Below are 144,179 nucleotides of genomic sequence, written 5' to 3'. Positions count from 1 at the left end.
TCCACATATACCGCTAAAACACAACCACTATACCAGGCAGAGAAGCAAACACCTCCACTTCACACAGCGTCAGAATTTTCTGAGATCCTGGTATGATCACACTGATGTAGCGACCTTCCATTTCATTACACTGGAATGTGTATGTTAGTGTACCATCCAATGATTCAATAATGCCACACCTGATGGAGTTGTAGAAACATCAAAGAGAAATGTGTCAGTTTGACCTAATATTTGTTTAAACATTTATCTGCTGTCAGAAATCATGTCTCACCTCGGGGTTTGATTTCCATTTTGATCCAGTGAGTCCCCGATCCGAATCTCTGCCCCAAGAATCCTTTCAATTAAATTATCTTGTCTGTTAATGATCGTGACAACACTGACCTTATAGACAGCTAATAAGTCAGCTCTCCACCAGGGATTTTCCTCTTCTGTAGTATGGGTACAGCCTACATCAGCCAAGTTTCCATTTTTGTACCCATCAACAGCTTTGGATGATGTAAAAGGTGTATAGGGCCAAGTCGATGACTGTGCTGTTTGTTTGTCTAAGGCCATGTTTGGAAGCGGTTTGACTAAATTGTTGAAAGGAAACAGGAATGAATCAGTATCAGGCAGATGTGTTTCAGTAGATCAGATCCAGTCGCTTAAAGCTCTACCTGCTGGGGCAGCATACACCTCCACTTCACACAGGGTGAGAGTCTTCTTCTGTCCAGGAAGAAACACGTTCACAAAGCGACCACCATGCTGCCTCCATCACACCGGTATGTGTAGGTTTTACCAGCATTGATATGTGAGATGGAAGCACACCTGACAGCAGAGAGTGTGGGGGCAGCATTATGTTAGTATTATGGGCCTCATGTTAAAATAACATGACTCAAGGACTAGAAAATCTTCTTCTCTCTTCATTCTTGATGGCCAAAATGAACACACTGGGTTCTTATAAGTTCTTATGTTTGAGTTTTGTTGCAAAACTGAAACTAAGAAGTTATCACCAAAATAAGTATTTGATGCTGAATGAAAACATAACTTTATGCTTGGTAGAGAAACCCTTGTTAGGAAGTAGGGATGTATAAAACCCCTGTGATTTGTGTATATTCACCTAATCATATGAAGATTAAAGGTCACAAATGTTCTGAAGATGTTTTTGGATTAAAGGAACCCAAATGATCATGACTGTGGACCCCTCTTTCATCATATAAGTCACCTGTGCCTTCTGACCGAGGATAGGAATATCCTGCTGTAATTTGCCAGTTTATTAAGCAATATTTTATGGTACATGGTCTGTCTATTGACCCCTCAGTGTGTTGAAGAGTTGTCCTCCACCTCTACTACTACAACAACAACAACAACAACAACTACTACTACTACTACTACTACTACTACTACTACTACTACAACAAACTTTATTAAAACCCCTGGGTGGTCTTGGGGTCGTTTTGTGGCTTTTTCAAATTTTGATTACATGCCATTTGCACAGTGTTGAATGGACTATAGCCAAATTCTCCAAAAAAAAATACAGAGGTCAGTAATTTGCACCAGAGGTACACGTCAACTGTGAGAGACAGAATGTGAAAAAAAAAATCCATGAATCCACATGGTAGGATTTGTAAAGAATTTATTTGTAAATCAGGGTGGCAAATAAGTGTATTTGGTCAATAACAAAAATACAACTCAATACTTTGTAACATAACCTTTGTTGGCAATAACAGAGGTCAAACGTTTACTATAGGTCTTTACCAGGTTTGCACACACAGTAGCTGGTATTTTGGCCCATTCCTCCATGCAGATCTTCTCGAGAGCAGTGATGTTTTGGGGCTGTCGCCGAGCAACACGGACTTTCAACTCCCGCCACAGATTTTCTATGGGGTTGAGGTCTGGAGACTGGCTAGGCCACTCCAGGACTTTCAAATGCTTCTTACGGAGCCACTCCTTTGTTGCCCGGGCGGTGTGTTTTGGATCATTGTCATGTTGGGAGACCCAGCCTCGTTTCATCTTCAAAGTTCTCACTGATGGAAGGAGGTTTTGGCTCAAAATCTCATGATACATGGCCCCATTCATTCTGTCCTTAACACGGATCAGTCGTCCTGTCCCCTTGGCAGAAAAACAGCCCCATAGCATGATGTTTCCACCCCCATGCTTCACAGTAGGTATGGTGTTCTTGGGATGCAACTCAGTATTCTTCGTCCTCCAAACACGACGAGTTGAGTTTATACCAAAAAGTTCTACTTTGGTTTCATCTGACCACATGACATTCTCCCAATCCTCTGCTGTATCATCCATGTGCTCTCTGGCAAACTTCAGACGGGCCTGGACATGCACTGGCTTCAGCAGCGGAACACGTCTGGCACTGCGGGATTTGATTCCCTGCCGTTGTAGTGTGTTACTGATGGTGACCTTTGTTACTGTGGTCCCAGCTCTCTGCAGGTCATTCACCAGGTCCCCCCGTGTGGTTCTGGGATCTTTGCTCACCGTTCTCATGATCATTTTGACCCCACGGGATGAGATCTTGCGTGGAGCCCCAGATCGAGGGAGATTATCAGTGGTCTTGTATGTCTTCCATTTTCTGATGATTGCTCCCACAGTTGATTTTTTCACACCAAGCTGCTTGCCTATTGTAGATTCACTCTTCCCAGTCTGGTGCAGGTCTACAATACTTTTCCTGGTGTCCTTCGAAAGCTCTTTGGTCTTGGCCATGGCGGAGTTTGGAGTCTGACTGTTTGAGGCTGTGGACAGGTGTCTTTTATACAGATGATGAGTTCAAACAGGTGCCATTCATACAGGTAACGAGTGGGGGACAGAAAAGCTTCTTACAGAAGACGTTACAGGTCTGTGAGAGCCAGAGATTTTCCTTGTTTGAGGTGACCAAATACTTATTTTCCACCCTAATTTACGAATAAATTCTTTACAAATCCTACCATGTGAATTCATGGATTTTTTTTTTCACATTCTGTCTCTCACAGTTGAAGTGTACCTCTGGTGCAAATTACTGACCTCTGTCATCATTTTAAGTGGGGGAACTTGCACAATCGGTGGCTGACTAAATACTTTTTTGCCCCACTGTAGGTTAAATTAAGGACGCTGTATCTTAAATCTTTTGCCTGAAATATGTACATTTATTCAAGCATTAATGTTTGCATAAGATTTTCTATTCAAATTGCTTTGTATTTGTATAAGGATTGAAACCCCTTAGGAAAACACACAAAGCCTTGCACGCACTTTTAAAACTTTGCTTTCATTGGACATCATAAAATAGACTTTTGTGACCTTTTTCAGCCTAAACAAGCTCAATCCATCACCCTTCCACCACCGTTCCTCCCAGTTTTACACTGTGCATTACAGCCAGATATCTCCACTTTGTTCTGGTCTTTCCAAATGACATTGTTTCCAAAGCCCCAATGACAATGGTTATTTGCATACTCTCTTAAGCCACTGAATGAGGATGAACCATCAGATGAGGATGAGCCACTGGAATATCCAACAATCTCCCACCATAGATGAGTTCACTGTGTAGTAGTACAATAACTAAACCATATATTAACCATTGTAAATTAGGGGGTAAAAAGAAGTAAAAGGGGTAAAAAGAAAAAAGAAAAAAAAAGAAGTCAATTCATTTGCACAGGACACAGTGATACACCGTAAGTCTTAATTTGTAATATTTAACAAACTCTGAGTAAAGAAAACAAATATGACAATTATTTCTAAACATGTGCATGGATATTACACACAAATAGGTTAAATTAAGGACGCTGTAGCTTAAATCTTTTGCCTGAAATATGTACATTTATTCAAGCATTAATGTTTGCATAAGATTTTCTATTCAAATTGCTTTGTATTTGTATAAGGATTGAAACCCCTTAGGAAAACACACAAAGCCTTGCACGCACTTTTAAAACTTTGCTTTCATTGGACATCATAAAATAGACTTTTGTGACTTTTTTCAGCCTAAACAAGCTCAATCCATCACCCTTCCACCACCGTTCCTCCCAGTTTTACACTGTGCATTACAGCCAGATATCTCCACTTTGTTCTGGTCTTTCCAAATGACATTGTTTCCAAAGCCCCAATGACAATGGTTATTTGCATACTCTCTTAAGCCACTGAATGAGGATGAACCATCAGATGATGATGAGCCACTGGAATATCCAACAAGTCATTGGGGCTTTAGAAACTGAAGCTGTGCTCCCGTGTTCTTTTTAGAGCGAAGATGCTTACTACATGCTGCAGCCTAAAGGCAGAGTTGCTGAGGCCGGCGTGATCACCGGCCTTCCACTTACAGGATGGTGGGTGTTGGAGGACAACTGCTGATCCCTGTTAAAGTGGTCAACATGTAAAGTGTAAATGACTTGTGGCGTGGTCGGCTCTGACCTTGGATTGTGTGTTTGATCCCTTTTGTAAGTGGGACACTGGACTGTCTTATCCCTTTGTTTGTTTGTTTTATCATTGTACTAATAAATAATCTCTTAGAATTGTATTGGTTATCATCTTTGCCCACGGCTGAGTCGGTTGTTCTGACACAGAATTTAAAATGAACATGTGTACTCATGTTTCTGAGCTCATTACTCACAAACAGATGATTTGATAGATTAGATAGTGGCGTTGATCCATGCACCAATGGGGAACATTACTTTTGCTTTGAATACTTTATGTACAGTCTGGTCATTTTGCATAAAGCACTTTAATGAGTATAGAATAGAATAGAATAGAATAGAATAGAATAGAATTCAACTTTATTGTCATTGCACAGGTACAGGGCAACGAAATGCAGTTTGCATCCATCCAGAAGTGCTTTAGTGATATAGGTATATTACAATATATATTAGCAATAGTATAGATATGTAAGTATATTACAGAAATGGGTCTATTATGGTATGTTAATGTACACGGTATGAAGTATGTTGTGAATATTCTATAACTATAAGTATGTACAGGCTGTAGTGAGTACAAGCTATGTACAGGATATGAACAGGATACAAATATGAAAAACTATACAGAATATGAAATAAATAACTTTACAGAATCTGAGATATACAGCTATACAGAAATAGGAACTATGCAAGTTGTAAACAGTTGTAGGATTAAAGATTATTGAATGTACAGAATGATTATTTACACAGAGCTATACAGTAGTGCAGTTAAGATAAGTGAGGGTGTAGATAGTTTCTACAGAGGCTATATAAAGTGCTAGTGGTTGTGAGTGGTGGTTCAGTCCATGTTATTATTGTGTGTTTGAGGGTACAGTTGTCCATTGTGGGTGTGTGTATGTTCAGTCCATGAGTTTAACGTGGGTCAGATGTCAGGAGGCAGAGTTCAGGAGTCTGACAGCTGTGGGGAAGAAGCTGTTCCGGTACCTGGTGGTCTTAGTCCGGAGGCTCCTGTGGCGCCTCCCAGAGGGCAGGAGGGTGAAGAGTCCATGTGATGGGTGACTGGGGTCTTTGATGATTTTCCCAGCCCTTTTCAGACACCGCTTCCTGTAGATGTCTTTTATGGCAGGAAGTGGTGCTCCGGCGATGCGCTGGGCAGTTTTCACGACCCTCTGCAACGCCTTCCGGTCCGAGGCAGAGCAGTTCCCGTACCAGACTGTTATACAGTTGGTCAGGATGCTCTCGATGGTGCAACGATAGAAGTTCACCAGGATGTCTGAGGACAGGTGGTTCTTCCTCAGAGTCCTCAAGAAGAAGAGGCGCTGGTTAGCCTTCTTGACCAGCTTGGAGCAGTTGGTCGTCCAGGTGAGATCCTCGGAGATGTGGACTCCCAGGAACTTGAAGCTGCTCACACGCTCCACAGGCGTCCCCTTAATGTGGATGGGTGTATGTGGGTCAGCATTCCTCCTGTAGTCCACGATGAGCTCCTTGGTCTTCTCGGTGTTAAGCAGCAGGTTGTTTGTGTCGCACCACTCAGCCAGACGATCCACCTCCTCCCTGTAGGCGGCCTCATCGTTGTCACTGATGAGGCCAATCACCGTGGTGTCATCTGCAAACTTAATGATGGTGTTGGAACCATCAGCAGGTCTGCAGTCATGGGTGAAGAGGGAGTAGAGGAAAGGGCTCATCACACAGCCTTGTGGTACACCGGTGTTCATTGTGATGGTAGATGAGCAGCGGTTATCCAGCCGGACATGTTGGGGGCGGTTGGTCAGGAAGTCCAGTAACCATTTGCAGATGAGGGAACTGATGCCCAGGTCTGTCAGTTCCCTGATGAGTTGTGAGGGGTGGATTGTATTGAACCCTGAACTGAAGTCTATAAACAGCATTCTGGCGTAGGTGTTGTTGTTGTCCAGGTGTGAGAGGACAGAGTGCAGTGCGATGGAGACTGCATCCTCTGTGCTCCGAGGCATGTTCATAGTGTTTTGTTGCTACTTTTACAGGAATGCTTCTAAAAACATGTCTAATAATAAATATTTTGATGGTAATTACAGAAGTTGCACACAGTTAAACATCACTGCATTTGTCTCTTTTCAGAGTAGAATGTAATAGCATGAATTCATATTTGTTTTCACCATTTTTGCTTCACTTTCTCTTTCTTTTGCTGTAAAAGCTTGACAATCAGCTCTACAGAGAGATTGCCACAAATGCAGTGTGTGTGTGTGTGTGTTTTGTTCAGCTCTGCTAGTCTCCCCGTTGTTCTGCCTGACAGGTAATGCAATATATTGTTGTGCTCACCCATGTGATTGTTACCGTTCATTGTGCCAGATTGTGTATGATAGCCTGTGGGGAAAATGTTTTTTTTTCTGCCCTGTTATGTTCATTCAGCAGTATGCATTCACAGTTAAACCAACAGCTTCCCTTTAAGAGTGGAGAAAACGCTTTGCAAAACACAAATGAATGACTTGTTTATTGCTGTGCTATTGTGTCCTCTCTTCAACGTCACAGCAGGAGATCACTTGATGTTTGATCTCCTGCTGTGGCACTGAAAACATTCAAATTATCTTCAGATAATTTAACTAAATTCTGCCCTGATTTTACACTAATGGCCAACATTTGTAATTGTTTTTGGTTGCTTTGTTTTTTAAATCTCCTTCTGGAAAATAGTGTTTTATTTCATCCTCATGCTGGGTCATTAGATGTATAGTTTTCAGCTGGTAGAAGCAACAAAGACTGTTGAATATGTCTGTGAAGGTTCTCAGTCATCCAGGTCCTCGTAGCCTAAGGAGCGTGGAAAGAAAAGCGTCTGGACTTCTTTAAGTTGCTTGAAGACGTTTCACCTCTCATCCGAGAAGCTTCTTCAGTTCTAAGGTCAAATGGTAGAGACTGTTGAACAAATGCCACCAATATCCCATTAATTGAAGTTTTTAACCACATCGCTCCAGTACTACAGTCCATCCCACAGACTTTATAGAAAAGATGGGCATGTGACATCATCTACCAGTTTGTTCGTTGAATCCAATCTGTTATTGTTCATGTCAAAAGACTGAACGGCGGGAGGCTGCTAGAGAAAGTTCCACATTTTTAATTAGCGACTCATTACAGCTGCTTAGTATTTGCAGTCAGATCAGAAATTAAATTCACATAATGTTCAAAGGATTTAGTTCAGGGTCTGGTCTGATTCCAGCTTCCACAAGCTTTGAGACAGGTGAGTTTCTTTCAGCGGGATGACAGTGGGAGAGGCAGGCGCACTGTGAAGGGATCACTGTGATGGATGACAGGTGAGGTAAGTAGGCAGGTGAGAATTATCCAATAAGTAAGAGGCCTGAGCGATACTTCCACACTGAGTCACTGTCTCGATTGATTGAAAAGGAAGAAACTGGTGTTCTTTAGGTTTGTAATGACATTTCACCAACCAAAGAAATTGTGTCGTCCTCGGCTCAAAAATGGTCCCTATAGGTGAATGGCAAACAAGTATATGGGAATCCCGAGGACACCACAAGGGTCACCTCTTAGTGAGGGTTGTCTCTTGAAGGTGGTCACAGGGATTGTTGGCCCTCTGCTGATCATGTGAGTCGACCTCTGTAAGACACCGCTCCACGCCACTATCACTGAGGTTGAAACACAAAAATGAGAGCTGTTGTAGGCGCCACCATGTGGTGTCCTCAGGGTTGGACATGCCTGAGGAAGGAGCTTTGCTGCATCTGCGGGGAAATGGAGAGGGAGAGATGGGCTTCCCTTACACTTATACTTATACTCATAGATTTAAATTAAAAACCTTCATGTGAAATTCTTTGTATATATCTGTGTGTGTGTGTGTGTGTGTGTGTGTGTGCGTGTGCGTGTGTGTGTGTGTGTATTAAATTATTAAATAAATAATGACTCTGTGAAATATGTCGTGTGTTCATCTCAGGTTTTATTTATCTCGTTTTAATGACCAGATTTCAATTTTAATTATTTTCATTAAACCTTAATGAAAGGGGTTGTACATGAAATCATGTGCATGTTATTGAGGTAGATTGCTGTGCCTTAAAAGTGCCACTAGGGGGCAGCAAGCTGTTCTATTTTTTTCAGTTATTTTATTGTGTTGTTTGTACAGAATAATTTCCATTTTTGCTATAATTTTTTGTTCATTCTCCAGGACTGTCTGTTCTCTCAGTCCCCACCTCCTGCCGGCGTAGGAGGGGAATCTGTTCCTTTCTCGATAATTGCCCCACTGGCTTCTATATTTGGATCTATGTCCTCTCCTCTCACTTGCTGTCGCTCTCTTGCTGCTTTGTCACTGTTATTGATTCACATTCTCACTCTGCTGCAAAGCAAAACCATCCAGAATTGGTGCAAGGAAGTAGCAAGGAAGCATCAACGGTGAGTGACGGAGGCGAGGCAGGGGTCTCCTCAGATCTCCGCGCCGCATCAGTAACAGAGGTATCGGCTTATTTGCCTGAGCGTGTGGGGGCGGGAAAATCTCTTTGGCTGAATCGAAGTTGTTTTTCCTTCACTCCTTGCAGAGCAGGAATGCATTATTGTTTACAAGCGAGATTATTGTTTCTGTGTGTGAGTCCGTCTGTCATTGTGGCACAGAGTGCCCCTGCAGACAGCTGCTGTGAGCTCTTCGGCAGGTGTTTGCATGGCTGGGCTCTTTGTGGGAAGATTTTGTCAACACAACTGTGTTAAAACTGAGCCAAGACACAGACACAAACTTTACAGGTTTATAGTTAGGATCTAATCTAGTTAGTGCTCTAATATCACCCTATTAGAGCACTTCGCTCTCGCTCTGCAGGCCTACTTGTTGTTCCTAGAGTATTTAAAAGTAGAACGGGAGGGAGAGCCTTCAGTTTTCAGGCCCCTCTTCTGTGGAACCAGCTTCCAGTTTGGATTCGGGAGACAGACACTATCTCTACTTTCAAGATTAGGCTTAAAACTTTCCTTTTTGCTAAAGCATATAGTTAGGGCTGGACCAGGTGACCCTGAATCCTCCCTTAGTTATGCTGCAATAGACGTAGGCTGCCGGGGAACTCCCATGATGCATTGAGTTTTTCCTTTCCAGTCACCTTTCTCACTCACTGTGTATTAATAGACCTCTCTGCATTGAATCATATCTGTTATTAACCTCTGTCTCTCTTCCACAGCATGTCTTATCCTGTCTTCCTTCTCTCACCCCAACCGGTCGCAGCAGATGGCCCCGCCCCTCCCTGAGCCTGGTTCTGCCGGAGGTTTCTTCCTGTTAAAAGGGAGTTTTTCCTTCCCACTGTCGCCAAAGTGCTTGCTCATAGGGGGTCATTTGATTGTTGGGTTTTTCTCTGTATCTATGAAGCGCCTTGAGGCAACTTTTGTTGTGATTCGGCGCTATATAAATAAAATTGAATTGAATTGAATTGAAATGAATCTGATGTGTTAGAAACTGAATGAAAGAAGTCACAAGAAAGGGTCCGAGGGCTTATGACCCCATTCTGCTATATGCCCCTGTCACACAGGCTTTTGGCATCTTTAGTCCATTTGTAGCCCTCCATATGGAGTGTTCTCTGTTATGTAAAATATTTGGAACAAAAGGTAGGCTTTTTCTTCCCTTAAAAAATGTATTTCCTCCCCCTCATTTGCACATTTCTGGCTTTTAGTTCTAATCACATCCCTGATGCAGCTGTTTCCCTTCCACATGAAAAGTAAGCAAGATGTTTTCCAGGTTAGTACCTGAGAGTCTGGCCTTGTTTGCTTAAATTTATTCATAACTCTGCTTTTCTCATGTAAAAGCTTCTTATGAATTATAAATAAGCCACCTGTCTGCTCCAAAAATCCAATCGAAAGTACATCTGTGTTGAATCTCTTCCCTGTGTCAGTGCTCTATGTTTAGATTACACTGTATGTCAGTTTTTCTGTGTTCAGCTAAACTCAATGTGCAGGAAAATGTGTGCTTACAGTATGAATTTCATTTCCTCTGGCTTTGAAGTCCACCTCTGTGGCGATTCCTGCTGCGTGAGCTCCTCTAAGACCACATGTAGATGTGTGGATGCAAAAATGCCAAGTGTTTCTTGTCTTCACAGTAAATCTGCTGCACTGTCGAAATGAATGCTGGCGTTAGGAGCTTCTTTAGTCTGCTGCTAATCACACACTTCAGCAGAGGTGAGTGAGCGGTTTATTGTCTAGACAGTTGCCCATCAGGTGATCTGAAAGCCCTGCTGATAATCATGAGCTCTGAATAGTTTTTATTTCTGTGTGTGTGCTTTTGAGAGGCTCATATGCTTAACAACACTTTGCAGGTGCCACATGAGTGAAAAGCCTTTGAGCAAAAAGTGCATTAATTCTCCTTGTGACACAAAAATCCACAAGGCTTGGTGAGTAAGATTTGCCCAGCAGATTACTTTCTGACAAAGAGCTAGAGTGGGACCGACTGCGAGTAGTTCCTACAACAAAAAAAGATACAGAACTCCATAAAAATTAAGTAAAATTTAAACGACATTCTAAGGAATCAAATACAAAATGCTTCTTATCACATTACAATTACTTTTCTACTCCTAATCAAGAATTAATATTTATGTTGAGATCTATATATGATTTATATATATGTACATGTATAAATTGCAAAAATCCATCAAATGTTTTGGTGTTTTCAGGTTTAACCTTTAAATTGTGACGTCCAGCTAAATAGATTCAATTTCAAATTAAAGGAGGCTGAATTTCTGGAGAGTACCTGTCGGGGAAAATCCAACCCTCTGCACCCTGTCGTCTTCAGTTACCCTTGAGGTGCAGTGATCGAGTTACTCCGTGCTAGAACACCAGGAATTTTAATTAGTCTTGATTAGACAGAAGCATACATCAAGACTGCTGCATTGAAAAACAACAACAATAACAAAAACAATCTATTTTTCTTCCCTCATCACTGTTTTCCTTTGTTCTGTTTCCTCCTCCTCGCCATCTTTCTTGCAACTCCTCGGTAAAATGCTGCAGCAGTGTGGTTTGAGAGATCGTAGTGGTTCTAAAATGACGGTCCACAGGGATGAAATTCCTCTAAATACCCAGTGCCTTCAACAGCATTAGGAGGCTGACAGTTTCTTTTTTTATATATATAGAGGAAATGGTGAATGAATACTCATAGCCTTCTCAGGATTCACTGTAATAATGTTCTGTCACCAGGTGTGTTTTCCCCTGAATATCAAAGTTCACACAAGATAAATTGGTGAAAGATTTTAATAGATGTGTCGACTGCTTCCTGAAGCTCTGACAGTCAGTGCTACAATGGCTGGTCTCTATAGGTGGCCGTGAGCTTTGATGAAAGCATTCATGTTCCACTCAGGATGATTTTATTAGCTTTCATGATCACATGGCATCGTTTTCAGGACCCACAAAATGACTTCAACACACCCAGGTTACCTTTCCGTTATCAGGACTCACTTAGCCTAACATCTGGAATAAGGATGAGCGGTCACACAAAGCTGGTTATCAACTCTAAGCTAACTCATGGTTTATCAGTCTGGCTATCAGCATCTGACCCATTCAGTTTAATTTTATTTGTATAGTGCAAAATCATGGGAGGTTACCACTGTTTGCTCACAGCAAGAAGGTCCTGGGTTCCACTCTGTGTGGAGTTTGTTTGCAGTTTGTTCTCTCTGGGTGCTGTGGTTTCCTCCCACAGTCCCAGAGACATGCAGTAAGTTGGGTAGGTTAATTGGTGATTGGTTGTCTTTCAGATTACCAGCCCTACTGTGGACTCTTAGTCCTGTTGACATCATTGTTTTGGCATCATTGTGAGACACTGTTCCTTGTTTCACTCCACAGAAATCATCTTTTCCGTGACTAGTTTCTCTCTATTTTCTCATCTCTCCTGCGGGTTTATCCAGCCCAGAAAATCACTGATGACTCCATCAACACCCCCCACCCTCCTGTGCTGTTCAGCGTCAGTCCCCAATCCTACATCAGCTTCCTGCTGCTGGGCCTGACCGTCGTCGTGTTCGGCGGCGTCTATCTCTGGATCCTCAGATACGTCTGCATCGGCTGCTGCCAGCCCATCGCAGTCGGCGTTGAGTCAGAATCCCTGGCAGGGATGGTGTGAAGTCATCAGCCCCTGTCTGATTGAGTTGGGCTGATACCAAGTCACACGGGACATTTACAGGTAAAAGACACGGCCTATCAGACTTGTCATACATTTTGCAAAGGGAAGTAGATGTCATTTGTGCTCCCATATACTTATTTTTTCAGTTCCAGAGCACTTAGTGACAGTGTCGATGCTGGAAAATAAGTAAGTAGGAGAAAAGTAGCTCTTTTGCTCTTACCTCTACACCCTGCTTACCTGATATCTGGCAAACATCTGTTGTACAGTATGCCTGAAAAATCGCTAAAAAGCTATTGAGCAGTGAATGTGAGACACAACTGTAAAGCTGGGTGGCAGAAATTTAAGACAACGTTCAGCTAATAAGATGATAAAATGTTTTGTGTGTTTTCTTTAGGGTTTTCTTTGTACACTGTTAAAAAAAACATCTCAAAAAAACGGTAATAGTCCAGCAGCTGGGGCGCCTAAATACTACCGTAAAATAACAGAAAATAACTTCCTCATAAAAATACGGTTATTTCCAGTAATGACAATACAGTTTGTTGCGCTAATTTTACATGGGATTCTGCCTTTTCCAAGTGCGTTTAGACATCAAATTAGGAACATTTTAACGTGATCAAACAATGAAATTACCTATAAACAAGGTCAATGAATGTGGCAATATGAATCATAATACGTAAATGTACAGAAATATACAGTTAAATAATAATGGATTGCATGCCCTGGGACAGACTGCCATATCGCGCCATCAGCCCATCACCAGTAGGCGAAGAGTCTTGACCACGGACACAATACCGAGAGTATCCGAGCCGGGGCTCGAACCGGCAACCTTCTGGTCACAAGGCGAACTGCCAACTCCTGAGCCACGATCGCCCTAAATAGCAATGATAATAATACTGTGATGTAACACAAGCTTATAGGAATCATGTTATATACTTTTCCATAGCATCACATTTGAATTCAACAGTTCAATCTTTCAAATAACGGACAGATATTTGTGAGATCATGATACATTTGTGAATGTGTTTTAACAATCTAAATATGCATATGTACAGACAGATACATTTAATAATCATGACAATTATGTTGTATTACATTACAGTGATTTAACGTTAATTTACATTTGAAATGTGAAATCACAGTCTATTTACGTAACGTTAATGATCTTCTAGAAGAACAGAACAAAACTGTAAAATGCAGTAAAATACTTTTATATTAGGATTTTTTCCTACAGTGCTGCCATACCTGCGACCTTGTGGTTGTTAGTTCACATTCATTGGCCGATGCTTAGCGTCATGTTATTATGTGTCCCAACATCCAATGGCATGTCACATTGTTTTCATGGCCACACCCTCACCCAGGTGCAGAGGCCTCTTTCTGTTCAGGAATGTTGTGAATACTTTGACATTTATATTAATTGCAATTCCTACCTCTACATTTATTTTTTTTAAAAATATAATTAGCACAGCGTGGCCGTGCAATGTTTTATATGTTTGTTTTTTTTCGTTTTTATTCCTATTAATTATATTTTCACTTGTTACCTCTGAATTATTGAATCAGACCTAGATGACATGAAATTTTCAGCACAATTATAATTCAAATACTCTCATTTTATATATTTTTCCATAGTATTACATTTGAATTTAACAGATCATTCTCTCACATAACAGACAAATATTCGTGAAATTATGATACATTTCTGAATGTATATTAACAATCTCAATATGTATATGTACAAAAAAATATATTTAAAAAACAAGTAAATTGTGTTTTGCTATATTTACAGTGATGTTATGTTATTTTACCTTTGACATGTAAAATCACAGTCTACTTATGTAAATGTAATGATATTCTAGAAAGACAGTACAAAACTGTAAAATACACACTAAGATACTTTGACATTACTATTTTTTGGAACAGTGTAGTTTGGCTGTTTTATTTTGAAACCATTTTTAATTGTTTTCTTTTGTTACTTCCTGCCTTTCTCCTTCACAAGTGGGTTTTGTGTGTAAACAATTAGCCATTTAGTATTTTGTGGATTTATAATAATGATTTATAATGCTGTCCCCATTTTCTGCTGTCAAGTTAGTTTGTGTTTTGTTTTTGGTTCAGTATTATGTAAAAAAAAAAAGAAAAATCCTTAAAAACATACTACAGTGTTTTGTTTTAAAACAAAGACATTTTCTATTATTTTTTCTCCATATATTTTACCCACATGGTTATTTTGACCATTTACACTCTTTATGGGGAAAATGTTTTTTTGTGAAAGTACAACCTGTTGATTTCTCTGTTCTTGGCATTTCTGCTCAGCTGAATGACACAAATAAATCTCCTTTTCTTCTTCAAACTTGCCTTGTGTGATTGGGTCCTGTGTAGGGTGACCAGATCACAGTCTAAAAGTAAATATAACGAGAATAAAGGGAAGCTGAAGTTTGTTCTTATTGTCTATATTATCTGTTAATTCCTCTGAGGAGGAGGAGGAGTATTTAATCAGTTCTGTTTATTAACAGTGTAGCATGCAATCGGATCAAGGTCACAATAAATGTGAAAATCAGAAAAAACTTTATATTACTCATGTTTTTTTAATGGATGGATATTCTAACTTCACAACAATATGCTACACCTTGGTGGACATCAATACCTTGGCTGGCTAAACATTTGATTTTGACCTTCATTTTTAGTGCCCAAATTTGAAGAAACCGTATCAAGTAATCTGTCATATGAAAAGCCATGGAGAGGGCAGTACGTAACATTTTCTTCTTTTGTTTTAAATGACATCATACAATCATCATATTGTAATAAAAACATCATTAAACACCAAAGTCGTTGTAAAAGTCGTTGTCCGTTGGGGGACTGCTTTTGTTCACTGTTGTTTCAGCTGCTGTTCTGCCTGGTAACAGCCTTTGGGCTTCAGTAACCTTCATTTTTCTTTAATAAAAAGTCTTCGCTTCATATATTATAGATTTTAGAGAAGTGCATGTCCTGCAGTGCAGAGCCAATCAAAATGTAGGACGTTGTCTCGATATGTGGTATTGGAGACGACGGATAAAAAGATGGAGCTCTGTTCACCCAGCCCTATGTGTTTGATCTACGTAAGTTTGTTACGACCAGACACACTTTTGACGTTACTCACATCATTTGATCAATGTGAATATTTATTATAGCATGTTTAATAATTCATGTGTTCATTATTAACTCATGGTCTCAAACTTAGAGGACACAGATTAAGCGTACTGAATGTAACCGAACAGTGTGTAAAACACAAGACATGGATTCAGTATCTATCAGGATCAAAGACCCCAAACCAGAGCTGCTAGCTTAGTGCTAACACACTCATTGTAACAGCCCCTGGCCTAATTAACTCCCACTGGTACAACTTGATACAAATTAGTGAGCTCAAGTGACTAATATGTGGCTGAAAATGAAATAATTTAAAAAGCTGAGCTGCTTACTCATGCATGGGTCCAATGATCCACATGAGTAATGGACCATAAGGTCTGACATCCACAGAACCGCAAGTTGCTGCATGGGTGTTACGGTTAGCGACTTCACTTCCTGAGAGAGCTCAGCAAGAACAACCCTGGTTAAACTCGGTTTAAGGTCATGCCAAAGCATCAGTTCAAGTCCACACTTTGACTGGGTCACTCCAAAACCTTCATTTTGTTTTTTTGTTTCTGTCTTTGAGTCATTCAGAGGTGGACTCGCTGGTGTGTTTCAGATCATTTCTTTGAGCTTCAGACTTAAGACTGATAATCCTGATGGGATAGCAAAATTAACAATTCCATCAAGTGCAGCAAGTCGTCCTGAAGCAGCAGAGCAGCCTGCGACCACTACACTATCACCACCACGTCTGACTGATGGTGTGATAGTCTTTTTTTGAAATTATGTGATTTTTACACCAAATGCAACAGGACTTAATCCTTCTAAAAAAAAAAAATCAGCTCTATATCTCGTCAGTCCACAGAATATTTTCCCAAAACTTTTGGGGATCACCAAGATGTTACTTGGTAAATGTGAGATGAGCCTTTGTGTTCTTCTTGATCAGAAGTGGTTTTCGTCCAGTCTCTTTCTTATTGTTGAATCATGAACTCTGGCCTTAACTTAGGCAAGTGAGGCCTGCAGGTCTCTACATGCTGTTCTGGGGTCTTTTACCTTAGAAATCCCTTTTTAAATCTTTCCAGACTGATGGATGTCAATGACTTTGTTTTTCAGCTGTTTCTTCAGATCATGGCGTGATCTAAAGTGTTGATTTGTGAGAGCTTTTTAACCTATTTCACGCAGCTTCACCAGTAATCAGGCCTGTGTGTGGTTTGTGAAACTGAGCTCAGCTTTCCAAAAAAAGGTGATCAGTGCTCATTTATGAATTAACAGGTAGGAATTACTTGTTCACAGATGGCCAGTTAGGTTCACATGTAATGAAATTAAAGGCTTTTGATTCTAATTCTAGAGTAAATGTAGATCTTCCTTGTTGAACATAAGCTTAATTTCAATTTATTTTAAGTAAGTCCTCTAAACTCTTTCCACCGCTCCACCTGAATCTCAGCCTCGTCTGAGTCCACTCTTCAATAAACAGCAAAACAACATTTCCCATGAACGACGAATCACCTTGCAGCCCACCTGAATAATGGACCCACGTCTGTGCAAGATGGAAGCTATTGAGTTTGCATCTTAATGGATCCAATTAAATTTGATCAGTCTCATAATTCATCAGCTTCGTATCTAGTAAAAGCTGTGGTAATGAATAAGTTATCTGAGAGAATTCCAACCAGGCATTTTACATTTTACCCTAGAATTAAGCACGCACGCACAAATCCACGGCGTCTTACACACATGAACGTGTTCAATGAAGAACATAATCTGAAAGCTGTGGAGTGAATGAAGGACAGTTTTGAGGGTTTGTGTTGACAGCTTTTAGTTTTCAACATTTATAGCTCAGACTGTTCTCCTCAATGCAAGCTAGACGTGACTGACAGGCTGCACACTAATGAAATATGAGCGACACAGCAGGAAAATTGACTGAACCGCGCTTCGCAGCAAAGATGGACAATGACCCCGAACATATTGCAACTCAAAGCAAAGAAGTGGAATATTGGAGCAAATGGAGCTGCATTTCGCTCATGATGAAGCTACGGCACAATGATCCATAAACAAAACAAACAGCTGAAGAGGGAAACCGCCGAGGCTCGGCAAAGCATCACAAAACACGAAAGCCTTTCTCTGGTGACATCTCAGTCGCTGCCTGCAAAGAATTCTCAACAGAGTATTAAAAATAAACAGCTAATTTATGATTATGCTAATTCATTCCCTGCCATCTGAAAAAGGAGCACTGTGGCTGTAATTACTCAAAGGTTAATGATATGTGTTTGTTCAACCCCTCCAATTATAGCTGAGTGTCTAAACTTCAGAATGCTTCATTTCATGTGGAAACCGTGGCAGGAAATTAAAATCATGTGGTGCTTTTATAAGGACTTACAGATGCATAAATGATAAAAAAAAAAAAAGTGGTCTTTTTAGCAGGTTGCTAGGTGGTTGTTGAAAAATACGATGACATCATAATGCATGACGTGAATAATAACCTTCAGGGACGTAAGGTGTACCTGTGTAACAATTCAACTCAATTTTATTTATAAAGAGCCAAATCACAACAACAGTTGCCTCAAGGCGCTTTATATTGTACAGTAGATACAGAGAAAAACCCAACAATCATATGACCACCTGAGCAAGCACTTTGGCAACAGTGGGAAGGAAAAACTCCCTTTTAACAGGAAGAAACCTCCAGCAGAACCAGGCTCAGGGAGGGGCGGGGCCATCTGCTGCGACTGGTTGGGGTGAGAGAAGGAAGACAGGATAAAAGACATGCTGTGGAAGAGAGACAGAGGTTAATAACAGATATGATTCAATGCAGAGAGGTCTGTTAAAACATAGTGAGTGAGAAAGGTGACTGGAAAGGAAAAACTCAGTGCATCATGGGAATCCCCCGGCAGCCTACGTCTACTGCAGCATAACTAAGGAAGGATTCAGGGTCACCTGGTCCAGCCCTAACTATATGCTTTAGCAAAAAGGAAAGTTTTAAGCCTAATCTTGAAAGTAGAGATAGTGTCTGTCTCCTGAATCCAAACTGGAAGCTGGTTCCACAGAAGAGGGGCCTGAAAACTGAAGGCTCTGCCTCCCGTAATACTTTTAAATACTCTAGGAACAACAAGTAGGCCTGCAGAGCGAGAGCGAAGTGCTCTAATAGGGTGATATGGTACTACAAGGTCATTAAGATAAGATGGGGCCTGATTATTTAAGACCTTGTATGTGAGGAGCAGGATTTTGAATTCAATTCTGGATTTAACAGGGAACCAATACAGGAGAAATCTGCTCTCTCTTTCTAGTCCCTGTCAGTCCCTGTGTGTGCCAGGTTCGGTTCCTGTCTGTGTAGGAGTTTGCAGGCAAACAGACAGACAGAGATTTGATATTTTAAACTAAAATTCTCACACCTTACTAACTCGTGGCCACAACTTCATTATCTAATACTCACACACTATTAACTCGTAGACGTGCAATCACATTAGAAGCCCTCACCGGAGGGCTTCTAAATCTGAAAAAAAGGTGCAACATAAACAAAGTGTGATTGATTTGATACCCACCCTACCCACAGTGAATCGAGACAAGGGAACAGATGGAAGGCTTATGCCCTACTAGAAAATGCAAAATTGATTATCATTTATTATAGCAGCCCATTGTAGGGAAAAATGATTGCGGGTGGAGGAAAAAAATCCAGAGGGGGAAAAAAAATGATGATTACGGAGAAACCACAAGAAGGAGATGTAGCCCTTGGAGCCAAAGTGGAGTGCGTACATTATAATTAGGGATGGATTAACAAACGGGCGTGCTGAGCACAGACCCGGGGAGTCCTAGAGACCCCTGAGTTGCAGCCGTGTTTGTAGTTTCTGGTATAAAAACTGCTCTTTAGGAGGTCAGAGAGCTCCATCATGGCAAAAGAATGATGCTGAGCAGAATATGAACCTCACAGGAAGCAACTGTCTGCTGTGTGGATGCCACTGCATGTTTATTTTAGTGTTTTTTCCTTATAAGCAGTTTACTACTATGAAACAGAACCCAGGTCATCACCTCTGTAACCTGAAACCAGTTTCTTGCCTTTATTGAACTAAGTCAAATGATCAGCTTTGTCAGAATTCCTCGGTTCCTTGCAGTGAAAAATTATGGGCAGGCTTCTGTACTATTTAAAAGCGGCATTTTCAATTTTATCCACTTTGGAGAGCATTATCTTGACCAAAAACACCGTCTCAATGTGGACAGAAGGCCAAAACGGAGAGAAAAAGATGCGTTTTCAAACAAAAATGTATTAGCGTGGACATGGCCGAAGATGCACTTAGAAACCGTGGGAAGGAAGAACTCCATTTTAACAGGAAGAGATATTGAGCATTCTTTGTAATTGTCTTCTTAGTCTCACCTGTTAACCATACTTGTTCCCAACCTGTGCAGGTCTGGTCTAATCAGCTAACCTACCTCAAACAACACCTGCATTGCTGTATTCAGGGTTTGGAGTAAAGTGACCACTAACCACGTGATGTTAACTTGTCCGCCACTTTGGACGTGTGACAATTATGGTGGCATTGCAGGAAGTAGTGAATAAGGACCGAGCCACACAGACCTAGACACTAGCACCCTTTGAATCAGGTTGGCAGCGGCGCGAAGGCATAAATTTTACTTTGAAGGTGAAGTTTCTCCATTTTCCGAGGTTGCGTCACAGTTTTATTACCGCTCAGGTAGCAGTTAGCGAGTTTTTGCAAACAAACATGGCAAACTACGGGCAACCAAAGAAATCGGTAAGAGGTTTTCGGTGCAGCACTTTCTTTGCATACGATTTCATCCAGTCAGAGCCTTATATGGCACTTTTCTACTCGAACACTCAAAGAGCTTTGTACATTCAAACAAGCAGTTTGCTCAAAGCTTAATCGCTTTCTGTATAACAGTCACAATCCAATGAACACATCAGAGAACCACTTGGGGTTCAATATCTTGCCCAAGGATACTTTGGCATGCAGGGATTGAACCTCGAACGGTTCGATTAATAGATGAACTGCTCTACCTCTGAGTTCGACCCACCCCAAATATAGTAATGTGCACATGTCAGTGGGAAACCTCAAAGGGACCACTGCCTGTTAGTGAATAAATATCTATTTGGATTGGGATTTTTTTCCCTCGTGGTTCTTTTCAGGACCCAAGAATTTAACAGCCAGCATAAAGCTCAACTCTGATTGGATGCGTCAGTCGCTACAGAGGTCCTGGGACATGGCGGCTCCACTCCTGCCCGAACCTTCTTCCTCACAAAGCACCAGAGACCACCACACAACAATCATCATCATCTTCTTTTCTTCTTCTTTGAGTTGCTCCGTTCAAGCGTCATCACAGCAGCTCGTCTTCATTTCATGCATGACCTTAAAACAACTGAAATAACCATCATCGCTTCTAAAGTAATGATCTGCACTTTTTGCATTTTGCAACTTTTTATGTTCTTGTAAGAGTTTGTATTCATTTAAGAAAAAATCTGCATTTTATAATAAAAATTTACAAAAATCATGCATTTAAAATGCTTTCAGTGCTGCGAGGTACCTCGTCTTGTCTGTCTGGTCTCATCATCTACTTTGGAGGAAGCTATTTGCTCGTGCACACGCCTCAGTTACTGAAGCGTAAAGGTCAAGTCACCTAAGAGCTGTTATGCATCACACCCCGCCTGAAGCCGAGGCACGCCATCGATCCCAGGCATGGTAATCACACTGAAAACCATGCCACCTGACACGCCGTAGCCCATTTACACATCGCACATGAAGCGCGAGCACCTCGGGGTGCTCTGCTGTCCGTCTTTGTCTCTGACAGGGCGGTCCCCTCCCTGCTGCCCCGTAATGGATTTACTCCCATCTCTCCGAGCACGTTGGCCTTGGGGCAAAGCATTGGCTCGGCCCCTGATTGACAGCTGCTGATAGCGGGTTGAGAGCTTGTTGCCAGGGGCTACAGGGGGACACCCTGCATCCACACATGCAGTTGCCATGGAAATAGGGAGTTCAGGCCTTCTGCCTGCAGATGGCAACGCTGCACTCCGAGTCAGGAGGGAGATGAGACCGGGGTACGAGGGCGGCACGGCGAATCGGCGGCTGTCTCTCAAAGAGAGAGCGTGGGTTTGATTTTGCGGTTTGCACAGTTCACCCCGGCTTCACCTCAGAACCCCCCCCAGGTGCTGCTTTCAATTACACGCACATCAGGTGGAGAATCTGCACATTTGCACTCTTCCTAGGCATGGGTGAAAATGTCTGCTGCCGGTCTCTGCGCTGCTGCACATCAATCCTTCATTTTTTCCCCTCTTCTGTACATTATCTGATCTTTTTTTATCGCTCAACACTGCAACTGCTGCAAGAGCATAAAAAACAAACCATCTATTAAAAATCACAAAAAGCCGATCCTGTGCTGTTTCTCAGCTGTTAGGCCACACGAGACAGGCTGTTTTTCCCCGGCTCCCTTCTGCTGTCTGACACAGGCCATGTGAACCTGTGAACTGAACCATATTTGGAAGGGGTGTGTGCACGCAGCTCTAACCACTTCCATTTACAGTGGCTTCATATCTGATTTCCTCCTCAGCATGCACATTTTTCCCACCCAGATGAGCAAAGTCAGGCTGACAGCTACTCGTACGTGGAACACAGTTTCAGCTTCTGTTTCACATTCAATTCCTCTGGCTGTCTCTGTGTGGACAGGAGTCATCAACAGCTTGGAGGGTTTCTTTCTCTTTCTCTCATACACACACATCTGTAATGGGCAGGAGAGGAGAAGGGAAGCAAGTTGAGGTGAAACCCACCACTGTTCCCATGTAGTCACCCTCTGCTGCTGCTGCTGCTGCTGGGGTCAGTTTGCAGTATTTCCCACCTGAGTGACAAATACTGCAAAGCACTACTGGTTCTGTGAAGCTCAGAAGAAACAGAGCCCCTCTGCATGTCTCACATCTCCCGTCCTTATGCACTCTCCTCAGCCCGGGATTATTGCATTGTGACAGGCTGCTTACATGCAAGCAGCTGTAATGAGCGTGAACCACTTGAAGCTTAGAGGAAACAGCAGCATTGCATCTGATTGCATCCTCCGAGCTGCTCCGTGAGAAACGCAGTCAGCTGCCTCCGGATATTTGATTTATTCAGCTCTCAGATCCGGTGCGTTACCCACCGGGCGGTGCGCTGTGCAGCAAGCGCGGTTCCCACTGATCTTTCAGTACACCGTGTTCCATATAGTGTGGAGTCAAACAAGGACACGGCGTCTGAGGAATCACTTAATACCACCTTAAATTTGGATTAAATTTGCATAATAGTGTTTTAACAGAGAAACGCCGGGACAGTTTGTTGTTGCTGTGCAGCAGAAAAGCCTCCAAAGTGCAGAAACACGTCACGCTTCGTGTTTTTCTCGCACACATTCCGCTACAATTTAAAGCGTGATACCTTAAAGGCTTCACACACTCCTTTGGTTCCTGGCCAATAGGTTTCGGAGGCGTTCAGGAACTGTGGGGAATATAGCCACTCTTCAGCGAGCCTTCATTGATGAGCAAGACCAAAAAAAGTCACTAAACTCCTTTTTTATGGAGGCTTGCATTCGCCGAACAAAACAAACAAACAAAGAAACTAGAGTTGTTATCGCAGAATCTCAAGTTCCATTTATTTTTCGACTTATTAGTTACAAATCATTTTCTTTCAGTTTTAACTTAATCAGTCGACATTTCAAGTCGTTTCCTCTTTCTTTTAGTTATTTTTTTAATTCACAGTTATATTCTCAATAATAACTCTAAATTTTAATTTATTTTAAAGGGTTTTTTTCCCCTCAGTAGGTTCAGCTTGTAAATCAATATTTTTTGAACTACCTGAATCAACATTTTGAGATAATAACCTGATTTTCTAAATTAATTATGGATATTAATAGACTTAGTCACAGTAGGCTTGGTTTGGCTTTGAGTAATTTTAATGTCAATGTACAGAATGACCACAGACTGTATATAAAAGATGGAACTAGCCACTGTAATATCAGTTACTGGTTTCTGGACAATATCAGTTTATTTATTTATTTATTCATTTTTTATCTTGGACTCAGGAGTAACCAGAGGTTTGGACAAAAGCTAGTGGTGCTAAGCTATCAACTCATTTTAGCAAGCCCGGTTACCAAGTTAAATCCACTAACTGTCCACCTCAATGACTGATTCTTCAGATGTGTTTTATGTATATGTATCACATGGACATTTAGCTTGTAGCTGATGAAGGTGGTTGATGGTCTGTATTGCACAGTATTAGACACATATTCAGATTAGATCCATGATGCGTCATGGAGGGACGCATCATGGATCTAGTAACTCCAGTTAGCTGAGGTCTACTTTACAGAATGAGTGTCCTTGGGCAAGATACTAACCCCATGTTTGCCTACTGGTGGTGGTCAGAGGGCCCGGTGGCGCCTGTGTCCGGCAGCCTCGCCTCTGGCAGCATGGCAGTAATCGTACTTAGTATTTCAAATGACATTAAAGTAACATAAAACAGGTCCCGTTGCAGCAATGTTAAAAAAATAATTTTGTGAATTTGTTACATTTATGAAGTGATTGAGGTTACATTTCATAAAGTCTCACTGTGACATTATTTTTTCTATAACGTTTTTAAAAAAAGTGCTTGTGTGGTTAATTTGTGAACACAGAGCAATGCTGTCACAACGCTGAGTGTTGCAAACATATCAGTTTATGACCAAATACAACATTTGCATTATGTAATGTGCTTCTAGGCTTCTAGTGTTTTCTAGAGCTGCCTATTTTTGGGACACCTTTCCCCTAAATAAATGAGGTATTTAAGACAAAAAAACTCCTTTATTTATAACCACCCATCTGTTATCAAGGGGGAAACTATCCAGGGAAATATGTCTGTGAAGGTTCTCAGTCATCCAGGTCATCGTAGTCAAAGGAGCTTGCAAAGAAAAGTGTCTGGCTCAGGGGATTAGAGGATCATCAGGGGGTCCTTTTGTCCCTCCCACTAGGTTTATATCTGGGACTCTCCACCATTTGACCTCAGAACTGAAGAAGCTTCTCAGATGAGAGGTGAAACGTCTTCAAGTAACTTAAAGAAGTCCAGACGCTTTTCTTTGCAAGCTCCTTTGACTATCCAGGGAAACTGTTTAGTGCACTATCATTCTTCATGTAAACATGCGTTTTAACTTGAACACTTTAAATGAGATCTGTGCGAAGAACCTGGACGTCACGAGCCACCGCTCGAGAACGAGGTGGGATTGTAGGTATGCGGATTCCCAGCCAAAGGAGGGGATGCGTGAACGCAGCACAGTTGTGAGATCAGCTGATTTTTTACGCTGCCATTTTGTCCAGCACAGGAGCGAGCATTCAGTCAGTCAGTGAGTGCGCAAAGAGAAACCACTGGCGAGACTTTCCATACGGCGGCACCGGACCGAACTGTCGGTAAGAAAAATAAAAAAAATAAAAAAGAACTACGGGAGCCAGTAATGTGGTGACGGCAGACGGAGGGAAGCACCAAACTGAGCCCGAGGACCGTGAAGGGAAACAGGCGAGCTAAGGGAGCTGTCAGGGAGGTTTTTTTTGTTTCTTTTTTTTTTAAACTCAGCGGCTCCGCCGGCTCGGCTCCCCGGTCACAGACCACAGGAACCCGCTTTCTCTCTACCCGCCCGCCTGGCTGGTTGGCTTTAGCTAACCCTGCTAGCATCTCGGCTAACCCCCACCGCCGCTCCTCGCGTCTCCTCTCACCGTGGGAAACTGCAACTGTCCCGGCTGTCAGTGTCACACCGTCCTCCTGTAAACTTCAAACAATGCGCTGCTCCTGTCTGAGAGACTTTTTACGCCCAAGGGACGATTTAACGCACGCTTCGCCAAGCGACCAGTGATAGCTGAGCTGCGGTCCAAGCTAACAAGTTGACGTGGAAGAGGAACTCTATTTTTTTTTTAAAACTGTTTTCCAAGCTGTGATTTCACCAGGATTACTTTCCCCCTCTGCCCTGCCCGAGTTGGACTCGACTTTTTGGTGACTCCGGGTTACAAAGCAGCCAGTTAGCTATGTTTATTTGTGGCCAGAAAGTAATTTCAAGTGTTTGCGGATTCCACAGTGGGACTCTCTCTTGGTTCGAGTACTGCAACGGAAACATTAGCTAACACAGACTGGCTCGTGTTGTGTTTACTGCATAAATAGATAGACGGAACAAACAGTTGCCAAACATTTTTTTGTTTCATTTTTAAATTCAGATTGTAGTTAAACAGATTGTTCTTGTACCTGTCGTGAGCAGACATTGCTGCACAGGTTGTGTGGAAGACAGTGTGTGTCTGAGGGTGTGTGATTCCTGCTCTCTGTTACCTCCACTTGACAGTGAAGTCACGTTGAGTTGATCCATTGATCGGATCGTTATTGTACTATTTTCGCTGATTGAAGGGGGGGGGAAAGAAAAAAGTCGGTGCGATGTCGGGCCAATCTATCACGGATCGGATCACAGCAGCTCAGCACAGCATGACCGGGTCAGCTATCAGCAAGGCTGTGTGCAAAGCCACCACGCATGAAGTGAGCGGACCGAAGAAGAAGCACCTTGACTGTGAGTAGACCCCCCCTCCACACATCATTCCCCTCCCCTTGTATCTGTCCTCTTTTTCACTGTAACCTGGCTGTGGTTGGACAGTCCAGTCCAATCAGCTAGATTAGACAGCAAATGGTTTTCTGTCACATATGTGTATGGCTGTAATGGCTGGTGCTCCTGTTAAAGATCCATAACGTTTCAAGTCAAAATCCCAGGCTTGGCAGTGGTTGAAACCCTCATTTTTTTTCTACTCTTGGCTCTCTATGACATCACTGAGAGATACTATCCCTAATATGGGCTTCTCTGGAATGAGCACCTCCTGCCCCACCCTCCACCAATGAAATCGGAAGCCCTACAAGCTGCATTTGCTTCAATGGGCACTTGATGCTGGCTTCATAGACCCCCATGTTAAAATATCCAACTTTACAGTAAAAATAAATAGTGTTGTGATTTACATATTTGCCAGGGACCATGGAGAGTTTTCACACTCTTAAAGGCCACTAGTTACATCACACAGTGAGATTAATAGACAACCAAGTGCACTTATGCTTGCCATATAGCTCTTCTATACAGCAAAGCTTTCAAGGTTACAAAAATGGAGAGGTGCACAACTGGCTAAAACGATGCCAAAACGTGGCTTGTGCCAGCAGATGTGATGCCACTTATGCCATACGCCGCTGGTCGCAAGGGCGAGCATAGTGGACCCCTTAAGTCGTACCCCTCAAAGGTGTATGCTCAGCCTCACTGCCACAAAATAAAATCACTGAAGTGGGTTGTTTGAACCCATTTGTGCTGTTGGTGCCTTTATAATTATGATGGCAGTAACCAAAATGCCAACATTGAGGCTTGAAACTTGCAAGTTGAACACCACTGGGTGACTTCAAAGTGGCTACATTGGTCTTTTTTACTGACTGTGGATCAAACCTTCTGTTTGTGAGAAGCAGCCAATCAGAGGAAAGTTGGCGTTTAAAGGGAGAGGAAGTAGAACAGCTTATTTCAGCATTTATTTTGAATGGTCGGTCATGCAAAGCTGTGCTATATTCATGTGATTTGCAAAGCACAGAACTGTGTGCATATGTTTCCTGGTGACTGCAGCAAAGAAGCGACTGAGGTGTAACTTTCATTGGGTTCATGTCCTCAGGAATGGAGAGGAGGCATCACAGCCAGCAGGTGAAGCAGTCTCTAGATGTCCCTGCTGTTTTTTGAAATGTGTCATTCCTGATTTGTTCAGTCAGTCTCTCAGGCATTCAAACTACAGTTGGGAGAACATCTGAACATCAAGCCAGCTCACTGTTTTAGATGATGTGTCACTCTGGAAGGTGTTGAAAAGTTTACTCTCGACTTTTTGGCCATCCTTTTTTATAAAATTCACCCACGCCGGTGACTTCTGAGACAATATGCTGCTTAGTTTGAAGTCGACTCTGACTGGAACCTTAAATAGATTAGACCTGGCACTCTCTGTTAGGTTAGGCAAGTACAAAGCTGTGAAGAAAAAAAAAAAATTCACAGCTTCTCTCGTCTTCCTGTCGCCAAAAATAATAGATCAGTCCTGAAAGATTGGACAAGTAGGCTCTCGTCTACAGTTCTGTGTAAAATGAGTTCTTAAAACTCAGAGATGCTAAGTTTTACTATCAAAGATGGGGATACACTCATACATCAGATAACTGTTAAATGATATCAGCTCATCATCAAGCACAGTTTACTGATGTCAGTGGCTGATAGCTTTCTTTGTCGCATAAATTGTGGGCATAACTCTAGGAATGGGTGGAAAATCGATTCAGCACAGTGTCTCAATATTGAATTGATAGAGAGACACCAAATATCAATATTTTATTCAATAAATCCAAATAAATAAACTAAAATACTCTGGGAATACTACTCTACTAACAAGACGACCCATCTCACTTCCCTCCTGAAATAGGTTCAGCTAAGGCATCAAACACATTTTGCTTGGCAGAATATATGAATACCAACTTGACCCCATTCAATCGTAGACTGATATCGGTCTGTTTCTCTACTAGTTAAATGTTCTGTGTGGAACATTGCTGGAAGAATTTCAAACACACCATGTACTTTCGTGAAGAATAGCTTTTGTTTCCAGAGAGGGTAACAAATAAGAAAACAAATAAAAATAAGGTCCATGTTGATGTTGGTCAAGATTTTCACAGTTGGTGTGTCCCGAACCCAAAATGCCAAACAAACCATAGAATTGTCACATTTCAGGACCTTAGACCTGGATGTTTGAGTTTTATTGCTTGAAAATGGGTGAAATCTATCAAATAGGAATTTAAAAAAAAAAAAAAAAAAAAAGTTAACTGTTTCCCTATGATAGCAAGAATTCCTTAGCTATCTTAACTATAATCACTTCCCGTCTGTTCTGGAGAACCACCAAATGCCTTTTTAATGAAAAGCTTTGATAGTTTGTTTATTTGTTTAATCATGTTAGAATATTTCAGCCTTCTTGAGCTCCCTAAACAGCATTTAAGAGCTTAAAACCATAGATCTGTCAGGGTCGGGCCAAGGTCAGTTTGAAATGAGGTGGTGTTTGAGTTAGGCACTACACCCAACATTGGTTATAGATAGACACTTAAAACAAGAAGTTAGGGTTAGGTCAAGCTGTTGGGTTAGCTTTAAATGCCATTGTTGGTTAGGGTTGGACACCACACCCAATGTGTTGAAGGTCAGGTTAAACTGTTGGGTCACATGTAATTGAGTTTCGTAAGCTAGGTTTGGATACAAAACCCAAGGTGGTTGGACTTAGGTTCAGAGTCGGCAGCTGACCATTTAAACTGGAGAGTAATTGGCTTAAGCCTCTTTGCTGTTCTAACCAAAAACAACTATATACACCTAATATACTAAGAGAGAAACGTAGCCACCCAAAATGATAAAAGCCCCAACCAGTCAGGGCAGATGATTGCCCGTCCTTAAGCCTACTTCTGGTGTAAGGTTCTTCCTATTAAAAGGGAGTTTTACCTTCCCGTGGTCACCAAAATGTTGGGGTTTACTCTGTTTTATTTGAGTGTCTTTGTGATTTGGTGTTATGTAAATACAACTTTTATCTGTTAGATTGTAGAGAAAAAGCAGTAGAAAAACACATTTTCTCTGTAGGTGCAAAGGTGGATCAATGAACCCATTACACCCTGACATAGCTTGGTGCGAGTGCACAATCCTCAGTACATTTCCATTTGTTTTGCAGTTTCTCACCTCAGACATTTATAATTATGATAATCTGATGTGCACCTCCCTAGAAATGTAACTACTGGTCTGCTCTATGCAGCTCACCACTATTGTGAGTGGGCTGTTCAGCACAGTCGATTCCTCATGTGCATTTCTGCTTTTTTTTTGTAGTTTTTAAATGTATCAGGGAGAGAATAACAATCAATACAAAGGTAATAATCATAGCATCAGTATGATGCGCAAATGTCGTTAAATTCTCGGAGGGAGATTGCTGAAACTGTTTGGAGGGAAGTGGGGGAATGTACAAGGAAGTGGAAAAACTAGAGGGACGTAATGTAGGGAATGTCGTACGTTAGACAAAGATTGCTCACAGGAATCCAATTCAGGGCTTGGACATCATAGGGTTAAATTGAGATGCCATTTGGCTTTTCTGCTTGTCAAAGTTTAAACAGTAACCGTCTAAATGGTTAGTGTTAACATTTTTGTCAGCTGACTAATCATGCCAGCACCTGTTCTTATTTGTGAAGCTCTAATCAGCCAATACATTACTTCAATCAAAGGCTTCTGGTGTTTTGGGGTCTGGCGCCGATACGCAGCTCTTGTAGCCAGTTCCTTTAGTACGGACTTCAAGAAGAGTCGTAGACAGAGATAACACAGCAAGTGATAGAAGTCCCGAGGTCCCAGAAGGATGCATTGTGGTTATCTTGTTTTCAAGGAGAGCATAAATCACTCAAATGCCTCACAGATCATGGGAGAAACATGACATTTCTTGATATGGCAGCTTTGATGGCCTTTATTTGTTGGGAAATCCCCTCAGACACTTTCAGGTGCAGCAGCGCAGAGCACATTGTACTCCCATCGCCTTTTAGATTAGTAATTGATTCCTGATTGTCACCTTATGTCCTATCTTGGTCATAAAGAGTGAATGACCATATTTCATTGTCAGTGGCATCCCTCAAATTAAACCTGAGTCATGTCGAAGGTGGCTGTGATGCAAATGTGCCATCATAAAAGAGCAAAAAAATGAATAAATGGAATAAAAATAAAACTGAGTCACACGTGTGCATATGTGCAGCGCCGTCTTAGACATTGCTGAGACTAAATGTGCTGAAGATCTGTTTCTGGGAACTGCCTTTGTCGGCTGTGGGATGCACATATTTGATTGATGTTTCAGCTCAGCTGCCTCGCATCCGTCAACTCCGCCTCCTCCTCGCTCACAAGACTCAGCTGCTGACGTTAGAGGAAAAAGACATGCATTGTCTCTGTTCCTTTGTGAACCTGGCCGGACTTTAATAGCCAATATGCCACGTCAAGCTTAATCATTATAGATATTGATTTCTTTGTGAGAGCAACAACCTCGGTGCCGTTGGGGGAAGGGGCAATCAGTGAGCAGTGCATTGCATGGTATTTGTCCTTCTGATGATTTTAACACGAAGATAACATGCAGTGTTGTCAGGCTGTTAACTTCATTGTGTTGCTGGTATGAAGGAAGGGCAGCCAGCAGGCAGGAATAAAAGGCAGGCTATCTGTTTGTCATTCAGTCTGGCAGGTAGTCAATTTGTGAGTCGGTTAGCAAGAATGTGAGGCTGGCAGGGAGTGTATTCGATCACTACTCAGTCAACTAGTCAGCCAGCTTATTCAACTATCCAGTAAAGCAGTAAATACTGGATTGTCTGCCTGTAGGTGAGCCCCATTCATGCTGTTATGCTTTCCCTTGTTATACTGTTACAGCAAGGGAGGCTCAGATCAAACATAGATTTAAATACAGAGGTCAGCTTATATGAAGGTAATCACTGTGAGCCAACAACCTGTGTTAAATGCTTGATTTCAGACCCTCTGTATGGTGACCAAGAAGGCAGGCCTGTTTATAGAAAAGAATGACTGTGTTTGCCTGAGTAGTTAATGAGGGTGGTCTCTGCCTATGCATCTACCCTTGGAAAAACCTGGAAACTATTCTAATGGTTGTCAAACCGCGTCTTGGTGGTCTATGTTGTTCGTATGTGCTGAGGTGTCAAAGGTCATCATTAATGGTGTTGGGGGGAAAGGGAAGATGGCTTTTTTAAAAGGCAAACTAAAACAGCCTTATTATAACACAAATAAGGATTATTCTGAACTATCAGTCATGCAAAGCTACTCTAGTAGAGTCCAAGAGGTGAGCTGGTGTGCCTGGAGCCTCTCTCATCTGTCATAGGCTCAGAGGTTGGGGCATACATTGGAAAGTCTGGAGGCAGACGGAAGATTTATGGATAGATTGATGGATGTTTATAACTTACTAAGTCTTTATAATACAGTAATATAGACGCACTATTTTTGGTTCCCGCTGTACTGGGAAATGTCAGCAGCAGCGATAGATAACACGTCGGCTGTGTTGAGCAGTGCTTCGCTGTCAGCTGAAGGCCTGGTGGCAGGAGACTGAAGTAACGTGTCTAAAACAGACAGAAACAGAAACACTGTTCGAAACTTTACATTATTTTTAGTTCTGAACAGATTCTCCCCACACTGCCAACAAAATGTGTCGGTAATGGGACTCTTGGGTACGCTGAATTGAAATATCGCCAAACAAACCTCCTAAACAGTGTAATTTGCGAGGAGAACACCCGACAAGTCTTACATTGCATGATTATGTATTGGTTTAGGAGTGTAACTATTATCCGGACATTTGGATTCACGCTGAAATCAAACAAGCTTGAAATGAAATTTGTGTCATAATTTCAACTGGAAGTTTTAATCTGCTTTTGTTATCCGTGGTGGTTACACAAATAACCCAGGCTCTGTGATGCTTAGCCAGGCCTCACTGATGCAGTCTGTGTTTATTACTGGGGCTTTAGTTTATGGTTGCACTCCAGTGCCATAGCCGTTTGGGTACTAAAGTTTCATGCAGGTCTTTAAAGCTAATGAGAATCTGTAGTGAAGTTTACTTGTCTAAAGACTGCTGGCTCATTCTGTGGAGAAAAAATAAATAAATAAGATGCCTGTTTTTAATCTCTCGTATCTACCTTAATACATGACCTATCTGCATGATATCTTAGAAATGAAAGATACATTTCAGCTTTGTTTAAGCTTACTGCAACCATCAGATCAGCCACCCCTAGATGATGGAACTGGAATCAAATCTCGTTTTGATAGGCTGCCTACTCAACATGGTGATATTATTCTTGAATGGTTACCCCAAAAAAGCATCTTCTCAGTTTTCTTTTGTCCTTTTTTTTTTTTTTTTTTTTTCTTAAGTAAACAGATGCGTCACTCTCACCTGTACTCAGGAGGTTTTAAGGGCTCAAATATGATGGAAAAGCTAAAGACCAAGATTTAACCCAACCTTATCTAATTTGAGGAAGTGGTAAATGGACTGCTTCCTATATCAAAATATCTGTGGTATCGGAGGTCAGATTTTCTAAAAATAAAACAATAGCTTGAAAAGGATGTCACCAATGATTTGATAGTTAAATCTAGTGAAAGTCTCGGATAAGTTCAAATATCCGTGCTCTTGACCTCAAGGTCAGTGTCAAAGGTCATGTTTCCTGAATATCTTGTAAATGCAATAACTGAAGAAGTTGCCTAAGATTTTTAAATTGATGTCATAGGAGACTATACTATGAGGCTGAGGGGTAGCATTGGTAGAAACCAATATTTATTTATTTTTTTAAATATTGAATGACCTTGCTACATTTACAAAGTCTGAAGATCTTGGCCCTTGGAGAGTTATTAAATAACTGACATTTTCTGCAGCAGGGTGCTAATCTAATGTCAGTTTGTATTAACGATGCATTCAGGAGGCAGAGGTAAAATGCAGGTTATGTCAGAATCTAGAGACAGTTGCTACCAGTCTGAACTGGTCCAGCAGCTAACATTTCCATAAATTAGGGAATTGTTTGCCTACAGAGCCGCTTATCTGTGGTCAGAGGACAACCTGGACACCAAAGCACAGGTTAGACTGTGCTGCTGCTGAGTTTTAGTTTTAGTTTTTTTTTTCTTTCTTTCAGCATCTCTATTTCTGACACAGTCAGAGCCCCTTACTTCTGCATGCACACAAACACACCACCATCATTTTCTATTGCTCTCCTCTTGGCACAAATTCACCGCAAGCAGCTGTGACTGTCTGACAGCAAGCTGTGAATGATCTCACAGGCATATTTGCATCTAGACCCAATAACCGAATAACCCTGGCAGATACCTTTCGGAGCTGCCAGCGGCGGGCGCGTAAGGGGTTCATGAGGGCTGCCGCGAAGCCGTGACATTCACGCGCCACCGGCGAAAATAAGTGCCGTTTTAAAGCCATTTAGTGTCATGATTGGGACTGTCCACCTCAATTAACCCCGGCGTGTGAGTCAGCGGCAAAAATGACGAGCTCTTCCCCATCAGGGCTGAAAAGGCTCTTCTATTTGTGGAGATTATTGTCATAAAAATCAGTGAGGGAGGGTCGGAGCGTGTTGGGAAAGTGTCTGTTTCCCCTGGCACACCTGCTTGCAGTTTGCATGTTGTCAAGTTGAGAGATGCTGTTTGTTGAATCCGGCCTCTCTAAGCAGACTTCCACACTCGGGAGGTTGCTTTTTTCCCCCCACCTCTTTTTCTCATCATTGAGATTGTTTTGCAATCTTATAGCTGTCAGGAAGAAGTTGTGACATTTAAACTGAAGTCTAGTTTCCCGTTCACTACTGCTCTGTTGTCATGGCAGCAAACCAGCCAACTGGCATGTGTTAAATGGACTTTAGTTGACTGGGGAAGTTGGATGGCGAAATTGACCGTCAACTCAATAGCTCTGCGGTTTTTACAACCTTTGTTTATGCAGTTGGGTGTTTGTCCCCGGTTAAGGTGATGGAACATCCAGCAACTGTAAATAAATTAAAAAAATAGAGTGGGGGAACTACTTTGTGTGTTTGCGATTTATTTACTTTAATGGATGTTGGTGGTGGGGGGTCTCCAGAACTCTCACACCCTGACATCAGTCACTCATGTGAAGGTGTGCATGAAATGGCAGTCCTGCCTGCTCTAGCTCTGATCTCATGCCCAGACAGTGAACCACCTCTGGATCATCTACCTGTTTTCTATGTTGTTGCTCTATTGTTGTTTTTGAAGGTTGACATGAAAAGGTGATTGAGCCATGGTAGGGTGATTCAGAGACCTCGAGGTCTACAGAACTCTTATTAGCAGATGTTGGTGGAAATAAAAGTAAGGAGATAAAAATATTATGTCTGATTATCTTCAGGTTCAGTGCAAACGTGATGAAGACCTGTCCTAGACAAGAAGAGGTGTCAAGAAGCCCTTATGATGCACCTTAAAATTGCCATGCTTTTTTTTTGGATAAACTACTTTCCAGCAACATCTAATACCCTGTCTTTCTATAGTTTGTAATGATATTTTAGTACAGAAGCTCAGAGATTCACAGATTAAACAATAATTTGAAAACATGAGACCTTATGGAAGGGGGGAAAGCACTTGGCAAAGTCTTTTCTTCTATTTTTGACTTTGTCTCCTTCTACATCTGCACTGACGTGGCGGTATTGTCTGCGTGGTGACACCTATCATTCAGGAGAATACTGGAGCTGCTTCCAGTGCCTTAATGGCAAGCATAAATAGAAGTGGCTGTGTGACATACTGGGGCTTTCAAGACAAAGCCTTTGAGTGGTGCATTAAAATCATTTTGCTTCAGATTTTCATCTGACCACTTTAAGCTTGTGTTAATAATTAAATTAAACAATGAATTTTGCTGGACAAACCTCCCCCCAACACACACACTCCTCTGGGCCTAAGAGTCATTTTTGGGTATAACCTGTGGGGTTTCTCCAAACAGTGCCAGTAATAAATGTTTGCTGAGTCTCTGACGGTCAGCGCTGCTGCTGGAGTTGCGTCATTACACTGAAACATTTTGTTCCAGGATACATAAGACTTTTATTTATTTATTTACTTAGATTTTTTATAGCTCTTTTTGACTGTTTTCTTGGGTCGTTTTATTGGAGATAAGAGTTTAGTTCTGTCTCTAACAGTGCGGCAGTGCTAATCTAAAGCTGCTCTGTGGCCACACACGGATGCAGAGATTGACAACGTAGCGCCTTATTGGGTGTCTGCCCACATGGATGTGTTGACTCATGTTTGGAGGCTTGTGCAGTCTGTGCCATTGTAGGCAGCTGACCTGAGCATTGACTGGAAGTTTCTCCCTTTTATCCTATGATAGCAGTTCCAAAGGTTGCCCCGGCTTGCCAGAGTGGAAGGTACATGGTCGCCAAAAAATGACCATTTGGCCTGTATGCTCGTGCCGTCTTCCCCTCCTGCCCTGCCTGCTTTTGTCCCATCCTACATGCCTTTTTAGATTCTTGGTCAGCGTATCCTGTTATTGTGTCCATTTTTATGCCTTTCTGCTCAGTAGCAGTTAAGTTTATGGTAGCTTAATACAACATGCCACATGATTTTGTTATTTATTTATTTTTTAGCCGGCTAGCTGAGCTGCCGGTCCACATGTCCTTTTACATCATGTTGTGTCGAGCCATTTTTAGCCAAACCTTAAAACTGGGTTACGCTTACACGACAAATTGATGTGGCGCTAGAGCAGTCCTCTACACCAGTGCTTTGACTCGCTTTGTCTGGGCAACAGCGTTGTTTCTCCAGGTTTGTTTAGGAGGCAAACAAAGATCTTGTGGGCGCTGAGTTATTAAGCTCTGGTTTATGTGGTTTGTGTTTCCACCTCCAGTGAGTTGGTGCTCATTCAAACTTTATGACTCCACATCAGACAGCAGCTCGCAGGTCACCTTGAGTGCTCTCTCATGTGTGCTGGAATATGTTTACAGGTGTGATTTTAAGATGTAATGCACTTATTTTAAATTAAAACCCTCTAAAAATGTGCATCTAATGTATAAAAATGTCTAAAATTCCACAAACTAATAATACAGTACTTTTAATAAACCCCTTAACTTAATTTTTAGACTTTAAGTTAGCTTGAAGTCTTAATTGATTTCCAATGCACCGTGGTTTACAGAGGCTGAGAATCTTACCATTGTAAACCTATGGGTCTAACTGTATACACATATAATTTCCTAATATAAATTGATGTATTTTAGCATAAACAGGCCTTTTAACTTGGAAATAACAAAACAATTAAATAAAATAATTATGGAAAGTTGTACAGAACAGAGCTGAGGGAGCTCTGCTGCAAATAATACAGCTTCAAGAAACGGGAAATAATCAAATCATCAGGTACCTGCAGAGCATGAGGCTTTTATCATTAGCCAATTCATAAGGTGTCTTCAAAACAGCGCAGCATTGCTGCCTTCTGGTCAAAACCCAAAGGATCTTACCAAACCTTCCTCTTGCCAAACAGGAAGTGGAGCATAAATTGCTCCGACTGTAACAGAGTTGGGTTGTGAACTCTGTATCATCAGTACCTGAATTATTTCAGGCCTTATCAGAGTCTCTGTTAGGACTAATTTCAGGGAGGGAGGGGTGTGTTTAATGAGGGTTTTTAGACACCAGCTAAAGCTGTTAAGATGGCCCATGTATGTAATTAGTTACTGTTTACCATTGTTTTTACACTTTTAGCCTGAAAGAGGTGGCAGAACTAAAGAGGTTTCACCTTCAAGATAAATTTAATGGATTTAACTCTACGGCCATGCAAAGTTCATTCAGAACTTTTCGAGCTAACGTGTTCACAGATAGAATGACACACGCCAACGGTGGAGGTAACAATAGTATTAGAGTAGTATTAGTATGGAAAATATTTTGAGATTTCAGTAAGTTGCTTGATTCATAGAGTTTCAAAACTGTGGTAAAGCTGGGATCTTGTTTAAAAACTCGTAGCAGTTGAGGTCTTCACTGCAGTTTTGGACTTTGTAGAGAATCCAGTGGGCTGAGTGGGACCCTCCGTCAGAGGATACGCATAAGAGAGGGTTTGATGTCATGTCGGCTTCAAAGAACCAAAATGGTAGTCTACTGTTTTTTGATAGCCTGGTCAGCTATGGACCCATGCATGAAGGAGAGACTTTAAATGCAACACTCCCTCTTTTCTATATTGCTGCATCCCAGGGTGCACAGGAGCTGCTGGTGACTCAGCAGGTGTTGAAATAATATGAAAGGCAATGAGTGCTAATCAGTGAGTTGTAAAGGAACAGCCAGTCTTAAGTGTCTTATTGTGGAGAGGCAGTGCTATGTGGGCTTGCTCTAGAAGAAAAAACGACAGACTGCGGTGCACGCAGAGGTTGCGAGCACGTCTGGCTTGAAGCTTTGAAACTGTTTCTAAATACGTCGGCTAAATACACTTTATTTTTCCTCATGCGGGAGGGAGAAAAAATCAGTTTGAGTTTAGCGATCAGTATATTTGCTGTTTAATTTTAATTCCTCGCGTGGCGTGCCCTTCTTTGTCGCCCTGTCACTCCGTCCCCGTCTGGTCTTTACTCTTCTGTATTCTCATTACACAGAGTACACACACGGAGCAACTCGTTTCCATCCACTGAACCCCATCAAAGAAAGTATTCAGAGAATTGAAAAAAAGAAAGACTGGGGACATTAAAGGACACAGAAAGGCCAGTTTATTTCCTGCTATTTGCTTTTCATTGATTCCAGCCCTGATTAGACCCGCTGCTGGGTGTAGCTGGTGGTGGGTAAGTAGGGAGGGGGGCCTGCTTCTTAAGTGATTGTGAGGTGCGTCTAATGCTATCTAAACAGAGTGGGAAAACCCCTCCCTGGCTGCAGAGCGGAGATAGGCTCAGTTTAGACTAGCAGCCAGGAAAACCGGCTTACTGCTGTCTGGATACGTCCATTTCGAGCCAAGCACAGGGGAGTGCACGTGATGTGAAGCGGGAGAGCAGGGGAGTCTGTCGCAAACATGCAGCACAGTCAGTGAACTCGCACAATCAGGTAGTGATACTGAAGCACAGTCAACAGGAGCTTGCATTACCGATTATGCTCACAGGAGAAGCCTTTTTAAAAAAAAAAATATTATAAAGAGTAATATTTAAATTAAGATTAAGTTATATGGCAAATATTTAATCAAAGCCTTAATTGGCTTTAAATTAGCAGGATGTATTTCACAACCTCATGTTATTGCAGGAAAATCCCCTTGTAGTTCATTTTCTTTTGCATTTTTCTCCCTCATCTCATTTTCTTGCTGTGAAACTAACCAGATTAAACTCATCGTCAGCTTTTTGACTATTCAGTTGCAAAAAAAAGGAAACAAGTTACCTGAGCACATGGACAAGTAGATGTCCTGTACCCAAAAGGATTAAACAATACATTTATATTAACAATGGACAAAATAACTCTGTATGATATTGAGTAGTGACAAACTGTTCTGTGGGACATTTTCATAGTTTCGTGCCCTAAAACATCATTGTTTTTATTGGATTCTTTATTTATTAAGCCAATACAAGGTGGAAAATGGACCCAACTCACCGAGCCCAAATATTTTTCAGGAAACTGTGAACTCCAAATTGGCTAAAAGTGGAGGAGATAAATGACTTTTACACTGGACATATGAAAACATCGATATTTAGCTGTGTTTTTTCTTAAAGATGTTGGGTGGTTCCAAACATCTCTAAAAATTCAACCAAGTCACAAAATGTTTCTCCAGCTGAGAAGCTCCAGCTCTACATCCACATGAACAGTATGACTCGTCTGGGAGTTTAATAATGTCAGTGTTGTTTTACCTCAGACACACAGCTAGAATCTGCTCCGGGTCAATCGGCTCTCTGAAATTATTTCTCCACTTCCTCAGTTGTGGTCTCAACTCTACCAACAAGAGCTCAAACTGCTGTACTGACACCCTGAAATATGTACTAAAGTGGCCGTGATACAGCTTAAACTCCTCGATCGAGCCATGACAGTCTCCCTGCTGCCTTCTCGTGAGAATTAAATGCACCTAGAGCCTCAGCTTCTACCTTTTCTTTATTTAGAAACATCAGGACCAGCTTATCGTGGCTTGATGTCAACTTCACGGTTTGTTTTGTGTTTTTTAAACAACACGTTTTTTTGAGGATGAATTTTCTGCGAAACTGAACGCTTTCGCTGTGTGTATATAGGTTGCACAGCAAGTTCAGATTTTTCGCAATTCGTTCAGTGTGCAACAGCCTTAAGTATGACAAGTATTTCTATTAGATCAACTAAATGGCAGAATAAAAAGGTATTACCCACACATTGCTCATTATGTGGAACCCGTCACCTCTCCTCTGGAAATTCTCACAATGCAAAGAAAAGACCCGATCGTTTGGTTTAGCGATTTTTGGTGTGGTTTTTTTTTTTTTTTTTAGGGAGCATTAAATGCGTGAGTTGGAGTTGAGCGTCCTGCTCAAGGGAAACCTTTGCCTGCACAAATCCAAAGCACTGTAGCATTCATGTTGAACGCTGACAGGTTTAGTGTGTTAGGTAATGGTAGCACATGGTTTGAAACGGGCTTTGTCTGCCTGTGCGTGTTGTTTGGGAACATTCAGTGCTTCTGTTCCCGTCCCGTTCTGATGTCAGGTTATTTTTAGCCTTGTTCTCTCAGGAGCCTTTGGCTGGGTTCAACTGCTTAGTTTTCCTTCCCTGCTCTACCTGTGTGCATGTACATCTATCCGCATGCCCGCCGTCGTTCGCTCTGTCGGCATCGCTCCTTTATTCCTGACACAAACCGGCAGACACCCCCTCCTCCCCAGACGGTTGTGCGCAGACGTTCTCTCAGAGACGTGCATGCACAGAGACTTCAAACCTATTTACTTGACAAGATTTCCCGAATCCCCCCCCCATGAAAACAGTGCAGCTGGAGAAAAGCAGGGAGTTTGTCTCAGTTGCTTTTTCAGTCTATCTTTCCCTGTGTGCCTGTGTGACAGGGGCACAAAGGAGAGGGGGCAACTGCTCTTATTTAAGACCTCAAGGGGAGAATTAAAGCTCCAGAACCACAGCTAGTCTATTAATAGACCGACTTCTGGTTGCACTCTGTCTTAGTTTCTACCCTTCACTTAATTTGCTACTCCTCTTCTGCCTTGCTACCTCTGCCCTATCTTGTCCATTTTACCTTGTCCTGTATTGATGTGAATCTCTTTGATTTTTCGTATTCAGAAACTATCGCCATTAAAACTTAGAATCATGTTTTAATGTCAATGTGTCAAACGTATGGTCTGCAGGCCAGAGGGGTCCAAACTGATCCATCTGCACCAGAGTGCATCACGAACGGTGTAAGAACATTTACTAGATCATTTAATGAGAGCGGATGTCCAAATTGTGGGTTTTAATCCTAGTCAGTCCTCCTTTCCGGCAAAGATATCGTCAGTGAGTCTGAGTCTTTCTTTGATTCACTGCCGATCGTAGGAAAACTGATATCCACTGTTAAAACTGCACTTAATATTCCTGGGAAGTCTCAGGCTGGGGACCCTTAGCCATCCAGAATTTACTTCCTTACACTGAAAGCAAAGGAAAAGAATTTGGAGGTGATTATTTATTGGGTATTTTTTGAAATCGTTTTATGGGCTCAACACACTTTAGATCAAACTGTGCTCCCACGTGGCCCATTAACTGAAATGAGTTTGACATCCGTGGTGTGAGATTTAACACACAGCTCTTAAAAATCTGGCCAGAAATCTCAGACGGTAGTGAAAAATTCTTCAGTTCAAGACACTGGGTTGTTCACTTCACAGCCACACAGCAAATATTTACTGTTGAGAAGCTGGAGAAAGAAACCATTTGGCATGTAGCTTCAAATATGTATGGGAATAGGAAAAATAATGACTGGAATTGGTTAAATCTTCACAAATCCCAGCCTGATCCTGATTTTTCTGTATTCAGTAAAAAGTGCTGTCAGGTAATTTTTTTTTCCAGAAGGAACATTTTGAAACTTTCTGACTCTTTGTTCACTAGTTCTGTGTTTGGCTGGGGTCAGTGTTACTACTGGTAGCATGAGGCAATACTTGGACTCGAAGGAGATTGCACAGGTAGTCCAACTCTTCCAGGATGGAACATCAATATGTGCTATTGCAGGTGGGTTTGCAGTGTCTACCAGCACAGTCTCAAGTGCATAGAGGAGATTCCAGGAGACTCTAGGAGAGCAGATACTGGTCCTTAAACCATCAGCAGGACCAGTATCTGCTCCTATGTGCAGGGAGGAACAGGTTGAGCACCAGCAGGAGACTGGTGTGAATGTCTCTGACCAAACAATCAGAAATATATTTCACGTGGGTGGATAGAGAGCCCGATGTCTTCTACTGGGCCCCATGCTCACCACCCAGCACCGATTTGCCATAGAACAAGTAAAATTTTGGATAAATGGACTAACCTTAATATCAATTTTTCACTTTAATTTTCAAAGTGTTTTTAAATTCAGCTGTATGTAGTTTGATCCTTTTCATTTCCCTCGAACAATGTGGCAGTTCGCTCCTAACACATCTAACACAGTGCTCAGTCCATATGAGCAGAGATATCCAGCACTGAGGTCTGATGTGTTGTCTAAATGTTTGTTTTTTCTTAGGTGTAAAATTCCAAACTGTTTTCTTGTTCGGTCAAACAGTTGCACACTCATCGCAATACTTGTTGTACCAGTAGATAGAGGTGCAGAATTAGGACGTCACGTGTCCCTTGTGTCTTCATGAGTTGCTTAGCTCACTAAAAGAAAAGTTGTTTAAACAGCAATAAGACATACAGCACCTGATAAGCTTTAGTCTTGCTGCCTCTGTTTCTGATTTGCATGAGACATTACACAGAGGAGAGGGGCGGGGGCGGCTCTCACATGCTGCAGCACACCACGGACTCTGCTCTTAATGATAACAGAGGAAAGCTAAACATTTAAAAGAATTCACAAGTTGATACCGACAGCAGTCGATCCCGCAAGTGCATCAAGTCCCTTGTACTGCATGTTTAAAGAGGATTCATTGATGTAGTCAGGTTGTTTTTAGCTCCTGTTCTCTTTAATCTTGGTGACATTAAAAGTATCATATGTTTGAACATCAGGCAGAATTTCTCTTCTGTCCAAATTTTAAAGTAAATTTTAAGACGTCATATCATTTTAACATAGTGTAAACCGAACTGAAGTCTCCTGACATTTTCTGCATCTCTAATGCAGCTGTGCGAGAATAAAAAGGGACGTGATGCTCGTAAACAGAAGCCGATAACTACCATGAACAGTAATTTTTGTGCTGCTGTACGCGCACACTGAGTCACATCACTGTTTTATTCTCTTACGGCGAAAACATAAATGCAGATCAATGGTGTCACATCTGCTGCTTGATTGGCTACATTGCCCGTAAAGTGATCAGTCATAGAAAGAATTGAAAGCGACAGAGAGCCTCTGGAGATAAAGGAGAAGCGTTGTTTCCTCCGTCGACAGTACAAGACAACATTGTCATTTTCACACTGAACCACTCTTCAGAGCGTTTACAAAAAGCCTTCTTCGAGGTTTTAAAAAATGCTGTCTTAGTATGACTATAAATCTGGAAAGGAAAGTGATGTGTTTTCAAATTTAGCAGGCTTACAATTCTTCACACCTCTTTTTTCCTTTTCCTCCTCCTATCAGGGGGGATTTGAGAGGGAAGAGAGGTGGAGGGAGGGGTGGATGGGGAATCTTCTTTTGAGGCAACACCTCTCGACAGTCCCTAACACAAAGACAGACAGAGGGGAGAAGGAGATTACAAGTACATGCCAGACAAGGTGCGGATTCTGCTGCGTGTTAATCTGTAACAGATTGGGGGCTGCACTCCTCCCGGTGCCTTCAGTGTCGGGCTTTTCATATGCATGGTTTCTGCTAATGTGCATGTCCTTCTCTTACTCGGTATCGGCGCAGGTCCGGCAAGGTCATTCGGCTCTTTGGCAGTGCTCCTGTTTTTAGTTAGCCGTGGTATTAAACCTCAGTAATCTCAGTTCCCTGTGGATTGACTAGAACTGAGGGGTTGGGAGGATTGTTCTTGAACCTCATGGCTAATTCTCAGGCCTTCAGGTTCAGCTTATATACTGGTCCTTGAGAAAATAGTGAATTTGTACTGATGGCAGAAGAGGTGATGCTCTGTCATGTAGTTGACAGAGTTGGGCAGGTTTTTCCATAGTCCAGATGTCCGATTATCCCACAAGATCATCAAAAGCAAGGAAAAATGTTTTTTACTTTCATTGGGAAGCTACTGGCGACCGCTCATACAATCCTTGATCCTTGAGGTTGTCATCATAAAGGAATTCAAAATGTTGTTAAGTCTAATGACAGGACAGAAAGGTAAAGGTCCATCCATTTCATTACCATTTATACAGTTCAGCAGGGGTGCTGTATCCTAACCTATGTTTCTGCACAAAGCTGGCCATTGGATTTGAACCCAGGAACTTCATGCCCTGAGGCAGTGGTACCAAACTCTACACCACTATTCTACCGAAAAAAGCAAGCTGTTTTATCATTTCTGAGTTTTAATTTGGCTATTCACAGAGAGACCATCTCCAGCCTGATTAGAGCTAGTGTCTCTAACAGCGGATCGTTGAAGTGGACTATTAAACTCATCTCCAATTCATTATTTTTATTTTTGGACTCCTCAGAAAGCCGAGCCTTAATGACGAAAAAGCATTTTTAAAAGCACTCGTAGGCAGAGAAGTGGATTAAAGTTTGTGATAAAAGAAGCTGGGTGGATGTGCATAACTAGACCCGGGAGTAGGAAAACGCACGGAAAGCTGCATATGGAGCAGTGTGAAGCTGTAGCTTTGGACTTAATTGGACATACAGTGACCTTTTTATTATTTTAAATTATGCCCATGTTTGTTGTGACTATCCACCACTATAACTGTGGGTGTATCTATTTATACTATGGAAAAATAAGCGTTCACTTTAGAGTGATATTCTGCCTACAGAATACTTTGGCATTGAGAAACTAAGTAAAGCAAATAACAGTTGCTGTAGCAACTTCCGGGACTGAAGACTGGTAGCACGGCATTGTTTTTTCTGGTTACACAGGCAGTCATGTGTCCCATCTAAGTAATTTAATATAGCTATGTGTGAACTTACTCGCCTTTTCTTCATAACAATCGGAGCCAAATGCTTAAAATCTCCTCTGTGGATTTGTCCAGATAGATCCTCCTCTGGAATTCCAGCTATGTGAACCTGACCTGCCCTCTGAGGTCTCTGAAGGGTCTTGAATGTGGAGAGACCGAGTGTGTCAGGCATACAGAGCAAGGCGCTGATGTCCCATCGTGTCCGACAGATGCGTACAAAATGTCAGAACAGGGTCGAGAAGCTGGATGTAGAATGTGTTTGACGCATTTGCTTTAAAAAGGCCAGGAAATGGCAAAATACCAGATATCATCCCGGGGTTCTCATGCTGTGCTAGTGATGGTAATATACCAGCACCACTCTCAGGATTTAGTTATTTTTGCAGAAACATAAATGTATAACTTGTTGTACAAATAAAACTTTACAGATCAGGTACACTAAATTAAAACTGGAGCACCAACCTTCTTAGAACCAGAGCTGTTGAACGGAAGGAATCGCGTTTTGTTTTAAATGAACGTTATCAACATATGCTAATCCTGCTATCGAGTTATAGCAGCACAGAAGTTTGAAAGTTTGAGATGCATTTTTAAAAGGTAGGAAAAAGTCGGATGTTACCAGAATGCGTTTCAACTGCTCACTAAGCACTTGCGGGAATTATTTGAAGCCTACGTGAAGCTTGTGACTGAATTCTGAACCCCCGCTGACACGACTCTGACACACTCAAGGACTTTGCGTCCAACTAGGGAAAAGTCGATGATTACCTGATGATTACAACAAATATTTTCACATTCTTCAACCAATTGCGAGTAGTTGCAGCAACAAACTGATTGCTCAGCGGTGTGATTGCTTTTGATTGGAAAACACAGGTCACCTGGTGAGATGCAACTTGTCTCCAAACAATCAGAGATGAACTGTCACAGATTGGTACTGCAAAAACACCTGCCGTCAAATTTATAAACGCAGACAGCAGCGATCGGTCTGCATCTTTGGCTTAGTAAACTTGACGCAGCTCACTGTATTTTGTATTGTGGTTATATTACTATATAAGGCAACGTTGCTGAGTACTTGTCATTTTGCAGCTAAATGTCCAACATCAGTTTCTGATGTATTTTTTAAAATACCTGGATGAATATAGTTTTACATACAGAACTTACACTGTTCACAAGTGCTGACTGTGTCCTCACCACTTGTGTCTATACCATAGTCAAGTTTGTTCCATACTCTTGTGAGCATGTCTGGCAACCATGTAAAACTGTGAACTTACTTGTGAACTACTGTGGAATTAAAGCACTTTCTGATATTCATTGTATTTAGAATTGGGGGGGAAAGAACCTCGTAAAACAACAATACTGGTTGTAAAGTAAATGGTTAAAATTAACATTAAAAAATGCTCTTATGACTTGTTAATAGTTGGGAAAAACTTAAAGTCAAGCTGTTGATGGAGCTTCAAACTGGGCCCTCGAGGTCTGAATCTCTAAGTTGCGTGATTGAGTTGTGGTATTTCATGGCAGAATTGCGGATTTGCATCCTAAATGGAGAAAATATTGCTAAACCTGCTCCTCCTGTCCTTTCTTTTGCTTTATTTTTATCTCACAAAAAAGTATTAGCACAACATAAAAATCTGAGAGAGTGTGCTTTCCTTTTGGAACAAGATCCACCATACAGTCAATAGCAATGGTCGTTTTTATCAATAGTAATAATGACTTTTTTGTGGTTTGAACTGCAGAAGAGGCTGAAGTTGATGCTTGTCGATTATTGGGATTCTTTAGCCATTTTCTGCCACCATTGTGTCACCTTATAGAGCGGCAGCTGGTCCCGGAGCGGCTGCAATGGATTAAATAAAGAAGATGAAGAGCAGAGGGAGTGAAAGAGGAGGCTTAAAGTGACACCCAGAGAGGCAGGCACCGGCGGTTAATTAGTGAACCTGTTGTAATAGTTTGTGTGCAGATCAGACAATATGAAGGAGGAGATGAAATGTGAGTTTGTGTGTGTGTGCCTCTCCCCCATGTGCAGCAGCTGGATGGTGTGGGGACTTAAAGGTGGATGAAGTGATGAGAGGAGAGCGAATAGAGAAGGTAGCCAGGTGGGCCAGATGTAGACTTTATCTCCTCCCCCTCCCTTGCCCTTCTTCTACCTCCTGCTTGATTTAACACTCACATAGGCAGAAGAGGCTGTTCACTGGAAAAAGAAAAAACGTCTAAGACAAGTGCCTCACAGAATATAGATAACTTTCTGTTGGTTTATCGCTCACAAGCACGCGCCACCCCCTATCAGATGTCGAGCCTGGCTCCTCCAGGTCCTCGCGCCGGTCCCTCGGTACCAGGAAGTCTCCGGTCGGGTGTGGTTTAATCAAAGGCCTCAGAGGTCAACAGGCAACTGGCAACAATGGATCTCAGTGAGATCAGGGAGGAACACAGAAGGTCACTGTTGGTGATGAGATCACATCTACTCAGCACTCATTCCTCCCACATGTGTAAATGTGCGAGTTTGTTAGTCGCACTAATTAGTATAAAGCTACAAAAGTCCTCTGGGGATGGCAGGGTATCGGACAACAACTTAAAATAAGTCTGTCTGTTTTTTCTTATAATCCTGTATTATCAGAATAAAGAGTGTTTTAGTCAGATTTAAAAAAAAAATCTATTTATTTCTATTTATTACTTTGTGTCTGAGGTGCAGCTACCATCAGGTTATCACAGATGTCTTCCTTCTTTTTCTGTGTGTCAGCTTCAAAATTAGACTGGGCATTCATTCCTCACACAAATTGTTTGGAGCTGAGAGTCGCTTCCTCTTCCTGTCAGTTAATTAGGGCTGCAACAGATGACTGCTTTCTTCATTAATGCAATAAAATGGTAACTTTTACAGCACTGAAAAGCATGTTTACAGGCTGGTACAAAAAATGCCTTATGATTAAGTTCCCCTTTTTATATCAACTCTAAGCAGGGTAAATAATTTATTATTGCAGTTAGGGGCGTGGCTGTGTTGATTGACACGTGTCCTTACAGGCCTCACCACTGCTCAAGTGGACCTTTTCACTGTGTTTGGGCTGTTTTGTGTCTTTTTGGGGATTTTTTTTTTTTTTTTTTTTTTTCTTCATAGAATTATTTGAGAAATATTATAGCTTGCTTGAAAGGTTCAGAAGGAGCCTTTGGGGGCTTACTAGTATGATTCATATCCATGTACTTAAGGCATATAACTGTTTTGGCCTTTTGATGGGCAGAGCTTTATTTTAAGCCTTAGTGAAAAAAAATCCTAGTTCTTGTGATGTTTTGCTTAACCTGCTTAAGGACTGATGAACTCATGCTGGAATTTAATCACTTATATAAGGGGATCTCCTAATGAGCCTTCACCCAAACCGTGACCAAGGTCAAGGACACCTTTGCCATTTTATGAGAAATATCAGAATCAGAGGGGCAGCACGGTGGCACAGTGGTTAGCACTGTTGCCTCACAGCAAGAAGGTCCTGAGTTCAATTCCACCATCAGGCCGGGGTCTTTCTGTGTGGAGTTTGCATGTTCTCCCCGTGTTTGCGTGGGTTCTCTCCGGGTACTCCGGCTTCCTCCCACCGTCCAAAGACATGCAGCTTGTGGGGATAGGTTAATTGGATAATCCAAATTGCCACTAGGTGCGAATGTACGAGTGAATGTGAGTGTGAATGGTTGTCTGTCCCTATGTGTTAGCCCTGCGACAGACTGGCGACCTGTCCAGGGTGTACCCCGCCTTTCGCCCTATGGCAGCTGGGATAGGCTCCAGCGCCCCCTGCGACCCTGAAAAGGATAAGCGGAAGCGAATGGATGGATGGATGGATGGATGGATCAGAATCAGAATACTTTATTAATCCCGAAGGAAATTAGGGAATAAATAAATAACCTGTGGATTGGGACAGACCTTGAGCTACTGCATCACTGATGTTTCTGGTCTGACTCTTGAGGAGCTAAACTCGCCTGCTGGGATGTGAGTGGTAGGCAAACAGAGGTCAAGTATGGGTCAAACTCTGCCTCTATACTAAAATATAAGACTAAATGATTTAAGTAAAAGATTAAAGCTTTATTTTTATGTTTTTGATGCAAACAATTTAAAAAACAAATTTGAAAGATTGAAGAGACCACTCTGATGTTACCCAATGGTAACGACCTAAGACCTGGGGTATTGAACTCCAGGCCTCAAGTGTCGGTGTCCTGCAGGTTTTAGATCTCACCCTGGGTCAACACACCTGAATCAGAATATTAGTTCATTACCAGGCCTCTGGAGAACTTCAAGACATGTTGACGAGGTAGGTTAGCCTTTTAAATCAGCTGTGATGGATCAAGGACACCTACAGGACACTGTCCTTGAGGCCTGGAGTTGCCTACCCCTGCCTAAAACCAAAGCCTCTTTGCTTGCCTTTCAGATTTGGGGAGTGTAATCATAGATGCATCACAGTGACGAGAGACCTCAAAGTTTGTGATGAAATGAACTTTTCTTAACTTTGAAGTTCATTTCATCACAGACTTTGAGGTCACTTTGAAGTGAATGATTGAAGCAACTACCAATCCAAATTCAATTTTCAATTTAATTGTATTTATATAGCACCAAATCACAACACCTCAAGGTGCTCGACAGCTAAAGATCCGACAATAATCCAGGGAAGACAATCGCACAACCCCCTTTGAGCAAGAACGAGTTAAAAGTGGGAACCAGAAAAAATCCCTTTTAACATTAAGAAACCTTCAGCAGAACCAGACAGCCATATGCTGTGACCAGTTTGGGGTGAGGGGAGGAAGATGGTACAAAAGGCACACAATGATAGCGATCAATGCCCATGATAAGGTTGATTAAAGTATGGACTCATAATAGTTATATTAGGCAACTGGACGGTGAAATTTTCTGCTAGTAACTAACGGATGGTTTCTGAGTGATGCACGATGAGTGAAAGTGGCTTAAGTCTGTTTCTTGTCTCTAGTGTCAGATAAAAGCAGATCTTTAGCCTCTCGTTCAAAAACAAACAAAAAAAAAAAAACCCAATACAGAACTTACGTCATGGGAACCAAAAGGCCTTTTTTTTTTTTTTTTTTTTTTTTTTAAGCAAGTAGGTGACTTTAGGGTGGCTACGTCAATCTTTCATGCCGTTTGTGGTGAGTCTAAATGAGTAAGGGACGCTGAAGTACTCAGCATAATGAATAACCAATACTTGGCTAACCTAACACAGAACCGGCCACTTCAGTCTCTACAGACCCAGCTTTTAAAGTACACTTGTAATGAGACTTCTGACATTGTATAATGCGCTCTCGTACACAGACTGCTTCAGTCCTCTGTTGTCCTCATCTTGTAATGTGTGGGCGCCAATTAGCCAGGCTACGTTTGTTATGAAACTGTTGTGCAGGTAATTGCTTGTAGGACGCTGACATGTTGGTCTTAGCCTTGCCGTTGAGGGATGATAGACTCAAACTTATGTATTTTTCCATTTGCGGTCAGAATAATTGCCCCGGGGTGTGCTTGCGGGGGAGAAGAAAAAATTGCATCCCCAACTGCGTTTCTGCTGCAGAGATAAAGCGAGGCGAGCAGCTTGTTGAGCGGTGTGTGGATTCTTCTAAATTGTCTGGATGAAGAGACACTCATGTCTCACGTCTCATAATCTCATTTCATTTATCGATCTCTTCTTCTCGTCCCCCTATTCTTCAACACTTTTCATCAGTTTCCTCTTTATACCTCTCTGTAGGACTCTTGATCTCTCGTCACATCTGCTCGTGTCTCCTTCTCTTTACCTCGTCTTCCCCTCTTTTTTTATCTTCATTTCTCAGCCATATGTTTGTCTCAATTGCCTCGCCGTCCCTTTTCTCTCTGTCTCTCGCCGGTCTGGGATCAGTGGCATCTAATGCTTTCCGCTCTGGCTGATTAAGTCAGCACATGTACCCTCTTTTAAATTATCACTCGCACACGTACACACTCATGCACGAGCGTCCCCACAGACCTAATCAGTCCTTCTCTTAGTTCTCTCTGTTTCTCTCACACCACTCCAGACCTAATGAAAAAACATGAGCTCTGCTAAAAAAGAAGGCGAGATGGACAGATGGGGGGGGGAAGAGAAACAAGGTAGCAGCAGCAATAATAAAGAAAGACAGAGCAGCAAGGAGACTAATTCGTTAACAAAGACACCAGTCGCTTTCGGTGCCCGCTTCCAGTTCAGAGATATTGTTTCCAGTCATAATGTCATGCAGCGGTGCAGTGGGAGGTGGGGTGGGGGGCTGCAGAGAGACAGAAAGGCAAGGTGAGTCTGGCTGTGAGAGCGTTTTCAGTCCAGCTGCACTCTGTTAGCCACTAAATGTTGTTCTGTTTGGCTAAATGCAGCTGTGCTGTGTTACATTATTCTACTCTCATTTGTATTGACCGCATAGCAGACTGCTTGGTGTGTGTGTGTGTGTGTGTGTGTGTGTGTGTTAGGGGGTAAGTGGGAGAGGTAGCATGTTGAGTGAATGATTGATACGGGACTGGGAGTCTGCTGTGGAATGTTACTGTAAGTGTGTGTGTGAGTACTTGAGGGAGATGATGGGTTAAGTGAGTGAAGGTATGATTCTTTATTGAATGAAGGCACGCGTTCGTGCATGTGCGCATGCACACCTGATTATGGTGATGAAGTTCCCCGTCGGGAGTCTCTCCCGCTACAGTCCTCGAGTAGTTTAATGAGAAGCTGTTTCCGTAGTTACCAGGTGTGCGAGCCGGCAGCTCATAACGTCCTGCGGTGAAGAATAAAAGATGGCGAGAGAGAGGCGAAGGAATGAAAGTGGTTGAGGACGCCAGAGAAATGAAACAGAAAACACCCTGATATCTGGTGTGAATGATCAATTTAACCGTGTGTGTCTGTATTGATGTTTGTGCTCGAGAGGCTCGCTGAGGGCGTTGCACGCGGCGAGCGGAGACACTGAATCTGTGTAATAAGCTAGAAGACCTTCAAATCGATCTCCATTTAAAGTGGTAGGAACAGCAAGGTGGGGCCAAGCTGTTAGGTTCTGGTCAGATCATATTAGGCATCTCTTGGGATGAAGTAAAAGCTAAAGAGAATTTTATGCAATGGGGGAAACATCCCTAGCTCAATAAGCACCTTTTATTTATTCTTTGTTTAAAAATAAATAAATCTAGGGCGTCTGTCAGTTTCCTGTTTTCTCTAAAGTGGTAAAAAAATGTGCATATTTTAAGTGTTTGAAGCAGCTAAACAAGAAAAAGTTGGTGCTCTTCTCTTCCTGGAGTAACTCTTTGTGTGTGTGTGTGTGTGTGTAAAAATTATAAACTAGTTTATGTTTAACACATTAGTGGTTGCGTAGGCTGTTGCCTCTTTTAATCAGAATACTTTATTAATCCCTAAGGAAAATTATGTGGGTTACAGTTGCTCCAAGACAGTAACAGTAATAGACTGAACTAATTAAATAATATGTTACAGAATTTACAAATTTAAGAAACGGCACTCTGAGCACCTGTACTGAGGTATCATTGGAATGCTGGTAAAGACAAACATAATCATACACTCATGTCTTCAACCCGTCCGTGCACGCTCAGCATGCCAGGTCACAAAAATTAAGAGGTGCACAACAAGAAATCACTTCCAGATGGCAACAATGTAAATTAAAACTGCATAAATTAACATAAACTACATTTGATGTGGTAGCTTTCCCTGGCAGAGCTTGCTCTGGGACTCGTTTGATTTTATTTTTTGAAGGGCTTTTTAAATCTGTGTGGATGTTTCTCCTGTTTGTATAAAAGCATCTAGTTTCCTCATGCCACACATGCTTCCCAGGTCAGACACCTGTTACATAGAAAGCTTTTCTTCTGTTTTTGTAGTTTTAATAGACGTATTATTATTATCATCTTCCAAAAATCAAGTACAAATTTATGTAACAATCGTTGAAACTTGAGTTATTAATTTAACAGCTATTTAAATATTCACAAATCACAACCATCCGTAATCATCCCTGTACAGTTTGGATTTTGCTAATTTAGTCATACCTGCCAACACACCTGTTTTTTCCTGGGTCCTTTAAGGCAGTCTTATAGTCTCCTGCCTCTTAGCTGTTCAACATAGAATTTGTTTTTTCCTCACTGGGCCAGTAGGTCAGACTTTCACTGGCCCAAAAAACCCTTTTGAATTACTTTATATAATAAACTAACTTAATCTCTAAAACATACCATCATTTTCTTAGGAGGGTTTTCAGAAAGAAAGGAGGAGTGAATGCTGTGCCCCTCACCCGCCGCATGTCTTGCTGCTAGAAAGAGACATCATGCCTGCCAGCAGCTTGCAGCAAAGGTTATGAGAAATGCCAAATTGAGAGACCTAAGAAGTTTACCTGTACACACAGCTTTGATTTTAGCTGCTTCTTCATTTCCTTGTGCTGTCTGTGTCTGTGTGGTGGATGAAAACAGCTAAAAAGATCACTTTTCTTGACACTTAAACTTTCTGAACATGCTGTTTTATTTTAATGTGAAAATACTGTAGTATATTACTACCCGTACTACTACCCTGTGGTGTAAGAAAAATACATTAATTCCTGATGGTTCATTTCACCCAGTACCCGTGAAAGGTGAACAGATCTGTGGAAATACTGTTTACATATTTTTTTTTCTTAAAAAAAAACAGCAGCTGGTTGGTCAACTTGCCCAACATATGTTTGTTATGTTGAACCCTGATGATGCCAGTATTGCACAGACTTAACCTGCAAAGATAATCCCACACCTCCATGAATAATGTTCACATTACTGGAGTATTTGCTGAAAGTTAACATTTAATTAACATTAAACTCTAACAAAAAATTGCCTCATTATAAAAATCTAATGCCAGACTTTGGTGGAAAGTTAAAGCAGTGATGTAACACTATATACTGTAAAAGACCTGTTTTGAGATTATTTCTGAGATCTGCCAGTTTGGTTTTTTTTTATTATATTTTGACAGTCATACAGTCGAAGGTTCAGTTTTCCTCCAGGTTGGGTGAATGAATGACACGTGAGCTTCTGCTAAGATGTCGAGAGCAGAGAAGAGGGTAAAGGTGCAGCAGAGTAAGAGTCAAAAGAAGACGACAAATAGTTCTGTGGGTAGCACCTGTCCTTCAGGCTTCTTTCACTTAAGAATTCAGATGAAATTCGTGCTCTGTTTGTTGGTCCTTGCTGTGTGTCTGCATTTTTTTTTTTCTCTGTGTGAAAAGTAATTTGGCATTGTGTCGGTCAGGGTTATCTTTAAAAGCTTCTCATCACTGCTCTTTGTTCTGTTGTCTTGTGTAAGCTTCTCTTCTTCTCTCATTTTCTTGTTGGTTTTTTTTTTTTTTTTTGTGTCCTGGCCAGATCTGATCCACTGCACCAATGAGATGAACGTGAACATTCCCCAGCTGGCGGACACGCTGTTTGAGCGCACAGCCAACTCCAGCTGGGTGGTGGTCTTCAAAGCTCTTATCACCACCCACCACCTCATGATGTACGGCAACGAGGTAGGAGACATCACACACACACACACACATACTGACACAAACAAAAGCCCTCCAGGGCAGTCAGAGCAAGCTACATCAATAAGTGATATTATTACTCAACCCTGTCTCAACCCACACACTCATAAATCCGAACATACACAGATTTTAAAAAGTCTTTTATTCATGTCTGTGCATTGTGATCAACATCAGCGGAGTGGGAGGGTGGCCGACCCGTATGGGACGTAAACAGCATGCACAGTAACTGAGGATGTATATATTGGACACGAGGCGTGAGTGATTGAAGTAGCTGTGGAGCGCTGAGAAATTAATTAGCTCAGCCAGAGGCTAGATGGGGGACGAGGATGGAAGCAAAAGAATAATCAAATAATTTAACTTCATAAAAAAACATGCTTGGAAGCAGGAAGAATAACCCAGCTGGGTCTCTCCATGGGTTTGCCGGCATTCAAAGACAAATCTGAAATGAAAGCCCAAGCAAACCTTTCTTTGTTCATGAGAACTTTTTTTTTTCATTAATTATGAGGTCTGATAAGGACCCGTGTACACAAAATGTCAGTTTATATGCAGCAGTACAGATTTTAATAAAGAGATCTGTGTTTATTTTATTAAGGTTTTTACTTAGTGAACCGCTTACTGTACAATACTGAGCTTTTAATTTGGTATTATTTTATTTAGAGCTTATTTACTGAGCTTCTCCTGTTTTTTCTGCTTAAATATCAAGTTTATTTATTTACCTATTTTTGCTTTTTTGGGCCATGTTCTCCTCTCTCATTGTATTTATTTTACTAAGCAGTCTAAGTCATCATTATTGATTGACTTTAACCCTAACCCCAATGGTAGGTTCAATTCCAAATTGAAAGTCGGAATTTTCAGCTGAACCCCGTCAGACTTCAGACTTGGAAAGTTGGAGCAGCTGATGGCGGCAGTTAACATAAACATGATTAAAACTGTAGAACTTGTAATCTCGACTGCTAGTGTTGTGTGTTTGTTACTTACTGAAAAAGCCCCACAGAGAGTGCTGACCAGGCTCTGTCCTTGAATGTGCTGCAGTGATGTTTTTAAGGAGTTAAAAAAAAAAAAGCATTATGCTTTACTGCTAGTGATGCACGAATGGCTCTGCCTTGCTAAGGAGCTAGGGAAATAAACTGGCTATCCAACAGTATAGGATTTTTGCCAAGAAGGCTTGCTACGGTGACAAAATCCTCACTACTTGTGTTAAGTTTGTAATTTTTCCAACTCATCACTCTCAGTCCAGCTGCTGGAGATGTTGATCTATCTGTATGAGACCAGTTGTCAACCATCTGGCAACCGCTGATCACTGCGGGCAGGGCGGGGGGGGTGTCACAATCAGACTGATTGTGACTGATTGCTGCTGTCTTTGGAGTGAAATTACTTGCAAAGTGGTTTACTTTCCTGCACCAAAACCCTCCCTGAGGTTGCTTTGGTTGCTAGCACATTGCCTTGGTCACCATGGTAGCTTTGCATACCAGACGCCAACTGGGCTGCTTACACCACTAAACTACCCGACAAGCGGTAGCAAAACCCTGCAAGTTGATACGTGTCATGCAAACTACAGCAGACATGGGTAATCTGCTAGCAACAGTGCAGCTTTTTACTTCACCAGCTGGACAGGGAATGCACCCCCCCCCCCCCTCTTAATAACCTGTAGTTGCTAAGGGGTCAGTCTCCAGGGCTGTGTGATTGAGGCCTTAACTTTATTTATATTTTTTTCCCCCTGGTCATCCAGTAATGGTTTTGAGAAGCACTGCCATAACATGTACTACAATCCTTTGTCCAGGTAAAAGTGTTGTTTTTTTTCCCCCTCTTTGTGAAAAAAAGAGGTCACTTATTTACTTATGTAGTAAATATATTCATCTTATAGATGGTAATAGAACTATGCAACCACTTTCAAATTCATGCAGTGTACAAAAGTCACAGCTGGCTACCTAACCAGATCTTGTTTATCTCTAGCAACATTATGCGAGCGGAAATGTTGGTTCGCTTGACAAACTTCTTCACCACCTGACATAATCCAAGATACTTGCTTCTGTGAAATGTTCTGTTATTGAGTTAAGCAATCATTAAATCCTGTAATGGCACAAAGAAAATGTGTAAAACAGAGGCAGGTAAAAGCATGCAAGTCACCTTTGTTGTTGATGCATGCAGTGCATATGCTGGTTGTTGCATAAGATGCATTACACAGATTGCACACAGTGCTGCATAATAGTTCATGACACTGTGTGTTTGTGTCTCATCACTGTTTTTGCTGCAAGTAGCTTGCACATTTGCAGTAAATAGCAGTGGAGCGCTGCATGAGGTTCATTTGGCGGTTGTGGTTATCATTAATAACAGTGGTTCTCTGGAAGTCACACCCAGTGCAGTTTCTCCTTCTTTGTGGTGAACTCTGCTGTGGTTTTTACCTTTCCGTTTCACACCAACCTTTAAAAATGTCCGTCTTTGACCTAAGATTGTCTCTATGCCCAGAGGTGATGATGTTGTTGGCTTGTAGAAGGACTGCACACAAAAGCGACTCTGCCTCTGCTATGGTTAAATACTCAGAATCCTTCCCTCTGCATTGGTGGAAAGCTATTTAGACACCAGTGCTGCACCAAAAGCTGGCCCTAACTCCTGCCTGATGCTCCTGCTAGTTTCATAATGCTGAATGCAACTTTTCTGAATTGAGTAGTAGATGGTGGAAAAAAAGAAACTTTCTATCATTTAGCTGTCTATCACTTAATTATTTTGGTGTAGGGGTGAGGGGTCTTTTCCATTAGAACAGCTTTAAAACCTATGAACATACAGTTAAATGTAAGAAAATCTATATCCTCCCTTATACAGTGGGTGAGACTGGAGTGTTTGCTGGACCAATTCTGGCCTCAGACCTTATGTTGCACGCTCCTGGTTTAGGAAATGTAAACGTTTTGCTTCCAAGCTATTAGCTTAGCTCTCAGTCTGTTGCTGTTATGCAATGTTTTTGCGTAGCGATAATTTGGGAGCTTTGGTAGATTAACTTTGGACGGAGGCGGAATAGTTGGTTCCCCCTTTTTCCTGTTTTTTTGTGAAAGCTAGCTAGCACGCCGCTTACTCATATTTATTGTGCAAACGCCAAAGTGACATAAATCTCCACTAACTCTCGCTAAGAATACGAAAATGAGGAAATTCTCTAAAATGTCGAATGATTCCTCTAAAAGAGCAAGCCGCTCTGTGGATTGTTGTCATTCTTCATCCATCAGATATAAGTAGATAACAGTCAGCTATGAAATGGTGGGTAGTTAAGCTTGTTTGCAAATACACTGTGTACTGTAGGATCAAAAAAAAATACCATGCACTTGTATACAAACACTCCCAAACGCCGACACTCCCTGCACCGCATTCCTTTCAATATCAGTCAGTATGGGGAAGCATCGCTTCCTTGTTTTGCCAAGATCAGTTTTGTCCACATTACATAACATTTCCTGTTGGAGGTGCATTGTTTGATTGCGCCAATCTAAAGTTCCTCTGAAAAATGAGGAAGACTTGGGAGTGAGGCAATTGCATTTTTGGTGTTTTGCTAGAAACCTCTTCCTGACTGGCAGTATTTTAGGTTCAGAGCATTAGTCACAATACTCCAGAATTAGCTGTTGCGTTGAAAGCACCAGTGCAGCAGAGACAAACTGACACACTAAAAAAAAAAAAAAAAAAAAAGAATAAGTCAAGACCTTAGTTAAGAGAGACATCAGCAGGTACCTCCATCCTGTTTGATTGCTCAAGCTGTGGAAATTCCTGCAACATTTCTGATAAATCAAATCATGCTAAGTAGGTCACTGCAGAGCAGCAGGAAGCGGTTTAGAGGTATTCCCGAACTGTAGGCTGATTTATCTCGGAGCTGTCGCTGTCAGAAGGAACCCGTTTGATGTTGACGTCTCACCTACAGTGATAGCAGCAGCACACTAGTTTCTAATTTCTGTGTTACTAACGAAGAGCTTGCAGTCAGTGTGTCTTCCTGTGTTTATTTCTGCTGTGGCATATTTAAAAAAATCTAATCAATCTTTCTTTATATTACTGTCTTTCCACCTTTTCATTGTCCCCAATCCATCATGGAGCCATAATACTGAAGTAATAGGCATCATCTTTTTGTGTTTGCATGTAAAGACTAGTTAATGCATTGGGTTTTTTTTTTTTAGATTAGCTTTGCCTGTACGACCTTGTTGAGAGGTTATTAAATGTGTAAAATAAGAGTGATGCACCGAATCGCTAATAGTAGGGAGATGCACTCCTCCTGCTTTAGCCCCGTGGAGCGAGGCTTCCGGCTGTAGTAGAGACAAGACTGTGTACTCATCAGCCTGCATTCATCAGACCTGTCAGGACACTGGTGCTGACTAGGGCTCAGCAGCCAGGTGTCCCTGCTCCCTCACGGTCGTCCCATCCATTACAGTCAGAGCTGAGAGAAATCCGGCCGTAAAATTAGAAACCAAAGACCCGCAGAATTGGGGTCAATAGACTGTACATTCCCCTTCAGATCAACACTGCTGAGCACTTGCAGCTTGTCTGGCACACTAAAGATGGCCACGTTCGGCTTCTGACGAACGATCTCGTAGTAAAGATCGTGACGAGTGGTGTGAGTCTTGATGTAAAAGGAAATGACATCATGTAGGTTTCACCCTGAAAAGTAATTTCCTTGGTTTTAAAGAACTGCTAATCCCAAAATAATTGCATCTGTCTGGGTTTTCGGGGGCATTATTTAGTCTCCCAGGTACTCTGAGCTGTGCTTATTAATGGATGATCTGATATCCTCGTGTCGGTGTTGTTCCCACATCATCATAATAAATGTTGTTCCAGGTTCAACGTTGCAAGTGACCAATCACATTGTTGTGACGTCCCCCTTTTGTGCCTTTGAAAATACCGCCTTAAAAAAAATCTACTTCACTTGCGAGAAGAGAAACCGCTTCTGTCCGCCCATCCAGGAACTTAAATTCTTTGCATTTCAGGATAATTGTCTTTAATAAACGGTAAGCATTATACATATTGTCCTTACAGAGGCGGTTTCTCCTCGCAAGTGAAGTAGATTTTTTGAAGGCGTTTGTTTTTTTCCGAGGTCGCGGATGATGTCAGGAGAAGGTGATTGGTCACTTGCAATGTTGAACCTGCAGTAACATGTACTACAATCCTTCACATAAGGTCTTCACTGAGATTAAAACATTTTTTTCTTGTAGGGGAGATCTTTTTGTGAAAAACTAGCTTTGGCACTACTTCCTTACTTGTGGGACTACATTTGTTTTTCATACACAATGATCAGTCGTTGCTCATGTACAACTCACCATTCAGCTCAAAGCACACTACATTCACGGTGCGATACCGGCGGTTGCAAAAAGATTGTCTGTAGGATGTGACCTCTGACTTAGACCATTAACTCATCAGGAAAGTGCTTATGGCGGTCACGTCCGATATGCTCATTCAAGTCCATGTTGAATAAAACGACTTGTGGCTGACAAGTCATTAACAATGAGCGTGTGGTTTCAGTCTGATCCACACCTCACTCCTCGCATCCGCTTTCACAACAGCACAGTCATCAGTGGATTTTGCAAATCAATTGGTGATGTCGCATTTTTATGCTTTCTAAGGTTTTATGAGTCAGTTACAATTTAGCGTAATTTCACTGCTAGGTGTGACATAACTGGCAGCACGATGACAGGTAAAGGGAAGAAAAAGTATGTTTCAGCAAAATAATTGGGCAGCTCAGGCCAATGAATGTGCTGTTGCCAAGCAGAATTTCAAGTGTAACTGAAGCAAACAGTTACTAATAGCTTGTGTTTTTCTTGCTATTAATAGTCTATTTTCACGCTTCATATGCTCACCGCCTACTCTACCTGAGCCTGGTTCTGTTGGAGGTTTCTTCCTGTTAGAAGGGAGTTTTCCCTTCCTACTCCAAAGTGCTTGCTCATAGAGGGTCATAGGGTTTCTGTTTTCTTTGTATTATTGTAGGGTCTTTACCTCACAACATAAGGCGCCTTAAAGTGACTGTTGTTGTGATTTGGAGTTATACTGGATAAATTAAATTGAAGTTAAATTAAGACCGGCAGCAGGATGCTGAAGTGATGCTGGTTGTGCAGGACTCAATAGAATGAGGGGTGGGAATTTAAAAAAATAAAAAATGCCAATGAAAATGTTCAACAGTAACAAAGATAGTAATTCATGGTAGACCAGAACTTTCCCTCCTTGCACAGTGTGGGCGCAACATTGGGCCAACTGACTGACCGGAACTGACCAATCATGTTGTCTGAGTATTTAGTTAGCATTAGCTAAGAAGTTAGCTAAAGCTATTGAAAACGATCAGAAGCAAACCAACATGAGTAACCTAAATTTGACTAACAGCAAACCTAACTTGATTATTAATTTTTGAAATATAACAAATATTAAGACTTAAAGTGCAATTGGTCAGTTGCAATATTGATCCTGGGCCAACGTTATTGTGATGATGCCAGAACAACACGGGAAATGTGCCCACTGTTGGCAGCAACTACCTAAAACTACCTGCATACTAACCTGAAGATGTTACAGTTCAATGAATTGGCCAGATTAAACATCAGAAATCATGCAAATAAATGAATGAATAAAACACGATATATTGGACATGTTTCATGAGTACAGAAGCAGGAACACTGGAATGAAGCAAAAATAAATAAAGGTGGTGGTAGTGAAAGACAGTGTTTCTGAACTTGTCATTAAGCATCCTTTAGCTGCCATCTCATGTTATCTCAGGGGGCAGTTTTATGTGAGGGATTATGAATGTGTTTGCATGAATGAGGCTTGTAGTGGTGTTGAGTGCTCAACTACATTAGAAAATCTCTATATGAGAACTTTAACCTTGTTTGTATTTTATAAACCATTTAAAACGTTTCGTTTCTGCTTTAACTCGGCGGTACATCGATACTACAAGTGTTTGCCTTGCCTTCCTCTGCATCTGTGCTCAACTAACTGTAAATCAGCAGACCGTAATATCTGAGCATATTTAAATTTGGTCTGCTGTTGCATTCGTTGTAGGGTGCAGCCATTTTAAATGCTGCCCATTTTACTGTGGTAATATATTCAGCCCTTGCTTTCAAATCGAATGTGGGAATTTACCATTCGGAGCAAATAGCAGGTGAATTAACTTTTAATTTCTCATCTTTGCCTCAGCTGCCATATTTGTGAAGGGGGCTTTTGGATCGTGATTAGAGTAAAAGTGCATTTTCTCTGTGTGCGTGTGGGTGTGTGGTGGGTATTGATATTCATTCAATTCAATTCACCTCCAGTTTTTTCCGCCTTGCTCAGAAGCTGTGCTGACTCGCTCCCTGGTGACACTGAATCTTGCAAGCGATCAAGAGTCAGTCAATATCTTTGATCACGATTTCACTTCTGTGCCTCTACAAAGCCAATTTGCGAGTATGTCTTGCAGAAACACAGCTGTGGTATTTGGAGTTTCTCCCTCCCACCTCATTGTTTCTACTTCTGGGTGTTCGTGACAGGCACTCACACAGCGCCAGATAAAGTCTGAACTTTCCTAATTAATAAATGCATAGATTAGATTCAGCATTAACCACAGACAGAGATTTGATGTGTGCCTAGGCCTGTCTGACTTTGGTCTCAGTTGTTGTGCCTCTGCTTTCCAAGCCTTTGTACGATGGGCCAATATGTACTAAAAACAACCAGCAGGAAACCCCAAACAATGGCTGAGACAGCCAATTTCCATCGCTTCTCTCCCAATCGGTCCTCCTCTCTCTTCCCTCCAGGGAGGCTGTTAGTCTCTCCTGGGAGCGTTTAATGCTTAGACCACCTAATCAAGGATAAAACTCAATGGAGAGAAAGGAAGGACATAGGAGAAAATAAAGAAGAGAGAATTATGTTCATGTAATTACGAGAATAGTTAGAAAGATGAACGAGAATAAGCAAGTGCTTAAGAGAGATGGCGAGTCGAGGGTCATATAGAAGTCAGTGTTTTTAAAATTGATTTTTTTTTTTTTTAAAAGGCTAAAAGCATCTTGTTCAAATGGGTATCTGACACATAACCCTAACCCTAGCCACCTGAATTTCTCATCTTTCCCAGCATTTCTAGCCAATGATTGTCCAAAAACATTTTCCCCCACATTTATTGATGTAAAGTTATCGCTGATAATGCTTACTTTATTTTAAGATTTTTAATGAAGACAGTCATTTTAATAGCATGCCAATTCTAAAACAAGATACTTCTCGGGTATACACGAAATGACCAAAAACAACTCAAATGCACCCATTATCCAACGTGACATAGCATGTAAGCTAGCTACTGTGTCAGCTCTTTGATCCTTTGTGTTTTAGTGATTATGCAAATGGATAAATACTCAGTATGTGAAACCTCCACTAGAAACAGTCGATTGATCAGAAACCACACACCGTTATCACAACAAACTAAATAAATAATTGTCATCAGCATCAGTGAGTCTGTGATCAGACCGGGAGCCTGCTATGGTCCGCTTGGTCCGAGTGGCCACGTAAGGAATGACTACTTAGCCACTGGGTCTCCAGCTGCCTGCAGTGGAATATAGATAGATAGATAGATAGATAGATAGATAGATAGATAGATAGATAGATAGATAGAGATAGTTGTACAATGTAATGCAAAACTGTGTGGTCACAAAAATAGGCAGGCATGCGGATAAAAAAGGTTTCTCGTGTGAGGATTTGGGACATTATAGTACTGTCAATATTAGAGATGGCACGATACCACTTTATTATGTCTGATATCGATATCATAAATTTGGATATCTGCCGATACCCATATGTATCCGATATATAGTGTTTTTTTTTAATCAATAAAACTGTTTTGTTTGTTTTTTTGTTTTTTTTTTATATCTTGCTGCATTTTTATAAGTTCATACTCAAGTACTCGTACTCAAAAAAAAAAAAAAAAAAAAAAAAAAATAGGGAACCACCCTCCGCCTTGTGATGCTTAATCGACGTAATTGACTTTAATTTAATGCACGTGTATAAAAAAAAATACACAGAAATAAATTATTTTTCCACAATAATTAAATAGATTCAACATCTTTCTTCTACAGAATTGCAGACTGCACAGATGGTATCTTCCCAAAGGAAAAAGTACTATAGCTTACTAGGGTATATTAGACTTAATAGTTACTATATTCAGTAATGGACTTCAGATGAAAACTTTGGGTGTAAGATTCAGATAATTATTTATTAAAAGCTAGACATTTTAAATGGGAATAAGAAAGAAAAGTATGTATTTTATCATATCAGTTTTTTCTCAAATTTCTTGGTAATAACAAACTTATGGAAAAGGAAGACTTTGCCAGGTTAGGCAGAAAGGCATCCTACTACCAACTTGTTCCCATCTGAGGGTGTCAGGTACTGATGCTTGATAGATGCATGTGTGAAGTCTGCTTTAGTTTTGGCCTTAGACTGTGCACAGCAATATTGAACAACTACAGGTAGTGAGATGGTCCTCTTTAAAAGACTCATGATGCTTTAGGGGGGCTGGGTGGTAGAACAAGCATACAGCGGTTTGTTTCCTCAGGGGGTGTTTGGTACTCGGCATACTTTTGATTTTGCTGATTCATGTAATATTCACTTGTCTTTTACTGTCTTTTGGTTACTGGTTTAGACTCTAAAAGTACTTTGTCAGGTTTGGGAATAGATTGCAGCTCGGGTTAAAAAGGCCAAAGGCCATATATGACAGATTGGAAGAGAGACCCATCTCAGTATTGCCTAACCTGGTGCGTCACAGCATGGGACCCCAAAGGGCCCCGGGACTTTCCTCTGAGAACTCAGCGGCTTTGATAAAACGCCAGGTATTTGATTTGTTGGAATGAGAGCAGGCTTTTCCATTTTGTTTGCCCTAAGGTGAGATGGGAGTGTCTGTACCTTGGTTGTTGAGAGGTTTTAATTAAAACCACAAGAAACGTCAAAGGAACACCCAAGTTCTTATTAACTACCTGAGAAAAATGACTGTGTACACAGTCGTTGGTGTATCCTCTTGGCACGAGGCGTACACGAGCTTGTGACCTCCCTGAGGCTGGGTGTGTGTGACCTCCTGATCTCGAACTATGGATCTTTTTGCTTTTAAAGCAAAGGGGATAACCACTGTTTATTGCACTTTGGGGAATTATTGGTATTTGCTAACAGTGCAGGTAAAAAAAAAAAACCAACAGGTAGCTTTACTGGGTGAGTTTTTGCAGCATTTTCTTTCTCCATATTTTGTTTTTCTCTTAAACACAGTACAATATCAAAACCCCAGCAACCCAAACCTGTCACACTAAATATTTTCCACAAGTAACAGCCTTTCTGAAAGCCCACATAGTTATTCTTTGCAACTTCAAGAGATGTCACAGCACAAAGATTTGCAAGACCACAAGGTGCTGTATAACACACCGCTGTGAAAACCTTTTTCCCCCCCCCGTGTTTTCAAGGACAACACACTCAGAAAATACTACCATCATCATTTCTTCTTCAGGGCAGGATACTTGTAAGTGTCAGCTAGGAAAATTACAGTCTGATTGATTACACCTCAGTGCATCAGGAATCAGGATGGAGGGCCGTGGCTCTGTGCTTTAAAACAGGGTGCTGGAGTAGGATGGAGGGCATTGACGGTGCAGGAGGAAAGGCAGTAGGGAGGTGAGGGAGGGAGAGAGGACGCCAAGTGGGAGAGTCATTAAGGACATGAGAGGAGACAGGGACGGTCTGGCGAGGACACCGGTGAAAGTGCTGATGGTTGCAGGACACGCCGCTTTCCCTTTCCTGTGTGTGTGTGTGTGTGTGTGTGTGTGTGTGTGTGTGTGAGAGTGATGGGAAGAGATCTGGGGGGAGTGAGAAAACACTGTGTGCAAAGTTACACTACAAGTCGCCGCCGGTGTCCTAGATAGTGAACGGCCCATTTGTTTTAGTGACGTCACTAGAGCACTACAGTGCCTCAGCACCCTTTGGGATGGCGAGGACGCAGACTGTGGCAGAGATTTAAGCAAAAGGGTGAGGCGTTGTGAGTTCTTATGAAAGCCGGGCGTTTGACCGAGCGAGACGGTGCGGACTGGGAGGAAAATAAACGACAGAAAGAGAGGTGTGGAAATCTGCTGACTCAAGCACTGTGTCGAAGATCATGGGGAGGGAGGATGTTATTTGTGTTGCGTTTTGAGAGCTCGCCGTGACTCTTGATAGGGGTCACTAGTGATAATCTGAAAAGCTTGAATGCACACATGAACAAAGTCACCGCACATGTGCTTCCTATCAGCTCCTCCTGCACAGCAGTAAAGATGATTAGTGGAGAGACAGAGATTGCAGTACACGACTATAGTGTGTGCACGCTTATCTCTTATACCCAAACATCCTATCTTTAAAAAAAAAAAAAAAAAGGTGGAAACTCCAGGGTAACCCACACACGCGCTGCAAACTTCTTTATGCTCCTTCAGGCAGATAAACAAGTTTTTCCAACTCAAGTAAATTGGCTGCATCTATGTGATCAATAGAAGAAAGCAATGGGCGTGTGTGTGTTTTGTTTTGTTTGTGTGCCGCCCTCCTACTGCGCTCAGCAGATTCAGCCATCCAGAAACTTGGAGGCTACAACGAGCTCAATAGAGATTCTCCCAGCCAGTGGTGTCTGCATCTATTTTTCTTTTGTCACTTTTTCCCTGTTCAATAGCGGCTCGGGTTATTGATTTGACATAATGCTGAGCTGATTTTTTTTTCTTTTTAATTCCACTTCCAACTGTAGCCTTATGCATAGCAGGTGTGTCCATGTATGCTAAAAAGATCAGAATCAGAATACTTTATTGATCCCTGGGGGAAATTATTTTTTGTTACAGTGCTCCATTATAAACCAACATTAAGACAAGACGGACAATACACTAACTAAGAATAGTACAATATATACATACATAAGTCACTCATAAATAAATAGCTGGAAAAGAAACATGTGTAGTTGTAGCAGTAACCAGTGTGTTAAGTGGATGCGTTGTACAGGGAGATGGCCACAGGCAGGAATGATTTCCAGTGTCGTTCAGTGGTGCTTTTCGGTAATCTCAGTCTCTCACTGAACGAGCTCCTATGACTGACCAGCATGTCATGGAGTGGGTGGAAGGTGTTATCCAACATTGTCTTTATCTTGGACAGCATCCGCCTCTCCGACACCACCTTGAGGGAGTCCAGCTCCATCCCCACAATATTGCTGGCCTTACGGATTAGTTTATTAAGTCTGTTGGCATCTGCGACCCTCAGCCTGCTCCCCCAGAGATGAAAAGATGTGCATGGAGGTGAAGTAAGAGACTCAGCTTTAGGGGCGTCAACCATGGCCTCTGAATTGTCCCAACTCCAATCTGGCCTGCTGGAGGGCTTTGGAAACTTTCCTAGTGACAAAGAGCTCCTCTGTGGCCTTCATATTACACTGAAGTAACCAAGTATTACATAAACATTTAAATAACATCCATCCATCTTCTTCCGCTTATCCGGGGCCGGGTCGCAGGGGCAGCAGCCCAAGCAGAGAAGCCCAGAACCCTCCCTCTCCCCAGCCCCTTCCTCCAGCTTATCGGGGGTAACACCAAGGCGTTCCCAGGCCCGCCAAGAGATAATCTCTCCAGCGTGACCCGACCCCTACAGTGCCTCCTGCGGGTGGTGGGTCTGCAGGAAGATGGGCCCATGTCCCTTTAGTGGGCTGTACCCGCCCGGGCCCCATTGCGTAAGGCCCGGCCACCAGACGCTCACCCTCGGGCACCCTCCCCGGGCGTGGCTCCAGAGCGGGGCCCCGGTAACCCTGTCCCGGGCAGGGTGAACTGGTCCCTCAATGGTCTTTTCATATGGGTCTTCTGAATCGCTCTTTGTCTGGTCCCTCACCCAGGACCAATTTGCCATGGGAGACCCTACCAGGGTGCAAAAGCCCCCAGACAACATAGCCCCTGGGATCCCTGGGACACACAGACCCCTCCATCACGATAAGGTAGTGATTTGCGGAGGGGCATTTAAATAACAGGTTCCCATATTCTTCACTATCAACAACAGAAATTTCTATGATTTATAGTGCGTCTATACAAAAATAACCCCAGAAATTGGCAAACACTGAGCAAGCAGAACTTTAGTAACTTTACATATATTGTTCTTACAATTTAAGCCCAGCGAGTCACACTAAGAGTCTTCTTCCATTTACTACAGCAGTGTTTCTTTATCATGTGGAAAAACTGAGATGTACTATTGTACTTGAGCCACTTTTTTTTATTTTTTTATTTAGATATCGGAAGGATTCCATGTGTGGTTAAACTTAACTGGTTTCACTGGTTTTGACATCCCTATTTGAGAGGGTGATTTATGGTAAAATTACTGCTACTGCTATCAAAGCTAACAGTAGGAAATGGCAAGAGTGAGATGAGTAGACTCAGAGTAGAAAAGCGCTATATAAGAACCAGTCCATTTACCATATGAGGACCTTAGGGTCTTGTTCAAAATTTAATAGTGGGGCATTGATGTGGATGCTCTAACAGTCTGTGGTGGTTGTTTTCTGAAGTTCTGTTATGAAGCTTGAGATGAGTGTTTTCACTGTTTCCTTCTCGGCGTTTTGAAACCATATTTGATCAGTGAGCTGCAGATATGAATGAACAATTGTTGGTTCGCAGCTTTGCGGAGGGTCACAAGCCAGTTTACTAGTGCCAGTCTTGTGCTTGGATAAATAGGGAGTGTTGCATCAAGAAGAGAATCCGGCTTAAAATGTTTTCAAATCAAACACGTGTAATCAAGAATGAGATTTCCAAATCAGATGAGTCAAGGCCTGGGTTAACACAGGCAGTCTCCAGTGCTGTTGACAAGCAAGCAGGTTGCCGATGGGAAATGCACTACTGTTGGGCAAAAACAAAGGAAGAGGAGGAGGGCGGAGTAGGCATGTTAGGAGGCAGTGAGAGGAAAGGTAAGGTGGGATGTATGGACTCCAGGCAGGAGGAAGACCACAGAGAAGATTAATGGATGGAGTGAAGGACATGTAGAGGGTTGGTGTGACAGAAAGGGAGTGTAGCACTTCTTGTATTACCAGAGCTCTATTTAAAAAAAGAAAAAAAAAATCTTAAATGAAGACAAACAGCCACACAAACATCAACTGTTACAAAAAACATCATTACCATTAAGTTATGTCCTGAAAACCCCTCTTAACACAAGGCCTGATGAGCTCTACACCGCCATTAAAGACCACCGCTGTTTCTTCTTCACTGATCATCAACACACCCACAGTGCATCCACGTTTACGTGTGTGTGTGTGTGGGCACAGTTGCTTGTGAATTGGTCGTGAAGCTCCTAATCTTCCATGAAATGGCAGAAGCCCACGTTTCCAGTCATGCAGTGTGCACACTGAGTACTACCTCTCTTATTTAGCTGCTTTTTTTTTTAAGGTAATCTTGTTTTTACAGCATCCCTACTAATTGTTGCACCCTTTCTCTAAAAAGCACTGCCTGTGAGATGTGATTTTTGCTTTTTCTTTCTCCACTAGTTTCCCTTCAAGTGCCAGGTTTTATTAGTAGGACTGTAATTAGCCCTGCTGGTGCCACCACTCTATACTGTTACTGCACTTAAGACATTACATTTAACTCTATCGCTGCTTTTGATCTCTCATCAATGTGCTCTTGCAGCAAAAAAGCAGCAGAGTTCTCAAGAGATGTAACAATTTTTTTTATTTGTCTTTGGTATATTTTTTATTTATTGTTATGAAACCTGGTTTTGCTAAAAGAGAAAAACCTCCGTACTCTTCTATTAGGTTTGAACACATTTCTGACAAACTGAATGCATTTGGTAACACCTGGCACGCATATGTAAAATGAGTTGACGCTTATTAGCTACATATACATCTCTCAACAAATTGATGCATGCATAATTTTTATGAGAGCTAAATGGAAGGTGCAGGAGCAGCCTAAGCAGAGAAGCCTGGGCCTCACTCTCACTAGCCACCTCTTCTAGCTTTACTGGGGCAACGCAGAGTTGTTCCTAGACCAGTCGAGAGAGATAATCTCTCCAGCGTGTCCTGGATCTGCCCTTAAGGCATCTGCCTGGGAGGTGCCTAGGAGGCATCCTTGCCAGATATCCAAATCAACTCATCTGCCTCCTTTTGATGTGGCTTCCGAGTGACTGAACTCCTCACCCTATCTCTAACAGACGAGGCCTGCCACCCTTCAAAGAAAACTCATTTCCATCGCTTGCATCCGCAACCTTGTTCTTTTGGGTACTTCCGAGAGCTTGTGACCACAGGTGAAGGTAGGATGGTAGCTTCGCTTCCCACCCAGATCTCTCTCTCTCATTCCCACCACTTAACACTTTGCTGCACACTGCTCCAGTGTGAACTGGAGGCAACAGAACACCATCATCTGCGAAAATCGGAGATGATACTTCGAGGCCCCAGAACAGTCTAAATTTAATGTATTGGTGACTAAAACCTGCAGTGACGACTGTAGCTAGGATTATCGATTAAATTGGGAGGTGTAAGAAAACGGAAATCATTTGACTGCAGTGTGCTGTCTAATGACTTAGTGATAAAAAATTTTATCACTAGAGAGTAGTGGTTATCAGTGATCCAGAAGTAAAGCAGTCCATGAAAAATCAGCCTCGGCAAGCAAATCATCAGAAGACCAAAATCATCTAAAGGTGCAGTGGAGGTAATACATCATCAGAGTTGAGTAACAGAAGATTTCAAGCTTTTGAAATGGGTCGTAAGTTTGTTTGCTTGTTCTCAGGTGTCCAATATCATCTCAGACGCCTGAAATAATTTAAAGTCGTTGCAAGTGCCTTTAATTTACATTAACCCTCTGAGTCATAACCCTATCATAGCCCTATATTTTGGAGGTTGATCATCTGGATTATTTGGAAACAATGTGAGTGTCAGAATTATAAATTTCTTTGTCTCAATTGCCAAGACTGAGGAGAACAATGGGGGTTAACAAAGTCCCACTGTGACATAAAAAATTCAGCAGTCAGATCTGATGAAATCGGCTTCAAACCTCTGCTGACTTTGCCCCAAAGTAAGAGTTTAAATAATAATAAACTTTATTTAATATAGCACCTTTCAAAACAAAGTTACATGCTTCACAAGACGAGATGGAACTGATGAAATGGCACGCAACTGAGACACGCTTAACAATTGTACAGCATTAAGAAAGGAAAAGTAGCAATACGAGGAAAATAGAAGCAAAACAACATAAACTAATTAAAAATAATATAAAATAATGCAGGGTAGTCACTAGGAAGAGATGGTGACACTAAATAGGATTACAAAATAAAAGTAGCTCAAACTGGAAGCACTGAGAAACTGTGCTTATAGAAACGTGTTTAGAAGTGATTTTAAAAGGCGAGCGGGTCTGCGTTGATCTGATTCTCAGGGAGATTGTACCAGAGAGTGGCCATCCTAACAGAAAAGGCTCCCCATCATCTTTAGTCCTCAAACCAAGAGACTGTGGGATGGCTAGTAGAGCCTGGCTGACAGTTGTTGCATTCCCTGAACAAGTTCATGAGAGTTGTCTCTGTCTATGCAGCTACCCTTGGAACAACTCTGAAACCACGTCTTTATCGATCTATACTGAGGTTTCAAAACACCTCATTAAGGGTATGCTCTTGCCTTTATGAGGCAAAGAGTTAATATGGTCTCTTGTTGTGCATCAAATTAACCCCGAACAGTATCTGGAGATGAATTGATCAAGTTCCTACAAAGTAGAGTCTTAGTTATCTGCACACACCGGCACGGCTTTCAGTTCAACGACTGGGCGCTTCTTGTTGACGCACTGCTGAGATTCACGGGTAACTTCTTTTTAAAGTTATCGTGTTAATAAAACAAACTCTGTTGCTTTTTTCTTCAAACTTTTGTGCAGTTCTGAGCTTCAGAAGAGCTCCGTTACCTAACAATGTCTGCTGAGAAAATGAACTTTAGCTTGAATGATGTTTCCACTCCTCAGTTTGAGTACAAAGAACAGCTCTGGATAGACCCGCTGGAGGAAGTGTGAGACTATCCCAGCTACGACACTCTTTGCACTCGTAGTTCCCGACAGAGAAACGTCAGGAAAATTAAGTTGCTCCTGAAAACTGTATTCAGGTCGGTGTTTCAAACGGTGACTCATGTTGCTTGGCTTCCTCACTGACCTCCAGACATACTCATCATCCACCAAGACACGACTGTTCCCATGAGGCGAGGAGCCCACACACGATTAGCCTTGTCACCTTGTAGGCAATGCTATCACACACAGGCACGAACAGATCTGCAGCCACAAAAGTTTAAGTGCGGAGAAATAAATATATATAGATGTATTTAATCGTATCCCTTAATCACCCACCCGACGTGTCTTTGTGACTCAGTTCCTTTCACACTTTGATTGGATTTGGAGGCTAAATGGTTGATTGCGTAAGAGAAGGAGAAATATAGGGTTGGAGAAAAAGGGAGGAGGAGGAAATTGAAGAAGGGAGCAGAATCCTGGGAAAGATCTGGACTAGTAGCAGGCCTTTTTTTGTGTGTGCGCGTGTGCTCATGTCCACGCGTCTGTTTCCCTCCCATGCGTTTCTGTGCTTGCATAAGAGCAGCTTTCATTCAACACAGCCCGATCACGACTCATTCTTCGTGTGTTAGTCACCACCTTTCATGGAACTGGGCTTGCAGTCAGTTCTGACGATTTTGTGCATGTGTGTGTTTTTCACAGAAAGTCAAATTGAGCACAGCAGCCAAAAATAATTCCCCCGTGGACTCCCTGAACTCAGTCTGGCGATAAGTACGCCTAACTGCCTCTTTTTTTATTCTCTACAAACAGGTGTTAAAATATATATATATTTTTACTTTATTTCAGTCAGACACTCCAGACTGCCTCCTCCCGGCTGAAGTAGCCCTAAAGCCAGAAAGTAAATCCAAAATAACCAAAGCTGTTTGTACTGGGCCTGAAAGCTGTAGAGAAGATTTCACTACAAGGATCAATGATTCCTGTGCCGGCTGACGTGGTTGTTCATTGACTCTCTGTACACATTGGCAGCTTCACAAAGAGATGAGCAGTAAATCTTTCAACTTCACTGATATCATATAAGGTGATCTCAGTAAGCTGCACAGAGCACACTCGTGTCTACCAACCAGGCCGGTTTATTTTTTAATTTTTACTTTTTTTTTTTTTTCTTTTTCTTTTTTTTTTTTTGTAATGCCAAAGGGAGACGAGATGAAAAGGGTCTGTTGGCAGATTAGTGCTTCTGGATTTGAGCCTCAATTCACCATTATTTATTTTATTTAGATACAGAAAAGTTAAAGTTTGAACTTTACTTGAACTCTAATCTGAAAATCAAATGTTTTGACAGCACTGCCCTCTGGAATTGGTATACATTTTGGTAGATTTTTGAGTTTTTCCAAACCTACACTGGTTGTCTAAATAGCTGAAGGTGAGAAATCGAACTGGATTTGACTGTTTTCTCAACTGCCTTTAACATCGCACTCGGAGATTAAAATGAAATTGATTTCAAGTTCTGTTAATACTCCCTGTAGTGTTTCCTTTACTCTTTAAAACCTAGCACAGAGTATTTTGTCACATCACACTCTGTCAGGTCTGTAACAGGGAAACGCCGAGCCGACTGTGCAACTCTGCCAAATAAAAATGACATGTCCATTATTTGGACATATTTTTTGGATTTACTAGACAACATCAAACTGAAAACTTCAGCGACCAAATCTAATACCACCTATTTGTCACAATACTTTCAGTTCATTCATATTATTGAAAGAATTATTATTGAAAGGAATTCCAGATTTAGTAGCTGAACAGTTTCACAGAGTGAACCTAATGAATTATGAGGGCAAGAACAGGAAGTGTGTATGTGTATGCTGTCTAATTTTCTTACTAATTTTCAAGTTTTCCACTTTCCCTTCGAATTCCCAGGTATCTGGATTGGGCTAACAGAATTCTTTTGGGGTGAATCGGACCTTAATTTACAGAACATTTAGATGAACATCATGCTGTATTCTAATAAACCATGCTTTATTAGCTCCACTTTACAGGCAAGGACGTAATTTCAGTAACGCTTTGCTGTGTTTGCCTGTTGTTTCAGTCACATTTGTAGTAGGTGGGTGGTATATATTAGAGATGGCACGATACCACTTTTTTTTTTTGTCCGATATTTTTATGTCCGATGTCATAAATTTGGATATCTACCGATATGAATCCGATATAGTGTTTTAATCAATAAAACTGTTTTGTTTTTTTTATATCTTTCTGCATTTTGTATAAGTTCATACTCAAGTTTAAAAACAAACAAACACTAAAGCTATTCTGTTATGCCTGTATGCAAAAAGACTGCATACAGGTATAACAGACTGCACAGATGGTATCTTCCCAAAGGAAAAAGTACTATAGCTTACTAGGGTATATTAGACTTAATAGTCACTATATACAGTAATGGACTTCTATACATTTTACACCAGATTAAAACTTTGGGTGTAAGCTTCAGATAATTATTTATTAAAAGCTAGATGTTTTAAATGAGAATAAGAAAGAAAAGTATGTCTTTGTGCCCCCTTTTCCCTGTTCATGCCCTATCGGCCCCCCTGGCTAAACTTTGCTGGATCCGCCCCTGCACAGTTACCAGCGTCAGCTACGTAGAAAAAGATCCTGGTGTAGAAAGTAATAATAAATAAATTCTAACAACAGCTTATCAAGCTTAAACGTGCTGCTGTTGTTCAGCCGCTGGTTTCCTCTTTCTGGCTTGAAGTGGGCGATAAACAAACAAGAGAGACGGACTCGCAACAGAAAAGCCGATCAGCTGATCATTGATCAGTTTCATGATTGAAGTAGCAGCAAGAAGAGGCAGTCGCTCCATATATCAGTTGTTAAGCTTAACGCGGGAATGCTTAACAAACATTCAGAGATGGACTTACACACTTGCTTTACTTCTCTGGGATAACTTCCTCGGAGATGAAATGCCGGTTTGGTAGCGAGGCTCCAAATGCTCAACCAGACCGCTGACAGGTATCGCATGCCACAGCCGCTCTATCACGTGACGCATACTGCTCCGACGTGCTACGGTTATGAGCAGAGTTAAGCCATGTCGCAAGTTTTGTGATATTTAATGGATAGAATTACATTTTTTTATTTGTCTCCGATACCTGATCCAGTAATTTAGGTCAGTATCGGACCGATACGTAATATCGGACCATCTCTAGTATATATATGTAATTGTGCTCCTACGTTTCTTCTCTGCAAATGTTTTATTTGCAAATACTTGGTGACAAATGGATAATTGAGCGATAGATTCGGTGAACTCCAGCTCCACCATCTGGGACTCCAGCTGGTTACGCTAGTGCTTCTTCTGCTCGGCAGCTTCAGCGAGCTTGGTGTAGCAGCACGTGAATCGGCACCACATCTGCTTATGGGTATGGTTAGAGTGACCCTTTGGCCTTGAGCTCGCAATGGATCTCCAGAGCAATACGTGGAGTGCTGCCACCAGCTGCACTCCAAGATGATGGAGTTGGAGTATGTCCTACCAGTGGGATAAGATTCTGATATCCCACTGATAAGTCTGATAAAATCCCTACCGACCGAAACAAGTAGGGAATGGTCAGGGTCACATGGTTAGCTTTGACTGTTCTTCTAATGTAAGAGTGAGAGGATTGTCCACTAGCAGATCGTGCGCAGTGGCATTTTTTACTCGAATAAACAAAAGACCCTAAACAGAGAAACACTGAAACTCTGTAGGTTACGACCATGTTTGTCTATATATTGAGTACTGCTTCTGTGGCAGACACACAAAAATCAGTAAAATATTACAGGGCTCAATAAGTCAGTTTAAATTTACTGCAGTTTGCTCCTGTTATCTACAAAGTTCCAGCCTTGGCATCTACTCCACACATAACCTGACTAATGGAGGGAAGAGAAAACATGCACACAAAAAAGCATGCTTTAGGTCAGCATAGACGCCATGGTGTTTCTACGGAAACCAGCAACTTGTGTACTCTCGAGGGTCGGATGTGGAGAAATGGATTAGAGAGGAAGACGTGTGGTAGCTCTGTATGTTGCACTGTAGAGGTGGAGGGGAGGCAGGGAGTATAGCCGTGATCTGAATGCATCAATAATGCATGAGGTTGTTCTCCGATATGCTAACATGAATTATTTGACAAGCAGTGCCGACCTGCTTCTCCACCATCTAGTGTCTATGCATCGTCTCACTGTCTCCTCTATTCTTAGACCGTTTCTCTAAATCTGAATCTCTGCGTCTTTTTCTTGGAACTGTCTTTGCTGAATAATCTGGGGCTCAGCGGGTTTCCGAATCTCCCACTCTGTCTCTCTCTGCACCAAGTGTTTCTTCCCCTTTTATAGATTTTTTTTTTTCTCCCCCTCCTTTTAACCATATCCATGCATTTTGTGTGGGTTCTCTCTGCCTCCGCCTCTGTATGTGAGACCGAGGGAGAAAGGCAGGCTGTCGTCAAATGGACTTTTGATGAGGAAGAAAGCAGTTGGCGCACAAGAAGAGGCAGAGAAAGGGAGCTTATGAAGTTTATGAGCTCTTTTTCTTGCCATCTCTCCTTTGTTTCCTCTCTTTATCTCTGTGACCATCTTGTCTAAGTTTCATTTTTATCCTCGGTTCATTGCGACTCGACCAGAATACTAAACGGCGTCACAAAAACAAAGCCAAGGACAGTATCCTGTCCTTTCTGTTATTTTCTGAGTACTTTCGTGGATAATGTAGGGACACGCATTCAGCTGAAAGGCTCAATCTGTTTGTGGATCACCAGGAAAAACAAAAACAAGAAAACAACAATTTGAAAGCCATTCAGCAAGCAGCAAGAGCGAGTCTGCATTCATGCAAGTGGTTCTGTGAGACTCTATTTAAGCGCAGCTGTGCTTTGAGCTAAGTGGTAATATCACCATGGCAGCATCCTGAATTTAAGCAGGTATAATGCTTGGCATGTGCCAGAGATGCTCATGGGAAGTGAAATGACATTGCAGCCATTCAGCCTGCTACTGAAAAAGACAAATTACGGTCTGATAACGGCACCGCAAAGAAATTCATCATGTGAAGAACATGAATGTTGATAGCAGACCTCATCGCTGTCGAAAACGATTCACAATGCAACAGAAATCTGCTCTCCATTAAACGTTACAGAGGGTTGCTGAAATGTTCAAGTGCTGTTCTGTCCTTGAAGTTGCATTGTTGTAGGGTGGCTTTTTAGATTTTAATCTGTTGCAGTTTTGACTTCCAGCTTATTTTACAGCAGCCACTTGCCAAGTGGTTGGGAAATTCACATTTTTCACTTCCTTCGAGAGGTTTCCAGATGGTTGCGGACCAGTCTCTAGGTCCGTGTAACTGAGGTAGAGAGACAAAGACTTTGGTTAACAAGATCTATTTGAAGGAAATGCATTTCTGAAAGTTTGTCCCCGTATCGCTCAGTCTATTTTCAGTAGTGGACGAGTGTCTCAGCACTTCCCGGAAGCAATCGAGCAGCAGCCATGCTTGGATGTAGTGCAGTCCACAAAGGAGAGATGGGCCCAAATTTTATCAGCTTAGTTTTAGTTTTTACGTAGATTTTTTCATAGGCAAAGTATTAACTGGTTGAAACAATAGCGGGCAGATTAATTAACTTTTTTTTGTTAATTCATTTTTTTATTAAACATGTCAGACTTTGTCAGGAATAACCCAATGATGTTGTCAGACTTATTTTGATGCCAGTCTAAGCTATTCTTACATTAACTACCCTGCAGCTTCCTGGCCTTGACCTCAACTTAAACTTTAATGGTGACCGTAACATCCCTCCAATACCAGACCGAAAATCTCCAAATCAATGGTTAAGTTGTTGGGGACTGAATTTCTGTCCACAGATGGAAGTTGAATCCCTACAGTGTGAATAGGGGTTTGTGTGTGTGCACACAGGCAAAAAAAAAAAAGGACAAGAACCAAATCACATCCTTTATGCCTTTTTAAACAGTCCCAGAGGCCTTGGAAACATCAGTGCAGCTGAATCCAACACATGCCTGCAAGTGTGTTTGTGCTCACAACCGCACATGCACACACACCCTCTCTTAGATCCTCCGACCAGCCAGTCAGGGCTGGTTATTTGCCAGATAGGGAATTGGCAAACTGGTAAATCTCAGATCATTTTAAGTCAGTTGGACAGAGACGGCCTTAAAAGTTAAGATGCTTTCAGGAAGCCCGAGGCCTGAGTTCCCAGAACTGTGGATAATAGCCAAGACTCCTTCCACAACAACGAAGTGAGGAAGACGTGGTAGCAGAACTGTTCACGAGAGACAAAATGTAAGTTTAGGTCTCTAATGTATAGACAGAGGCCAGGTTAACGTTTTTCTAAAGTTTTTCCAGTCAAAAATTGGATTCAGGTCTCCCTGCTGGTCTATAGTGGTCTCAGAAATCACCAAAAACATAAAGTAGCCACAGATGAACAAGTAACGTGGATGAGTGACAAAGCGTTTTTCCCACTGAAAACACTACGTCAGGATGAACAAAATCAAATTTTTGGGCTAAAGGAGCCACAGATGTATTTCATTTCAACTCTCTCTCTCGAAGAGGTTCAGGAGCCACACGTGCGGAGGACATTAAAAATATTACCTGCAGTTTATGAAAGTAATTAGTTCCAACGGAAGAACCGATTTGTTCTCATGTGAACTGAACATCAGCTATACTGTAGGATCATTGACTAATGATGGGAGCTCATGTTTTATAACCTTTCTCACATCTTTGAAAATGCCATTTCAGAACTTGTGCAATTAAGATGCTTGGAATAATAAAGCAAAGCATGCTTTACATAAGGCTAAGAAACAGCCAGATGTATCTGATGTCACTGGCTGAGTTCTGTAGTAGTAATTGGAAAACGAGGAGGAAAAACGTTGCAGTTGTCTCAGCTGATTCCGATTTTTCTCAAAGTATGACTTGCCAATACAGATTTTTGACAGCTTACACAAAAGATAGACTTTCTCCAACGCAAAACACTATTTTGATAACAAAACAAATTATTAAACTTTAGAATTTACCCCAAACCTCAGAAAGTTACAGGATCTTCTCTCATTAAAACGATTATTAACTATTAATGTACCTTACCGTACAAAATAAGGTGCACCTATACTGGCTTGTTGCTGGCTCTAAGATCCAAATAGCTTTAGCTTTGCCAACTTTGTTAGCTTCTTTAAAATGGCCATGTTCAGCTGGGCGATTTCAGCGTCTTATTTAATTTGTTGTCGTGAACATTTCCTCCGCACATCTTGGAACTTTGTGTCTTCACTTTAAAGTAATGTTATGCTAACATTATGTTAGAATGTGGCTATGAATGTTTTTCTTCTCCTTAGCAAGGTAAAGCCATTCATTCACAATTAGGAATGCAATACGGTGCCTGTTTTTGCCCCTTAACATGATACTGCAGCAACTTCACAGAGCCTGGTTAGTGTTTTATGTGCAGCTGATTTAGTGTGTCACAAATAAACATATGTGGTGGTACAGTCTAAAAGTTTCAGTGTCACTACATGTTACATGCAGTCGGAGGGTTGGTGGGGCTTTGCCGACTTTCTGAGTGGGAAGTGTGACAACTGTGGGGTCTTTCAGTTTTACGACTTAAAACTCTGGATTTCCAGTGTCTGACTTCAAATGTTATGCAGCATTAGCACTGCTTCACACTGTGTGGTTTTTAAGTGCATGCCCAAGCAAATGGTCTGTTTCTGTACATAATAGTTCTTCTACATGGCCCAGGGCCTTGAAAGTCCTTCAAATTTAATGGGTGCAACATATAATGCAGTATTCGGGTAAGTAGTGTGGAAACTACCACACCTTGGTTTGAATGCACATACCTGTGGTTTACAGCCGCACAGGGCTTAGCTGGACAGCACCTTACTAATTCTTAAGTCAAGTCTGAAGTCGAGGACAGCTTGTACATAATGGTTAAAGTGGGATTGTTTGCAATGGAAGTCAGTAACACTGGTTTGTTGCTCTCTGCCAGATTGATTGAGACCTTTTTTTTTCTCCTAAAGTAAATATGCATGAGCTGCCAGGACCTACTCGGAGACTGTGGTCCTCCCAAAAGTCTGGCTCATTCAGCTCTAGCCAGAAAAATCAAAGATTCAGCAAGTGAATAAATAAAGTGCTGCACACTATTAATATTTCAACATTCAGAAACTCTCACATAGGGAGAAGAAAAAGCAAGAAACAAACAAAGTTAGCTGACCAGCAGCGGACAGTAGCAGCTCCCAGGTGCGAGAGAAAAAGCAGTCATGCTGTGCAAAAACCTTTCCTGGAAAATGGAAAGTACAAGGCTTCCCACACCTGCTCGGTGACATCAGATTTGTCAAAAAGAACAAGCGACTAGTATTTAAGAGTTGGCAGGATCAGGTTTCTTTACGTCACGCTGCAGTGGGAAAATGTTCAAATATAAACAAAGCTGTCAAGAAAGTCTAAATGGCAGCAGTGACATGATTTGTCACTGTCATGAGAGGACTTTTAGCTCAAGATTTGATCTCATTTGCAAAGGGCTGTTTGCATAATCGTTTATTATATTGTGCTGCCAACCCTCTCCTGCTTCCCAAAGGTTAATGATTTGCTTCCTCTTGCCAGTTCTGTGTGAGCTACTCTAAAGGAATCCTAAGAAACAAGAATAGAGAAGTTAATTTTTAGACACAGACTACATGCGCTGGAGGCAAATAAAACATGAGTATTTGGTCATCGCAGTGAAGTGTTTGAGTCAAAGCAGATACCACTGTGTACTTGATATTAAAGGAGACTTCCATATAAGCCTTTTTTAGTGGGTTTAAACTGTTATCTGTCTGAGGTTAGTGTGTGTGTTTAGGTAGATACTGTTTTATGTCTCCAGTTATTTAAATAGCCCTTATAACAGGAGAATTCATGCTGCAAATATGGCACTAAGTGTTTTTCTGTCCAGTTTTTGAAGAGGTTATGTGCAGATATTCAAGTTTCCAGGGGAGGAAGCCTAATGACTCCAGTAATACTTTATATCCAGATAAAAATCTCAACTTGGGGACTATGTAGTTGGTTGATTTGGTGGTCAGATTCCACATTTAGGTCACTGAGAGGATGAATCCTTGAGACTTTTGGGACATCTCCTGTCGCGCTTGCTTCAGAACCTGTAAAAGGTTCACACACCACACATGAACAGTAACAAACCTTTTCTACAGATTTTTGAAAGCATATTCATTTAACTTAGTTTTACCCAAAGGCAATAAAACATGCAGGTAGCTTCCTCAGTTTGTGGCGGTAGAATGTTTAGGTGACACAAAAACCCCTGGAGACACATGTTGTAGAACACATAGTTACCAGGTCATCTTATACCAGGTTATAGGATGGTCCACCCTTACTGTTTAATATTGAAACTATAAGCCTGGCCTGCAAATCCATACAGCTACAATAGTTGGGCAGCAGAAATGTTTCTGTCAAATGCAAATTGGGGAAAAGTGTTATAAAAATACTGAAACAGTAGCGTTTGTATAGCTACATGTAATATATTTTATTTATAGATCGCCAAATTAAAACAACAGTCTCCTCTAGGTGCCTCATATCTTATATGAATTCCATCAATGGTGCCAAATTTGAAATTGTCAGTAGATAAAGGTAAAGTGGACTTGATGATATCGTTCTTGAGTAAATACATCTGTGGCACGGTTTTAAAAAATCCTGTGGAGCCTGCTTTTCAAGCTAATGCATTCACAAGGTTTTCAGTAAACTTGACCTCTGATTTTGACCTTGAAGTCACAGATTTTTAGTAGGTACATCTATGGTGTCAGTTCCTGCTACCAAATCCTGTCAGCTAGTTCTCCAGTTATGTTCCCAAAGTTGCCTGCCTGCCCCCTCGCCCAGCAGGGTGACAACAACACTCTAAGCTTTTCAAACTGAGGTGTCAAAATGAAGCCAGTGCACAAGTGCCCTGTGCAGGCCACCAGGTGATGATAGCTGGGGTTGGAAAGAGACGTCTGGTCCTATAGAAATCTATGAGAAAATGTTTTATTGACCTGACCTTTGTAAACACTTAGCTGCTGAATTTATGGGATCGTTAATTTTAGGACCTACTGAAATCTATTTTGTAAATCTTGCTCATGCCATGATTAATCGATTGTTGTAGTTTTATTTTTCTCAAGTGGTTTCACGTTCAGACCAGTCCCTCCTCGTCACATCTGGTTTTTTCCGTGACCAAGATCACGATGACAGAAACTCATCTTGGGGTTTTAAAACAGGACTTCAGTAACTGTGTGTATCTTTTGTATCATCTGTGGGCTTTCCTCCGTCTTTCTAATTTGGCTCTGTGTTCTGTCAGAGCGCCACCCCTTAGTTTGACAAGGTCATAATTTCAATTTGTTGACTTGGTTTAGGACCAACTGTCTTTAAACTCTGTGACATCCCCATCAGCCCGTAGCTGTGTGGGCGCTTTTGTAGCATAGATGACACTCTGAACATGTCACCATGCTCCGCTTTGTCCAACTGTAGCCTCACAGATCGTGCATCAGCATTATGCTTTACTGATATGCAGTGCAATCCAGCTGTACATATGCTCAGTGTTGATTTTGTAGAGATTTGAGGTAAAGGCTTTGGTCTGGCTTTGTATGCCAGCACATTTGATTTGTGAAGAAACAATGAAGATGCAACTAAAGTCCTGACTTTCAGCTTTGATTCAAGGGACTAAGCTTCAATATTGCATTAACTGGTGATGGGAAATTATTCATTTGTTCAATTAGATTTCAGTCTCTGGAAATAGTGGGGACCGTGTATAAAAGACAGGCTGGAATTTCTAAATGGTTGAAGCTGTATTTTTTTATTCCGCCACTTAAACCTGAAGCGGAGAATCAACACTTTAGTTATGTTGGATTGTTTCAGTTCAAATCTGTTTTACAGAACCAAACTTATGTCACTGTCCATTTCCAGACTCTTACTGTAAGTGTTTTTGGTTCATTTGCACACAGCCTTTTCAACCATCTGGGATTCATACAAGCAACCACATTAACAAATGCGGTGTAACTGAAATAATTCCAAGATGATTCCCAAGAAAAACACATCCATCGAAGGATTAAGCAGTGGGAAATGTATCTGTCAAAACTCCAGTAAATCCAGCCCTTTTGTCTGGGTTCATTTGTTTTATTTTTAAGTTTGCACTTTGCAAGCCTTAAATCAATCAAGTGTTAACTTTTGTTTTTCTTATTGCAGCGTTTCATCCAGTACCTGGCCTCCAGAAACACTCTGTTTAACCTGAACAACTTCCTGGATAAGGGAGCTCTGCAAGGTAAAGCACACACAAACCCCTGTGAAGATCATTCACAGCACAATTTCCTTTCAGAGAACCAGATGGGGGTTGATTTGCCTCGAGGTACATCACTCTGAACACCATAATGTTTCTGATAATTAAGAAGAAAGTGTTTAAAAGTCAAAAGTAGTGTCAAAATATTATTTATTACTCACACTGAGGATATTTCTTTCCCTCTGACAGTTTGTTTTTTTTGCTCCACCAGGTTATGACATGTCAACCTTCATCAGGCGATACAGTCGCTACCTGAATGAGAAGGCCATGTCCTACAGACTGGTGGCTGTGGATTTCACCAAGATGAAGAGAGGGTACACACACACTGTCATCTTTACTCTTCATTTCACACTTATCTTGTCACACAGCCGGAGACTGTGTTTATCTTTTGGCAATGCACTTAGAGAGAAGCAGTAGACAAAGACAGAACCAGCAGTTTCTCTGCAAAACCTCAAACTTGGACAGCAAACAAAGTTTTTTTTGGTTTTTTTGGGGTTTTTTTTTGTTGTTTTCTTTAGAGTTTATCCTGCAAGACATTTCAGACAAAACTGAACATTTTTCTGTTGGATGCATGTGAAATATTGCAGAAAGGGAAAAGCGAAAATGTTGCATCCAGCTTGCTGAAATAAAGAAATAAGCAATTAGAATTAGGACGGGAAAAAACAAGCACATGAAACACAAGTTGCAGATAGTTTTCAGTCAACTTGAGTAGATTTGTGGTTTTCATAGACTGCACATTGGGGAAAGAAAATGGACTTCCGCTCCTGAAAGCTGGAGCTGAGTGATTGATAATAATAAATTCTAGAAAAATACTGAATGAATTGGAATCGCAGTATTTCACCAAGAGAATGAAACTATGTAGGAAGCATATAAAAGGAGAATAACAATGGGCCCAAAAATGTTTCTGTATCTGGCTGTAAACATGTTTACGTCTGCTTTAAAGTTGAATATCTTAACGTGAAAGTCTCATTTTTTGGGCCCACTCAAATGGCCACTAGAGGAACTGGAGATTTATGGGGTATTCAGGGGTTTTGGGGGGGGGGTTGTTCTTTTTTTCCTCTCTCTCAACTAAACCTTTAATTGCAGCCGTCGTATGCAGATTATGACACTTCATTTGTGGTATTTTAATCCCTCAGCTAAAGCTTTACAGCCTCCCTGGAGCCCTGTGTTTTCAAGTGAAAGTGGGTGCATCCTTTCTGAAGGTTTTGTGTGTGCACACAATCATTTCAATTTCAGAAAGTCCAGCCGCGGTGGAATGACACTGAATCTGTGTCACGCTGATCCAGCTGAGCAGAGTCTCATTATTTATCAGAGAGTGTTTTCAGTCTCCCATTTGTTGCACCTCAAAAAAGCACTTTGCACTACTGAGGATGCTTCAGTATGCAAAATATCGGTTCACTTACTACATGCTTCACATAGTTTTGGATCATCACTTCATTCCTTTTTTGTGAATCCTCTTAATTTGCATCAGAATTTAAATTTTGTCCACCAGGTGCCTGCTGTAATTGTGTGTTTGTGTGCGTTTTTGCTTCCTGTTTTGTCAGTATTGACGGCGTGATGCGCACCATGAACACAGAGAAGCTGATCAAGACGCTGCCCATCATCCAGAACCAGCTGGACGCTCTGCTGGATTTCCAGGTACCGAGTGTCTTTGTGTGCTACATATGTGCGCGTCCTGTGTCAGCCATGCTTCGTTCACTTTCTCATCAAAATGTAAATTGAAACCGTTTGTAAAGTTTTGAAATGCATTGATAGGAGTATTAAATAAAAAAATCACACTATGGGGACAGATTGCACATCTAAGTGCGAGCGTCTGGGAAGGGCACGGGAGGACTGGGTGGGGACTCATTGGTGAGGGTGCTGTGGTTTGTGCCAGCGAGCTTCAAAGAGTGATAAAATGGATGGTTTCTCATTGAAATGCATACTGAATGTGTATTGAGGGAGTGTGTGTGGGTATGGAAGTGATGGGGTTTTTTATTTTTATCCCCTCCACCTAAACTAAATTGACATTTTGCTCGGTGTGTGGTGATGTGTTCGCTTCACGCCGAAGGGGGAGAGGTGTCGGTATTTGAAAGAGATGCTTTATTTTTCTGAAAAGCTTTGGAAAGATGTGAGAGCGATGCCTCCTTCACCCTCTCACTCTCTACCTCTCTTCTCTGTAGGCCAACCCTAATGAGCTGACCAATGGTGTGATCAACTCAGCCTTCATGCTGCTCTTCAAGGACTCCATAAGGCTGTTTGCTGCTTACAATGAAGGGGTCATCAACCTATTGGGTACACACACACACACGAACACACACGCAGGATAAACAGCGAGCTTTCTCTCCTACATGTGTCAGGAATGATGAGGTATATCTGCAGTTTGTTTTTTGTGTGTGTTATGCGTGTCCTCACACTCACGCTCTTGTCAAGCAGATGTATAAAAACCCTCTCGCCAGCACATACACACACGTGTGCGCACAGTAGGTTTTGACAAGCTGTCATGTAGCTGCCAAAAGCTTCTTTTTCTACAGCCGATGAATGTTCCTGTCTTCTTTACTTCCTCCTTTCCTTACAGTACTGTGTAAAAGTCTTGAGCTACCCCTCATTTTCTATATTTTGTTGGGAAAATAATGTTTCAATAATTGATTTCTTGAAACACCATGTTGTAGCCACTTCCCTCATTGCCGAGGTTCAAATTTTTGTGAACGAGACGCTCTCATGACTTCTCGAGTGACAATACTGACCAGCTAATCGGTGGCATGCAGTGTGACGACATTACATTTTAGTACCTGGTTGGATCGTTTGGAACTGCGGCCAAGCAGGTGCTGAAAAAGTACCTGATACCAGGTACTATGACCTAATGGAAAACCCTGCAAACCGTGGTGAAACTGTGCCGAATCGATCCAAGTAGGTACTAATGGAAAAGGGGCTTTGGACAAGGTTTCTTGTAATTTCTTAAAGCAGTCTTCAGGAATATTTCTCCAGGCTTTTAAAGGACATTTAAAGCTTTTCTTTGGACGTTTCTGCCTTGTTCCATTGTCAGTCGAGATGATCCCACACTGGTTTAATAAAGTTGAGGTCCAGGCTCTGGTGAGGCCAATCCATGACTGATAGAGTTCCACTGTGTGTTTGTCTATCATAGTATGCTTTTACTGCATTGGGAGTGTTTGGGGGATCATTGTCATGCTGAAAAATGATGCTGTTATGGATGAAACCATTTCCAGATTATATTGCATTTTTCATCATAATCCGATGATACTTTTCTGCGTTCATAATTTCATCAGTTTTTAAAAGATCCCCAACATCACTGAGTGAAATGCATCTTCAAACCATGACAGAGCCTCCACCTCTCTCCTGACCTCCTCCTTATATACCGATTTGAACAAAAAATGTCAAATTCAGATTCCCTGCTCGATCAGACCTGTTGTCACTGATTTTCAGTCTATGCCAGCCTTGTAATCTGACATACCTCAGCCTTTCCTCCCTGTTTCCCTTCCTTAAGAATGGCTTCTTGACAGCCACCCTTCCACTGAGACCATTTCTGACGGGGCTTCAGTGAACAGCAGGTCTCTAGTAGAACTATGTCAGGTCTTTGCTGGATTTTTTTTTTCTTAAGGACATGACTTTCAGATACTCTTCAACTGCTGTAAACAGTTTTTCAGGCCTGTCACTTCTTCTTTTGTCCTTCATTTGTCCGGTTTTCTCAGATTTGCTGGCATATGACAAGTTGTCGGCTAACAGCTCTTCACCTCGTTGGTGCAAAAATGTTATTTCATGCCTGTCAAACTCTGTTATCACTGGCCTTTTTTCATAGACTCAACTAAACAAAGGCAAACAAATGATGTGTTTTGGTGACAGGCAAGTAATAAAGTGCCTAAAGATACAATTTAAAATTGGTTCTCTCTAACGGTCTCTTTTGTAAAGACACAAAACTAGTCCATGCCTTGAGTTAGGTGCATTTGTTAAGTCAAGGAAAAAGAATGGCTCTGAAAATGGTCAGGTATAAGAACTGGACTGGAAGTGAGTGAAAAAGCAGCCAATGTCCAAAGAAAGAACTGTGAAAGACTTGTAGAAAACCTGGAGAACTATTACTCAAGAAAACTTTCCAAAGTCTGGCTGCTTAGTAGACAAACGAGTAGAAATGAGGGGTGGCTCAAGACTTCTGACTTTCGTACTGTACTTCACACTTCTGTCTTCCTTTTTCCTTTTAAATTTGTATGTCTTTCCCTCTCTGTAGAGAAATACTTTGACATGAAGAAGAACCAGTGTAAAGATGCCCTGGACATCTACAAGAAGTTCCTTTACAGGATGACGAAGCTCTCAGAGTTCCTCAAAGTGGCAGAGGTATATTTTTCCACGCAGACACCTTATTTTGAAGGCAATTTTGACCATTTTCCTTAAAGGTTTTTAAAACAAAAAACAAAAAACCTTTATATATACATAAAACCTACAGATATGGTGAACCAGAAGTGCATATAAAGAGGGCCACATTTTTGCTCACACAGCTACTGTACGCTCTTCAAACCAGAATTCCTAACTTGCCCTCCCAGCCCCACATTTGCTGCACACACTTACATATATATGCACCCAAAATAACCCCGAAGATGGAGCATGTGGTTAGGCGCTCCGTTAGCTCGCTCTCCCTCTGCTCCCCACACTCCTCCATCTCATCCTTTCTCCTCCCTCGCTCTTCCCTCCGCCCCTGACAGAGATGGATACTCGTGTGGCTCTCCTTCGCCCAGCGCCTACAGATCATCCCTCTTTCTGTCTTCCCTCTGGTGCCCCCTCTCTTCCATCCCTCCCGGTGTTTCAGCAGACTTGAAACAGTGAGATCAGCTGCTATAACTTCCACATTAGTGGGTTTTATCTTCTCTCCATTAATGTACATAAAAAAATAAATGTTCCCAGTCACTTTCCTTTTGTCTTTTATAATTGGCTTTTGAGTAGCGCTCTGAGCTATTCATATATTTTTTTCGCTTCCATGTTTTACATGACATGATTCAAACATGTAGATTTCAGGGATTTCCAAGCCATCTATGCAGTTTATGACATATCCATAAATTAAATGACATGTTTCTCAGTAGCGAGCTGGTGCAGATGAGTCTGCTCCATGTGGTCATTAACGCTACATCTAAACGATGAGTAGTCAGTGTAGTAAATGTACTAAAAACAACTGAGATCTTGAGGTGTTACCTTTTTAGTTCAATGGATTGTTGAAGCAGATTTGCACATGAGGGTTGGGCATCATTTTAAGAAAGCAGCTTTCCACAGCAGACATTTTTGCTCAGGCCCTGCTGTTAGAAAGATTACCAGTGGCTCAGAACTGTTCTAATCAAAGGGAGCAACATGAACAGTGAGAGGACTCAGGTGACTGGACATTAGTCTTCATTAATTCTGAGATTTACCCCTCTTGTCGTGTGATTGGTGAAAAATGTCTGCAGTGTAAAAGGCCTCCTGTTAAAATGGGACCGTCCCATTTTTCTAAACTCTTAAGCTTTTGTTTAATAACTGAAAGCACCTGGATTGACTTGAAATGTGCCCTTGATATTCATGTTTGGTTGTTTTGTGATAAATGACAACAGGATAAATAATCAAAAGTATAAGTTGGAGGCCAACTAATTAAAATATCGTCTTTGGAAGGCACATGTTTAATTCTTACAGTGGCTGAATCAGACATTTTACTGACTTTGGACTGTGCAGCTAGCAGGGTAAAGACTGTTTAACATCCAATCTGACTCTTTTTACTTTAGGATATCTGTGTTCTCTCATGCAAGCCCACTGGTTAAAGTTGAAAAAAGGGGGGGGAAAGAAAATATGCTGTCTTTCAGTTCTAATGTTTTACGTATCAGGACATAATTTAAAAAATCCTCAGCAGGTAAACACAACCTCAGATGAACAGCAACATATGACAAATTGCACAATGTCCTTATTTAATTAAGAAAATGAAGCTAAAACACACAAACAGTTTATAGAAAATTAGTGCACCCCAGGACTGAGCAGCTTGTAGAAGCACCTTGAAGGAACTGTTTTCTGTGGGACTTCATTAGTTTTTCACATCATCTTGGAGAAATTTTGTCCCGCTGTTATTTACCATGTGTAGTCAGTTCATTGAGGCTTGTAGGTATTTGTTCATGCACAGTTTGCTTAAGGTACCACCGCAGCATTTCATTCAGGACCCCAAACACAGGAGCAAATCTAAAACACAATGGCTGAAAAAGAGTCAAACTCCTCGTCCTTATCTGTCAGACAGATGTTTGTCTCTGGAATACTTTGGTATTCAGAGGAGTTCATGTTCAGCCCAATGACAACGTGCCCAGATCCTGTGGCTGCAAAACAAGCCCAGATTCATCACCCCACCTCCGCCGTGCCTGACAGTTGGTGTGAGGTGTTTGTACTGATATGCTGAGTTTGGCTGTCTCCAAATGTCGAGCTGTGAATTACAACCACACATCTGATTTTTATCTTGTCTGTCTAAAGGACATTCTTCAGCAAATCTTGTGGTCTGTTTAGATGCAGTGGAAACCTAAATCATGCTGCCGTGTTCTTTTTAGAAGGAAGACACGTTCTCCTGAGAGTCCTTCCAAACAAGCCATACTTATCCAGTCTTTTTCTAACTGTGCTGTCATGAACTTTAACATTTAACATGCTAACTGAGGCCTGTAGATCTGAGATGTAACTCTTGGGTTTTTGCCGTTTCTTTCACCTAGGGGTGGGTTTGCTGAGAAAGTTGTTAATTATCTTTCTCAGTGTAGAATGATGGACTTTGCTCAGGATTTGACTTTTAATCATTGTCAGCAGTTGTTTCTCTAAGATCATTCCTGATGTCTTTTGTCCTCAGTCCACTTACTTACAATGCAGAAGCAGCATAAGTAGGTTTTTTTGTTTTTAAATTAACTACACAATATTGTTGCTGTTCATCTGAGGGTGTATTTTAATCTTTTAAACCTTGCTTCAGACCAGATCATTGACTCAAACGATCTTCAAGTAACAGGATTAAACGTTACTCATATTTCCTGTTGGTAAAGCCTGAAGGTGAGTTTGACAACAGGTTTGAAAGAGGGGAAAATAAGCTTGTTTATGTCGTGTCCTAGTGTTTTGGAGATGGTTTTGGTGCAGGTTATGGCGTCCTTTATGAGTGTTTTCAGAGTTATCACGCCATCCTTCATGCCTGCTCTCCCTCATCGGTCAGACATGTTTATCACTGTGCAGTCATTGTTGTCATTCACTGTTGAGATGTCAAACTTTTTCATGTTTATTTCTGTTTTTGTTGACACTGCCGCTGCATGAAGTAATGATTCCCCTGTTTTGTTTTGTTTTTCTTTTCTCATCCTTTTATTTTCACCAAATGGACCCCGCCCTCCTCTTTATGCTTCCTTCTCCATTTTATCCCACCCCCGACCCCTTCCTTTTTTCTTTTTTTTTCCTTTTGTAAATTTTGTTTTTGACGACAGCAAGTTGGAATAGATCAGGGTGACATCCCAGATCTCTCACAGGTCAGTGTACATCTCACCGTCCACCTCTCTAATTCCAACCTTCTCACCTTTTTTCCCCCAAAGAGTTTCTCCTGAAGCACTACTTCTTATCTCACTGCTCTCTCTGTGCTTTCATCCACTGACTCACACTTTATTTCACCCCTGCCTATGCCTGTTTCTCCCTCCTGACCAGTTGTTTACTTCCTTTTCACTCTCCACCCTACTCCTTTTTTGTTTCTTTAAAAGAAAGCTAACCTGAATTTACTGTTTGAATCCAGGCAACTCCCTTCTGGTATAATTGATTTTGCTTTCCTGCTTTCCCTTTCACTTCTAAATACTCGTTACAGATATAAAAAAAAAAAAAAAAAAAACCCAAAAAAACAGACTGAGCTGTGTTAAAGTTGGCCTGCTTAAGCGCTCCGGGCCATCGGCATGCCTGACGCCGATTTAAAAACCCCAAACAATGAGCTTTGGACCTTGAATCAATTAAATTAAAGTTAATTGCAAAAATGAAGGGCTTAAGAAAACAGGACAGCAACAGCACTTTCTAATTGTCAAGAATAAATTTTCCTTTTTGTTTGTGAGTTCAGTGGAATCGCTTGAAGCGTTGCTTTTATCCTCCCCGTGGTTTATGATCGAACATCAAGGACATTGTTTTCTTTGTTACACTGCTACCCATAAACACACATTATAATTCACTTCAATACCGTTAATGACCTGTTTCTGTTTGTGTTTTTTTGCCTTCTTTGTTGTTCTAAATGTGTTAAAAATAGAAGGTCCGTCCTTGGATTCAGTGGAGTGAAATTGATCACCAAGAGGGCTGCAGCTAATGATTGCTTTACCAATCCATCTGTTGGTTGTCTTAATTAATCTGTGTAAAATACTGCAGTAAGTGGCATCGTTAATTGCTTCATTTAGTTGGTCAAACAGCAAAAACTAAACAAAAAAATCGAGAATATTGGGTTTGTTGCAATAATATTTAACAGGAAAAAGGCCCAAATCCCCACATTAGAGAAGCGGAAACTGTTAGGCTGTGTACTATAGAACATGGTTTTTGAGAAATAATGAAGCTATTAATTGTTTTTCAAAATGATAGCAAAAGTATGATTATCTGGTTGTTTCAGATTCTAAATGGTGATGATTTGCTGCTGGTCTGTGTGATAGAGCATTATTAAAGTGTATGTTTTTTCTACAGAAGGCATTTACAGTGAAACTAGCAGACCTGCTGTACAGTATCATATTATTCTTAATGAGCAACAACAGTCAGTCAGTTAATTTTAGTTACTAGTTGGATGAGATCTGCTGTAAAGGGGGAAAAAACCTCAACAATCAGACATTTCTCTGTTGGCAACAGTGGCGAAGAAGAACTTACTTTGAACAGGAAGACACCTCCAGCAGGGGCAGCCATCTGCTGCGACTGTAGAGAATATAAATGATGGGGTTGTTGAGGATATGTTGAACCATCAACAAGCGCATCTGCTTGCCTCTGTTAGCTGCCGTTAGCTTCTCTTGGTGTTTATTAGCAGCTCTTAGTGTCTGTTAGCTGCTTTTAGCCAGGGTTAGTGAAGGGTTTTTTTTGAAGCGGATGTAACATTGTTGGACTCAGACACTTAGTGAATAAACTCATTTGATGTGAGAATGTAATCAAACTGTTTATCAAAGGGAATGTTTTTGTTTGTTTGTTTTGTGTTTTTTGACACTTAACCCTAACATTAGCTAGCATAAAGTTAGTTTAAAACCAACTATTGTTGTTTAGCCAACTTGTTGTCAGCGATGTGGAGACAGGAGGCTGATCTCAAGCTGCTTACGTAAAATGCCAATAATGTGCAGTGACTTGTCTTTCCTGGCCACTGTATTCAAATATGGTTGGTGAACAAGCTGGCTTCTGCAAACCAGCTTTTTAATAGATGAATTATACGTTTATTAGAAGGCATCAGTTTGCTGGAAAAGTAATTACATACTGTTCTATGCATATTTATGATTACAGTATCCTCTTTTCTGCTGACTGTATCTTTAAAGTAGCAAGTGTAGGCTAAATGTGGATGCATGTAATCAGAGATGCTGTCTTAGTGTTGGGTTGTGGGATTTCGTTTTGGTATTTTATATAACAATGAGTCAAAATTAACTTGGCATAGAGCAGTTGCTTCTGACAGATCTATTTCACCCACCCGCGACTTCTTTCATAGCACACAGCCACAATATGTGACTGATCCTGGTGTCATCTAGTTCCTTTGTCGCTGTCACAGTCTCTGCTATGCCTCAGCCAGCTCAGTTTGGTGCTGTTCAAATATCAGCACCATATCTCAGAAGCGAGTTATCAATTGGTGTGTCCTTGGCTGACAGATTCATCCATAACAAAATAATCATAAGCTGCAGCCCTGATTGGATTGACAGTTTATTAAATTGAGCATACTTTGGCTCATAGTTGAAATAAACTTGGGTGAATTTTTTTTCCTATTTTTGCCTAAAGGGAGGGGGAGTCTCCCACACACTGACACACAACAGTAAAACTTTACAGCTTGCTGGATCGCGACCTTGGTTATGCATTACTAAAAAATCATTAGAGTGTGAAGCTGGAAGTCAACAGCATGCGAGCTGACAGTGTGGGTGTTGAACTCATAGTAAAACTGCACAGTTTACTGTAGTCATTAAACAGACGTTTTTCTTCTTCCCCCTCCTCTCGCAGAAAACAAAAGGATCATACATTGTAGGTGGTGGGTTGCATACTCTACGCCCCCCCAATCCTGCTTAACCTCCTCCTCCTGCATGAACGTCTTCATAGCATGTGTGTGTGCAACCATACACACTTGCACCTCAAGCCCTCAAAGGCATGCTCTTCCCCTGTTTTTCGGGCGCAGAATGATCTGGTGTCAACTCAGTGCAATATGTGTGTGTCGGCCTCAGGTGGCAGTCGCTATCAAACGCGCACACACACACACTCAAACGCGCACACACACAGCCTTGGCACGACAAGCAAAAGGCCATGAAACCTCATGAATAGAAAATGAAGCTTCACCCCTCCGTCTTCATCTGCATGAAAAGAATCTCTGCAACGGCTTTCGGCTCAGCTCATTTAAATTCCGTCCTCCTCCTTTTTAGATGTTGTTTATTTCATACTTGTCATGCACGACATCATTTCTTCAACACGCATGGTGCAGGTGCTTTAATAGTGAATGACCCGAGCATTACTGCGTAATCACTGTCAAAAAATAAAGGAAACATCAGAGAGAAGAAAGCAGGGATTCTTTTTTTTTTTTTTTTAATACTAGCACTTTTTTCTCAGTGCTTTCTAAAGTCAGAGGTATTACTGCTAAGCATCTTATGTTAAGAGCAAGGCATGCTCGTGATATTTCCCCCCCCTCTGAGAGTGTGTGTGTGTCAGAGCTAATATTGACTAAGCACACACAGTCTTCTTTTCACCTATTCAGACTCTGCGGCAGTTAAAGATCTTTCTTTGTGCAAGTCGCTGTTTCTTTAACAACCAGGCAACAGTTTGGCAAGAACCCACTGTCTGGCCCAGCCTCCAAATGCCTCTTTTGTGTGTGTGTGTGTGTGTGTGTCTACTGACAGCGAACTTTGCATTCTTGCGGACGGAGAGGCAGACATGACGTTGTGATATTTTCACAGTGAAAGAATTTCCCCTCCTCTCTCCAAAGCCAAAAGAGAGATGAACTATTCTTTTAATTGCTGCATGCTAAGTATGGACGACTGAAACTCCCACTTATAGAAATGATGAGTTTGGGTCTCTAATTTATTGGACTAGTGACACATTTTGTTTGCAGTCTTGCTTCTGTACACCACCACAGTAGATTTTAAATCACTGAGTCTGTGATTGACTGTGAAGGTTTTCAGAGGTCTAACAAACATTTTGCATTAACTGTTTAAAAATTGCAGCCATTTTTATACATATTACCGTATTTTAGAGGTTTAAAACTGACTGACAGGCACTTTCAGTTACAGTTCCTTGTTATTCTCTAAAAATAAAGCAGACTTAATATCCAAAGTTGATTCAAAGTGTTGAATTTTTATTTTTTAGGCTTTTAACTAATTTTAAATGTAAGACCCAAAGAGATGACAGTGTGAGTGAGGGAGGCTGTCATTAGGCTCTAATACTAAAATAAACCTACCAGAGAGGAACAGCAAGAATTTTCAGTGTGGCAAAATCAACAATTTGGTTCATTTTAAAAAAAAAAAAAAAGGGGACGGCACCGGCCAGCTCAGGAACACCAAAAAGTCCCACCAAAACCCCACAGGATGTGACTAAAGATGTCAGAATTATTTCCATGGTTAAGAAAAATAAATTCACAACATCTAACCAACTCAGGAGCAATCTCAAGGAGGTATGAGTATTATTGTCAGAGTGTAAAATCAAGAGACACCTTCATGAAATACAGACTGTTTACAACAAAGTGCAAGTACAAGAAGACCAGATTAGACTTGGCCTGCACAGTTCTGCAAAAAGGACAAAAGCCAAATCTGCCAAAGCAACCCAAGAAAAAATTGGACAAAAAAAAAAAGTCAGTCACCTGATGTCAAACCAACACAGAGGCTTTTTAGTTACAAGATACAGAACTGAAGATGGAGATCTACAGACAAGCAGCAGCTAAAGAGAGCTGTAGTAAGGGCCTGTTGGAGCATCTCAGTGAATGTTACGCCCCAGTCTAGGGGTACAGGAACGCAACATAAGTTTGAAAAGACTACCCCGCCCTGGTCCCCAAAACCATACACAGAGGGAAACCAATTCCTTAGTGAATCGTGTTTTATTATCTACACTGCAAAAATGAAGCTCCAGGGTGAACAAAGGCCAAAATAACAAACAAAACAAGCTAAGTCAGGAGGAGGTGCTATCTAAAACCCTATGTGAAATCAAACAAAAGACAAGCGCTACACCTAACTCCCTAACTGAAATAAACAGGAGAAAACAGTGCAAGGAAAAACAATACGGCAGCTCACCCCTTCTGTTGCAGTGCTATTTACAATGTGCTATGTACAATGAAAGCTAATATACACACTATATACAGAACTCAGAGAAGCCGCACAAATCACAAGCACAAAAGTCTCAAGTTTTGGAGGCCAGGGTCAGGTCTGCTGCTGCTGTCAGTGGCTGCCCCAGGACAACTGCTGGTGAGGGATTTGAAGAAGATCACATGGCCAGGGGACCAATCAGCAGCCGTCAGCTCATCCACTCCGGGACCTGCAAAGACTTAAAGGCAGACAGACAACAACAGCCACCAAAACAGATTATGGACAGGGCCATAACAGTGAAGGAAACGCAACATCTGTTGATGTCCATGAGTTTGACCTCTATTTCCTAAACAGTTTATGCAAAACTGTTCGTTGAATTAAAGCTGAAAGTCTCCCACGTGGTGTTGTACAGACGCAAAACTCTGAAAATGTTGCCTTTTCCCAACAAGTTATGGGCATCACTGTAAATGAGCCATTAATTGCATCAAGAAAATACTGTAGGCATTAATTTCATTAATGAAATGTGACAGATTGATTTATTTGCCAATTTTATTTTTATATTTGAAAAGGTTCTGGTTGTATTTTCCATCCCAGTTTACTTTGATGTGATATATATTCATTTATTTCAATAGAGATACTTTCTTTTTCCAGAAATCTATCGTCTTTATCTTGTTTAGCTGTTGGTCTCAATTTTTTTTTAGCAGACAAAGAAACACACTTTGAATTACAGTCTACTTATTTGTGTAAATCAGAAATACCTAAAGAAGCATCAGAGCAATAACAAATACATCATTTATTAAGGGAAATACTTTAAAATAGGAAATGAAGTAAAGCTAAATAATGCAAAGCTATGTTGAATCAGTTGATGTCATTTAATTGATTGTTTAATTTTTATGTCCCGTTTAATATAATGTAATTATTTCTAATTTTGGCACTCGTGGTCCTCCGTAGCTCTTAAAAACCATTGATTATGCAGCGATAGTGCGGCTGCCTGGCTCGCTGTCGCCTTGCTGTTTTGCTGTGGTCTTTTTTGGCATTAATGAGGCACCTAACGAGTGCAGAAGACGTCCTGTTGTGCAGTGTCAAACAATTGGAGTTGAACTCGAAGCTGCAGCCGAACTGTTTTATCTGTAGAAGCATAGCAACAGTCCCCAAGTAACCCACTCGCTAACTGGTACACAACAGCTCAAATTTAGCGCTGCTGCCTGGTGTCGTTGTACAACAAAAGGCTCTTTAAACACTCCTAGCCTCGCTTGTTTTTAGGAAAAACAAGCGAGGCCATGATCTCAGTCTGCAAGTGCAATAAATGCAGAGAGAATTAGTAAAGCTACAGCAGAGGCACACTGACAAGTCAGAGGTAAAGAGTACAGCCTGGCATTGTTTGACAGGACGTCGCGGTGTGAGGGCACTGCAAGATGAATAAGACAAAGAGGCAAACGTAGCAAAGGGAAGGCCCGGCATTGAAATGATCGCTCTGTGCTCGGGAAGTCAAGAGAATAAGGCGCAGCCTCTCCTCTTCAACTTCTTCCTCACTCTTTTTCAACCTCCTCCTTTGTTGTGTCTCTCCTTTGAGTCTCCTGCTAACAGTGTGAGTGTTTTCTGCATGTTGCCTTGGCTATTCCTGGAGCCTGATGTACTCTGTTACCTTCCTGTGAGACCAACTAACTCTGGGTGCTGTTTGTGTCTGTTACTGTATGTGTAGGTGGGGTTTTTTGTTTTTTTGCATGTGAGAGAAACAAGTTGAGCGGATGACTGAATTTCCTCCGTTTCTCCCCTCATACTCGACTCTCAGGCTCCCAGCAGCCTGCTGGAGGCTTTGGAGCAGCACCTTGCCTCTCTGGAGGGCAAGAAGACCAAGGAGCTGAATGCAGACACCAGGTAGACACGTTATAATTGGTCAGCGGCATCAGCCTTTCTCTAGTTTGCGTCATTTGCATTTCCATCATATGAAATTTCACCGTTCCTCCTCGAGAGTACTCCCTCAAAAAGAAAAATTGAACACCACCTCTGTTTTCTCCCCTTTCTCTTATGTTTGCAGAGCATCCACCCTGTCGAACGCCGTCTCGTCTCTCTCCTCCACCGGCATGTCCTTCAGCCGCATGGATGAGAAGGAGAAGCAGCAGGCTTTGGAGGAGGAACAGGCCAGATTGCAGGCGCTCAAGGTAACAAATTTTATTCTTTTTGGCCAAATTGTTTCTGGATCAAAGCAGGGCAGAGTCAGAGCTGCAGCAGCAGAGAGGCCAGCAGCAGCAGGTCAAGTAGTTACTGCTGTCTCCCCTTTCAAGAGACTTTTCAAGTGGCATCACTTGATTCAATTTATTCGATTTCGTGCAGCTCCTGCCAGACACAGCCATTTCTTCCCACATATTCAGTAATGCTTCAGTCGTTCAGCAGCCTTCGATGAATGAAATCAGTGCAGGCTTTTATTTTTATATATGTATGTATATATATATGTATGTATGTATGTATGTGTATGTATGTATGTATGTATGTGTATGTATATATGTATGTGTATATGTGTATGTATGTATGTGTATGTGTATGTATGTGTATGTATATGTATGTATATGTATATGTATGTATGTATATATGTATGTATATGTGTATATGTGTATATATATGTGTATATGTGTATGTGTATATATGTATATGTGTGTGTGTATGTGTATATGTGTATATATGTATGTGTATATGTGTATATATGTGTGTGTATATGTGTATATATGTGTGTGTATATATGTATATATGTGTGTGTATATATGTATATATGTGTGTGTATATATGTATATATGTGTGTGTATATATGTATGTGTGTGTGTGTATATATGTGTGTGTGTGTGTATACATGTGTATACGCGTGTATGCGCGTGTATGCGCGTGTATGCGCGCGTATACGTATGTGTGTATACATGTATACGTATGTGTGTATACATGTATACGTATGTGTGTATACATGTATACGTATGTGTGTATACATGTATACGTATGTGTGTATACATGTATACGTGTGTGTATACATGTATACGTGTGTGTATACATGTATACGTATGTGTATACATGTATATAGATGGATGGATGGATAGATATAGCGCAGATAATGTCGTAGTGTTCAGTGTTGAATGCTCATTTTTATTGAACTGTATTAGAGCAGCTTTGCATGATTCCCACAGTTTAAAATGATGCTCATCGTTCTCACTCTGAGTTTTGATGAAACTTTGGTTGTTCTGTTGTCATTGAACAGCAGATGGTTGGAGCTCATCCTTTCTCTTTGACCTCATGCAGGCCAAGAGCAGACGAGCTGTGTGACACAGAGCGTGAAACCTATTACGTCTACACATGCTCAAAAAAACCATACCTGATTTTAGCTCCTCCCCCCTTGAAAGTCATGACTATGTTAAACTTGTGCAATAAGCCACCCTGAACCTAATGTTCACTTTGAAGACAAGGAAGAAGTCACAGAAAAAGATGGCACAGGCCACATCAAGTCGCTGAATGTTTTTCTTGGATGCTTCTGGACATTAGACAAGAACTTTGTGTTGAAAGTTCGATACAGTGGGACAAAATTCAAGTGTAAAACCCAGTGAATCTCATAAATGGACAGGCGTGCTTCCAGCAGCATTCCTGACCCTTGGGCTCAGACACCACACGCTCCTCCACTGTCGTTGCCAGTGATGGTCCTCGACATTAAAATCGGGTCATTTAGACACAGAAGTCGGCAGTGATGCAAACGTAAATCAGGTGTGGATGTTGCTTTTTATTGCTGGAGTCGGAGTGCTTGTTATAAGTCTGTGCTTGAAGCTCTTTAAACCCATCCTATAATCCAGCCTGTCTATATGGAAATAAAGAATAATAGCCACACAAAAACCACCTCCATGACGAGCGTAGCTGCAGTCCTGTCTCTGGAAAAACTCTACTGCAAATCTCCTGCAACATTTAAGCACTTACAAGTGGGGAGGAGAAATAAAATCCATACTGCTCCACTTTGCTTTACCGGTAGAAGACCGGCTGTGTTGTTGTTGCGTTGCTGCTGAAAGATTGTCGAGTAACTTTGGCAAGTTCTGAACTCCCAGTCGAGGATAAAGGCCAGCAGTCTCAGTGGCGAAGTGAGCAATAGAAAAGTCAAGTGTAAAATGTGTTGACGTTTCTTGCTCCAGCCCTGGGAGTCCTGCCTTACAGCAAACTGTAATTGAGTAGGAGCAGTGAAGCTACAACACAGCGACTCAGTGTGTGTGTGCATGTTAAGCGTGCTTACATCCTGGCAGAAAAGATACAGTACGTGTCTCCCAGTGTTACTGGGATCTCTGTGTGTATCCTGGCAGATTACACTTGTCTGTGTGTTGCCAGCCAGCCAGCGCGCCTAGGTGTGCGCTCGCGTGCACGTGCTTGATTGGATTTTAGCACGCTGTTTACTCCGTGCCTTTGGTTGCCCCCCGTTTCTGCCAGGGTCCACCGATTACCTTTTGGGTTTAGTAAGAAAGGAGAGGGGAGATAAAGTGAGAGCGAGAGCAGAACAGAGTAAAGAAGAGGAGCTGAAAAGAGAGAGAACGAGCTCTGGGGTTAGCGGGGGTCGTCCAAATACTCTAGTCCAGCTGTCTGCGCTCTCTGGTGTCCATATGGACACATGCACTCACGCTCAGCTACTGTCCAGCTGGGGCCTCAGCCAAAACAATAACAGCAGTTCCCATTTGTTCCTCGCTGCACTGTCAGAATAACGATGAAGAGGACTCGGCCTGGCTGAGGCCGGCGCGGCAGCAGCGGGAGCTTCTGCCTATTAATCCGCTCAAAGTCCAAAATCCCTGAAAGGTGGACGAGGTTGTAAAGTGCAGTAGAACATTTGCATACATTGAAAGTTCAGGCTGAAGTGAAAATGCCTGGACAAGCACCTGAAAGCTTAAACATTCAAGACGTTTTATTGTCATTATGCAAGCAAAACCATGACAGTAAGGCAGTGATCCCTCACAGTGTGTAAAAAGTGTTGGTTCAAGTCAGTTTCTGGCCACTTTCATTCTCTTTTTTTTTTTTTTTTTTTGACTTATTATTATTTTTATTGTCCATTTTATTTCTAGTTTTGCACTTTAGTTTTCCTTCTTGTTTTAAGACGTGATTTATTTTTTGCCACTTATTCTCTAACATGTGCCTTTCTCTTATTTTTGTATGTATTTCTCCTGCTGTCTACTATTTATATTTCTTCCTGCACAGTTGGTGTTGAGCACCCACAGTTTCATTGTACATGTACAATGACAATAAAGGGCTATTCTATTCATTCTATTTAATGCTTTCTTTTAACTGGGAGCACTTTGGTCAGAGCTGTTGTTTCCTTTCTTTTTCCTTTTTCTTTTTTCTTTAAACACGCACTATCAATAAAGTATATGGACATATGTGCATCGATCCCTGTGGAGAAATGAGTTCATTGCCACAGCGAATCAGGGGAAGGACACGAGTGTGAGACGAGAAACAGGCAATAACAACAGCGAGAATGACAAAAGCGAGCGATGTGGTCGCTGAAAACGGCACTCGAAGCTTCAGCGTCTTCTGTGACTCGCATGGAGAAACCGATATTAGTTATTTTATTATCATGTGTTTTAAATTTTAACACAGATGACTGAGAACAGAGTTGCTTGACAGTTGGACGTCTTCCGTCGAGCTGATCCTGATGCAAAATCTTTATATTAATGCAAGAGTTAAGAGTCTCTAGAGCTGCAGGAACACCTTCAGAGTGCTTTGATGATGATTTGATGAATAAATTATTTAAAACTGCATTATCCAGATGTGTTTCATAACCTGACGGCAGGCTTTTTTACTCCTGTTTCAGCTAAATGTAAAGGCGTGCGCAGCTCAGGCTTCACATGCGTTTGAATTCATCTTCCCGAATCAGCGGAAAAGGCACAAAATTCTAAACCTGTTATTGTTTTCTCCAGTTTGGTTGGACTCTGCTGATGTCGGTGTTTCTGTCACCAGAGAGATCCGCATTCAGCGTTTCAGCAGCACCTGAGTCTCAGGGTCAAGCGCTGCTGGACTTTTTAGCATCGCAACAAAAAAGAATTTGCTGGAAACAATTAGTTTTAAAGTACTTTACACTAATAGCCTGTCATTGTATTGTTGTGTGCGCTGAATCAAAAACAACACGGCAGCCTTGGCAGGCGAAACTGCACAATAATCTGAGGCTGGGAATTCATTTGGCCTGGCTTTTAAAGCCAAGAAGTGACTCTGTAGATCCCCAAAGCGTACTTTCTCCTGTGTATTTTCTCTTGCTCATCCTTGCGTCACGTCATTCATTTGTGAGATTAGATGCCTGAATCAAAAACAGCAACACAAAGCTATATAACTGCGGAGGTTTAGGGTGGTGCTTTCCTCTGTGGAAATGTGTATTTTTCTTCATGTGCACACAGTGTGTCACTTCCCCCGGATCGGAGCTTGTTGGAAAAGAGCCTCTTGTTTATTTCTGTGGGAAATAGCTGTTTAAGTGTTGCCTTCCTGGTCACATTGTGCTGTTTTTCACACTCCCGGCTGTGTGTTCTCCTTCCAGGACCAGCGCCTGAAGGAGATCACCATGCAGACTCCACCCTCTGCCTCCCCCAGCAGCCAGTCGATAGGCAGCGCCAACAACAACAACCACGTCACGCAGACCCCGGAGTTTTTCAGCTCCACGCTGTCCACCAACAGGTGAGCACGCTGCACAGCCAAACACCTCCCTCACACAGTCATACTCATCACACTGAAAAGGAGCCATTAGCTTAAATATGCAGCGCTTTGTAAAGATGTTCAGTAACGAGCACAGGTGTGCACGTTACTGAACAGGTCGGTGAGGAATTTGCATTTTACCACCGTCCTGTGTGCAGCAGAGATCTGACTTCATGCTGCAAGCAGCAGGTTTTGAGACAAGAGCAGCACATAGAGTTCTTAAATGAAACCCACTTAGTAATATGGTAACTGATACAGCACCACTGACCAGCTACAGTGTAGCTCTAACACCAATGCACTGTGTTAGACGTAGACAGGAGTTACTTTGTAACTCATCTAAAACCTTACGCTACAGCCTGACGTTCACCCGGAGAAATGTAACTCCACGTTACATCAGCACAGTCTGCAACACTTGTGATTGGTCCGTTCAGTTACATTGTTTCCTCCTGTGTTAGTAGGCAGCTACTTTTCAGTACGGCTGGGTATCGTCACTGATTTCTAGAATCGATTCGATTCAATTCGATTTGAATCTGGGAAATTTTGCCTCAGACAGTCAGAAATATTATAATTCAGATCAGTACATTTACATATTTTTGCATCTATAAAAAGGAAGCTGACACTCACAAGACTTTATCAAAGGTGTGAGCATCACAGCAGAGGCCTTTGTGTCAAAGTAGCTGAAGATAAAACAGAAAAACATGAAGGTGGTTTTCCTGGCCTGGGTTTTATAAAAATATTCTGCAGTTCATCAAAAACAAAAGAAAACCATTAATCAACATATGAACATTACCTCTGAAGTTACAGCAGTTTTATTAGAGACACGGCTAACGTTTTGCATTTTGCATCATTTTAAAAAGTTTACATTTGTTCAGTATTGAACGGCAGAAATTAGGTTTTCTTTTCGGAAGTAAGTAAAAGGGAAAAAAAGAGCGGCCGACAGCCTGTAAACAACGTAGACTTGTGCGTAACAAGCAAGCGAATAATGCAGAAAACAGATTTTTAGACGGGAAACTGTTCTTGAAGTACAGAGAGAGAGAGAGAGAGAGAGAGAGCTGTGCATGAAGTGTACGATGTTTATGTGAAGCGTAGTTTGAATCTTCTTTTGCTGCTGGTTCAGTCAGTATTGTTTGGAGAGAGATCAAACTAACAGCTCTAGAATCAGCGCAAAAAGGGCGTAAACACAAAGCTTGGACCCGCCGAAACATCAGAATCAGCGAGCTGTCGGCTTTCAGCCCCGACCGTGCCGTCGGGTGAGAAAGGCGACATCTCACTGATTCTGATCCGTCGGCGGGTCCGCGCTTTGTGTTTACGTCTTTGTGCAGAATCTGTGTACCTGCTCTTATTTACTGTTTTAGCTGTTTGGTGGTTGTCGAAACTGAGATTCTGGCATTTCGGGCAAAATAAATTTATATTAAAAAATCGATTCAGGATTTTAATGAATCGATATCACGTTATCCAAGCCAGAATCGATATTAATCGATAAATCGATTATCAAAACCCACCCCTACTTTTCAGACTGTCATCTGGATGTGATGCACAAGCAACAAATGAGTTAGTGATTCGTTTTCTGTCAAGTCCATGAAACATATTGGCTTTGATTTGAGGGTGATCATGTGACTGACGTGATTTTTATCCTGGCATCCTAGGTGAAAATCAGTGGGAGCACTGTTGAGTTCCTGCCTCTTACATACAGTCTTGTCATTGAAACCCAGTTTGCACTGGCGTGACACATTACTAAATCTGTTCTTTAGTTTGTATGAGTGCAGAGCCCGTATAGGAAGTCTGCAGACAGACGATAACCACTGTTAAAGAGGAGCTGATAGAAAACTTAAAAAGATGCATTTGAATGATGGTGATGCTGTGAAGATCTAATGTTGTGATCTAACCTTACATTACGCTGTCACTCGTGAACTTTGTGCAGTATGAGGAGAATCGGTCAGGACATCGTCCTTGTTACGTTCTTACTACAGGAGATAGTCCACTGCAGACAAGTTCTCACTACTGGAAACACTTAAGGAAGCTGCCAGGAGGCAGGACACATGACAGACTTAATTAGCTAAACTGTTATCACATGCCTGAAATTCAACATCACGCAGACTTTGCTCTGGAGACATGATGACATTTACATTCTTACTCAGAGCTCCGGTGGGTGAAATATTAGGGCTGCAGTGGGTTTTAGGTGCTGGTGCCCAGCCATTTGAACTCAACAGGAGGTGCTTTATATTATAATACAGATTTTCAGCTGAAGTTTCAAGATGTTAATGAACTTTTTAAAGACAGTAACAAACCTCCTCTTGTTGTGCAACAGAGATTAAAAATATATATTTGTTTTCTGTCAGCGTGCATTTTTAAAAAGAATTCTTATCTAACACAACACATCCTTCTCGTATCTCATCTCCGGCTGTAGCGGAGGTAAAGTAAGACTATTTATTCTTGATAATCAGAACAGAATTTAGGCCCAGTGTGCACGCTCTGAATTTACTGCTCCTAACTGCTTTATTGCTCTCTGGAAGTTTTTACAGCCCTTCAGAGCGGGAGGATTAATCTTTATCTGTGACAAACGAACATTTTTAGTGGTGGCTTTAGCTATTTATGCTCAATTGATTAAATATTAATGCTGCGTCTCCATCTGTCTTTCCGTATCTCTCTGTTCTCTCGCTGACTTACTCGACTCCTGTTCCCCTTTTTTCTCCCCCTCCTCCCTCTCGACTCATCCTCATTTCTTTCACCCTCTTTTTCTTTTCTTTTTTTTCTGCTCGCCTCTTCTGTGGCTTGCCTCTCTGCTTTTCTCTCCTCAGTGTGCCCAATCTGAACAGTGACCTGTTTGATCTTCAGCCAGCCTTCATCCCTGCTGTGCAGAGCACTCCTTCCATCTCCAACGCCAATAGTGCCTGGGGAGGTACGTTACCTGCATACATACACGTTTTCATTTATTTTTATATATATTTATATATATAAAAATAAATGCACCAGCAGGGATGCAGACATGCGTATAATCAGACTTACACAAGTTAATTTATTTCTGTAATATCCCCTCTGGCTGCCACTCGAGCACCTGTGTCCATCCATCTATCTGACCATTCGTCATGGAAACCATCCATCCACCACCATCATCGTCTCCACCGTCATCGTGTTTTCTTCAGGGGCTAATGTAGCGTGACCCAGTCGGCGTCTTGTGTTGCGTTCCAATCTCTGCTGCTCAGTACAGAAGTGAGACTCACACAGCGTCTCCTTGTTGTTTGTTTGAGGCTGAAAAGCTGAGAACAGACTGCACCCCAACAAATTTGTGTGGAGGGGAAAAAAAAGAAGGTCGTCGACATTTCAGCGGGTGCAATCGGCCGCTTCGGATCAAAATGTAGCGCAAAGATGCGTCTGTAAGCTGGGCTAGTGCGGTGTATTTAAGGCTTTATGATAAAGGATTATGCAAAGTTTGGCCACGTTACAGTCAGAGCGACTTCCTCACTTCAGATATGAGCCTTTCACATTATCAGGGACTCTGACCCAGAAGCTCAGATAAATGTCCCCCGTACTTTTCTCAGAAATACCACAAAGCTTACTTGCTTCAGGAAATGTCAGAGGATGTAAGATTACGAGATACTGATCGGGTTTTCAGTCGGGCAATAGACGGAGGATGTATTTTAAAAGAGTACTTTAATATTTGAGGGAAATATGCTTCCCGCTGTGCTGGGGAAAACTTTACAGAGAATGTGTGGCTAGCTGAGACCACGAGTTGTAACGTTCCCATTAAAGGGATGCACTGACTTGTCCCACTTTTTCAGCTGGAATGATCCTTTTTAGGGATTTTTCTCACTCACACTTTTACCACCGTACCAAAAAAGAAATGGTATTCACTTCATTTATTACCATTTTGGTTCATTCAAGCTCAGTTTGAGTCTTTCATGATTGCACTAGTGTTTTTTCTCTGCTCTGTTTTACTGTGAGTACACCACCTCACACAAGAGACGGGTGAAGTGAAGATGATAGCAATCAGGTAGAAGACGGCTCCTTCTCCCTGCTGTAGATGCACTAAAAGCTTCCCAGTAAGTGTAAAACCAAACATAATGAGAAAGAGAAAGAAAGTGCTTTTGTTGGAGCTTTTCAGTGGGTGTCAACATATTTTTTGGTAAAGCGAAAAGCCAAACAAACAACAACAAAAACGGACTTAAAAGCTGGTGCACTGCTGCAGAAACATGGTATCAAAGGACAGCACAACGTGTAATTAGAGCTGGGCGATATGAGATTTTTTCATATCATGATATGTTTTTTTCATTTCAGGCGATAACGATATCTATCACGATATAAGCCAAATAACTATATTTGTAAGATTTAAATGTGCCGTTGCTCACAAGTAAAATGTGAAATAATCAGCAGCTTGTTTTTATTTAAATATTTATTTCCCATAATAAGTTCAACAGGGTAGATGTACTTAAGGAACATGAGACTTTTTCAGATAAATAAAGGCAAATATTGCAAACTACACACAAGGCAGCCGCTAAAGGGTTTAAGTTTCAAAATAGAACAAACAAAACAGACTAAATTGTCAATTCCACTTAGAAACAAAATATTAATTCTAAAAATAAATCTTAGTTTGTTTTACAGAAGAACAGACAAAACTGACTAACTTTTGTCAATATCAAATAAACTGAGAACTAAAAGGAAATTCTCAATCTCTCCTTGTTGTATAGCTGAGCTTTTCAAACAGTTTTAACAGTTACTTTAGTCTGACAAAAGCCGAATGACGAATTAGCGCTTCCAGTCAGAGACTGAGGCTACGTCCACACGTACACGGGTATTTTTGAAAACGGAGATTTTCCGTTTTCGTTTTAAAAAATAATCCCGTCCACACATAAAGGCAGAAATGAAGGAAAACGCTGCTATGAACATGCCAAAGCAGCAGGTGGCGCTAGATTCCTAACCGTGCAGAAATGTTGGCCAATCAGAAGTCTAGAAGCCTCGGTGGGAAAAAGTAAACAAAGCTGGGGCATAGAAGCAGAACCGAGTCGTATGTGTGGACGGACAGTAACTGTGTGTATATGTAAGCATTTAAACACTGCAGAGAGTAGAATTAACAGTAACAGTATTGTAGAAATTCATTTCACCGAAACAATAACGTGGCGCACAGTGTGACGCATGCACCAGTTTATTGTATTTCCAGACTTGCTTTCGGCACAATTTACAGTGCACGCTACTCTGTTTTTTGTCAGACTTGAAATAGCCGAAATACCTTCACACTACGGAACTTCTATGGCTCTTCCGTTTGACAATCTCTCCGGCGTTGGAACCATCATCTGTTTTCTCTTCGGTCACGCTCGGTTGATTTTTCTAGTCGGCACACTCATTTCCTCCATTACCCGCTGGCTGCTTCCCAAACAAACACACGTGCGGCTTGGCACTTGTGCTGTACTAACAAGTCACGCGACGTGACGCTGCGGCTGTGATTGGTTCGGCTCTGCGCTACTTAATTTGGATTGGCTGACCTTTTTTTTTTTTTTTTTTTTTGAGGACAAGAGCTGCGAGGTCTATCGCGATAGCGTAATTTCTCTATCGAGTAAAAGTTATATCGCGATACATATCGTTATCGTTCTATCGCCCAGCTCTACGTGTAATATAGCTGAATAGATTGGCCCCAATGCTGAGCTTTCTGAGCCAGCACCAAACCAGTGTCTCATACAGTATAGATGTCAGCTCGGAGCATCTCTGGGAAATTAATGAGCTTATATCCAAAATGGCAGAGTCTTCCTTTACATACACGCAAAGTTTTAGTCAGGGAAACTTGTGCCGTGACAGAATTGCCAATTACAGGTGCACAAATAGCAGCATGCTAGTTGTTAAGACGTCACTTTTTCTGAATGTTGTAAGAGCAACATTTTACATGCAGATAATTGCATATCTGTGCTTTATGGTGACGTTTTTGGGGCGTATTCTTGTTTTGTGGATCCCACAAAAGACGCCCGTTCCCCCGAGGCTTCAAGCTCCTAATCCCAGTCGGGGATGCGGAAAGACAAAAAGGTGCGTCAGTGGATTTCCTCGTGCACTGGCTTAACTCTCCCGTGAAAGGCTGACGTCCCCGACAGCCTGCGCAGAATCCCGAGTCATCGAGCAACAACAATAGCAGTACACTGGGGACTGTAGCGTCCGTGCTCCTAATCTAATGGGATTAGTTAAGCAGGAGGTGCTGGAATCCTTACTTAAAGCAAAGCTGTGACTTTGGGCCTGTCTGATGGATGGATGTATGTACAGCTGTTTCCTTTGTAAAAGTGTGCCCGATAAAGCGTCTCCAGCTGCTATCTCGCGCAGCCTAAATAGCACAAACGGTGCTTTAATCAGTCATATTTAATTGCATTCCTCAGGACTGGACAGCCAACCTCTGCAGCAGAGCGGCCCCGCCATGACCGTAGATTTCGATGCTGTGTTTGGGAATAAGGCCACACCCAGTAACAACGGCCCGCAGCCTGCAGCCGGTAAAGCCTCCTCTGCCTGACTGTCCGGGCAGAGCCAGACTGAACTAAACCTTTTCCATCTTTTTATTATATAACTTTTGGCTTTGCTGGGAACAAAAGCTTAACACTTTACTAACCTTCTGACTTGTTTCTTGCGACTGAGTGGGTGTGTGCAGCTTGCTCGCTCTGTCACATAGACCTTTTGTAACACTTCAAACCCGAAGATGACTTCAGAAACAAATGCTTCCAGTATTTTTTATTGTTTAAAGGTGCATTGTTATAACTGGTACATATTATATCCAGGATCTGAGCGTGACCTAGACAGTGTGTAGGTAGCAGAACAGCAAAAGTCACAGCCATAGCTAGTTGATGATCTTTCAAAATAAAATGCATATACATCTAGCACCTTTTAAGACTGTTAATGTGTGTCCATGAGGCTGATTTTAAAAGCAGTGGTTGCAGACCACGGCACAAACGTATGCAATGAACTTGCAGACTCTGAAATGGTTGCTCGAAAGCAGGGACCAAGTCTGTGACCACTCACAGTCAGCTGCTGTCCTCAAAGAGACTTTGTTGGATCAAGATGTAGACAAAGCTGCATTGAGATGGAATTAGTCTGCAGTTAAACTCAGTTGGTTAAGTTAGTATTTACATGGAATCTGTTTGTGATAAAATGGCAAAGATCGCTGATTTACTTTGATACACCGACGTTCACATTACCTGCTTGCACTCAGAGTCCAGGCAGAACCTCATACATCTAAAACTCCTCCACAGATAGTTGCTGCAGGGCAGCAATGTAGCTGCAACCTGACATTTCAGAGAGATGGGTTACACTCATCAGACCGACTCATATTGATTGCAGTGTTCTGACAGTCTGTTCATAAATTAGACGGTAATTATTTGCAGACCTTTCCAAATCCACGTGAGAGTGACTGGAGCTGGTGTGAGTTTGGAGACAAGTTGCCGTCCACCAGTTTATCGTCGTCTGACCCCAGAGAGGGTGGTACACACTAAATTAGTTGGTCACCACAATCGGGCAACCCCATAGATGTTTTTCTAGTCAGAGGTTGTCATCCTGTTTTTCCTCCAGTGTGATTGAGGCATTACTGGGTTTCTTTAATGTGCAATCTTTTTTAAATTTGAGCATTTAAACAGATCTTACCAAGCTGGAAGAAAACTGCTAAATACCCTAGTTAACTTCTGTTATCATTGTTAGTAGTGAGATGATTCTGACAGAGTGAACAGAGCTGAATCTATGAATACACTGTAAAGAATATTGTTGAATAGAGGAGTCATGATGTGTAGGAGGCCATCCTTTAGCCTCCTCGCCTGCTGCTGCTGTTGTGTCCTCCCTGTTATGGTAACAGCTTTGGACTGACTCTGACTGGCTCTTAAGTGTTGCAGGTCTGAGCCTTTTGGCTCTGAGCCCTCTTATTAGCTTACTTTCCTTTAACCTCTCAGCAACTGACACAATCAATTCCAGGGCTTCTCAACCCTTTAGAGTCCCGAGGCACTCCTGCAAAGCATATAATTTTAAGGCACACCGAGTTATCGACCACTCCAGAGAAGGTACAGCAGATAAGAGCGACTACCTGCAGAGGTCATCTAAAGACTATTTTCATCATAAAGGGAGAGGGAAGTTCAGAAAGAAGTGCAGGTTTAACTGCAGCAGCACGGAGGAAGTGTGCTGTGACTTCATTGGGTTTGTTTTAAATTAATTAAAGGGGTTTTTTTGGGTGCTTTTATTTCACACTTGAGGAAATTTACTGAAAGGTGTTTCATGGTGCCAGCCATTTTCACTGTGCTGGCGTCCATCAATCAGCCTCACCGGGATTTATCGTCCAGCTGTTTCGGAGCAGCATTCGCTCCACGCGCAGTTCACACTCGTTGTCGGGACGACTTGATCATAGCACATTTGTCACACAGATCGCTCGTCGTAACCTCGAGGAAAGAATATCCTGAAGTCACCTGGGTTAAATGTTGTCACGTTATCATTGTTATCCGGAGGATTAGCTGTATTTGCACAGCTGTAGCGCTGCCTCGTCAGACACTCTTAAAGCCGTTTCACTCCAAAGGACCTGAGTTGTGACTTTGCTCGGGAGCTGCTCGCTCTAATCTCGTCTAACCCTGTCAGTCTCCTCTGCTCAGATTTAACAGTTGGAGGCGTGCAGCTTGTTCCTGGCTCTGGACGGAGCGACTCTTTCTATTAATAGGGCCTGTGTCGAGGCTGCCACTACAACTACCAATACACCATCTGGGCCACTGGCAGCATCGCATGTAAAATCCCCCTGTGTGTATGTGTGTGCTCATGCATTATCTGTGTATTTCTATGCGTGCTCACATGTGTTTGTGAGTCTGTGCTCACACGTCTTCTGTCATTTTACTCCATCCCATCTGTCTGCTTCTGCTCGTCTGTTATTTGTTGTTGTGGTTCACACCATCCCCACCTTCCTACTCCTCCCTGTATTTCCTCTCGCTCCCTCTCCCTGTCTTTGCCTCATCGTCTCCCCATCACACTTCACAAGGCAAAAATCACCCAGGCAACTCCTTTCCATCTGCTCTCCTCCTCCTCCTCTTCCTGTCTGTTTTTCCTCCCTTCTTAATTAATTAATAATTGATACTTTGCCTGAATTTTGGCCACTCTTAAGCTGTATTTGACCTCTAGTGATCTTTTCAAGATTTGAGTTTTCTGAAGGACAACAAGCAATTTCTGCTGGTTATTCTAATGAAGGTGCTCTGCCTGCTACTGCTGTGTCTGTGTGTCCGTGTTATTTAAAGCAGACTTGTAATGCATGCTTACTGCTGTGCTTCACAGTTGAAAATAATCCTTATAGTATCTTACAATGGCCTTGGTGCAGCCCCTCAGTGCATTCTCTGTATATGGGAAGCTCTCCCTTGGAAGTTGGGAGGCAGTGGGAGAGAGCTGTCAGGGATGTTAGCCTCTGACTGATATCATAAAGAAAAAAAACCAGTTTGAACTGACCTCGTTATTCTAAACTCTGTTTAACATTAGCAGCCACATATATGTGAGAAGAAATAAAGGTATAGTTCTGCCCTAATTCTGCTGCGTTCCTCTGTTTATGATCTTATCTGGTTTTGTCAGTGCAGCTTTCTGTTATTAACAAGCTCATAAAGACTTGCACAGGTCGTCAGTGAAGAAGTCACACTCTTAGAAAGGCCTGACGTTTGTTAGTCGCTTTGTGTAAACTCGTGATGATAATCTTCCTTCTCAGGCGGGACAAGTCTGAATTGAGTTTTGTCACATTAGCGTGGAAGCTGCGGCAGAACCAGATGAAACACTTGGACGGAGATTAAATGCACATCTTGTACTTCCTAAGAGGACTGTGTATCTTCAGTTATTACCTGCATAAAGGATGGGTTAATAGGGTTATGTTGGAAACACAGAATAGAGTGGTCTGATATTATTGAGTTTCCTGATCGTAAAACTGATTTATGATCATTTAGTCATCAGGATTCAGATGTTTTAAAATGGGGATGTGTTAGCTTTAGCTGCAGTCTGTTGGCATGATATAACATACTATATGTATCAAGTTAATAAGAGGGACTTTTTGCAGGAAGAAGTCGCTGTTACTTTGTGACCTGATTCAGGGCTTTTCACCAGGGAGAACAGTGTGGTGTGTGGCAGCAGGGTTTGTTAATGTTGATGTACTGGGTGAGAAAAGTAATCCTTACTGTGTGTTTACATACACACTGAAATATAGATGAATATATCAAATATGATGTTAAACTTGGTGTTTTTGACCAAATGTAATGCATTTATAGGTGCTGTAGATTAAATTTAGGTGAAATCATTGTGTAATTGTTTCACATTTCAAATGTACAGAGCTTTGTGCTGGTGCTTGGACAAGGATGCTGTGCCATCCAGTGTCCAGGCCTTTGTGTTTGGGCCTTGGCTCCATTAAACAGCACATTAGTTTTTATCTGTTATGAGGAGCAAAAGCGAAACTTTATTAAAAAACGAAAATCACTTGATTTGATAATAAAAGGGACAAAAGTATTCCCTAACCCGCTGGCTGCTGCTTGTTTCTGGGTGAAATTGGTCACAAAGAAGGTGCTGCAGTAGAAACTTCCTCATGACTTCTTTTGATCACCAGCAAATTACAGTCATTTTCATGGAAGATGCCGACTTGCGTGCTGACTTTTGTGTTGTGCTTTTGAAAACGTACCACCCGCTCTGCAGGCAGCGAGTGAGGGTTTGAGGACTCGTGGAACATTTTCCAAGTTTGGTGGGTGGTCAGCGAGTGTTTGCGGGCAAGTCGGTGTCTCAGGTGTCACATAACCCTATGACAACCCACTGGATACCAAACAAATCACAGCAAGGTTTTTGGCGTAGCACCCTTTTATGTGGTATCACTGCCAGCAACCACTCATCAACCAGTTGGTGGAATACGTACTTTTCCCTGGCTAGTGGGCTGCCCACTGGTCTCCTGACCCTTTTTTTTTTCTTTTTCTTTTTTTTTTTTACCCCTAGCAACCTGTGGTTACCAGGAGGTTCCTGAGCAGTCTAGACTGAAGCCTATCAGCCATTTACTTGGTTCTTAAGCTTTTAGACTCCGTGGGCCTGATCCAGTCCAGCACCACCCAGAATCAACTTCAACCTCAGATCAGAATTACCTTTTATAACAGAAGATTTTCCCAAATCTGGGATAAATACGGTTTGGAAGACTGGTTTGCTTAGAAGAAAGACAAAGAACAGCAGGTTTCACTCAATTGTTGCTGTTGTTTTGGTCTCACATACAGCTATACACAGCCTATATTATTGTAACTGAACTGTAAAACTGTCCCTGTTATCGACTAAACAATCGCCACCCGAGTCCGATGGACCCCAATCCTCAACAGAAACCTGAGATGCTGGAAAGGGCTGATTAGGAGTCCGCTCCTGGGAATGAAGCGACAGCTACTTAAAGCCACTCTTGCAGGGTTATGAGGGAACAAGAGAGTTTCTGTTAGCATCAGTCAGTTCGATGGAGCTGGTAGGACTCATAGCAACAAAAAAGTCATCAGTCTGTAGATAAGAAACAAGCTAGAACCTTCACTGTCTCGAAACCATTGAAGCCTCTTCCTCCGTATCTGCCTGTCACACAGCAGCTCCTAAAGCTCTTTTTTGTAAAGATCCCCCATCATATGTTAATACCACCCTTGGGGACATTTAGGTATGATGAAGCCAGCGATGGTGGGTACTTCATTTCTGAAAGAAACGCAACGTTTTTACAACTTCTTTTCAGATCTCTGAGCAGTCAGCGCTGGTGTTTTGAATCCTCGATATGGATTTACTTTCTTCTTTCCCTTTGATCTTAAACTCTATTGACTGTCAAATCCATCGCTGAAACACCTAACACAGATATCATTATCTCCTCAGTTCAATACGACACCCACCGCTTACTTATCTCCCTCCATCCCTGCTTTCTTCTTCTTCTTTTTGCTGCCCTGCAGTGTTGTGTGATCTACTGAGGAAGCTTGTTCCGTTCATCTGTCGCTTCTTGGTTCAGTTTAATTCAGTGGTGCTTTACTGATGTGACGATTTCAGAAATAAAGAAATATAAACTCACCTGTGTTGACAAAGCGTTTTATCACAGGAGGGAAATCAGTGTTTAAAACTAGGTTCATTTCTCGATCTCCCTTCTGTCTCAATTCCCGTTCTTCTCTCTACTTCCAGTCTTCTTTCTGTCTCGGTATATTTTCCATCCTCTCCCTTTTTCTCTCTCATCTGCTAAGCTAGCAGGAAGAGTGCTTTCTGAATCTCTTGTGTCAGCACCACTGTCAGACCCACACACCGCTTCCTAACTAAATATTATTCCTCCGTTTTTTTTCCCCTCTCCACCATCAGTTGCCTTACTTTCATCCTTTCTCCTTAGCAGCAGAGCAATCATTTGTTCTCATTCTTGTTTTAATTTTTGTTGCTGTTCTCCTGCCTTCATCTCTCCATCTTTCAATGAAAGATATTTTTTTAATAGTTTTAGCCATGCTGACCTTTTCCTCCTCTGAATATGCACCATCACATCTCCAGGTTCCCACCATCAGACCTGTGCTAAGCCATTAGCTGAATGAGTGCTGACATGAGAAGCTGTTAACGCAGCCACTTAGACGCAAACACTTCCACACCAGTGCAGGAAATTACCCTGTCATTTCCACCTATCAGAGACAAACTCAGTTAACTTTCCCACACAGAAGCACACACGCATGTTCCAAACTAATCACTGTTCACAGTCAGAGTGTGTACATGACGACTACAAACAGATAAATCAATCATCTGGAACAACTGCTGCAAGCTACCGAGTCAGGGATTAAAGGCTCGCTACTGAAGCTGCTACATGGCAAAGAAAAAAAGAGCGGTTTAGGTCGAGGATATCTGATTTAAACTATCTGCTTTTTTCCCCCCGTGTGGGTAAATGCTAAAAATAGGTCGGAAAGAATTCAATTAACAGAGAGGCTAGCAGTGAGATTGAGGTTCATATTAAGGAGGCCCAACTCAGCAATATTCTCAGATCAAAACTGTCCAGCTCGGCTTCATTAAAGTGGTCGAGCCATAAGTTGATGTATTTAAAGAGTAGGAAAAATTAGGTTGAAAGCAAGAGCCTGCTCTCATTAGAGTCAGGATTAAATGTCTTCTCACTGATACAGAAACTTTATAACGTTTGTTCCCAAACTTTCTTGTCTTGTCCTCCAGCGTGAACTTCACTCATTAACTTTTAGATGTTATTTTTCTTTTTTCAGCCTTACCATTGATAGTCCCCCGTCTCCTTTAGTAAGTTGGTAAATTCTGCCTGTCGAACTTTTTGTTGTTGCGTTGGAGCATAATACAGCTCACAGTGAGAACAGCTGCAGATTTCAATGGAAATGCAGTCATTTTTTGATATAGGTGGACAAGTTTAAGCAGACGTCTGCTATTAAAGAAGCTAGTTTGTCTGTTCGGGTTAGGTAAACATGGTATTCTTGGCAACCCAAAGTAAAACAATGCTCAGAGGAACTGCAAAAAAGGAACTACATCTCAGACTCTGCTGACCTCAGTTAACAAGTTCATGACAGCATGATCAGAAAAAGACTGAAGAAGTATTGCTTGTTTGGAACGGAGGCCAACCTGTGATTTTTCTCTCTAAAAATCACAGTTTGTAAATCAGAAACCACAAGACTTCTGGAATGTCCTTTGAACTGATGAGACCAAAGTGGAGATGTTTTGCTGCGCAGCACCATGTCTGAAAAATCCCAACAGCATATCAGCACAAGCACCTCATACCAACTGTCGGGCACGATAGAGGAGGGGTGATGAGAGGGGCTTTTTGCAGCCACATGACATGAGCACCTTGTAGTCACTGAGTCGACCATGGACTCCTCTGTATGCCAAAGTGTTCTAGAGTCAAATGTGAGGCCACCTGTCTGGCAGACATTCTGCAAACTGAATCAACGCTGTAAAGAAGAGCGGACTAAAAGTCCTCCACACTGATGTGAGAGACTCAAAGCCACACAGAAAATGATTACTTCATGTTATTGCTGATAAAGGCAGTTCTACAAGCTGCTGAATCACAGGGTATATTCAGTCCTGGGAAAACTTTCTTTTTCACATCTGTAACTGCAATCTAATTAGCATTTAGGACAAGTAAGCTACCATGAACGACTTAGTTTGATTACAAAAAGGCTCTCTGTGTATCACCAGTAAGCGTGTTCAGTAAACAAAGGGCTCTTTGCCAACATTGCTAGACTGTTTACATCAAATGTATTCTTTCCCACATCCAGTGAACAGTGGGATAGAGGGGTTAACAGCGTGTAGGGCGTAGTAGCATCCAGGACACTTAAGCTAACATTAAACGTGTGTGGTAGCGTGGTTCCAGAAAGACTTAAGGATTTGTAGCTACAATGAAGGATAACTGTAACATCTCCAGAGGTAGCTGTCGGTGAGAAATACTACACCATATTCTTGATACAGTAACCCTACGAAATGCAATTTGGCTAGTAAAATGTTGATTACTACTGTAGCTGAGCTGTGCAGCTCACATTACAGCAGGCAAACAGAGTGATATATATGTAGCCTTTTGCTCCTTGTCTCTTTATTGACTTGGCATATGGAGAAATCCAAAGCTTGACAGGCCTTCTGTGCCTAGTTACAGTTTTCTAATCTGTAATTGAACAGTTGCTGTTGAGGGAAAAGGTTCATCAGCGGTCAAGTCTGCCACTCGGTTAAATTAAATATGAAGTGCTTGATCTTGCTTTTTGCTCAGTCTTTCTGCCTGCCTGTATGCCGTTATTAGCAGCCATTCCTATTAAAAATGCAGTTTTTCTGCACACCCATCTCACTCGCTTGTTTACCTTGATTTCTTCTTCAGGTTTTGATGCTCTCGGAGACCTGTTAAAGCCTACAGTTCCCACACACACCGCACCTCCTCCACCTCCCCCTCAAGTGGCCATCCATCATGGAGGAAAGCTGCTAGCCAACGACCTCGACTCGTCTCTGGCCAACCTCGTGGGCAGTGAGTGTTGAGATTCATGTGAATAGACCAGAAAAGACGAGAGAAAAACTGGGTTACATAACGTGGCACATGCAATGCCTGGCCTTGAATACGTGCCTGCAGTGTACTCTCAGACTCTTAAGGACATATTAAAGTTTACTGTTGCTTGTACATAGAAGTGAGCCTGCATATTCCTCTTTAACTTCATGTGTTTGGTTGGAATTTGTTATTTCTTTGTGGAAACTTGAACCTCTTTTCATGAAGGGAAAAAAACAGCATCTGAGGCTGAAATTCCTTCCTGCCTCCCTTTTCATTGTACTCTCTTAACTGCGATCACTCACTTTCTGTGTTTCCAACTCTCCACAGATCTGCAGTTTGGTGGGACCCCAGCCAAAAAGTAAGTTTTGCTGAGTCGTGATGGTGCCTTTCCTGAATTGTGCCTGTAGTCTCTGCAAAAGCAAATATACGCTTTTAAGCTGTTCTTGGTCAGGAAACTGTCAGCACAAATCTCAGAAAGCAAATTTATTATGAACTGCTTAATATGCACACACATCTGTGGCCTATTGAATTAGACTTTAAAGATTTGAAAAACGTAAATAGCAAATTATGTGATAACTAAACCTGAGATTAAACAGCTGAATCCATTTGACTTCCACAGGCCAGATATGCAGTGGAACCAACCGGGAGAGAAGAAGCTGACGGGCGGCCAGAACTGGCAAAATAAGACCATGTCGACCACACAGTGGAGCCCAGCACCCATGGCCCCACAGCCCATGCCTGTACCACATGTGGTAAGGAGACCAACACATGCACAAATACCCAGCTGCTATAAAGAATTGTGCAACCTCAACATTTTGCCCAAAGGCGTCCATCGAGGTGTCTGTAAGTCCTGGAAGTCTTGGATAATTTTGGTTTATCACAAAAACAAATCTTATCTTCTCATTTGGCATTTTTGGCATCATTCCTGTTTAGTGCTTTACTTTAGATTAACCAAGTTAACTAGCTCAGATTTTGAGAACAACGTCACAAGATGTCCACAACAGCTACAAACTGGACCCAGTTGGGCAGACTGGAGGGAAACAAAGCTGCAAGTTTGGAAAAGAAAGCAAAAAACAAAATGAAAGTAAAGCTCACTGGTTACTTTGTTAGGTCTTGCTAGTTCTGAGTTACTTTTCCCTTCAGAGTTGCTTAATTCAGTAAAATGTTATCTAAATATCCATGATGTTGATCTTCCGTTCTGCCACGTCTCAAAGGGGCTCTCCTGAGTTGAGATCTGGTGACGGTGGAGTCAAGGAATCAGTTTGAGATGATGATTTGAGACATGGTTTGTTATCCTGCTGGAAGCAGCCATCAGAAGATGGTACACTGTGATCATAAGGGGATGGACGTGGACAGCAACAATACTCACTACGATCAGAGCATCTGCCTGCCTAAGGGGCCCAAAGCGTGCCAACAAAATATCCCCCACAGCGAGTTATTGTCTTTGATAATCTTACAAATCTGTTGCTTTAATATCCGGTCTCATCATGTTTCTTATCCTCAATGACTTTAATTGCTGCCAGCTTTCATAAATGATGCCCCAAGCTACGAAAATGAGACTTGAGTTGTGATAAACCAAAGTTATTGTTAAAGTCACGAAAAAAAATTCATGGGAAAGACCCTTTATTGTTGTTTGATGCACGGCATTTTGGGAAATGCGGTTGGTCGATGAGAAGATGCCACAGTCAAAGCTCTGCTAGCAGTTTTCTTTGCTTAGGTCAGCTCGTTAAAATAATGTAAAAGAAGTATGATTTTTTTATTTTTTTTAACCTCCAACACTAAGTATAATTTCTAAACTGAAAATCATTAAGTGGCTTATTCAGTTAATTCAATTAAATTTTATTTATACACCACCATATCACAACAACTGTCGCCTCAAGGCGCTTTAAGGTTTAAGTTAGACCCTGCAATAATACTAACAGAGAAAAACCCAACAATCACATGACCCCCTATGAGCAAGCACTTTGGCGACAGTGGGAAGGAAAAACTCCCTTTTAACAGGAAGACTTGAGACAAACAGCTGAGACCAGAAACCTAGACAGAAAGTGTTTACTGAGGTAATAAAGCAGTTAGACACAGCGGTAGTTTTCATTTAGATTTCCATAGAACTGAATAACTTCTGGCAACCTGAGTAGTCGCCCCCTGCTGACCAATCTCAGAAATGCTGGTTTAAGCTTAAATTGTCAGACCTCAAAGTTACACCTCCGGAAACCCATTTTACCTCTGCACCACATCCTTCTACATAAATGTAACTACACGTCGGGTCAACGCATACCACAAGACTTGATTGGCGTGGAAGGTTGCTTTGTGGGGGAAAGAGTTGTTTCTGGTTAATTCGTTAAGTTAGGATGTAGATTTCCTGCAAAAGTTAAAATCACGCTTTAGGACACTTTGCATCCACCGTATTGGTGACTTTGACCACCGCCACTGACATCATCGCCAGATGTCACCGTACACTCATGTCTTCAACCCGGCTGTGGCAGCCCAACATCCCATGTTACACAAATCAAACCAGCAGAAACTAATCTATTTCGTTGACCAGTAATTCCCGTCATCGTTTTCAGTTTTTTTCCCCTGACATAAACGAGACGACAGCTAAATAAAATCTAATGCAGGGCGACAAAAACTGATGAAATGTATTGACAACTTCTGAAAACAAGATCCAACCAAAACTTATCCTGCCTTTCTACGTAGCATGAGTCTGGAAGCAAACCAATCAGTAATCTCCTTGTGCAGTAAGATGTTCACATTTGATCTGCGCTGATGAACAGGGTGGGGTCGTACAGCCACAGGGGCTCTTTCCAGATCCAACACATCCACGTCCTCACTGCGAGGGCATGTAGCATCTTCTCATTTCACTCTGTGCCCGAAAGTTCCCAAAATGTCAGTGTAATAATTTGGCCTCCTTTCATGTTTCTGCCAGTGCTGGAGACAAAATCAGTTTAAATATTTAGGTTGGCTTCTCACAAACATACAGCGTGATGCCGAGCTGACTGGAACTTGCAAACACTTTGTAGGACATGCATCTAATCTAAAACTGTGGCACTTCTCACACCGAGCGCTGTGAAAATATTTGTGCATGTCTGTGCGGTGTCTTTGTTGTATCAGCTCGGTACATTTTGTGTGTGTGTGTGTGTGTGTGTGTGTGTGTGTGTGTGTGTGTGTGTGTGTGTGTGTGTGTGTGTGTGTGTGTGTGTGTGTGTGTGTGTGTGTGTGTGTGTGTGTGTGTGTGTGTGTGTGTGTTTGCTGATCCTGGCAGCTCCTGATTGTCATCCTGATCTCTTGACTGCAGTTTCTGGCTGACGTGGACAAACTGTCACTAACCCTCCTCTTCCCCTCTTTCTCTCATTTTCTCCTCCTGTTGATCTTTCCCTTTCTTCCTTTCTTCCCTCGCTGTCCGCTTCACCTCTGCTGTCATTCCCTCTAATTTCTCCTTCCTGTCCCGCTCATCCTCCTCGTCCGCTCGTTTTGCACCGTCATCCACTCGTCTTCCTTCCCTCGTTGGCTCGTGTTCTGCTTTATCACGACTCTTGTTATTTTTTGTTTTTTGTTGCGTTGTCATCTTCTCGTCCTGTTTTCTTCGCCCTGCCTTTGACATCTGCACGTTTGCACCGCGACCCCTCATTCTTTTATTATTTTCTGCTTGTTTCCTGTGCTTCTAATCTTTCACTCTCGTTTTTCCTCCTCCTTACTTTCTCCTCATCTTTACCTCACTCTACCGGTTTTGCCACCCTCTTTCATCATCTCCCGCTCATTTTCCCCCACTTTTTCCCATCTCATCACCTTGCCTCCTCTCCCTCCTCCTCCTCTCTTGTCTTTCTCTGTTTTTTGTCCCTTTTCCTCGTTGCGTCCTGATGCAGAATGGAATGTTCTATACTAGTTATGTAAGTACTTATCTCTGTTTAACGAGCTGCTCAGACACGTCCTCTCCCGGGTATCTTTCTCTTCATCTCTTTCCCTGTCACCTCTTCTTTCACTTGCATTCCCCGGAGACGCTTATTTAAAAAAAATAGAGAAAAAAAGGAAGTTCATTCTGTTCTTGCACCATTATCATAAATAACCTTCTCACCTCTGTGATAAAAAGTAATAGTCTGCGCTGCTTATGTAAGCAAATTGATGTGAGGAAGTTAGAACAAGGCGCTCCTTCTCCCTACTAAAACCTAAGAGCGCCATTCTTCTGGGTGTCTTTTAAAAGATCCACGTCTAATTTATTTGTCAGCCGTTCATCGGGTTATTATCCACATTTTTCTCCCCCCTCAATCAACAAATCCCATGAAACGGAAACAAAACGGCAAACCGAGCCACTCTGAGGCGCTTCAGAAGTCTGTTATCTCTGTGGCTGAAATGGCGACGTTATCGCGGTATGAAAGGAAAAACTTCATGTGCAGCAGAGGTCCGGTCCAGGATGCACAGATCAAAGTATCGCAATGAAGGATTTAACAACAAGTTACTAAATGGTTGCAAACAGCCACAGAGAGTCAGCTCTACCGGGTTTTTTTCTCTAATATAAACAACACTTTTCAGTTATTAACATCGATCTGTGTATCAATTTGGTCTCATTTGTTGCTTTTAATGACCCTCAGGCCTGATTTAGACCTAGAGGTAGAGGTTGTGGCGTAACCTTTTCTTTTCACGTCTTTGCTTTCATGGGTAAACAGACTGCAGTGAACAGGATTTATGAAAAGGTTGTACATTATATAAAGAAATGGCCTGTTTTGCAAGCATACTTTCAGATACTTGCTACCTGCCATTTTCATAAGTGTTGAAGCTTTTTCTGATGATAAATTAATCATACTGCATCAAAATAATTAATAAATGACAGAAAAGTGCCTGTTTTTTCTGCTCTAAAAGTTTTTTTTCATCAGGCAAAATTTAAGAAAATTAAATAAGAAATTTTCCTAAATTCATAAAATGTTGTTTTAATGAGCTTACAGAAGATTCTGTCATTTTAGATATTTTTTTCACAAGTTAGTCCCAGAGTGTTTCTTTCATTTACTACAGCAGTGTTTCTTTGTCATGTAGAGATTTGCTGTTGCATTTAGACGACTTCTTATATCCAGATGTCTCAGGGATTCAGTGTGTAGTTAAATGTTAATAAACTACACTGACAGAAAGAGGAGTTTCTTTGGTTCAGCTTTGAGATCGAAATGGGAGCAGTATGTGTTTGCCATCGCTACTTTACAGGTCGTTTACCTCTTATTGGCTGCTCTTGCAAACAGAAAGCTTAAGGTATATCCCACATCACTGACATAATACAGAGTTAAGAATCAAACACAAAACAAAACTAGAATATACTATAATAGCTCCTCTTAACTCTTGCCCCCCATACAGTCGGCATCTGACAACCTGCTCTGTACCCTTAAAGACTAGCTTTGACACCTCAGTATTTCTCAGTTAATACTTGGTTTAATGATCATTTGAGTAGTTGAAAAATAACAAAGAGCCTCTTAGTCGACTTTCAAGGGGTAAAGAGTTTAAACACCCTGCAACAGAGCAGCAAAATCCAGCTGAAATGAGTCCCTGATGCACCAAGAAACATCTTTTTTTTTTGTTTTTTTTTTAAGAGATGTGCAGGAAAAAAACGTGTTGAAGTAATTCTCAAACCAGCTAATTCTTAAGGTGTTATATTATTTCAGCCTTTAACTCCCACTGACAAGCCAGCAAGAACAGAAATTGCCTATGGGGATTAATTCAGCAGCACAATAATAGGAAAAGAGGTGATGGGTCCCTGAGCAGAACAAACTAAAACAAACTTTTCACCTCTTACACGGTACGACACAGAAATTCTGCATGGTTCAGTCAGCACGACAGAAACATCAGCTTTAACCAAACAAAGCTCAGAGAGAGAATATTAATAAAACTGCTCATTACTGTCCCCGAGAATGAAAATACACAGTCTGTGACTCCAGCGCAGCTGAGATGACCTCCCATAATCCATGAGACAATAAATAAATCATAGCAGAACTGCATGAGACATCACAGGTAACACGAGTAAGCAGCTCGTCACGCTTCACGCATGATAATCGAAACTCCCACGTCTGAGATTCTCAACAGAAGGGCAAGGTTGTAACTGTCTGTGCTGGTTGGATATTCAAAAACGCCATCAAAAAGCATTTTCCCTTTGCTTTTCTTTTTTTTTTTACTGTGACTGAGACTGCAGGCCACTCAAGGTCAGAAGTCTGAGTTTGCATTAGAAAGCACAGAAAGAAGAAAGTTGCTTGTGCCGAGGAGATGGCAGAGGGAGCAGCAGAAGTTCAGCTGTGAAAGCTGAAACTTGGGATGAAAGATGCAGAGAAAAGACAGCTTTCTTTTTTTTTTAAATTTAATGCGCAGATAGGCAGGGAGACACGCTGGTGAAGGATAGAACAGCAGGCGGGAGGTTGAGCATAAAAAGACGGATACAAACTCATGGATGTGTCACACGATGCACCGAGGAGCTGTCAGCGGCGTAAAGACAGATGGACAAAAACACCGGTTGAGAATCTGCAGCGGTGCATCGACACGTCTCACCTTCTCTGCTTTGTCTTGGGTTTCTTTTTGTTTTTCTGTCGTGTTTTAAAGAAGTAGGGAATAAAAATGATGCTCGCCGTCATTTTTGCACAAGCAGCCGTGAAGACAGACAGGAAGCAGAGATGGATGGTTTGCAAATTAATGAGCGATTCGGGTGCAGATGACGGTAAAGTCAATTTCATCTTTAATCAGGGTTCAAATGCTAAAACCACAAACCCACTGATCAATTGCTGAACGCACAATAAGATGGATAAATTAAAGCGTCTTTTTTTTAATCTGAATTGGCTTCTTTTCGTACAATTTGTAGTTCACTTTGATTAATGCTTTTGAGCAACTGTCACAACTCGCTCTACAAAGGCGAGAACTTACTTGCGATTGATTATCTCCTGAGGGCGGTGCGCAGGTTCACCTTATCTGGCTTTTCTCCTGAGGGCGTCTTAACCAGAGTATACACTGAGCGAGGTCTTTGCGCTTTGTGAGAGATCTTCAAAGTTGGTCATTTTGAGGGTCTTGCCATCGAACGTGGAAAATCACCACAGAGAGGTCTTAAATGTTTTTTGCAAGGATCTTTTACCTCACATCCACATTTAAGTCCTGGCAATGACACTGCAGGGCTGAGACTGCAGTTCTGAAAGTGGCAGCCATCGCTCAGAAAGCTGTTTGACGCTGGAAAAATAACAGACGGACAATTAAAGTAGCAGAAGGCTGGCTAGCTTACTTGTTATCTTCACCATGGAAATTGTGTTTTTATTTGTTAACATATATAGAAAGATTTAAAATAGTCTCACATTTGACCTTTGACCTCCCCTTCAAGTTCAATAGATTGGCGTGAAAGGTCAAAATGATAATGATGGTATATAGAGCTATTTGTTTCTGACTGCTGTTGTTTGTACCGGCAATATATTGGCATACAGGGAACGATGGGGATTCTAAATACTGTGTTACTTTTGACCTTCGACCTCTTCAAGGTCAAATCAGGTCAAGCTTTTTTAAAATGTCTTGTCTTTAAAACTTTGCGTAAAAAATCTTGCTGCCTTTGTTTGTATTGGCAACATTTAGAAAATGACACTGTTGTAAAAGTCACATTATAGTTTGCATCCAAATATCAGGACAGGTTTGACCTCTGACCTTTTTTTCCTCTTCAAATGTTTTATATCTTTAAATTGCGTGAGCTGCCCGGTTAGTTAGAAATATACTGCAGTATTACCTGTAAACACAAATACTGCGACCCACCTCCAGTACTTTCACAGCCCACCAGGGGGCCTTGGCCCACACTTTGGGAATCCCTGCTCAATCCCCATACACACCATTAAAAGTTAGTGAGCTGACTGCTCTGTAACCATCTGTGCAGAAGCTTCTCACTCGTGGTTCAGGTGGAAAAGGTCAGGTAGGCGTGCTCTTCACTGGGACCACCCATCTTCTTCCTTTTATAAATCACTTTAAATCTTCAGTGTTCAGATGCAGTTTTCTGAGTATTTTAAATGACTTCGGCTCAGTTTTCATAAGTTTTAAAAAGTCAAAAGCTCGCATAGCGCGCACAATCAAATCAGATCGAGTGAGGTGATAAATCATCCTGTGGAGCAGTCACATTAGTTTTACTTAAAATTAAATAGGCACATCAGATGTTCTCATTTCATCAAGATAATGCAAGTAGGGGAAAAACTCAATTTTACCTGGAGCCACTTTTTTTTTTTTTTTTTTTTTTTTTTTTAAATGATGAGCAAGAATATCTTTAACTTCAGCCAAAGACAGCGCGTGAGGCACATTAGAAATAATAGAAACTGAAAGATATTCCTTCTCTGAGTCAAATCTGAGCTCTCTGATTTTATGCACGGGCTGTTAAACTCAGTGTGTCACACTGACTTGTACTTACTGTTCATTATCTTAATATCTGTCATAAAAGACAAATAAATCAACTCGTGAACACGCCTGACGGTTATGTGTCACATTTTTTTCAGATGTGTCAAATTAATCCAGAGATTCTCCACATCTGTGGGAACTTTTCACGCATGAAACTGTCTGTTTGCAAAGAGCAGCGCGTCACAAAAGAGAAAGTTAGACAGGCCATGAAAGGAGAGGTAGCAAAAACAGACACAAAAAAAATCATGCTAAGCTACGCTGGAGTCCGAGAGTCAACGTGCCTCATTTGAAATGACCACAGCAGGTCCTTTTTATGGTGTCGGTGCATAAATAACAATTAAATGATGATGCTGGGGTGGTTGTGTTTTTGCCAATAACAAAACTAAACCCACAAGTGCACTCACTTAATTCATGTAGCTCATCATTTTACGTAAGCCTGCTATGACTTTCCCATGCAGCTAATTGCTGTGTTTAATGGAAATATTTTACCGGTCTCTCTCAGCAGTTTGATTGAGGCTTTGTAATTGTGTTAAAAATGCCGCGGTTGTCTCATTTACGATGATGGATTAGGTCTGTGAAGGCAGCTGTTTTTAATGGGTTTTTGCAAACAGTGGGGTGAGCGGGTGCTGACCTGCAGCAGAGCAGGCAGTCACGGCTTGTGATGAGGAGAGTGCAAACGCTATAAGGTGTTCCCAAAACCCAGTGAGGTGCTTCCTGGTTGTGTTTGACAGACATCAAAGTCGTATGGGCTCTGTCAGTAACTCATCTGTTGATATTAATACTCCTCTACTGTTGTGCAAGAGGCACGCCGCCCTGCACCTGCCCATATCATCTTGTAAACTGACTTCCATCCAGGATATTCGCCGACACGATACCGCAATGTACCGCAGACGCTCGCGCCCATAAATTACCAATTTGTCAAGCAGAAGTCGGGCGGCGGCGACGCAGACACACGTGGGTTGTAAACGATGGCTACAAATTGCCCGTCACATCGAAGCATTTGAAGCCTGTTCAGCTGTAGTGGATTTGATTTGCAAAGTGAGCAGGGCAGGGCCAATCACTGTGCTATTGAGCCACCCCTTTTTAAAGCAGTGGTAATGATTGCACTCAGTGGGAATCCACTAAGTACCCCTACTGCATGCTGCGTTATTGTGCTCCTAATGTGCACATACTTGAGCATTAAATGTACTCTCCTTGCACATAAAGTAGGCTTTATTGTGAGGTTTTTATTTTATTTTATTTTTTGAAGGCTTGAAGCCGTATGTGACAAAAGCCATGAAATGTTTGAGTCAGGTGCTTTTGTTCTGATAGTTGACACCTGTTTTCTGTTTTTCTGCCAGGCTCCAGCTCCCATGGCTTTCCCCATGACCACACCGCAAGTGCCTGTGTATGGAATGGTAAGCATGCACATATTAACATATTCCCACACATGCCTGGGGGGGCACTGTCGTAGATTTATATGGAGACTAGAGCTGCAAGTCTGTATTTGTATTATTAATTAAACTGTGTGTTTTCAAATGTAGCATAACTAGCGTGGACACCCAAGTTTGAGAGCAAGGGGACCAATGTTCACATTGGACAGAGAAGACAAGAGGAGTAAATGAGTCCATCTATGTGCGCTGTGAACGACCACCATTGAACCGAGGGGGTGGCCTATGACAGTCTGCCACCTACCATCTAGTTTTGAGATCCCTTCCCAGGTGCCTGAACCCCCACTCACAACTTGGGTTATGTGACCTCAGTGAGTCACATGATAGGATGGGGCAAGGTCTCACAGTGGTTTCACCTGAAACCTCTGCTGATAATGACCCATTCCCTCTTTCACAGCTTGGCACATGTGATGAGACACATGTTTAACCCTTTAAAACCGGTCGGAGCGGGCACGCTCCATTTTGCATAACTATTTTAAAATCCCTGTAGAACCGGAACCACGTTAAGCTAGCACAATAATTTTTTTGGCATATGAAACCGGAGTTGTTGTACTTACATCTTATGCCATCAGTTTGTCCTAGGTCACGGTTTCCTTCCACATATAGCTTTGCAAAATTTGCATAAAAAGCACTTGCAGCAACAAAAACATAATATTCCAGAAACACGCTTTGCTGATCCGATCAACTGTTCATAACACTTTCTACGTTGGAATAGACGTCAGCGCGAACTATCGTATGCCTACCTGCCCAAAATCAGAAGTGACATTTTTGCGGAAAATGTAGTTTTTTACCTTCAGGGCCTTATAAGCCTGTACTGGTGTTTTTAAAAGTCACATTTGGCTTTGTGCTTTTCTGTATTGTTTCTGGGATGCTTAGAACTTAAATTGCACTGCTGGAAATAGTTTATTTTGATGCACCTGCTGTTTTCTTTGTAAATTTGCATTGTAATATTTATTTTCATTTTTCCTGCAGTATATAAAAAATTGGTGTATCTCAAAAATAAAACTATGAAGACACTCAAAATAAATTTCCTTTTGTTAGAAACTATTTTGTGCAACTTTTTTGTATTTACAGTTTTGAGGGATAAGCCTCTTAAATTTCTCTAACTAGAAATATATGTTAAAAAATTTAAAAAAGCGATTTTCAATTTTCTGTAGTTTATTGCACTTTTTTGCAATTTATATAGTTATTATAGACTTAATGCATAGATATTATCAAAATTTGGGCTATAACGGTTATATTGATGTATAGCAACTTCCAAAAATGGCACTACAGCATGTAAAATTATAAAGATAACTCTCGCGGACTTGGTCCTATGGTAGGTCTTAATGGGTTCATAGTGGGTCAACTCCCAGGAGGGTTTAAATGCCTGGGACTTGCCACCTTCTGGTTTTAGACCTAAAGAAGCTTATTGGATGAGACGTGAAACATCTGCACGAAATTTAAAGAACTCCAGTCACCTTATTTTCCTTACAAGGCGCCAGTATGTTCAGCTGCTGAAGACTGTCCCACTACCTAGAGTGTAATGTTTGGCACACTTCACCTGTAAAACAAAAGGAGTTTCACCCTCAGATTAAACACAATGAGCTTGAAAACAGACTTTGTTGGATGATGAAATCATTTTTAAAATGATTGCTCCGTGCTTAGCCACCGCTGAGCGGCTGGTTGTCTTGTTTCCATTACTGCGTATAACAAAATATTTTTTTAAAACCTTATGTCTTTCTTTCTTTAATTTTTACTTTGCAAACATCTCTCTGCATCTTACCTTTGTCCAGGTTCCTCCCCAGATGGGTCAGATGGGTGGGGTACCTGTGATGGCTCCTCAGCCAATGATGTACAACCAGCCTGTTCTAAGACCCACTAACCCCTTCGCACCCATGCCCGGAGCCCAGGTAACTCGCATACATTTTTAACATCTTAACAGCTGATTACTTTTAGGAAATTAAATGACGGGATTGAAAATGTTGGACTCAAAGTCACCCTGACCTTAATAATTTGGCGAGGCTCGGTGTGTTTGTTTGGCAGTGTGTTAGCAGGATTACTCAGAAAGTTTTGAATGAATTTGCATGCAAATTTTTCGAAACTTGAGGCTTGAACCAACTTAGAGAAGATTAACTGCTAATAACAGAGCTGCTCTTATTATGATTACAACATCAGTTTAAATTCTCACGTTCTTTGTGGGTGGCAAAACAGGAAGTTCATGCAACAACATGCTCTTACCAAGATTTCTGTTTTGATCAGTGACACTTTATCAGTTATGAGGTTTTATGAGTTGGTTGTGGATTTTGGGTTTTGTTTTTTTGGGGGGGTTTTAGAACCCGTTATCAGCCCCTGGTGTCCATTAAAAAGACATTAAAATGAAAATTTTAAGAATTTAAAATTCCTCGTTGGCCTCACTGTACACGACCAGGAGCTCCATCCATTTTATGCCTCTTTCCACTGGTACCTACTTGGCTTTACTTGAATCAACTGTGTTTCAGTTGTTTTCCATTATAATTGAGTACCAGCTCAATATGTGTTGGGTCGTTATAGCAACGCTTCCGCAAGTCTATGACATTTATAAGCGTCGCAATCATAACGCAACAATGGAGGACGTCGAAGTGATGGTGTTGATGGTCTATGGCTTTTTGTCAGACTCGACACCACGATTCTGGTTTTTGTGGAGCCATTTGAGTCCTTGCAGAGCTTCAAAAATGGCAGTTTTTGTTTTCAATCTCGCTACTGAGTGACCAATCGATGACATGCAGTCTGTTGACCTCACATTTTCAGACTGGAACCTCGGCCGATCAGAATCAGAATCAGAATGGGTTTATTGCCAGATGTTGAGGTTTACAACATTAGGAAATTGCTGCGGTGCTTCAGTGCAGACAATAAGAATTAAAGTGCTATGTAGAAAGAAAGATATGTGCATGAGATATACATGAGATATATACATGAGAATAAGAATTAAGAGTGCTACGTAGAAAGATATATACATGAGTGCAGGTGGTGATCAGTGCCAAACATGAAATGATGCAGTGACACAGCGTAGGGTCATGTGTTAGTGGCGGGGACAATCATGTGGTTATTGTTCATGTGTCCAACAGCAGAGGGGAAGAAACTGTTCTTATGGCAAGAGGTTCTGGTGCGAATGGACCGGAGCCTCCTGCCTGAGGGGAGCAGGTCAAACAGACTGTGTCCAGGGTGAGAAGGGTCAGCTGAGATCCGGGCTGCACGCCGCAGTGTCCTGGAGGTGTACAGGTCCTGCAGAGATGGGAGTCTGCAGCCAATCACCTTCTCAGCAGAGCGCACAACACGCTGCAGTCTCTGTTTGTCCCTGATAGTGGCTCCAGCGTACCACACGGTGATGGAGGAGGTGAGGATGGACTCGATGATTGCAGTGTAGAATTGCATCATCGTCCGTGTTGGCAGGTTGAATTTCTTCAGCTGCCTCAGGAAGTACATCCTCTGCTGGGCTTTCTTGATGACGGAGGTGATGGTGGGCTCCCACTTCAGGTCCTGGGTGATGGTGGTACCCAGGAAGCGGAATGAGTCCACAGAGGTGATGGGGGTGTCAGTCAGGATGATGGGGGGGAGTGGGGCTGTGTGCTTCCTGAAGTCCACAATAATCTCCACTGTCTTCTGGGCATTCAGCACCAGGTTGTTGTGGCTGCACCAGGACACCAGACGTTCAACCTCCCTCCTGTAGGCAGACTCGTCCCCGTCCGAGATGAGCCCAATAACGGTGGTGTCATTTGCAAACTTGATTAGCTTGACAGACTGGTGGGTGGAGGTGCAGCAGTTGGTGTACAGGGAGAAGAGCAGAGGAGAAAGAACACAGCCCTGAGGGGAGCCGGTGCTGATGGTCCGGGAGTCCAAGACATTCTTTCCCAGCCTCACGTGCTGCTTCCTGTCCGTCAGGAAGTCAGTGATCCACCGGCAGATGGGATCAGGCACATTCATCTGGGAAAGCTTGCCTCGGAGATGGTCTGGAAGGATGGTGTTGAAGGCAGAGCTGAAGTCCACAAACAGGATCCTGGCGTAGGTTCCTGGGGAGTCCAGATGCTGCAGGATGAAGTGTAGGGCCATGTTGATGGCGTCATCTACAGACCTGTTGGCTCTGTATGCAAACTGCAGGGGGTCCAGGAGGGGGGCCGTGAGGGTCTTGAGATAGGAGAGAACCAGGCGCTCAAATGACTTCATGACCACAGATGTCAGAGCCACGGGTCTGTAGTCATTTAGTCCAGTGATCCTAGGTTTCTTGGGGACAGGGATTATGGTAGAGGACTTGAAGCAGGCAGGCACATGACATGCCTGCAGTGAGGAGTTGAAGATGCCAGAAAACACTGGGGCCAGCTCGTTTGCACAGTGTCTGAGGGTGGCAGGAGACACACCGTCTGGGCCGGGAGCTTTCCGAGCATTCAGACTCCTAAACTGCTTCCTCACATCTGCTTCATGAATATGAAGAGTTGTGGTCGGAGGAGGTGGTGTGAAATCCTCTTTTGTGTGGGGTGAGGGGGCGGGTGTTGCAGGTGAACAGTTTGAAGGTGGTGATGGCTCTATGGAGGGGGGAGAGGTGGGGGAATGAGTGTCCAAAGTGCCTCTATTGTTGGGGCCGTTGGAGGTGTGAAGGCTGCCTGATGGCTCGTCAAAACGACAGTAGAAGTCGTTAAGGGTGTTGGCCAAGAGCAAGTCATCAGTGGAGTGGGGGGTTTTAGGCTTGTAGTTGGTGATATTCCTAAAACCTTTCCACACAGAGGCCGAGTCATTCTCTTGAGATCTGCTGCTGCATCTTCTCAGAGTGCTGATGTTTGGCAATGTCCACTTCTTTAGTGAACCTGTACTTGGCCTCTCTGTAGTAGTCCCTGTCTCCGCTTCTGAACGCCTTACTCTTTTCCAGCCACAGCTTTTTGAGTTTAGGGGTAAACCAGGGTTTGTCATTGTTATAACTCACCCTGGTGCGTGATGGCACAATGCTGTCCTCACAGAAGTGGATAGGAGGTGACAGTGTCCGTAAACTCGTCCAAGCTGTTAGAAGCAGCCTTCATTGTGTCCCAGTCTGTGGTCTCCAAACACGTGCGAAGCTCCTCCACAGCCTCGTTGCTCCACAGTTTTTTAGTCCTCACGACAGGTTTGGAGAGCTTCAGCCTCTGTCTGTACGCGGGGATTAGGTGGATCATGACGTGGTCAGAAAGTCCGAGTGAAGCGTGGGGCACCGCGCGATAGGCCCCGCTGATCGTACTGTAGCAGTGGTCTAATGTTCTCTCCTCTCTGGTCGGGCATTTAATATGCTGCTTATATTTTGGAAGCTCATGGCTCAGATTGGCTTTGTTAAAGTCCCCAAGAGCAATGATGAGAGAGTCCGGGAATGTCCGCTCCGTGTGGAGAATCTGCTCCGCGAGTGCGCACTGAGCTGCCTGCGCATCTGCGTCTGGCGGGATGTAAACAGCGGCCAGGATGAATGAAGCAAACTCCCGCGGAGAATAAAACGGTTTGCAGTGAATAAAAAGATATTCCAGAGAGGGAGAGCAGTGCTGAGCAATCACTGTTACATCTGTGCACCAGCCACTATTGATGTAGAAGCAGACACCTCCACCTTTGGTTTTACCGGAGAGAGCGGCCTGCCGGTCCGCACGCAGCAGATGAAAGCCCGCCAGCTTGAGCGCGCAGTCCGGGATGTCCTCACTGAGCCACGACTCCGTAAAACATAAGACACAGGAGGAGGCAAAGTCTTTGTTCATGCTTCTCATCAGGGCCAGTTCGTCTATCTTATTCCAGAGTGAGCGTACATTAGAAAGGAAGATCCCAGGAAGGGCCGTTCTCAGTCCGCGTTTCCTCAAACGCACGAGTACGCCGGCTCGCTTACCTCTCTTTCGACGTCTCACTTTCCTGATCAGAGTCAGCAGTAAATCTGCCGCAGATGCGACAAATATTGGAAATAAATCCACAGGCGTTGTAGTCCTGCAGTTAAGGAGCTCTTCTCTGGTGTAAGAATATCCAGAGGAGTGCCCAGACACAGAAGAAATGCACAAAAACAAGACAAAAGTAACGCACTGAAGCACCAGGGCATCCATACGCGGCGCCATCTTGGTTATCAGGTACTAAAAAGTAACAGCTACTACCACGTAATTGAAAATCGTAAAAGTCGAGTCGAGCTGAGAAGGTACGAGTAGAAAAGAGGCATATTTTCTGTGAAAATGGGCACCTCGTGGGCACAACACCAGATTTAAGGTCAACATTAAAGAGGTGACTCCAGGATGCTGGATGGCTAGAAATTTGCAACACGACTGTAAAAGGGAAACACTGAAATAGAAAGACAAGCACAGGTAGTTTGTGAAAAATAGTGAAAAAAAAAAGGTTTGTTTTTCCCCTGATTCCTTAAAGAAAATCCTCCCAACCTGTGACACAGATGTGTCGTCTTGAGTCACCCACAGAAAACCTGAGAGTGGCAGACTGGTTGAAAACAAAACCAGCAGTACATAAATAACATTTGGCACACAAAGTCATCTCAAAAGCAACAAATGCATAGAAGACAGGGTAAAGAATGATCACCAGGTCAACTGTGTTTTCATCTGATAGCTTTTAAGAGGGCCGGGGAAGTTCAATTATTCAGCAATTTTTAGAAATGCTGGTATTTTTCATAGAAGTTTGTTTGTATTGTTTTTTTTATCTCGTTTTATCTTGCCATTTTTCCTCACCCTCAGTTTTTTTTGTGTAATTTCCCATTGAGAAATTCTTTACTGCGGTCAGAGCAGAGTGTCAGAGGGCTTCTCTGTGATCAAAACAAACCGTTTCTCCTATCATGTTCTCTCTCTTTGTCTGTTTAGATGCAGTTTATGTAATCCAGTCAGGAGGGGAAGCAGAGTGCCAAAAGCAACATACATACAAACAAACAAACAAACAGCATAAACAAACACAAGAGGATGATGATGAGATGGACGGAAGGATGATTTGCTCAAGCTGAAACGACAGACTGACACAAGATAACCAGGCTGACACCAAAAGTCAAGTTGGAAAGAGGAAGAGAAGATGACGAAAAGGATGGACTGAGCGATGGCAGGGGTTCGATGGGGAAGATGTTATCCTGGCTGGTCGTTGTCTGAAACAACTCTTTGCACCTGTGTGTGTGTGTGTGTAGCTTCTCTCTGTTTATTGTCTGATTTGTGTTCCTATCGATGGAGTGATGTTTCAGGAGAGGGAATAAGGACGAGAGAGAACGACGGGGAGGAGGGAAGAGGGGATTCAGGAAATCCTACCTCTAGTTTTCAGTCAGGCTAAATGTGTCTGACTGCTGTGAGAGTCTCTGCTGCAGAATTAGCTTTATTTCATACTGGTGCTATTTTGTCCTCTGTGGGTCACTGCTCGCCTGCAACGGCAACTTTGGAGCACTTACGAGAAGACAAGTGTTTGTTTTATTGTGTGTGTGTGTGTGTGTGTGTGTGTGTGTGTGTGTGTGCGTGTGTGCTCAGCAGTTGTTTCAGACAATACCTTTGCCACGGACCTCCTCTCCATCCCCACCCTCGCTCCCTGTCTGCGTCCACAACCGTCCACTTAGCAAGAGATTTAGTGGCAAATCCTCTTCGGTGTGTTTCCTGTAATTTTCCGCTTTGTTGGGATATATTTGTATTTTTCTGTCAGTTTTTCTTCGCCAACTTCTCCTGAATGTTATCGGGGCTTGTACAGCGATTTGTTGAAGCATTTGTTAATAGTAATTGAGCGTTTGTTGTTAAGGGTTTTGAGCTAAAGTCTTTGTTACTCATACAGCATTGTTTTTCTCCACGTAATGCTACAGATACACACAGAAAGATGGGAGCTAGCAGGCACAGCATGCTAGCACTGTATGAAATTATGTTTTAAGGCCTAGTCACACCAGAAAGTGACACAGCAAAACTAAGCTAATAGCAGTTAGATAGTAATTTGGTAGTTTGGGATTTTTTTTGTTATCCTTTGTTTTTCTAGTGGGTAGTTTATTTTTTCTAAAAATTATTATAGAAATTTAGTTGAATAAATTAAATACATTGATTAAAGAGATCTGTTAGACAGTAAACTAAAGGTTTACTGAAAATACAGCTGTAGTATTTTGAAGTTTTCACTCTGAGAAACGGTAAGGAAAGGAATTGTGCACGTAGCTAATAAGTTACAACAGCATGAGGTTGGCCTATGTTAAACTTATCCAGAGCTGCACCATTAGCAATTTTCCTTAAGTCACTAAGCAGTGCTGTTTTCAAACGAAAACTCCCATTACTACATACAAAAATAAAAGATCATCCAGGGCATCAGGAGACTGGACGCTTGTTTCTACCACAGACAAAATGTAACAACTGCCCAAAAGAGACTAAATTCTGGGCTATCTCAAAATTTTGAATTGCGTATATTGTAGTTTCGAGATGCATTACTCAAAATGTTGAGTTATTAAGACAAATTTTAATCATGGTCGCTGTTTGCAACATCCTTGAATTTTGAAGGACAACTTTGAAGAAATTATATCCGTGGTTTGTTGACTTTGAAATAAAGGTGCAGCTGCTGTGATGGGCCAATGGAGAGGAGCAGTCTTACACCTGAGTTTGACTTTTACAAGTTAGACCCTGAAGTCAAAGATGCTCCAAAAAAATGGCTCAAAGTTATTTATTGACTCTCAAACTTGTTGTTGAGCTCAATAAAGGGTAGTCCAAAATGTAGAACTTTAAGGGCATCGGAACGAAGGAGGCCGGACTTCCTTCAGGTTTTTGAAAGGGTTAGCGCTAAGTTTAGTTATTCCATAAATGTTAGACAGCAGTACAGGAATAAATGCTCTAACAGGCTTCAGAAGAACCACCCTTCTCCCCCAAACACATCCTGGTGGCAACAGTTTTCTATCAAAGATCACAACAGTTAAACTTGATTTTAAAAAATTAGCAGACATTTGCTGTGTCAAACGTTGGTGTGACGAGACCTCCAACTGTACATTGTGTTCAACTTGGTGGTCAGTTTAGGAATAGGTAAAGTGTATTTTTGTTTAATCTCTCACTGTTAATTAGCATTGTTAGCCTGTGGTTTGTTGACTTTCTGCCTCAGTTGGATCTATCTGTGTGTATCTGTTTTTCCTGTCTTCTTCATCAGCTCATCAACCAGTCTTTAAGGATTTGAGCTTTGTTTCATTAGGTACAACTTCTTGGCAGATCCACAGTATGTGCCAGTGATCGATGACAGCGGCACAGAGTGAGTTAAATGTTACTGAATCAAGTTGAATTCACTTTTAATTGCACTGAATCAAAGTGAGTGGCTGTAAGTGCGACACTGAACCTGTGGCGTCTCCCTCGCTCAGTGGTTCCAAGAATCTGTGGGGATCAAATTTGACTCTTCAGCTCAGCCAAAGCATCCATCCCCATGAGTTTGACTGTGGGTGTATTTATGCATAACGACTTCTCGTGTGTCCACGTGTATCCTTACACATTTATGTGTACGTATTTTCTTTTCTTCATCGAGGGCTATTTCTGAGGGTCAAATTTAAAGCCAGACTTGATCCGATATGTTTAACACAAAATGGGCTTGATTTGTTTTTATAAAGTCAAATTTTGTTGCAAAAATGCACATGCAAAAATGTTGCACTCAAGTGGCTATCCTGCCGTAGCAGAGCTGTTGTTTTTGGGGGTTTTGTTTCTTTCCGGTATGAAAAAGTTGAGGAAGATTTGAAGTGTGTAGAAGTAGTTTAGGGTTTTACAACATAATAGGTTTGTCAAATCTACCAGCCACTTTGGCGGGAGACTCAAGGTTACTCTCCTGCCATTCTAACAATGAACTTGAAGCTTTTTTAGTACCATTCCCGATCTCAGTCCAGCATCTCCATCCCAGCCATCAGTGGTTGTCCAGTATCAAACTCATCGCCCACTCTGCTGTGAAGTCTCTACAATCTCGCTTCAGCCTGTCTGGTCCAGTTGGTCTTTCTCTAGGATGCTTCTTTAGCCTGTTTGTCACTGTTGGTATGTGTAGATATGTGCAAGTAAAAAAATAGCTATAATAACCAGTTTCTGTCTAGATTGTCCACTCATCCCTGTCGCTGTTGGATAGATGCTGCTTCTAGAAGCTTCCTGTTGCAGTCTTGTGTTAGCTTAGCCTCTCTTCATAGTATCCCCTGAAACCTGTGGAAGACCTCCCACAGCAGGTTTTCCCACCCCGTCCTCTTCTCCGCCAGTAACTGTAGCTCTATTATCTCTCTTGATGTCTCAGTCTTTTAGCAGTAGATTAAACCTCTCACCGGCTCTCAGGCTTTGTAGTTCTCGAGCTTTTCCTTAACATCTCTGCAGTGTTTGGTAGGTGAGGTCCTCATCTTTTTTTCCCCTCCATCTCCAATCATATTTGCCAGTCATGATGTCAGCAGCCTACAGAGTGTCTCCGGTTGGACCTCGACGGCGAATCACACGACGCTTGAATATCCAGGTGTTTTGTTACAAGTGGGCGAGCTGAAATGGTGCTTTTCTAGAACTAGTGAAGTATGTAGTCCAAGAAGTGTTGGAACTTAGATGTCAGCTGTGACTGGGAGGTTTGTCAGTCAACCAGCTGTTGTTCAGGGGCACTTAGGAAAATTATGGAAAGTAGTGAGTCCACTGATCACTGGGACAGTTGATCGAGATATTAGCTCTCTTCCCTGTTAGTTTTATTATAGCTCTGCGGAGAGGCACCGAAATGTCTTTGCAAACCTACGCAGAGAAGGATGTCATTCGTACCCAGTGGTTGAGCACACCTCTTAAATCTCAACGACGTAGTAACTGCCACAAGTGATCTTCGAGCAGAACACAGGAAACTTAATCTGTTTGGTTTTTTTTTTTTTTTTAATTGGTTTTTTACGCCAGTGAATTCCTCGTTTCTGTCTTGGATTTCGTCGTTTGTTCGTGCTTGCCCACTGCGTGTAAATCTGTTTTCGAGATGTGGCATATTGGCCTTTTTGCACAACAGTCAAAGAAAAACGTGCTTATGTTTGCCGGCTTGCAGGCTGGAGAGACGTACCTCAAGCTTATCTACGGCTTCTAACAAATACGACTATGCAGAATCTTTAGGTCTTTGCTGCCGTAAGCTTTCTGGTTTCAACTTGTAGTACAAGTTCTGTTTTCCAATCTCCTTTGAGCTTTGGTTGCGCGCAGGTCTGTAGAGAACAACAGCAGGATTCATCCAGATATCTTGGCTGCACTCTAAGCCTGCGAACAGTAGCAGCTGGACCTGGAGTTCTTAAATAGTCGATAAATTCTGTGATTGGATGTTCCTGATGCTCCCTGTGTCCTAAATATGGACTCTTTGGATCTTCTCCATCTTCAAAACTTCCCCTCCTCTGGGCCACCTGTGTTTTTGAGTCCCAGCTTTAAAAAGAAAACTATTTTGTTAATGGATGTGTCCTTTTTTTGGCACCAATATGAGACCGTTTTTATATTCTAGGACAGCTGCCTTACTGTCTCTAATCTTATGTGATAAATTGACACTTCACAAATAAAAGCTGCTTGATTTGCGTGGCACTGATCCAGGATCAGGTCATCATAGCCCTGGATGATAAAGTAATAAATCACATGAGGTCTAACTGCAGATCTGATGATTGATAACAAGTTTGTAATAGTCTCATTAGGCTTTGAAATGAAGAAGGGTAAAATGAGAGCCAGGACGTGGAGGTGAAATCAGGTTAACTGTTTGCTTTAATGTAATCTTTGCAGTCTTTGCGTTTCTTTTGTTATTTTTGTTCTACTTTCTCTGAGTGGAACCTACTGCTGCCAGTTGGGATCAGGTTATTCGACTGGTTTTAAAATGTTCCGATGTCGAAAGATTGAGTGGGTTCAGAAAAAATGGCCGCGGTGGTTTTTCCGTTGCTGGCTCGCCACCTTTAGCGTCAGTGCAACTTGCCAATAGTTTTTACGGCTTTATCACATAAGGTGTGGCCAAGCATGCGGGCCTTATTCAGTGCTTCACCTTCCCTCAAATTCAGACTCTTTCTCACATTTACAGCTGAGACTTTCCCGCCTCGACCGCTGTTTTCTGCTGTTAGCCTGCTGGGATCAGTCCTGGGGAACCTCGTGGCCACGTTGCAAAGTTTCTTTCAACTTTAAAAAAAGAAGGAAAAAAAAGCTGCTGCCGCCTGTCTGCATTGTTGTAGCATGAATCTAAGTGGAGGAGGATACATGGATAAACCTTGATGTCATATTAAAACGTCTGCTGAGGTGTTGAGCGAGCGGACTCCTCTCTGGCGAGCCATCTCTCTTTTTCTCGGGGAGTGCATGGTTGTGTTGTTGGTGTTTCTTGTCCCCCCCCCCAACACACACACACACACCCTTGCAAAGGATTTTTTAAGAAAGCATGATATGACAGTCGCAGCGGTGGTGCTCATGATAAATTCCCTCCTGTTGTTGTTGTCGTTGCTGCTTTAAACGGCCCCGACAGCGCGAAGGGGCGGATGGATTATCTGAGCGCAAGGGCAGGTTCATCGCTTTGTCTGGACTGACAGATGTTTGGCCGCTGTAACCACCCGGTTGAACTTGTCCCAGAGATCTCACATTAGTTGCTTGGTTTGCGGCGTCCCCTGTGGGTCGCAGCAGAGTCAACCCCCCTGCCGCCATCCCCCCAAGAAAAGGAAGACGAGCAAAAAGAGAGAGGCTGTTCGATGGTAAATCCCCCCATTTTTGTGTCGGTGAGTCGGTGTGTCGAGTCGATGATCTCTTGTGCACGTTCTGTTTTTTCTACATCTGTTTTTTGGTAAGAACCCTCGGATTGCTGCCTCACTACTGTATATAGAGAAATGCACACCTTCACACTCACAACACAGCTTAAAGACATACTCATAATCTGCATTATTTTCATTTACTCTTTATTTTTCTGAACTTGAAAGATATTAGCGTTCTTACAGCAGTATATAAGTATGATTGCTACTCGGTGGGGGCAGGCTGAACAGACAGACGATGCAGAAATCTTTGGAGGGCTGCAGACCTGCCCCGTACTTCAGGATCAGCCATGAGTTTCACAATGATGCCAAATGTTTTTCGGAGCAGAGTACAGCTTTTAATCTCTGATTCCTCTTCTGTCTCCTCCCCCCCCCCCCCCCCATCTCTTTCTTTGTACATGTTTTCTATTTATTTAAAGCAGAAATATATGGATTGTATCAAGCATGGAAAGGCAAACAGATGTTACAGTTGACAAAAACACAAAAAAAATCACAGGCTTTTATTTTACAGCAGTATATTTGTTTATTCTAGGGACTTGTTTTCTCTCTCTCTCTTTTTTTTTTTTTTGAAAGAAATAAAAAGTCATTTTCATTCCTAAGCGAGTGTTTTTGTGATCTTTTAACTCAAACAGTCGAAAAGTCTATAAACTCTGAAAATATTCACCATTCAAGGTCTCCGAGTGTCAAACGGCTCAGCTTCTGATTTTTAATTGCGCCACCCCGAGGGCTTGAGAATGTGTTTTCTTAATTGCGCAACTTTTTTTTCTTTTTTTTTTAAGTGAGATTTTTAAACAGTCCACTAAATATTTCAGCAGTTTTTCTACCAGCAGCGATCTTCTTAAATTTGATCGAGACTAGCAGATTCGGCGGTCGCTTTTTGAGCGTGTTTATTTGAAGAAAATGGACTGTTTGTCGTTAATCAAAGGCACACATTAAAATCTTACATCTGCCTCCAGCTGCAGGCTTGAACCGTCAACATTCGTTGCTGATGCAGGAGAGTTACTGTGCACTCACCACATCTAAGGGCTTTAAATCAGGGGATGTGGATATAAGATCAGATCCTGTCACATTAAATGTATTATCCAAATTAACTGCGAATAATTTTTTGGCACAGATGCAGCGCAAAATATGCTACACGTCACTGATAAAATGTACATTTTCTGTACTGTGTAAAAGTCCTGAGCCAGCCCTCATTTGCACGCTTGAGTTGTGTGCACAGAAAACATGCACAACTCAAGAGATGAAGCAGTGTTTTGTCTGCACATGACACGACTTGGCAAATAACACATTTGTTAAAAGCACCCTGTCATAAGAATGCATCATTTGTCCCAATTTCTTCAGTTAAATCTATAAAAATGTCAAAGACAGCACAATCTGACACACATAAAACAGTATTTCTGCACCAACAAAGTGATTTCCAAACAGCTGTTAGCTGCATGGTGTGCAGGTGGCTGTGAAGAATACTTAAAAGTACCATCAGATTTTGATCGACCATAAAAATTTCCACTATCTGGAAATCATTTGATTGCCTTTATTTTTCAGCATGACAATGATCCCAAAGACACTGGCAGTGCAGTAAAAACACAAAGTGGAACACTATCAGTCATGGATTGGCCTCCCCAGTGCCCGGACCTCATCATTACTGCAGCGGTTTGGGATCATCTTGAAGAGATAAGGGGGGGAAACAGACAAACTTTGTGAACATGTGGTTATTATTCCTCCACCGGGTCAGGTTTACTCCAAAAGTGAGTAAATTACAGCAGAAATAAACATGCTTACAGTGTCTGTAGTTATGCACAGGTTAAAACGTGTAACATTTAAACTGAATTAAGTCTTAAACTTATACATGATTAAACTGCATTCCTGCTGCTAACAGTCACTCAATCATGTTTTTTGCCCTTTTCATGTGTTTGTGGTCAGTATGGCCTGCTGTCTGGATAACTTTACCAGCACCCTGTGCAGAAAACCCAGTGTTTCCCTTCAAGTATGAGATGGGTAAAAAAACACAGCCTATAAACGCTGGGGGACGTCAGAGTGGGTTTATTAAGTGTCAGTAAATGAACTGTTAGTTTGAGCCACATGATCACCTTTAAAAGATGTTTATCCTCTTCTTTGTTCTACACCGCTGAATCCTGCTAACCAGCCACAATGCAGTTAAACCGCTGAATCCTGCTAACCAGCCACAATGCAGTTAAACCTTCTGTTTTCAGCCTGCAGCATCCTCGCGTCACTGCGTATCTGCAATGCATTCGTTTAAACTCTTCCCTTTAGTTCACATTGCCTCCTCAGCATTCTTTTATTATGTACCCAACTCCTCTGAGAAAACATTTACCACACCGTATAAATGTCATTTACGACAATAAACGCCTTCATTATTCTGGTAAATCTACGTTTATGCTTAAAGCTCACTGAAAAGATGCAAACAAACTTGAGTAAAGCCTCAAAAGATCCCCACACCGTGGGAAACCTCCAGCCTCTGCTCCTCTCCAGTTCCTATAGTTGTTGTTTTTTTTGTTTACATCTGATTACAGTCTATACCTCTAATCTCTTCTTGTTGCTACACGTTAGCGTGAAACGCCTCTGATTTGCTCCGCCATTGTCTGCCATGATATCAACGCTCCCACAGCGAGGGATTTGGCAACGTGTTCCCACCTCCCGACTCCCGCTGAGCCCTGAATAATGAAAGCGTTTGTACACATTTGTTCCACAATCACATCGAGGGCTGCTCGCTGATGCTGCCGCTGATACACTGGGTCATATTTCAGGGTTTTTTGTTTTTTCTTATTCCTGATTCTTTGTAGGAAATAAATCACTTAAAAAGTCCTGTGCCTGACAAACAGCAGTGTTTTGTCTCGAGTGAATAATTTATTGTCGCCTGGAGTCGCTGGCAGTTTGTCTCAGTGTGCCCGGGATGAAAGATATTTTAGGAGCAAACTACAAAAGGCCGGCATATAAATAAATGCCTTTCTGCACCGTGTTAGCCTGAGCTGAATTAACTGTCCTGTCAGGGAGATGTGAGAGCAGGCTGTGCTGCCACACGGATGCAGTTAGGTCCATGCTAACCCCACAGCTGCATGTGACACTATCCACTCTGCCATAGCTCGGCTACAGACTCAGCACCCGAGTGCCTTTATTGTGATCTCGGGTGACTTCAACCATGTATCACTGGACAATACACTACCAACATTCAAACAATATGTGGACTGTCCCACCAGGGGAGAGAAAACTTTAGACTTACTGTATGCTAACGTCAAGGATGCATACAGCTCCTCCTCCCTCCCCCCACTTGGTAGGTCAGCTCATAACCTGATTCACCTCACCCCCCGCTATGTGCCAATTGTGAGGAGGGAACCTGTGACCACCAGGACTGTCAGGAGGTGGTCAGAGGAGGCAATAGCGGAACTACAGGGCTGTTTCGAGGTGACCGACTGGGAAACACTCTGTGAGCCTCACGCCGAGGACATCAATGGGCTTACTGAGTGTATCACAGGCTACATAACTTTCTGCACCGACTCCATTGTTCCAGCTCAGACTGTTCATTGTTACCCAAATAACAAGCCGTGGGTGACTAAGGACATCAAAGCCCTCCTCAACAACAAGAAGAGGGCTTTCAGAGGGGGCAACAAAGAGGAGGTGAGGAAGGTCCAGGTGTTACTAAAGGACAAGATCAGAGAGGCTAAGGACAATTACAGGAGGAAGCTGGAGTGGAAACTCCAGCAGAACAGCATGAGAGAGGTGTGGAGGGGCATGAAGACCATCACTGGATTCAGGCCAACCAACAGCAGGGGAGCTGAGGGAGGTGAGAATAGAGCCGACGAGTTGAACCTGTTTTTCAATAGATTCGACACCACAGTGTCTGCTCCCACCCCCACAACCTCACCTGCAGTCAGCCTGGAATCCAGAGCCACACCACTGTGCCAGCCTCTCTCTTCACATGTTGCCTCCTGTGAGATTCCTGACACCCCTCCCCCACCCATCACCTTCACTCAATACCAGGTTGAGATGCAAATGAGGAGACTTCACTCAGGCAAGTCTGCTGGACCAGACGGAGTGAGTCCCCTTGTCCTCAAGGCCTGTGCCCCCCAGCTGTGTGGAGTCTTTCATAAACTGTTTATGCTGAGTCTGAGTCTGCAGAGGGTCCCGGTGATGTGGAAGACATCATGCCTCGTCCCTGTACCAAAGACGCCTCGTCCCAGTGGCCCCCAGGATTACAGGCCCGTGGCACTGACCTCCCACATCATGAAGACCCTGGAAAGGCTCATCCTGGACCAGCTGCGACCCATAGTAAGACCACACCTGGATCCCCTTCAGTTCGCTTATCAGCCTCGTCTCGGAACAGAGGACGCCATCATCTACCTGCTCAATCGTGTCTACACCCATCTGGACCAGCCGGCGAGCACTGTGAGGGTCATGTTTTTTGACTTTTCCAGTGCTTTCAACACCATCAGGCCGACCCTCCTGGGTGATAAGTTAGCAGCGATGCAGGTGGATGCTTCTCTGGTGTCCTGGATTGTTGATTACCTGACAGGAAGACCACAATATGTACGTCTCCCACAGTGTGTGTCTGACAAGGTGATTAGCAACACAGGGGCACCACAGGGGACTGTCCTCTCCCCCTTCCTCTTCACCCTCTACACCACAGACTTCAGCCACTGCACAGAGACCTGCCATCTTCAGAAGTTTTCTGATGACTCTGCGGTGGTTGGATGCATCAGCAGGGATGATGAGACAGAGTACCGGGCTGTGGTCGACTCCTTTGTCACGTGGTGTGAGCAGAATCATCTGCAGCTCAACGTGGCAAAGACCAAGGAACTGATCGTGGACTTCAGGAAGACCAGGAAACACTTGACCCCTGTTTCAATCCAGGGGGTCAGTGTTGACATTGTGGAGGACTATAAATACCTTGGAGTACACATTGACAATAAACTGGACTGGGCTAAAAACACCACAGCACTTTACAGGAAGGGCCAGAGTCGTCTCTATTTTTTGAGGCGACTAAGGTCCTTCAACATCTGCCAGAAAATGCTGAGGATTTTCTATGAGTCTGTGGTGGCCAGTGCGATCCTCTATGCTGTTGCATGCTGGGGGAGCAGGCTGAGGGTCGCAGATGCCAACAGACTTAATAAACTGATCCGTAAGGCCAGCAATGTTGTGGGGATGGAGCTGGACTCCCTCAAGGTGGTGTCGGAGAGGCGGATGCTGTCCAAGATAAAGACAATGTTGGATAACACCTCCCACCCACTCCATGACATGTTGGTCAGCCACAGGAGCTCGTTCAGTGAGAGACTGAGATTACCGAAAAGCACCACTGAACGACACAGGAAATCATTCCTGCCTGTGGCCATCTCCCTGTACAACGCATCCACTTAACACACTGTTTGCTGCTACAGCTACACATGTTTCTTTTCCAAATATTTATTTATGAGTGACTTATGTATGTATGTATGTATGTATGTATGTATGTATGTATGTATATATATGTATATATTGTACTATTCTTAGTTAGCGTATTGTCTGTCTTGTCTTAATGTTGGTTTAAAATGGAGCACTGTAACAAAAAATAATTTCCCCCAGGGATCAATAAAGTATTCTGATTCTGATTCTGATAAGTATCAGGACAGTTTGTTGTAGTCGGGATGTGATTGAAGTGCCGACTTTAATTAAAGTCATTGTACAAACAAACTCATTTTAAACACAAGGATTGTTTTTAATAGTTGGATGAAAATCTTTTGCAATCAATCACAGCCCGAACTCTAAAACTCGGGAACATCGACAGATGCTGCATTTCCTCCACTGAGATGATCTAACAGACCTTTAACTGCTGGTTGGTTGTGGGTCTCTCCGCCTGTGGTTAGTAACTAAAAAGCTGCTCTGTTGGTTGGAGAGCAGGTGACTGATTTGGAGTAGTTTTCTTTCTTTATCTTGAGAAACTCATGAGTTGCTTGAGTGAGGTGTG

The 144,179-nt window shown here is 42.1% G+C and overlaps 2 protein-coding genes across 4 annotated transcripts in view; one reads left to right on the top strand and one right to left on the bottom strand.

Annotated features, from left to right (window-relative positions):
- LOC146674450 (snaclec agkisacutacin subunit B-like) overlaps positions 1-121 on the bottom strand; it is a 3,588-nt gene extending 3,467 nt beyond the window's left edge. The window contains exon 1 of the mRNA XM_085401064.1: positions 34-121. Coding sequence (XP_085257190.1) covers positions 34-121 — 88 coding nt within the window. The remainder of the gene's footprint in view (positions 1-33) is intronic.
- Positions 122-24,499: 24,378 nt separating this feature from the next.
- LOC146674449 (phosphatidylinositol-binding clathrin assembly protein) lies at positions 24,500-138,340 on the top strand. Of its 3 annotated transcripts, XR_014909275.1 has the most exons (20): positions 24,500-26,019; positions 53,384-53,526; positions 81,640-81,715; positions 81,942-82,044; positions 83,275-83,368; positions 83,893-84,004; positions 85,950-86,056; positions 89,164-89,205; positions 95,942-96,027; positions 96,188-96,311; positions 100,676-100,812; positions 103,629-103,729; positions 107,181-107,291; positions 115,610-115,753; positions 116,099-116,129; positions 116,391-116,523; positions 125,482-125,538; positions 127,347-127,463; positions 132,378-132,989; positions 133,020-138,340. XR_014909275.1 is itself a non-coding variant. In XM_085396010.1 (19 exons), the coding sequence occupies exons 1-19, from the start codon at positions 25,890-25,892 to the stop codon at positions 132,390-132,392; spliced, it is 1,863 nt and encodes a 620-aa protein (XP_085252136.1). In that variant the 5' UTR covers positions 24,500-25,889; the 3' UTR covers positions 132,393-138,340. The 3 variants fall into 3 exon arrangements, 2 of the variants coding, with proteins under 2 accessions (XP_085252136.1, XP_085252144.1); XM_085396010.1 differs by having other exon boundaries at positions 132,378-138,340; XM_085396018.1 differs by lacking the exon at positions 107,181-107,291 and having other exon boundaries at positions 132,378-138,340.
- The last annotated feature ends 5,839 nt before the right edge of the window (positions 138,341-144,179 follow it).

This window comes from Rhamphochromis longiceps, linkage group LG3, assembly GCF_057381845.1.
Source record: "Rhamphochromis longiceps isolate RC_006_pf linkage group LG3, R_longiceps_female_GT1.1, whole genome shotgun sequence".
Lineage (NCBI taxonomy): Eukaryota > Metazoa > Chordata > Actinopteri > Cichliformes > Cichlidae > Rhamphochromis > Rhamphochromis longiceps.
This window is presented reverse-complemented; position numbering and strand designations above follow the sequence as displayed.

Coding starts and splice junctions, on each gene's coding strand:
- LOC146674449 (XM_085396010.1), top strand. CDS start 25,890: ATGTCGGGCCAATCTATCACGGATCGGATCACAGCAGCTCAGCACAGC. Junction 96,028..96,187: donor GAGCTGAATGCAGACACCAG/GTAGACACGTTA, acceptor TTATGTTTGCAG/AGCATCCACCCTGTCGAACG. Junction 100,813..103,628: donor TCCACGCTGTCCACCAACAG/GTGAGCACGCTG, acceptor TTCTCTCCTCAG/TGTGCCCAATCTGAACAGTG.